General features: G+C 42.2%; 2 protein-coding genes and 1 pseudogene across 6 annotated transcripts; 1 reads left to right on the plus strand and 2 right to left on the minus strand.

The window, feature by feature from the left end:
- Positions 1-6,608: 6,608 nt before the first annotated feature.
- On the minus strand, positions 6,609-35,265 carry LOC139010099 (mediator of RNA polymerase II transcription subunit 15 pseudogene; annotated as a pseudogene).
- A 1,683-nt stretch (positions 35,266-36,948) lies between these two features.
- On the plus strand, positions 36,949-38,217 carry GPR151 (G protein-coupled receptor 151). Its single transcript, XM_070417127.1, has one exon. The coding sequence runs from the start codon at positions 36,949-36,951 to the stop codon at positions 38,215-38,217; it is 1,269 nt and encodes a 422-aa protein (XP_070273228.1).
- A 1,515-nt stretch (positions 38,218-39,732) lies between these two features.
- Positions 39,733-105,394, minus strand: TCERG1 (transcription elongation regulator 1). 5 transcript variants are annotated; one of them, XR_011471506.1, is made up of 24 exons: positions 105,312-105,394; positions 92,470-92,695; positions 89,618-89,770; positions 88,242-88,713; positions 83,803-84,045; positions 79,093-79,155; positions 77,734-77,934; positions 76,882-76,994; positions 76,031-76,119; positions 71,817-71,977; positions 69,038-69,094; positions 68,823-68,889; positions 67,711-67,761; positions 66,234-66,369; positions 65,333-65,422; positions 59,222-59,340; positions 53,217-53,367; positions 49,142-49,306; positions 48,706-48,888; positions 45,966-46,145; positions 45,328-45,411; positions 43,785-43,885; positions 42,912-43,005; positions 42,556-42,639 (listed from the first exon to the last, which is right to left on the minus strand). XR_011471506.1 is itself a non-coding variant. In XM_070414672.1 (23 exons), exons 1-23 carry the CDS (start codon positions 105,368-105,370, stop codon positions 42,438-42,440), a joined length of 3,366 nt encoding a protein of 1,121 aa, XP_070270773.1. In that variant the 5' UTR covers positions 105,371-105,394; the 3' UTR covers positions 39,733-42,437. The 5 variants fall into 5 exon arrangements, 4 of the variants coding, with proteins under 4 accessions (XP_070270773.1, XP_070270775.1, XP_070270774.1 ...); XM_070414672.1 differs by lacking the exon at positions 42,912-43,005 and having other exon boundaries at positions 39,733-42,639; XM_070414674.1 differs by lacking the exons at positions 42,912-43,005; positions 79,093-79,155 and having other exon boundaries at positions 39,733-42,639.
- Positions 105,395-144,179: the final 38,785 nt, after the last annotated feature.

Consider the following 144,179-nt stretch of genomic DNA (forward strand, 5'->3'; position numbering starts at 1 on the left):
TGCCAGTCCTGCTAAATATTTTAAGTGCCCTCAGAATAGCCCTAGGAGAGCTGCTGCCGCCCCGTTTTATAGATGGGGGATAAAAGTTCAGGGAGGTTCCCTAACTTGCCCGAGACAGAGTTGGGAAGACAGAAAGGAAGGCATGAATCTCAATATATATTACTCCCAGACCCACACCTTAACTGCCCATGGAAAACAGCAGAACACAAAGGTGGCCTCAATGAATGAGTATCTTCTATGTCACCCAGAACACTCAGGCCCGGCCATCCTGCTTCTTAGCACAAAGGGCCTGGAAATGCCTTCAAATACACATTTCCTTCTCTACATCCAAAGCCAAGGCCTCCTGCTCAGTGAGGCCGGCCTGTGTTGGTTAGTAGAAAGCAGCAGTCGCCACGTGCTTCGGGCCACATAAAAGCTATTTTTGCAGGAAGCATCTTACAAAATGAAACAAGAAAGAGGGCTGGAGAATATGATGTTATTTCCCCAAGCAGAGGCAGGGAACGGCTGTAAAATGTCTCATAAAATCCCGACAAGTGTACAAATGGCACGGACTTCGGTTGAACAGCGAAGGAGTGAGTTGTTGTACATCTGGGTGGGGTTCCCAACCGCCAGAAGAGCCTGGGGCTCCGATCTTTGTTTACAGGTGTTGACCAATCCATCACACCCCCGTGAAGCTGTGTCCTCCCTCCCTCTGCAGGGCATGCAGCCCTCTCCCTCCCTCCCGCTCTCTGGATAGGTTAGTGCACCTGTTTTCCAATAACACTTTCAGGTGACTGAAGTCATCCATCTTTCTGGGCCGCATGGGTAGGCAGATTCTGAATTTAGGCCTCCATACCCAGCTCCGGGCAGGTTGCCTGACATCCCAGCCGTGAACAAAGATAAACGCAAGAACACTAGGGGCCTTGAGGTGAGGAACAGACTTATAGAATGGTGACTCCCGTGGAATAAAAAATAAAATATCCATGCCAACCCCACTATTCTAGAGTTCACAGGGATCTAAGTTAATTTTCGTTGGCTTTACTTGTATGCTGCCTATGAAATAAAAGTACACTAGAGTAATTAATATTTTTAATTACTTTAGTAAAAGTAGCTCTCTTGTATGCATGCATATTAGCATAACCAATGGACACAGACACAGGGATGGTGGGGGCCTGCCCGGGTGGGAATGGCTGCGGGGGGGGGGGGACGGGGGGTCAATTGGGGAAAAAGGAGACATGTAAAACTTTAGACAATAAAAAAAAAAGTAGCTCTCTGCAATCCCACCATGTGCTATCCTAAGCGTTATAGTTGACCAGATATCAGTAATAACAATATTACCTGCTCAATAAGCATCAGTTATGTGTCAGATCCCATCAGAATAACTATCACCACCCTTTATGATATTGGTAGTATTATCCTCAGATGATGGGATATTGAAAGTTCATAACAGAATAGGCCTAAGGCCCACCCCCAGCCACCACCTAAGGGAGCAACTCGTGGCCACTCCCCTCAAAGGTCACTCCTGTCCTCAGACAACCTGCCTCGGGTGAGGTTCACCTTCAGCGCCACCTTTGCACCAGACTGGTGTCAGGCCTGGGGCTGGAGATATCACTGACACCTCATCCTCTGAGCCTTCCTGTTCTCTCTATACAAGTATGTCAAACTCACAGCCCATGGGCCGCATTTATTTGGCCCATGTTAGCCTTTGAGTTTGACATGCTTGCTCTACAAGCATCCCTTTCCCTGGCATGCATGGGCCTTTCGTAGCCCCACAGTTCAAAGAAAAATCTGAAAGTATCCCAACCCTTACAGGAAACAAATTCCAGGTGTTATCTCATAGGATATATAGGGTCTCTGGTCAAGGTAGGAGTTGATATCTCAGAAAAGGACTCTTGTTCGTTCTCATTACTTTCCCACCAGGAGAGGCCTTGCCACAGGGGAAAGTTTTTTCTTTTTTAGATTTCAAGTTTGAACTCTTAAGCATCCTGGTAATGAATGGACTTCTTGTGTCTTTATTTCTTAGTGTCCTTTCTCAGTCTTAACACGGTGGGGAAAGAATTCAGATGCAGAAACACACATGCAGAGATACATACATATAGACATACATAGATACATACACACATGGATGGATATATGTACACAAAGATGCATACATACACAGGTAAATATACATATGGATACATATACATGGACATACATCCATATCTACACATAATCTGCGATTAGGAAGCCTGCTTAGGTTAAAATATAGATAAGTTTTGTCTTTGGAATTAAAAAGATGGGGAGAATCTCCCAAATGTGGAAAATATGGTATTTTCCATAAGTCTTATGTGAATATGAATAAATTTCTCAAACTAGGTATTGAGGAATATTCCTGAGGCTCCTTTTAATTCTCAAGGACCATGAGACCCAGTCGAGGACAAGCACACGTTATAATTTTAGAAAATTTCTCAGCTTGCTTTTATAAACGGGATCCACTGAACCTGTTTGTTTAATAGTAATGTAATAAAAGCTTCCTTAGCTGTGAAAAGACAAACCTGTACAAATACAGGATATTGAGGTTACTGTTGCAATAATTATTCTGTTCCATAAACTTTATTGAGCATTTGTGGAATCCCTGTAATACCCATTTCCCCAAGCGGCCAAGAGCACTCCAACCACATGCTTCTAACTACAGTTTTGCCACTTGATAACCCATGATCTTGAACTTCTCAATTAGCTTTCAGGTGATTAGGTCGCTTACACAAGAATCAACCAAGGAGTGCATAAATGTCAGGTGGAACAACATGTTTCTCTCTTCCCCCCATCCCCACTCCATCCCTTTCTCTCTTAAATCAATAAATAACAATTTTTTATTTTTTTTAAATATTTTTATTGATTTCAGAGAGGAAGGGAGAGGGAGAGCGAGATAGAAACATCAATGATGAGAGAGAATCATTGATCAACTGCCTCCTGCATACCCCCTACTGGGGATCGAGCCCACAACCCAGGCATATGCCCCTGACCAGAATCGAACCCAGGACCCTTCAGTCCACAGGCTGACCCCTCTAACCACTGAGCAAAACCGGCTAGGGCAACAATTTTTTAAATAAGGAGAATATGCTAGAGATTCATCTGATACAATTCCAAAATATTAAGAACTGTAGTCATGAGGGCAGAATTGACAGATATTATCTGAATCCTTATTCATGGCAGACACTATGTGTATAGCTCTTCATTTTTTTAAAAAAATATATTTTATTGATTTTTTACAGAGAGGAAGGGAGAGGGATAGAGAATTAGAAATATCGATGAGAGAGAAACATTGATCAGCTGCCTCCTGCACACCCCCTTCTGGGGATGTGCCTGCAACCAAGGTACATGCCCTTGACCAGAATCGAACCTGGGACCCTTCAGTCCACAGGCCGACGCTCTATCCACTGAGCCAAACGGGTTAGGGCAGCTCTTCATTTTTTATCTCATGTGCTCCTCACACCGTGCCACAAATGCTCTGCTAACCCTGCTTTCCAGATTAAAAAAGCGAGGCCAACAAAGAGTGCAGGTAGGTGGCAGAGCAGAGTTGGACCTTGCTCTCACTGTCCCCTGGCAATGTGGCATGGAGCCCTTAACAACCGTGTTACTGGAGGGCATTTCTAAGTGACAAAACTCAAACACATTATTTGGAGTGTGGGGGTGCGGGGGAGGGAGGAGATGGTGGAAGGAAATCATTTGTAGGCTTATGAATTCTAACATGTGCCCCCTCCCAAGAGTTGCAATCAACTCTTGTATTTACAACAGTTGAAGTCATTAAAATGATAGGCTCGGTGCTCATCATCCCAAGGGATCCCCAAACAACAGAACACAAACTTCCTTTATTCCCCGGCCGGATCAGAGCTGACTCTGCTTTAGGAAATTGCTGCCAATGAGCTCCAGGTCCTCTGTGAACCACCTAAAGTCACATGGATTTTTCTGGGATGAAAGTCCACAGCGTGGACCGTTTCTCAAAAGGCTCCAGGACCAGCATGCCAGAGACAGCCTGGGAAGTGCCGGTCTCAGGTTCCCCTGCCCTGGACGTCTTTTCCTGGACGTCTCTCCATCAGTCCCTGCCCTTCACAGCCATAGTTCTGCAGAACTCATTCCCAAAGTCAATTCATCCCCGCGTCCAGCTGCTCCTGGGGGCCCCGCAGCCGGCATGAGACGCTACCGAGTGTGTCCTTCGCCGCTTCTGGTAATGAGCTGTGCTTTTAAGCAGCCTGATGCAGCCAGGCCTCTCGTTCCCAAACCGAACCCATTAGCATATACGACCCCATTTACTGATAAATGCGTGTGATTTGTTTCCAGCGCGTCACTGTCTTTTGGCTGCTGCTTGTCTTGGGGCGCGTGTGATGAAGTTTTATGCAGTTGTGTTTTTGTTCTCTTAATTGGAGCCTTAAATTCTAAGGAAGAAAATAATTAGTGTTTAATTTAAAATCACTCATGGGTTGCCCTGACTGGTGTGGCTCAGTGGGTTGAGCATTGCCCCATGCACCAAAAGGTCTCCAGTTTGATACCTGGTCAGGGCACACACCCAGGTTGTGGGTTTGATCCCCAGTGGGGTAGTTCCTCCTATAAAATATGGATAATATGGGTAACAACAGCACCCCAGAGGTTGGGCACCGCCTGGAGGAGACTGATTAATGTTTCTCTCTCTCTCTCTCCCTTCCTCTCTATCTAAAATCAATAAAAACAGCCTGACCACTCTAGCTCAGTAGTTGAGCATCGACCTATGAACCAGGAGGTCGTGGTTCAATTCCTGGGCAGGACAAATGCCCAGGTTTCAGGCTCTGTCCCCAGTGGGGTGCATGCAGGAGGCAGCCAATCCATGATTCTCTCTCATCGTTGATATTTCTCTCTCTCTCTCCCTATCCTTTCTTCTCTAAAATCAACAAAAATATATTTTAAAAAAATAAATAAAATAAAAATGTATTTTTAAAAATAATAAACTAAAATCACTCGTGGGTTTTCAATCCTTTGGTGCATCAAAAGGGGAAAAGAGGAGTAAAGAAAGAGGGGGGAATCTAATAGAGGAACCCGTAAAGACAACCAAGGCAGCTCTTATCTTGTCAGATGTAGGAAAGACCTAGTCAAGTTTTTTCTGAAGAGTAGGCCATTCCGTTGTCTTTCTCAGGTGCTGTGACCACGTCTAATGGACCAGAGGCCAGAGGCCCTTCGCTTGGCTGTGGACGGCCAATGGAAGGATCAGATTCCGGTATGTGAGTCCCAGCCCTGCAGTGTACTCGTACGTGACCTTGGTTATGTTACTTAGTTTATATAAGTTTGCATCATCTCTCCTGTAAAATAGGGATAACAACAGTACTCAGTGCATCGGTGTGACAGCGTGCTTGACTGCAAGCAGGAAGAATCTACAGAGCACAGATGTGCACAGCTGGAGGGTCAGCGGGAGCACCCCCTCCCCCCATGCTCTGACGAGGGGGCAGTCAGTCTGTCTACAGTGCTGCTGGCAGGAGCACACGGCCCACTGCCCCGTCTCTGCCCTCTTGTCTCCTGCTCACACTCAGATAATCTAACATGAGTGCCCCGCTGCTGACCTGCCTGCTGGAGGCAGGGAGAGGGAAGCTGGGAACCCCGGAGGTTGGGCACTGCCTGGAGCCCCCCACACAAGGGAGAGTCACATGATGCTATGCACAAGGGCAACTCTCTGGCAAACGAGAAATAGCTATGACAACAGGAGGGTTGTGAAGAATAAACGACAGGACGCACAGAAAGCCTTTAGCAACCTACTAGAACGCAGCAGATGGCCAAGACATGGCAGCTATTATTATTGCTATAATTGGCAGTATTTTTAATAGGAATAATAAATTTATTATAAGAACCACAGAAGGTAGAGTAGTGCACATTAAAAAGAGGGAACCTCTGGACCAGAGGGCTGGCTGATGCTTCACCAGGGAGCCCTCCCTCTCCAGAGTGGCTCTGAGGATACCAGGTCCAGAGGATGGCACCCTGACCCAAAAGTGAGCCCAGCTAGTACACATGGTGCCAGGGACAGGGTTCCCCCAGAATTCTCTACTCCCCGGGACCCCCAGTGCTGAGCAGGCCCCAGGGCTTGAAGGGAACATGCCGTGAGGTGTGAGGTCCAGCTGGTAGTGGCGACTTGAAACTATCCACAGGCCAGACTTCCTCCCAAGACACACGGGTGCCCCTGGATGCGGGAGCCTCCCTACCTCAGGCCCCGTATGAACCCAACACTGAGCAGTGAATTCTGTGTGTCTTCAGGGTTTCCTACAGAAACGGGGGGAGTGTTTTCTGGTGCACACACACACAAGGGCTGTAGCAGGGCCCTGACTTCCCCCTGGGGGACAGGGAGGACAGGGGCTCTGCAGGTGCCAAAGGGACAGCAGCTTGAGGAGCGCAGGCCCTACCACAGAGAACTCCAGAGCCCCTGTCCCTTCCGGTTCAAGTGTGGGGAACGCTTGGTAGGTCCCCAAGGCAGAAGGTAAGAGCAGGAAAGCTAACCTAAGCCCAGGCCTCTAGGGAACCCACACCTAGAAGGGTTCGACACAAGGTGTGTGCCCTCTGTGGCCCCAACAAGGCTGCCAGCCGGCCCATGGTCCATGGTGGGCTGGCAGCCCGAGATGCAGCCGCGGTGGTGGCTAGGCAGCTGAGAGGCAGGCCTGGTGGATGCTCTCCGCCCAGGTGTTGAGCAGGGCTGTAACTGAGTGCTTGTCCGGGAGCTTCAGCAGCCTCGAGGTCATGCATCGGTACACCGACTGCAGGAAGGGGCTGGCGTCGTACTGCCACTGCTGGTCGATCCACAGCGGGCTCTGGGCGGGGTAGTCAGCGGGCACACTGAGCTCCAGGGGTGGCACGCTCGGGAGATCCTTGTCATCCAGCTTGCATATCAGGTGGACGGTGCCGTTGTCATTGCTGTGGGAAGGGTCCAAGTTCACCAGGAACTTGGGGTCTAATCTGGCCACCTCCCTCTGGAGCACGTTGGGGATGCTCTGCCGCTCATCCTCTTCAAGCTTACGCTTCCGGGCGCACACCACCGGTGCCGTGATGGGTGGGCCATGGATGGCCGTCATGGCTGGCACGAATGTGTGGTGCAGGGAATGGTTGAAGACAGGCGAGCGGATGTTGGCCAGGACGGCATCCAGGAGCGGCTGGCACAAGGACTGCTCCTTGGTTGGTGGTCCCGGGGGTGGTGGGGGCGTGGGCACCGCCATGTCATTCTCGAGTTTCTCCAGGGCGATCTCACACTTCTGCAGAGTTTCCAGAGGGCACCTCTTGGAGAGGTCCGTCAGGGTCTCCAGAAGGCTCTTCATCATACTCAGGTCCTCTTTTCTGTCTTCATTCTCGTCGATCTTGTTGATCATGCGGCGTAGGGGCTCGATGTACTTGGACAGCTGCTTCAGCTTGTCCAGGTACTGCTGCTCCTCGGCCTGACTGGAGCCCGCTGGGCTCGTGACTGAGCTGGAGCTTACAGGGGTGTTTACAGGTCCCGGGGAGGGGACGCTGAAGTTCTGCGGAGTGCGCGCTGTCACTGGACTCTGGGAGGGCAGTGGTGAGGGGCTCGGCAGGAAGCTACTCGGGGATGGGGCAGGGCCCGGGCTGACGTTGGAGTTGGGCTGTGAGCTGGGCTGGCCGGGCTGCGGGGATGGCTGTGGGGGAGGGGGCATCAACTGCGGGGTCTGCCCCTGCTGGCCCTGCATGGTGAGGCTGTTCTGGCTGACCCTTGTCTTTTCTGATGCCCTGCTTCTCAAATACTAATGTTGGGGTCCAGCCCCAGCAGGTCCAGGGGTTCCCAAAGGTGTGGACGGAGTCGGCAAAGAAGGAATGACACAGAGGCAATGTTCAGTTGATTACCATAGCTAGGTTCTCCAGCCAGGTTCTGTGTCTTGGCAGTATTTTTAGCAGCTACCGCTCTGGCCACCAGGGATGATACAGGCAGATGATAAAAATAGACTCATTTTCGATGAGTTCGTGATGAGGGATCCTGGGGAGAGGGCGGAAGGAAGGATAGGCAGTGAGCAGAGAGGCCAATGCCTCTGAGGAGGGACAGCTAAGGATGCAAGGCCACTGGGGAACTACCCTTGACATCCCTGTCAGCCTGGACGCAGGACCATTGCCAGCAGAACTGCTGCTGTGGCGCCAGGGCCTCCCTTCCATTGTCCAGGTGTCCCTGCCCCACCAGCCGCCCCTACACAGGAGGTTCTTCCCTCTTGATGACCTGCCTCAAGTCTCAGGTAGAGGAAAGACAGACCTCAGTCCTCCTGAGGGTAATGTGCAGGCTCAAACCTCGTCATTTAAAAGGGAAACGGGTATGCCTGCACATCGTTTGATTCAAAACAACAGCTGAAGTCTAACTGTTCGCCCAGTGTAACCGCAGAAAACGAAGCCTGACGGGGCCATTAAGTCTTTGCATCTCTCTGCTGCGGACAGTGGGGATTTTTTTGTTAAAGGGCAGAATTCTCACCACAAGTTCAAGACACATTGGTCAGTGGCTGAGAGGTCAATCAAAAGTGAAGTGGGGAGGGTTGGAAGATGGCGGCGATATAGGCAGACGCGTCCCAGGTCTTGTCCCGGAGCAAACGGAGTAAGCAGCTGAAACTAATAACACCCACCCCGAATTGGCAAATTTACTCAGCTGGTGAGACGGCTTGCAGCCTGGAAGGGCAGACCTCCCCTGGAAAGGTTAAAAACCAGGGATCTGGGCAGGAAAGTCTGCCAGACCTGAGCCCAGAGGGTCGGAGGGAGACCGCATGGCAGACAGCCGCGTCTCTTGGGACAGACACAGACCCTGACCAGGGTAAGGAGTTCCGCGGGTTTGCTGGCGCCAGGAGATTTGAGATTTGGATTTTGTGACTGCGGAGAACTGAGACTAAAGGGGGCATCCTGAGGAACTGATCAGACCATGCAGTGCCCATAAGAGAGGAGCGTTTCCCAGACTGCAGATCCAAGCAACAGCAGCCCCCTGAGCACCGCAGCCTCCTGATCACCACAGCCTCCTGATCACCACACCCTCTGTCTGTGGAACAGCAACTGTACTTGAAGCCTCCCCCTACCAGCCAGAAGAGCCAACACAGCTGTGAACAACACCCACCAGAGGAGCTGCTGCCAACTGGAAAGCAGCTGCTACCGCAACCATCTGAGCAGCAACCACAACCCAAGGAGCCCCTGCCACCCAGGGAGCAGCCACTGAACATCTCAACATCTACATATGTCAGCGAGATCAAACATGGGTAGGCAAAGAAACCCCCAAAGGAAAGAAAAGGAGGACTCCCCAGAAAAGCAGCTAAGTGAGACAGAGATATGCAACATGACGGAAAAAGAATTCAGAATAAGGTTCCTAGAGTACATGCACCACATGTTCAAGAAGCAAGAAGAAACAGATGAAAAACTCAACTACTTATGCAAGAAGCTAGAAGAAACAGATGAAAAAATCAACAACTTAAGTAAGTCCCAAGAAGAAATGAAGAGTGACATAGCTTCAATAAAAAACTCCATTGAAAGTATCAACAGTAGACTGGGAGAAGCGGAGGACCGAATTAGTGAATTAGAAGACAAGGAAGCAAAACACACTCAAACTGTACGGCAAATGGAGAAAAAAATTAAAAGACAGGAGGAGAGCCTAAGGGAGCTTTGGGACAACATGAAACGAAACAACATACGAATAATAGGGGTGCCAGAACAACAGAAAGACGAACATGGATTAGAAAACCTATTCGAAGAAATAATATCAGAAAACTTCCCTGAGGTGGGGAAGAAAAAAGTCACACAAGCCCAGAGAGTTCCAAACAAGGTGAACCCGAAAAGACCCACACCAAGACACATCATAATTACCATGGCAAATGTTCAGGATAAAGAGAGAATCTTACAGGCTGCAAGAGAGAGACGGAAAGTAACATACAAGGGATCTCCCATTAGATTATCAAATGATTTCTCAACAGAAACACATCAGGCCAGAAAAGAATGGACGGAAATCTACAAAGTGATGCAAAGCAAAGGACTGAATCCAAGAATACTCTATCCAGCAAGGCTATCATTCAAAATTGAAGGGGAAATAAGAAGCTTCACAGACAAAAAAGGGCTAAGGGAGTTTATCACCACCAAGCCAGCCATGCAAGAAATGCTAAAGGGACTGGTGTAAAAAGAAGAAATATCAAGCTCAGAAAGAAAACAGCCACATACACACACACAAAAAAGAAATGGCTACAAACAAATACCTTTCAATAATAACTTTAAATGTAAATGGACTAAATGCTCCAACCAAAAGACATCGAGTGGCTGAATGGATAAAAAAACATGACCCATACATCTGCTGTCTACAAGAGACCCACCTCATTAGAAGGGACTCACACAGACTGAAAGTGAAGGGATGGAAAAATATCTTTCACGCAAATGGAAAGGAAAAGAAAGCTGGGGTAGCAATACTTATATCTGACAAAATACATCTCAAAGTGAAGGCCATAACCAGAGATAAGGAAGGCCACTTCATAATACTAAAGGGATCAATACAACAAGAAGATATAACCCTGGTAAACATATATGCACCCAATGCAGGAGCACCCACATACATAAGAAAACTTCTGGAAGATATCAGGGGAGAGATCGACAACAATACAATCATAGTAGGGGACTTTAATACACCACTGACATCACTGGATAAATCCACTAGACAAAAACTCAGCAAAGAAACAGCAATCCTAAATGACTCACTAGATCAGATGGACTTAATTGACATCTTCAGAACACTTCACCCCACAGCTGCGGAATATACATTCCTCTCAGGTGCTCATGGGACATATTCAAAAATAGACCACATATTGGGTCACAAGCAAAGTCTCCACAAATTCAAGAAGATTGAAATCATAAAAAGCTTCTTCTCAGACCACGATGGCATAATGTTAGAAATAAACTACAATAAAACCAACCCAAAATACTCAAACACTTGGAAGCTGAATAGCATGTTATTAAATATTGATTGGGTTACCGATGACATCAAAGAAGAAATTAAAAACATCCTGGACACTAATGACAATGAAAACACAACAATCCAAAACCTCTGGGACACAATGAAAGCAGTCCTGAGAGGAAAGTTTATAGCTCTACAGGCCTATCTCAAAAAACAAGAAAAAATGGTAGTCAATCATCTAACTCTACAACTCAAAGAATTAGAAAGAGAGCAACAAGAAAACCCCAGAGTGAGCAGAAGGAAGGAGATAATAAAGATTAGAGCAGAAATCAATGAAATAGAGACCAAAAAAACAATACAGAAAATCAATGAAACCAAGAGCTGGTTCTTTGAAAGGATAAACAAGATTGACAAACCCCTAGCCAGGCTCACCAAGAAGCAAAGAGAGAGGTCCCAAATAAACCAAATCAGAAATGATAGAGGCGAAATAACAACAGACCCCACAGAAATACAAATGATTGTTAAACAATACTACGAGCAACTCTACTCCAACAAACTGGACAACCTGGAGGAAATGGACAAATTCCTAGAAAAATACAACATTCCAAAACTCAATCAGGAAGAATCTAAAAACCTCAATAGGCCAATAACTATGGAAGAAATTGAAGCAGTCATCAGAAAGCTTCCAGCAAACAAAAGCCCAGGGCCAGACGGCTTCACAGGGGAGTTCTACCAAACATTCAAGGAAGAACTAAAACCTACCCTCCTCAGACTACTACAAAAAATTCAAGAGGAAGGAACGCTTCCAAGCTCATTCTATGAAGCCAGCATCACCCTAATACCAAAACCAGGTAAAGACATCACAATGAAAGAGAATTACAGGCCAATATCCCTCATGAACATAGATGCCAAAATCCTCAACAAAATCTTAGCAAATCGGATCCAGCAGTACATCAGAAGGATCATACACCATGACCAAGTAGGATTCATCCCAGAGATGCAAGGATGGTACAACATCCGTAAATCAATAAATGTGATACATCACATAAACAAATTGAAAGAAAAAAACCACATGGTCATATCAATTGATGCAGAAAAAGCATTCGACAAAATCCAACACCCATTTTTGATAAAAACTCTCAGAAAGGTGGGAATAGAAGGATCATACCTCAACATAATAAAAGCCATATATGACAGGCCCACAGCCAACATCATACTCAATGGACAAAAACTAACACCATTTCCCCTAAGAACAGGAACAAGACAGGGATGCCCACTCTCACCACTCCTGTTCAACATAGTACTGGAAGTATTAGCCATTGCAATTCGGCAAGAAGAAGGAATAAAAGGCATCCAAATTGGAAAAGAGGAAGTAAAACTGTCCTTATTTGCAGATGACATGATATTATACATACAAAACCCTAGAGACTCCATCAAAAAGCTACTAGACTTAATACATGAATTTGGCAATGTAGCAGGATACAAAATTAACCCCAAGAAATCTGAGGCATTTCTATACACCAATAGTGAACTTTCAGAAAGGGAGATCAGAAAAACAATCCCATTTACCATCGCACCAAAAAAATTAAGATACCTAGGAATAAACTTAACTAAAGAGGTTAAAAACCTCTACTCAGAAAACTACAGGACGTTGAAAAAAGAGATAGAGGAAGACATAAACAGATGGAAGAACATACCATGTTCTTGGATTGGTAGAATCAACATCATTAAAATGTCCATACTACCCAAAGCAATCTATACATTCAACGCACTTCCCATTAAAATACCAATGGCCTTCTTCACAGATCTAGAACGAACTCTCCAAAAATTCATCTGGAATAAAAAAAGACCCAGAATAGCTGCAACGATCCTGAGAAAGAACAAAGTAGGTGGGATCTCAATGCCAGATATCAAGCTGTATTACAAAGCCACTGTTCTCAAAACTGCCTGGTACTGGCACAAGAACAGGCATATAGATCAGTGGAATAGAATAGAGAGTCCAGAAATTAGCCCGAACCAATATGCTCAATTAATTTTTGACAAAGGAGGCATGAACATACAATGGAGCCAAGATAGTCTCTTCAATAAATGGTGTTGGGAAAATTGGACAGACATATGCAAGAAAATGAAACTAGACCACCAACTTACACCATACACAAGAATAAACTCAAAATGGATAAAGGACTTAAATGTACGACAGGAAACCATAAAAATTCTAGAAGAATACAAAGGCAGCAAAATCTCAGACATATGCCAAAACAATTTCTTCACTGATACAGCTCCTAGGGCAGTTGAAACTAAAGAGAAACTGAACAAATGGGACTACATCAAAATAAAAAGCTTCTGCACAGCAAAAGAAACCATCAACAAAACAACAAGAAAACCCACCTCGTGGGAAAACATATTTGCCAACGTCATATCTGATAAGGGCTTAATCTCCAAAATTTATAGGGAACTCATACAACTTAACAAAAAGAAGATAAACAATCCAATCAAAAAATGGGCAAAGGATCTAAATAGACACCTTTCAAAAGAGGACATTCAGAAAGCCAAGAGACATATGAAAACATGCTCAAAGTCACTAATCATCCGAGAGATGCAAATCAAAACAACAATGAGGTACCATCTCACACCTGTCAGAATGGCCATCATCAACAAATCAACAAACGACAAGTGCTGGAGAGGATGTGGAGAAAAAGGAACACTTGTGCACTGCTGGTGGGAATGCAGACTGGTGCAGCCACTATGGAAGGCAGTATGGAGGTTCCTCAAAAAATTGGAAATGGAACTCCCATTTGACCCTGTGATCCCACTCCTAGGAATATATCCCAAGAAACCAGAAACACCAATCAGAAAGGATATATGCACCCAGATGTTCATAGCAGCACAATTCACCATAGCTAAGATCTGGAAACAGCCTAAGTGCCCATCAGTAGATGAATGGATTAGAAAGCTGTGGTACATCTACACGATGGAATACTATGCTGCTGTTAAAAAGAAGGAACTCCTACCATTTGCAACATCATGGATGGAACTGGAGAGCATTATGCTAAGTGAAACAAGCCAGTCAATGAAGGAAAAATACCACATGATCTCACTCATTCATGGATAATAAAGACCATTACAAACTTTTGAACAATAATAGATACAGAGGCAGAGCTGCCTCAAACTGATTGTCAAACTGCAGTGGGAAGGCCAGAGAGAGTTGGGGGACAGGAGGGAGGGGAGTAAGAGATCAACCGAAGGACTTGTATGCATGCATATAAGCATAACTAATGGACATAAGACACTGGGGGGTAAGGGAGGGTAGGGGTTTGTCAAGGGGGGGGGGGGGAAAGGATACTTATGTAATACCCTTTGTAATACTTTAAGAGAAAAATTAAAAAAAAAAAAAAAAAAGTGAAGTGGGACCTTGGAAACTGTGGTCCCGAGACATTCAGATATTGCGGGAGACGAGAAGTGTCCTCTTAAAGGTGTGTGTGTGGTGTGTTACCTCTGGTGGTCCTAAGCTGACTTCGTTTTGTTTTGTTTTTTACTCAGCTGACTTTGTAATGCCTGATCCTTCCTCCCAATCGAGGTGCATGATGGTTTGCAAATGACGAGCCTGAGGCCTTGGAAGGCTCAGAAGGGCCACCCCAGTAAAAGAAATTAAAGAAACCAGAGGTGGTATTGGGTAAAATTTAGTGACATTAATAGAAAATTTAGTATTGGGTTTAAGGTTACTGTAATGTATAGTACACCATTATTTAGAAACTAGAGGCCAGTGCATGGGATTCATGCACTGAGGGGGGGATGGGGGTCCCTCAGCCCAGCCTGCGCCTTCTCACAGTCTAGGAGTCCTGGGGGGAGGGGGATGTCCGGCTGAAGGCCCACGGAGAGCTGCTGTGGAGGTTGGAGAGGCTCCTGCCACCGCCCCTGCACTCACCAGCCATGAGCCCTGTGGGAACACACTGACCACCAGGGAGCAGCTCCTGTGTTGAGTGTCTGTCCCCTGGTGGTCAGTGCGCATCATAGCGACCAGTCATTCTGCTGTTCAGTTGATTTGCATATTACCCTTTTATTATATAGGATGCCCAACTCCATTTCCCCCATACCAAATCTTTCACCTTGGATTAAAGTTGTAATCCAAGTTGTGATGGTGGTAATGCTAAGCGATGAGGATTAACTAATTAAAATGTAGTTAAAAGTTAATGTGCTGGGTAGTCATTCCTTTGTCCAAACAATATCCATTCAGTGCCAGCTATATGTCAGAAATCATGCAGAGTTCTGGGATGCAATGAAGAATGAAGGCAGTCATGGACCTCAGGGAGTAGAAGGAAAAGAGAGTGGTTATATAAAGAAATGCAAAGGGGTAAAAGTTATCAGTGCTATCAGAAGGGTAAGCTACTAGAGTAAGGATGTGTGACAAACAAGCTGAGACACAACGAATGTGAATAGGTACCTCGGAGGAGAGTGGATGGGGTAGGGGGAAGGAGGCTGTTTGTCTGGCAGTCATCCAGCTCGCCTTACATAACCCCACTCCTTCCTCGGAAAGGCAAAGGACTCTGAACGTCATCGTTAACAACAGGCTGGGAAACAGACCCCAACTCGGTCCACAGACCCACCCCCGGCATGCCCACAATCTAAAGCACACAGATTCTCAAGTCAAACACTCTTGTTTAAGCCTCTATGAACAAGACAATGAAGATTATACAAATAAGAATAATGGCTCATCCCTGCCCTCCATAGCACCCAGTCTACTTTTGAAGATAAGACAAATGCATAAATAGCTTTTAAAAACATCTAGGATGCTCAATGCAGCGAGAGAAGGCATATTCTTTCATCCATTCAGCATTATTTTAGCTATTATTGTGGGAAACAAAAATGACTAAGATTCATTATTTGGGTCAAGAAAAATGGGGCTCACTACAAATGGCCAAAACCCAAACCCCCAACACCACCAAATGCTAACGAGGATATGGAGCAACGGGAACTCGCATATATTGCTGGAGGGAATGCAAAAAGGCACAGCCACTTTGGAAGACAGTTTCTAAAGTTCCAAAGACAGTTTATTACAAAATTAGACACGTTTTTACCCTAGGATCCAGCAATCATGCACCTTGGTATTTACCCAAAGGAGTTGAAAACTTCTATCCACACAAAACCTGCACATGATGTTTCATCATAGTTGCCAACCAAAGGCATCCTGGAAGCAACTACGATGTGTTTCAGTGGGTGAATGAACAGACAAACTGCTATATCCAGACAATGGACTAGTATTTGGCACTGAAAGAAATGAGCTATAAAGCCCTGAGAAGACATGGAGAAATGTCAAATACATGTTACTAAGTGAGAGAAACCAATCCCGAAAGGCTACTTTTTTAGAAAGTCATACTGCATAATTCCAACAATATAACATTCTGGAAAAGGCAAAACTCTGAATATAATAAAAATATCAGTGGTTGTGGGGGAGGTGGGGTGTGTAAGTAGGCAGAGGATTTTTAAGGCAGTGAACACTCTGTGATATATTGATGGATACACGGCATATACTTTGTCCGAACCCACAAAATGTACAACAGAATTTAGTGATTGTGATGTGCCAATGTACATTCGTCCTTGGTGAGAAATGTACCTTTCTGATGAATAATATTAATAATGGGGAGGCCATGCCTATGTTAGGACAGAGGGTATGTGGGAAATCTCTGTACCTTCCTCTCAACCTTGTTGTACACCTAAAACTGCTTTTAAGAAATGTCTTTAAAAAAAAGAAAGATAGGGTTTTCATTGGGTCTTCAGGGGAAGTAGAAATTGAATTATTGGGAAAGGGAAGAAATATAGCTCAGGGAGATGTAACAGAGGAAATAAAGTCAGAGAAAAGGGACAGAATTTCCAGGTTGGTTGTGGCTGAAGAATTGACAAAGTTGACCAATTCCTGCTCACCCTGAACCCCAGGCAGACAATAATGACTGACCTCCATTCAATTCTTCTCAGAGTTCAGGAATCTTTCCTTCCAGGCAGCCACTCCCAATAAGTCGAAATACGAAACTCGCTCCTCAAGATGGTGGCTCCATTCACAGAAAGAAGGGAGACAGGAAAGAGAGCTGAGCTTTGAGGGAAGTGGGGGGGTCCATTTAATCGGTTGGTAAGGATGTGTCTAGGAGCAAACTAGTAAAATTCAGCAAGACCTATTAATCCAGAAATCAGCCTCAGAATGGTGCTGCTAGATCAGCCGTGGGCAAACTACGGCCCGCAGGCCGGATCCAGCCCGTTTGAAATGAATAAAACTAAAAAAAAAAAAAAAAGACCGTACCCTTTTATGTAATGATGTTTACTTTGAATTTATATTAGTTCACAAACACTCCATCCATGCTTTTGTTCCGGCCCTCCGGTCCAGTTTAAGAACCCATTGTAGCCCTCGAGTCAAAAAGTTTGCCCACCCCTGTTCTAGATCAACATTCACTCTTTTTAATATACATATGTTTATTGATTACAGAGAGGGAGGGTGAGGAAGAGAGAGATAGAAACACCAATAATGAGAGAGAAGCATTGATTGGCTGCCTCCTGCATGCCCCCTGCTGGGGACAGAGTTCACAACCTGGGCATGTGCCCTTGACCAGAATCAAACCTGGGACCTCTCGGTCCACAGGCCGATGCTCTATCCACTGAGCCAAACCGGTCAGGGCAACATTCACTCTCTTGAGCCTCTTTGCTACTTTGGATGGGTATGAATAGTTCTCCCTTGAAGATGCTACATAATTTTAGAGACCAGCCTGCAAACAGTGATTACAGAAGTCTGCTAATGGGCTGGATCAGAGGTTTTTTTATTTATTTTTAAATATATTATATGCACACACACACACAAACACACACTCTGAGTGGCCAGATTATTATGACCACCTGACATTTGTAGGCAAATTAGCCGTACACTGCATCGTATGGGATATGGAAGCCGAAGGCCTGTTCAAACACCTTTGCTGTCTGCAGTTACCAAGATAAAACGTCTCCAATTCGCACAGGAACACAAGGATTGGACAGTCGAGCATTGGAAAAAAGTCATGTGGTCCAATGACTCACGTTTCCAGTTGCATCATGCAGATGGCAGAGTGAGAATTTGGCGGAAACAGCATGAGAGCATGCACCCCACATGCATGAGTGCAACCCTTCAAGCTGGTATGGGCAGTGTTATGGTTTGGGGCATGTTTTCCTGGCATGATTTGAGCCCTTTAATTCATGTGGAACAACGTCTAAATAGTACAGCATACCTAAGTATCGTTGCTGATCAGGTTCATCTATCATGTTGATAGAGTATCCCAATGGAGATGGCTTCTTCCAACAAGACAATGCGCCATGCCACGGTGCTCATATTGTGCAGGAGTGGCTTCAAGAACATGAGGGAGACTTTACCTTGCTTAGGTGGCCCCTACAATCACCAGATCTCAATCTAATTGAGCATTTGTGGGATGTAGTTAAAAGAGCCATCAGGCAGCTGGTTCCACAACCATCAAATCTCACAGAACTGGACAGTGCTATTCATCAGGCATGGTGTCAAATTCCTCGCATCACCTTTCAGCATCTCGCGGAGTCAATGCCAAGAAGAATGGCTGCAGTATTGAAGGCAAAAGGTGGCCCAACGAAGTACTGATGGGGTGGTCATAATAATCTGGCCACTCAGTGTGTGTGTGTGTGTGTGTGTGTGTGTGTGTGTGTGTGTGTGTGTGTATTTTTTAATTTCAGAGAGGAAGGGAGAGGGAAACATCAATGATGAGAATCATTGATTAGCTGCCTCCTGCACGCCCCCTACTGTTGACTGAGCCCACAACCAGGGCATGTGCCCTGACCAGAAATTGAACTGTGACCTCTTGGTTCATAGGTCAATGCTCAACCATTGAGCCACACCGTCCAGGCTGGATCAGGGTTTTTTAAACTTCAGTTATTTGTGCAACTATTGTTAGTGATTCTAAAAGAGCTGGTAATAGACATACTAGCAACTAACCAGGATTTTGTCCTTGAAAGATAAAAAGAATTGAAAGAGGTCAAACCTGTATGAGTTCAATGCTACCTATGTTAGGTCTGTGTGACACAAAAAAACATTTATTGTACCATATATGTCTCACATTTTTTTAACCATTGGATGGTGTATAATTGGCTAAAGTTTACCGAGCATGCACCAGTCGCCATTCTCACAGCTTTATACTCAAAACATCTCGATGAGATAGAAAGTATTACCTCCAGTTATTGTCTGAGAAAAAATGAGACATGGAGAGGTTAAGAAGTTTGCCTGGGTCGTAATACCAGGAAATGGTAGAGCTGGGATTCAGACCCAGTCACCCCAGCTCCAGCCGCCATCCTCTAACTGTTATACTGTGCTGGCTGGCCAGAGAGAGTGAGACATCTCTGCAGAGCGATGTCATGGGAAGGTGTCATGGACTGAGTGGAAGGTGTCTGGAAATGCAGAGGTTTGATGGGTGGCATATACCCCATAGTTACATGAACATAGACAATAGCATTTAACTAATGGACAATGTTAAGGTGAGGTCTCCATGTATGAGAATACTATGGGGTTAAGCATTATCAAGATTATGTGTATGTGCATGTAGAGAGAGAGGGGAAGAAACTGAATAGGTCTAAGGCAGTGGTCGGCAAACTGCGGCTCGCAAGCCACATGCGGCTCTTTGGCCCCTTGAGTGTGGCTCTTCCACAAAATACCGACTTCTGTGCATGGGCCACGAAGTTTCAATCGCACTGTACATGTGCGCCCACACGTGATATTTTGTGGAAGAGCCACACTCAAGGAGCCAAAGAGCCGCATGTGGCTCACCAGCTGCAGTTTGCCGACCACTGGTCTAAGGTAATGTTTATTTACTTGTCAGAGTTTAGTGTATGAAACAAAACCCACTCTAGATATCTTGAGAAGAATGGGACTTAATTCAGGGATTAGATGCCTGCAAAATCGCTGGAAGAGTTAGCTGAATGGAATTTAAAAGGCTGCCTCCAGGCTTCTGTGGGTGTCATAAGTACTATTCACCAAGTATTCCCAGCTCTCCACCTTCTGGGAGCACTTTCTAACCCCTTTCTGGTTAGGTGGCACTTGTGACTAGTTCTGACCATTGCTTTTTTAGAGTAAATAACATATTGCTTCTGGGTCAGAGCACGTAAGTGCCAGCATGATGGTCCTCCACATCTCTTCCCTCTGCCATGGCACCCGGCAAAGATTGGGTTGATGGCTGTTCGAGCAGTCCAGACCCTAGAGCAAAGACACACAAAGCTCAGCCCCTCGGCAATCCACAGTGGGGACGTATCATACACAGGAAATGAAACTTTGTTGTTATAAACCACTTAAGATTTTGAGGTTGTTTGTTATCCCAGCAGAACCTCACCTATACTGACTGAAGCAGGTTCTGACTTCTAGATTATAAACTCCCACAGCCACAATTCGGAGGGCAGGAACTATTACTGCCAGTGAGATGTCAGTGAGATGCTGTTCCCATGGCTACCACACTGCCGAAGCCACCGCTTCCTCAGCCCATGACGCTAAGAATAAACAGTGAACATGAGTTCGGCTGTTGCCAACATTTCACATATATTGGCAGCACAAAAAGCTCTGGGGGGTGGGGAGGAATGGTCTTTGCATCCCTTCTACCTCAAAAATATCAAGATTATCTCCTTGCCAGAGCCTAAATTGCATCCAGAATCCTATTAACCAAAGGGCAGGAGAATGTGGTTTTTAGTCTTCAAGTCCCTGTGATGGAGGACACGGATGGGAACATAGAAGGTGATGGAAACAGGCACTAAGTACAAAACACAAGATCTAGCACAAATTCTCACAGTGTGCTCCACAGACCCTCAGCATCGGAACCACTGGTGTGCCTACCACCAGGGGCCAAACACACACGGTCAGAATCTCAGAATCTCTGCTTTTTGACAAGAGCCCCGGGTAATCCTCACGCACACTGAAACTGGAGATCTCTATATAAGAGAGAGAGAAAAGAGGTCCAAAGCAAAATGGCTCCTACGTGAGAATCACTTTAATATTTTAACACTCCCTATGGGATTTGTGTTTCTCGAATAGTTTGAATTCATATTAAAGTGTGGATCATAAAAGTTAGCTATAGACCTCACAGACACTGAAACCCACAGAGAACACAGATCTCGGGAAACCTTTAATCCAGAAGCCCCATGGGTAGCCCGCAGATGTCTTCTTTTATGATACACTATGTATTCTTTTAACATTTGAGCTAATGTTTAAGATTTGGGAGATTTCATATAAAAACCCATACATCTGGTTTCTCTTGAACAATTAGAAGAGCTGACCATTTGGGACCCACATTTCCAATTGCCACTGGCCCCTCTGAGAGGCAGCGTCCCTGCCCCCACCTCACCTCCAACACACACTCTCCAGTTTGGTGCAGTCCCACCACTCCTGACTGCCTCCTAGGATTCCAGGCTGAGGGTCAATGTCCATTTGGCACCATGCTTGAAGCAGACCTTTCTACTGTAAAGAAAGATTTCTCTTAACTATATGTCGATCAAAAGTACAGAAACAAACTCAGACCAATAAGGCTGTGTGAGTCCTTAGACCTTCCCACTTCATTCATTTTCACTGCCTGCCTAGCCCCTGGGGACACTCTGCCACTCTGGCCTTGGAGTGCTTGGTAGCATTTTTTGGTCCTGAGGCCCGTTTGCAGCATGTGATCTAAGCTCCAATTGAGGGGAGCCCCCACCTGGCCACCTGTAGAATAGCACCCTGGAGAGGGGCTATTTTTATATTCTGGCATGGGGGCGTGGGGCAGGGAAAGGATTCTCTATACCGGATACCACAGCACTATGTGCTGGAGGTAATTAGTTTGGCTCTAAAATTTGCAGTTAAATAAATGTTAATGAACAGCTGTTCCCAATAAACAGGATAAACTGAAATTAATAATTGCAGTATTCATTTAACAAATGAATTACCCACTTTCTAAATACACGGACATAACATGTGTGATCTCCTGCCAAGCCAGGCCAGCCTAAAAAAATTAATTTAGTGGCAAAAAAAGGGCAACCTGGGAGCTGTGCCACCCACTCTGAAGGAACCAAGAAAATGGATAATGGCTTTGCTTGCTTTTTCTTTAAAAAAATAAAAATAGCTGAGTGACTATGATCCAAACACCGGGGAAAAGGGAGTAATTTCATTTTGCCAAAAGTGGAATAATGTTGTGCAAGTGTTTCCCAGGTGTTTCCATGACGACACACTCAGCCTGCCCACCATCATGGCTTTTATTTAGGCTACTATTTGCACATGGATCTTTAAAGAACCCGGCTGCATAGAGCAGTGATGGCGAACCTTTTGAGCTCGGCATGTCAGCATTTTGAAAAACCCTAACTTAACTCTGGTGCTGTGTCACATATAGAAATTTTTTGACATTTGCAACCATAGTAAAACAAAGACTTATATTTTTAATATTTATTTTATATATTTAAATGCCATTTAACAAAGAAAAATCAACCAAAAAAATGAGTTCGCATGTCACCTCTGCCACGCGTGTCATAGGTTCGCCATCACTGGCATAGAGTCTCAGATAGGAAACTGCTAGAAACATTGAGTTCTCGGTCAGTGGTAGGGCATGAGCTTTGGAGGCATTCACCATTCACACAACCTCCTTTATGGTGCCAGACCCTGTTCCTGGCAGGGATGCCACCATGAACAAGGGCTCTGCCAGGTGGGCCCAACGCACCACAAACACATGCATGAAAGGAGAGGGAGAGAGAGAAACATCAATGATGAAAGGGAATCATTGATTGGCTGCCTCCTGCATGCTCCCTACTGGGGATCGAGCCCACAAACCCGAGCTTGTGCCCTTGACCAGAATCGAACCTGGGACCCTCCAGTCCACAGGCTGATGCTCTATCCACTGAGCCAAACCAGCTAGGGCTGATTTCATTTTTAAAAGATCACTCTGGGTGCTCAGAGGGACAAAGGCAGGAGGCGGTGAGTTAGGAGGCTCTTGAAGATGGTGGCTTCAACTAGGGTTCTCCAGGCCTTGCCCCAGGCCACCTCTGCCCATGCGAAGGGATCCTCCCACCACGGGCATCCCTGTAGCACACTGTTCATTACAAAATACAAGGTCATTACTGACAGGTGCTATAGCAAGTACTGGGAGCCAGGCCTTGAAGGCAATGACTAGGCTGCACATAAGAACTGTGTAGCCCCTCTCCATTCACTCTTTGATCTCTGCCCCTTCTCCCAATCCACACATCTCGTTATCAGAGTGCTTTGCATATGGAGGTACTCAACAATGGTTTGTGTTTAAAATGTTAAACTACCATAGGCACATGCAATATCTCAGGATGGATAACAGACTTAGCCTGGTCTGAATCCCAGCCCTACCATTTCCTACGTGTGCAGCCCTGGCTAATTTACTTCACCTCACTCGTGTGTCCGTTTCTCCATTTTTGAAGTGAGAGGATAGTGCCTAGCAATCGAGAAAGTCAACGACAACACAGGGAAAGATCTGTGGACATGAGCATATCAAGCATATAGTCAGTGCTCAATAAATGTTCACTCTTAGTATTGGCCCTCAGTACACAAAGGTCTTCTCTGTGATTAACACAAATCCTGTTCCCCTGGTGACCAAGATGTGGATGTAAAATAGACAGTTACATTCAAAACTAGAAGCAAGGTTCATGGTAAAATTACTTAATAGGAAGTTGGAAGAATTGGGCCAGGAGGTGACCTTGAAGGTGGAGAGGATTGCACACTGGTGCCTGGATCGCTGATGACACCATGGAGCCACCAGGCCAGCCCTGGACTGTTTGCATCCGGGACCGTTTCCTTACGTGAGAAAGAAGCTTCTGCTTTATTTCAGCTATTTTTATTTGAGGCTTCCCTAGCCTATGCAGCCAGACCTAATCCTAAGTCACACTGCAGGAAAATCCAGCAGTCTGCAAAGATACACACTGCACTCCTTTCTGCGATCATCTCTGGGGATGCAATTACAGAGAGAAGTCCAAGGAAAATAAGCTCTTTCGTATTTAATGTTTTAGAACTCATTCATGTATTTGTACAAATCTAAAAATTGATTTTAAAACAAAGGGGAACACCCATGTTAAATGAAAGAGGGAGAGGGTCCGGGGAAGCGGCTGGTGGGGCTCAGGGCCTCAGGGGCCACGGAGCTGCTTTCCCCAGGTCAGGGCTGGGCCGTGTCAGCGGTCACCTCCCCGGGGGGGCTCTTACTCAGACTGTCAGCTGGGCACCCCCTCCGGAGAAACTTCACCTGTGGGCTGGCCACCAGGCACCACCAGCAGGCCATAAGCCTGGCTCCGTCCCCAGGAAAGGACCCCGCTGAGACCGTTGCAGGGCTTTGCAGCCATGGGATCACCAGGCCCCAGAAGGGAGAGCAGGTTCAGGGACTGGCCCTGACAGGGAACTGATTTCTCTTTTGTGATCACTGTCCCGAGTCAGGAGGGAGAGGTCAGGGTGTGACCGATGACACTGTGTGGTGCGAGTGACGCCAGACCATTCATCCTGCGCTGGCCAAGGGCCCAGGATTAACGTGTTCTGCTGGTCATAGGTATCCCCTCAGACAGCAGGCATGGGAAGCGAATCAGCCAGGTGTCGGTGGATAGGGGCATGTCACTGAGATTTTAAGTCCATATTCAACTCATATGCACTGACTTCAGATTACTTTCAGGAAACCCCAGACGAGTCAATGATGAGGGAACATGGAGAGCAGCCTTTCCTGTTTTCAACACGTCTGTCCTCACCGGTTCCCTGTCCTCACCAGTTCCCTGTCCTCACCGGTTCCCGGATCTGGCAAACCCCCAGGCCTCAGCAGCCCCACATCCACGTCCTCTGTGCCCACACCAGCAGAGCCTGGACTGGGGGTGGGTATCATTGTCAGTCAGCACCCCTCATTTCAAACAGGCTTCCGACCAGACCAGCAATTCTGCTGTTCCAGGGGAACCGAGTTTATCCTAATTCTCGGCCTTCCACCCTCTGGCCCTGCTACTTACAGGAGCTGCCACCTTGAAATGGAAAACCGTCCCCGTGTCTGCACCCATCTGTCACCTCTGCCTCCTACCACTGCAGAGGGCTGCCCTCCTCTTATTTAAGGCCTATCTCCCCCACCCCCCAGCCCCCCAGGATCTGACATCCTACTCCGTCTCTTCCCAAAGCAACTGCCACTCTGGGGGCTGCTGCCACGTCTCTGGCGAGATCAACCTTCCCTTTGCCTCTGCGTCACTCAGGGGGAAACAAGGCAGAATGTGGAAAAGTCAAACAATCCCCCAAAACCTGGAGGGTGTGTCCCTCCCACAGCGGTGGGCTTGCCATGAACACCAATAACAGACACTTACTATCAGGACTCAGAATGAAAGCTGTAACTTGGAGGGGAATTCTTGTCCACCAGGCAGGTCAACTCCTACCTCAGGATTTCAAAACAAAAATGTATTATCACCTTGAAATGTTAATCGCCAGGGAGACCGCATGACTTTCCCTTGAAATATTAAAGCCACTCCACCTTTGTTTTAATATTCTATTCTCCTCCCTTTTATTTATTTTTTTAAATATTTTCATTGATTTCAGGGAGGAAGGAAGAGGGATAGAGAAATAGAAACATCAATAATGAGAAAGAATCCTTGATCGGCTGCCTCCTACATGCCCCTTTCTGGGGATCCAGCCCCCAATCCGGGCATGTGCCCTGACCAGGAATCGAACTGTGATCTCCTGGTTCATAGGTTGACGCTCAACCACTGAGCCACACCAGCTGGACAACTCTCCTCCCTTTTAAAGAACGACTACAGAAATTTCCTTTTATAAAAACAAGTAAGTCTTGGTCATTTATAATCCTGGGATTCAAATAATATGATGGGGGTGGGGTGGGGGCGCTGAATGATGCTTTAAAAGAAATCAAGCAATATTTCAAATCAGAGCATTTCACAGAGAATCCGGAATGCTTTCTTCTCTTGAAAAAAAATCAGAGCACTAGGCAACACCAGGGCTTTCTTCCACAAAAAGCCATCAGCTGGAACCGAGTGCAAGCGGATGCTTTCAGACCTGGAAACCCTCTCCAGTTCACGAAGGTCTCCACTACACACCATCTCCCTGTTTGAATTCACACAGGTTACACCACCATTTGTTACCATCTGCAAAGCACTCTTTTATCGCCCTCTGCTGGCAGTTCCATGCAACTGCACACAACTACCAAATTACGCCAGCCTGTTACCACCTGCAAATAGGTCAGCCACTCAAAACCAAAATTCTCTTTACCCAGATTCCTGACCCTCTCCTGCATCAGATGATACGTATGCAAGAAATGCAAGCTGGACTTGACTTTACCAGACCGTGACTTAAAAAGTGGACAGGAATGCCCAACATCAAATACAGATTTCTCTTATTATGCTTTCAATTTACTTGTGAAGAGAATTCAGAATTGCTTCCTTTACATAACAAAGCTTTATTTTTTCCCCAAAAAAATAGCTTATAAAATTATTTTTCACCATATTTCTGAATGTGATTCAAGCATATTTATTTGATCCTGAACCTTCCATGAGGTAAACTTCTTGTCACCCATGGCGCTCACACTAGCCATCATGGAGCCCAAAACAAGACAAGAGGCTCTTTGTCACTGGGCTCCTGCAAAGTGCCACCCTCCCAGCCGAGGGAAACCACCACCTCCCAGGACATCCCTATCTGCATGCAGAGGTATTAGAGCCATTCCAACTTCACACACTCCGACAGCTCTATTTTGAAAGACATACATTCAATTAGAGAGATTACTGCTTTATTTTTTACCACCATGGTCTTCTCTCTGGTAGGTAAAATAGGACTTGAAAGCCAAGCAATTCCTTGATTGCACCTGCAACTTAATCACCCCATTCCCAACCAGCAGCAGCAGCAGCCAAAGAATGCAAAATGCCCAATTTTTTGCAGCTGAACTGGAAATTGAAAGGTAATCGCCAAGTGCTCCTAATCAAACACTCCTATGGAAATGCAATAAAACCTACAGGTGGGTAAGACCGATCCAAATGAGCAAAAATGGAGAGTATAATTCTTATAGAAATTCTGCTTCGTGCATATCAAATACATCTTGGGATTCCCCCAAAGCTCTGTCCCTTTAAGCAACTACTTAATGTAGAAGAATAAATAATTGTCTTCAACTACACATATTTGCTTACAAAGAGTGTCCTTAAACCTTTAAGCCACCAGTGTCCTGGGAGTCCCTGAGGCCCTCTCAGGGGGCCCACAAGACCGAAACTATTTTCTAATGATACTAAAACGTGATTTCCTTTCTTGCCCTCTTTTTTTCTTTCTTTCTTTTTTTAAAAAATTTATTTATGTATTAAATTATTACATATGTGTCCTTATCCCCACATACCTCCCCATCCCCCCCACTCATGCCCTCACCCCCCTGGCCCTCTTTCTTTCATGAGTGTACACTGGGGTTTTCTAGAGGCTACCTGACGAGTGAGGCTTCAGACTGAATGAACAAGCAGATACTGAGCCAGGCACTAGAGAGATTTGCACAAACATAGAATCATAACACTCATCTCACTAATTATTTTTGTTTTAAAAAGTGTAGTTATCTCTTATGAAACTATTACTTAAGGTAACATGTAATGGGTTGATTATTGTTATCTATATATATAAAAGCCTAATATGCTAAGTGTCCAACGGTGGGATGGTTTGACTGGTGGCTATGACATGCACTGACCACCAGGGGGCAGTCGCTCCGACAGGTAGGTTAGCTTGCTGCTGGAGTCCAGCCAATCAGGACTGGATTAGACCGGGCCAGACATGCCCTGGAGCCCTCTCGCTGTCCCTCCCCGTCCTCTAAAATATTTCTTCTAATTAATTTCCTTTCAATGTCCACGAATCTGTGCACAGGGCCTCTAGTTTTAAAATAAACTAATACGTTACATTTTTCTCAGGTTTGATTTCAAAAAAGGTAAATGTTGACAGAACCAACATAAACAAAAGCTCTATGAGGTCCTCAATAATGTTTTAAACGTGTAAAGGGGTCCTCAGACCAAAACCTTTGAGAGCCACTGTTTTAAACAACCTTCCTGTCGTTGACAAGGTTAAGCAAACTCTCTGAAAACGGGTTTTATCTTAAATAACTGTTGTTGCATCGCTCATCAAAAGAGTGAGTCACGGGTTCCAAATTCAGCCCTCAAAGCTCCCAGCAGGCCTCACCATCCCCACCTCCACTTGCCAAGCCTACAGCCTTCACTAGTTCACTGGAGGCATCCCATTCCATTCAACTCGCTCAAAGCCCGTGTTTCATAGTGATTATCATCATCACAGCCCATCATTTTTTTAATTGGAAGAGCGTTTACCATGTGCCCGGCATGTAGCCTTCATTATCCCCTTAATGAATCAATAAAACTGCTGAGAGCAGTGTCTGGAATGTGGCAAGCCCTCATTAACGTCCGCGATGATGGTGGTGACTCGTGCCTTACACTAATCCCCTGAGGGATCCGCTGAGATTATTCCTCGATTACAGATGAGAAACTGAGGCACAGAAATGTTACTTGGTCAAGTTCACACAGCCAGTAAATGGCAGAGCTGGGCTCCTCACCCAATTCTAAGTCTTAAGTCCGTGAGGCAAACACTTCCGCTCTACTGTGCTGTACACCAGGTTTCTCGCTCTACCGCGCAGATGAGTCACTTGAGGTTCTCGTTAAACGCAGGTCCTGGTTCAGGAGATCTGGGGGGCCTGGGGCTCTGCATTTCTGACAAGCTCCCCAGCAGTGCCCAAGCTGCTGGTCCTTGATCCACATTCCTTAGATTCACCCCTCACAGATATTTTAAACCACTGTTTAATCTCTGTGTTCATTTTCCTCTATCTATACTCAAATATCCTTTTCCTAATTAAAAGTATTTTTATCCACGTCCTAGTCAACAAAAGTTCCTAATCTTTATTCAACCTGTATATTTGCTTGTGAGTCACCGACACCCACAAACTGCCTTTGGGACGCCACACTTCATTAGAACAACTGGTATTGGTATTCTGAGTCGTCGCCAGGGGGCGCTGCCTGCTAAGCAATTGTTCCCTCTCAGCCGGAGTCTTAGAGTTGTGCAATTGTGCGAGTGCATGAACATATTGTTAAAAATGGATGAGAGCCCTAGCCGGCTTAGCTCAGTGGCTAGAGCGTTGGCCAGTGGACTCAAGGGTCCCGGATTCGATTCCGGTCAAGGGCACATGCCCGGTTTGTGGGCTTGATTCCCAGTAGGGGGCGTATAAGAGGCAGCCGATCAATGATTCTCTCTCATCATTGATGTTTCTATCTCCCTCTCCCTTCCTGTCTGAAATCAATAAAAATATTTTTTTAAAAAAATTAAAACTAAAAATAGATGAGAACTGGAAAAATAAAATTGCAGGTGGTGGCCAGAAGTATAGGTCTCAAACATAACACAATGGAAATATCAACAGACATTATTAAGCATGTCAAAATGAAAAAAAAAAACGATTTGGCCTTAGTGGAGGCTTTATGGCAAACAAAAACTGTTTAAGAAAGACAAAAATAAAATTTAGGACGTGTCTGATTCCAGGAAATAGATCAAATGTTGATTCTAAGGGCAAGTTATTATTGGGGATTGTATAACATTTATTGACTTCACTTCGAGCAGCTCTGCCTCGTCTTCCCCATAGGCCACCACCACACAGCCCAGGCCTAGCAGCCTCTTAGGCCACTGCAATACACACACTGCACCACAAGAAAGTGAGTGCATTCATTTGTGATGGAATCTAGGAGGAGCCCATTCAAAATTACATAATGTACCTAATTTTTGTAACTATGCATAAAGAGATCAATGGAAGGGTGTCTACCAATATTAAATTATTTCTATAGTAAGCGGGGCTTATATGAGATCCCAGTGAGGAGATGCCTGGGTTCTGGTCCATAACATGAGAAATAACCAACCACATCAGACACACAGACAGTGCCCATTCTCACCGCGCACCAGGACTGGTCCCACACCTCCCAGTGAGAACTCATTGACCAGCATTACAGTTGTTGGAAAGAAAGCCTAGTTTGGAAGCAGGTCAACGCTTTGGAGCCAAGTGTCAAAGCCAGACAGCCAGGGTTCAAATTCCCGGCCTGTCACTCACTAGTCATGTTACTTGGCTCAGTTACTTCATGCAAGGAAATGCTGACTGGGGACAGACCTTGAAATAGTCACGTGAAGCACGCAAGGACTTAATCCAATCCAATGATCCATGGAATCCCTGTGCCCACATAACACAAATACAAAATACCGCAGCCAGATTTAACGCCAATTATCCCCAGTGTCATTTGGAGTGTATCGGCAAGGATGGCGTTTTCTAAATAGCAATTGTTAAGGCTCAAGAATATACCCAAGGTAATGGCAAGGCCTGGCTTAGACAGTGACATGGCGGCCTAAGGACAATCCTCCCCGTCCCTGCAAATACACAAGAGAACCCTCAACAGCTGCTTTAAAGATATAGATCTATTGATAACACAGAAGAGTTATGGTGTCATATGAAAAGAAAAAGCAAATTTACAATGGCATCTAGTGGGAGCTTTTCAGAATCACAGACATGTATAAAGAGTATTTGAAAATACACAGATAGAGATATCTGGGAGGTATCCCATCTCCCCTTTCCCATGCAGCCTTCCCTGAGGAACCCAGGAACCCTCCTGCCCCTGAACTTTGAAACTCTCTTCTTGATTCCATGTGTGATTTGTATATCCTAGAGTTTCAGGGAGGCACCTCGAGGGCCTCAGCAGTAAGTGACGGGCGGGGTCTCAGAAAATAGGACTATGATTCCACCCAACACTGCTTCAAACACACAGGCACCCCACTTCCCTGATGCTGGTATTGAGCTTTGGCCTCAGATTGAATACATGTGTAGACACCATTGGCCATAACAGTCATTAACCTGCTACTTGCTTTTATATTTCCGGGGGGAGTCTTATGTAGCATTATGGATGATCTTTTCACCAAAGCACATGTTATTTCCCCCAAATAGTGGCTTCAAAGACTTGACAGGTCCTTAGTTCCACTTCCTTGACTTTCCCACAATTTCTAGAACAGCGTCATAGATTCTTGCTAAATGATTGAAGGGTTCTTTAACTGGGACATCTATCCTCAGTGGAGTTTACCAGGCTCTAACCAACACCCCACACAGTTCCATCAAAGTCTAGAACTCAACGGTCTACAATCTCCCACTAGCGACTCCTGTGACAAAGGCACCTCCTTTTCAGAAGTATTTTCTAAAGCTTTCAATAACCATTCTTCAAGTGACATTTGATAGCAATTAATTATCAAATACAATGTTATGCTCAAAAGCAAAGTAGCCACATGGGCCTGGGCTAGACTTGAACATTAGATGTGGAAGAATAAAGAGTTGCGTTGTCCAATGGGAGTATTTCCATTTAAATAATTAAAAAATTAAATTTAAAATTCAGTCCTTCAGTTGTCCTAACCCCAGCTGAAGTGCCCAGTAACCACATGTGGCTCGTGGCTACCCTATTGGACAGTGCAGTGCAGCTACGAACATTCCCATCATCACAGCACGTTCTGCTGGAGAACATTGCTATACAGGCGACTGAGTTTGTCATTCATAAAGTTTTCTGAGAACACTAGCTGGGAAGGATGCTATGATCCTGGCTAAATTAACCTGGAAAATTCTGCATCCTAAACCCCTGCCTTACCTATCAGAATGTTAATATTACAAATTTCCAAGACTCAGACTCCAGCATCAGAGAAATCCGAGTTTGAACACCAGTTTTGCCACTTATTAGTGGTGGGACCTTGAGAAAGTTAATTTCAGGTGGTTTTTTTTTCATTTGATAAATGGAAACAGAACACCTGGGTATTGTCATGAGAACAAAATGAGATTAACAGGTGTAAAATTTAGCAAAATGCTTTGCAATACTAAAGTCTCAACAGATGTAAGCTATCGTAATCACTATTCTTTAAGTACAGAGAAGTCCTAGCCTACTTCGTTTAGTGCAGCATTTCCCAAATTTACTGCCACTAAACTTTTTTAGAACATGTGGGAGACAGCATAACAGCCCCCCTCCCCCACCCCCTGCAAGAGGTCTATGCCCTAATCCTGGAGCCTGTGAATATTTGCTTACGGGCAAAGGGGACCTTGCAGACATGATTGAGATAAGGATTTTGAGATGGGAAAGTTATCCTGTGGCCCAATGTGGTCACAAGGGTCCTTTATAAGAGAGACACTAGGGTCCGAGTGGGAGAAGGAGAAGTGAGGAGGGAAGCAGAGGAGGGGGAGGGGAAGGTGCTGTGCTGCTGGCTTTGCCGGTGGAGGAAGGGGCCATGAGTCAGGAGTGGGCACGGCCTCCAAACGCTGGGAAAGGCAGGGAAGTGGGTTCTCCCCGAGAGCCTCCAGGAGTGCAGCCGCCGACACCTTGATCTTAGGACTGTTCTTCCCCGGACTGTAAGATGATCTGAGCTGTTTTAAGCTGCTAACTCCGTGGTTCTTATTACAGCAGCAGTAGAGACTAACACAGGACAGCTGAACCCAACTCCCAATGGGAGCCGACCTGGGGAAGCGCAGAGACCCAGGGTCTAGATCAGCCCGGCTGCTGGCCAGCTTTGTAACTCCCAGCAAACCTACGCCTCTGGCTGCTTGGGTTTCTTCTACAAAATGGTGGCATTCTCACCCCCTCTGCCTAATTTTAACATGTTTAACGAGGGTAAAAATATAGACATGCTTTGTGAGAATAACTCAAACTTGCACATTTCAACTTCTCAACTGCTACTACTGAGCGAAGGGGTAAAACAATGCATAAGGGAGTTTTAGAAGAAACAATTTACAATTTACAACAAGGATTTGTAATGAGGGACTGAAAAGTGTTACATTTTTTTGTTTTAATGCACTTCGCAGAAAAGCCAATCAACAAACGTTTCGTGCACAGGTGGAAATATTTGTGGCCTTCCCTCCCTTACAACCAAACATCTTTTCTTTCCAAGGGTCAGAGTATGATATCTTGTCTGGGGGGAATGATTGAAAACCATTGTTTTTTACTTTAATCCTCCCAAGAATAAACATGAAAGGCAAACTTACAGACGGCAAGGGCTGCCTCGCCCGTTTTAAAAAGGAAGGCAAAGTCTGGGACTCAGGGAGGGCCATGTACTCTCCTTTCCTAACAGGCCACCAAGACATCAGGTTCGCGAGGGACTCTCATCACTGAGCCTGCTGCCTGCCTGCCCAGACTCTTCCAGGCCTGGGAGGTTGGAAACACGTGTGAAGGTGCCGCGCCACCTGCTGGACTTGGCAGGCATAGCACAGGAGCAGCTCCGAAGAGAGGATTACGTCATTAGCCGCTCAGAACGGGCAACAATGTGAAAAGATTAAATACCCAAACCACTGAATTGGACACTTTAAATGGGAAAATTGTATGATGGTATGTGAATTATATCTCAACAAAGGTATTTTTTAAAGGAATGGAAAACAGTATTCCACAAGGTGATGGTGGCAATGGAATTTTGATTAAAAAAAAACAACCTAGATTTTTCTCTAAATGATGGCACATGTCACTCAGTAAGGACCCACAGCAAACCGTAGCCCACAAAAACAAGACAGCGCAGCCAGGAATAGGCTTTTATGTCCAAAGCATGATTTTAACCATTCGGGGCCCATATAAAAAAAAGGGGGGGGGGGAGATGTAAGAAGGGAATGCAGCACAGTATCGACCACAGCTGTGTTTTGATAGAACCGTGATTTCTTTTTTTTTCAAGAAAGTTGCAAATTCTACATAAGCGGGCACCACGCAGCTACCTACTGGTGTCCTTACCATCCTCTGGCTTTCCAAGGAGCCTTCACACCTATGTCCAGATTGTATCCTCCACCAAGTCAAAACACACGTTACTACAAAGGCAAAACCCCGGCAGGAAAGAGGTGCAAAACCGCGTGAAGAACAAAAAAGCACCACGCTGGCGGCCGAGACTCGCGGAGCCCCGCTGGTGCCCTGCTGCCAAGGAACCAGGGACCCAGGACCCGCCACTCACCCCGTCAGCATCTGCCACGCCTGGAAAACGAGGTTCCAGCGGACAATCCGAACATCCCCTTCCAGAGCTCCCAGCCTCACCCTTTAGGGACGGGCTCAGATCTGAGCCCCGCCTGTGGCATCTGTAAAACACAGCATGGCCATGGGGTCTGGAAACACACTCAACCACATAGCAGACGGCCCCTGATGTCAAATACAGGACAAAATCGCCATCCGTGTTTCCTGACTTGCTGGGCCCTTTGTAACAAACAGCACAATCCATCCTCCTCCATCATCTTCCCTCCAAGTGGCCTTAAGAGCTACCGACCCAACAGCAGAAAAGGGGTGGGGACCCGAGGGGTGCTGTCCTGCAGGAGGGGCCTTGCAGACCCACCGCACACTTACCTTAGCGATGGACTGTCTCGCACCTGCAGCCCGAAACCACACCCCAAGGCACCGGACGCCGAATAGCAGGGAGACGCCACTCAGGAAGGCGCCGCAGCAAGATATTCCACCAACACAAGGTAGGGCCGCCCGATGAAGAGCACAGAGAGGCAGCCTCGGCGAAGCCAGGCCGTCAGAGAAGGAAACCGCAACAAACTGCAACCGTGTAGCGCGGCCTTTTGTCAGCTTGGGATGGGAGTGAGGGAGGCAACGCGACTGCACATTTGAGGGCGCACTGACTGCGCTGCCGCCAAGGACCGGAGCACGTGCCCAACACGCCGATGGCCCGCAGCTGGTCCACGAGGCCCCGCCGACCGCTCCGCCCCTCTCCCAGCTCCACCTGCAAGGTTCAGAGGTCAACTCCAGAGACCTGGGGTGAGCCATGCTGAGGTCTCTGATGAGCAGCAGCTGTTTTCTGGCGCGTTGAATACAGCAGTGGTTCTCAACCTTGGCTGCACATTAGAATCACCTGGGCATCTTTTTAAAATCCTGATTTCTGGGCCTCACCCTCCGGAAATTCTGTTTCTTTGTTACTAATGTTGTGGCCCCACCCCATAACAAAGAAACAGAATTTCCGGAGGATGAGGCCCAGAAATCAGGATTTTAAAAAGATGCCCAGGTGATTCTGATGTGCAGCCAAGGTTGAGAACCGCTGGAATACAGGGATCCTGAAAGGGCTGCGGTGGAGAGGAGCAGGTGGGCGCATGGCGAGGTCTCAGCTCCCACTTCATCCCCCAAGGAAGCCTTTGCCTGAGGCTTCCCCACCAGCTCTCGGTTTGCTCCAGGGGCCCCTCTGCCAGGCACCCGCAGCCAGGACTGGGGGAGCACTGTCCTTGAACCTTCTCGTTGGTCATCTCTCCAACGGGATTGTAGGTCCGCAAGGGAATGGACGCTGTGCCACGCTGGGTTCCCAGGGCCGGCGCCGTGCGTGGGGCTCGCAGAGGGAGGGGCTGCAGCTTTGTGTTCCGTGCAAAAGGTCTCGACATATGAGCACTGAACTGAAATACAGCCATTTCACCGGCAGTGCTTACAGTGAGTAGCCCACACCTTCCTCAGCGGGCAGGATGGCAGCCTGCTGACCGATGCCAACTCTGGGTCAGACCCACCGGGCCTCTCCCAACCCTGTCACCTACTGGCTGTGTGACCTTCAGAGCCGGGGCTAGTTGTTTCACCTCTCTGCCTCCACGTCCTCGTCTTTAGAAGGGGTGGTAACAGCACCCTCTCCAGTTGCCTGAAAATTCAATGCGTGGAACTCTTGGCAGGAGGTGGGCACTTAGAACTCAATGGGTATAGGAGTGTTATTACAGGCAGACCTCTTTTATTATGCTCCACAGATGTTACTTTTTAAAATGCTTTTATTGATGTAAGAGAAAGAAGGAAAGGCAGAGAAACATCGATCAGCTGCCTCCTGCACGCGGCCTGCTGGGGATTAAGCCCACAGCCCAGGCACAAGCCCTGACTGGGAATCGAACTGAGCCACACAGACCAGGGCAGATGTTGCATGTTTTACAAATTGAAATCATGACCATCCACCAGCAAAAAAGACGAAGGCTTGCTTTACTGCGATCCTTCATTGCAGTGGCCTGGACCCGAGCCCCATCTATCTCCGAGGTTTGCCTGTATCATTCACCTTTGCCTGGAACTGAGCTATAGGTTTTAAGTTTTGCCCAGGCCTGGTAAGAGGATCACATTCAGCGCTGCTTTTATCAGAAGCCACTTAAAAACTTGGCCTCCCATTTGCTTGGTCTGGGTTCTTTTGAAGATTAAGCTGGCGGAAGTCCCTTGCAACTTAAATTTATTTTTTAAATATCTGATCTGTGGTTCCGATTTCCCCTTTTTATTCATACTTTTGAGTTTGCAGGGGTACCCCTTGGCATCCCCACTATGGGTGGTGTCCCCGTCAGGAACAACAGCCTGGGACCCAGCAGAGGCGTGTGTGTGTGTGTGTGTGTGTGTGTGTGTAGGGGGGAGCTGGGGGGCGGGGCAGGGGGGCGGCCCTATTGCTAGGGCACTGAAACCAGGCACCAGAGGCAGCAAATTTTGAGTCTCAGCATTCTGACTCCTTCCTGCCTGCCTAGTACTGCCCTTTGGCTTGGTCCTTCTAAGCCACAATCTCTCCCTGGTTCCATTTATTTTTTCAATCACAGTCTCAGAACGCCCCTCTGCTGAAGGCTGCTCAGCATGCTAAGAGCAAAGATCTGCTCTAACCTGCACCAGATCCGCTGGGCCAAGCTCTCCGGGTGATTCTGGCGCGCGCTTTCGTGCTTTGGTTTCAAGGACCTGGTAGTTTGGATGTCGTGTTTACTGAATAACAGACCGCAGTCAGGATTTTAGAAACAGCTGGTTGAAAATAATTGCCTTGGCTGGCTCTAGTGACCCCCCAGGAACCCACCCCACTTGCATGTATGTTCTCCTCATTTATCATTTATGGGTATATGGGGTTTTCTCCACTGAGCGACACTTTGATATTAGACTTGCCAATGAGCAGCCACCATGCGCCCTGCTGCTTGCCATTCAGCCCAGCCAACGTACATTCCATGCAGCTTAGCCAACCTTCTCCCACCTTCTGCTCTCAGAAAACAAGCAAGGGGAGGGTCCAGAGGTGTCGTTGGACAGTGCCGACGGCATATTTATTTCCTACGCAGAAGAGCCAAGGCAAAAAGACAGAGAAGCTAACTTCTGCAAGGAGGCGCTGGATGGGAAAGGCAATGCCTGCGGCGGCCTTTGCAGACTCCAACTCCAGCACCATGAACGTGTCCTTTGCTCACCTCCACTTTGCCGGAGGGTACCTGCCCTCTGACTCCAAGGACTGGAGGACCATCGTCCCGGCTCTCCTGGTGGCCGTCTGCCTGGTGGGCCTCGTGGGGAACCTGTGTGTGCTTGGCATCCTCCTTCACAGAGCTTGCAAGGGAAAGCCATCCCTGATCCACTCCCTGATCCTGAACCTCAGCCTGGCGGATCTCTCTCTCCTGCTGTTTTCTGTGCCTGTCCGAGCTACCGCGTACGCCAGAGGTGTTTGGGACCTGGGCTGGTTTGTCTGCAAATCCTCTGACTGGTTCACCCACACGTGCATGGCAGCCAAGAGCCTGACAATCGTCGCCATGGCCAAAGTCTGCTTCCTGTATGCAAGGGACCCAGCCAAGCAAGTCAGTATCCACAGCTGCACCATCTGGTCAGTGCTGGCGGCCATCTGGGCGGTGGCTGGCCTGCTGCCCCTGCCAGAATGCTTCTTCAGCACCACCAGGCTGCACGCAGGCGTGGAGATGTGCCTCCTGGATGTGCCCACGGTGGCCGAAGTGTTCATGTCCATCTTTGGTAAGCTCTACCCTCTCCTGGTATTTTGCCTGCCGTTACTCTTTGCCGGCTTTTATTTCTGGAGAGCTTATGGGCAATGTCAGAGACGAGGAACTAAGACCCGGCATCTCAGGAACCAGATGCGCTCAAAGCGGCTGACGGTGATGTTGCTCAGCATGGCCATCACCTCGGCTGTCCTGTGGCTCCCGGAATGGGCAGCCTGGCTGTGGATGTGGCACCTGAAGGCTGGCGGCCCGGCCCCACCCCAGGGGTTTACAGCCCTGTCTCAAGTCCTGATGTTTTCCATCTCCTCGGCAAATCCTCTCATCTTTCTAGCGATGTCAGGGGAGTTCAAGGAAAGCGTGAAAGGCTTATGGAAATGGATGACCAAAAAGCAACCAGCTGCCGCAGAGTCTCAGGAACCACCAGCTGGGGACTCGGAGGCCCTTCCTGACAACATTCCCTCTCCAGGGTCCCCAGTATCCACACCAGAGAAAGAGGAGACCGGCTCTCCTGCCTCCAGGAGAGAGAGAAGCCAGAAGGCAGAGATGCCCATCCTCCCCGACGTGGAGCAGTTCTGGCACGAGAGGGACACAAACCCTTGTGAGCAAGACAATGACCCTATCCCCTGGGAGCATGAAGATCGAGAGACAGGAGACTGTGGAAAATGATTACGTCTCAAAGCAAAACTAATTTGCGATTCTTGTATGTACTTGTACTGCTGCTGATCCACATGGCTGACTTTACCATATAAAACATAAAATGATTACATTTAGGAATTACAAATATTGCTTCACAGTCTGCATTTTCAAAATGTGCCATTTGGTAAGTAGGACGCCACATTAGGAGCAGTAATTATGTCTCAGAATTAACACCTGGCTGCCCAAAGGATTGTATTGTGCGGTGTTTCTACCACAGGGACCAGAGAGCCCAGCTCTGTGGTCCTGGTTCACAGGGGCTGAGTCACTGGGTTCTCTTGGGGACCGGCCCTGTGCCGGCTGGAGTGCAGCTGGTCTAACGATGAAGCCTTTCCTTTAGTTTCCTCCTGAGCCTGCTGGCCCTCACTTCCCATCACATAACCAAAGCTCAAAATCCACATCGACGGAATGAGATTTGTTCTTTAACATGTTAATGAGTACATTTCGAGTTACCTTCATTTGCTTAAAATAAGTACATTTACTTGATAAAAACGACTGAAGTTGCAGAATAAGGAACATCACCTTATCAAATCATAGCCAAGTTTAAGTAAATTTGAACTTCACCTTACACTAAAACCTGCTTTTGTTGATCTTTGTAATGCCACCTGAGTCCTCAGTTTCTAAGTCTAAGGATTTTAGCAGCTTAGTTATGACATTCTGTATTCTGATATGGAGAACTTTAAAAAACTACCCCTTTCTCTTCCCAATTATCGATTCTTCCCAAATACAGGAGACAGTTACTCTTCTGCAAGTTGAAATCAATCTGTTCCTCCCAATATCTCTTTTCTCTCAAGATAAAACTGTAAGTTATGTCTAGTGATATAGTTAATTACTGAAGGCAGTAATCATATTATAAAAGGGGGATATAGATGAACTTTCTTGTTAAATGGCATTAAATGTACCCATAACAATTGAACTTGAACCCTGCTCAACATTTAAAATGCCTCAGAGTGCCGGGCCAGTGTTGCTCAGTGGTTGAGCATTGACCTATGAACCAGGAGGGCATATACCAGGGTTGCAGGCTTGATCCCCAGTGGAGGGCGTGCAGGAGGCAGATCAATGATTCTCTCTCATCACTGATATTTCTCTCTCTCTCTCTCCTTCTCCCTTCTTCTCTGAAATCAATAAAAAAAATATATTTTTAAATGCCTGTTTTTAAGTTATAAAGATGATCAAGAGTAACAAGAAAAAACACACACAAGGGCAATGTAGAAAAGCAGTAAAATTAAACTTTGTGTTCCCAAACATCCAGTATAACTTGACTGTTCATTTCACAGCAAGTTAAAGCACACCCCAAAAGGCATGATTATGATACATTTCTTCCCCTATGAAATATAATAAGGACATTTATCCATGATTGTTGATTACTCTGTAAAGGACTTGGGTATTTTCACTGAAGGATCCCCTGGGGGGGGGGGGGGGGCGGGGAGGGGGACTGTCTTTAGGGCAAGCAATGAAGAATTTGAAATACAAAAAATACACTGTGGATGGAATTTTTATTTTTTGAAAAATGTTCTGTCTGGATTTTTTTTGGTTTTTGTTTGTACAAATGGTCATGGTTTATTTTAACACAGAAGATAGGGCTTTTTTCTTTTTACTTGGTTCATTACAAATTTTATTCTAAGGCTCACATGATCAAATTACAACTTAACCTAAGTATCCAAAATATTGTTTTTGTGATCAGATAGTTATACACAGGGATTACCTTTAAGATTGTCTGTGATGAACTATTTGAAGATTTTTATGTACATTATATATAGTAAATGTAGGATGTAAGATTCCAGTGTTGAATATTTTAACATACAAAAATAAAAGGCATTGTTTCACTTCAGATAGTTTGGAGAATTACAGTCTTTGTCTTGAATGCTCCTTTCAAAAATCATCATTGGGTTTTAGGGGGAGGTCAGACCTTAACACGGGTCTCTGGGTAAATTGAATCATTAATTTTTAAGGAACTTGCTGATAAGCAGCAAATCCAGTTGGAGATATTGAAACTGTAATTACAACAACCCTTTCATTAAGTACCGAACACAGAGTCCTGACTTGATTCCTTAAAGAACCTGCATAGCTCTAACCGGGTTGGCTCAGTGGATAGAGCGTCAGCCTGCGGACTGGGGGGGGGCGGGGTCCCAGGTTCGATTCTGATCAAGGCCATGTACCTTGGTTGTGGGCACATCCCCAGTAGGGGGTGTGCAGGAGACAGCTGATCGATGTTTCTCTCCCATCGATGTTTCTAACTCTCTATCCCTCTCCCTTCCTCTCTGTAAAAAATCAATAAAATATATTAAAAAATAAAAAAATAAATGTTTATTAAAAAAAAAATCTGTATAGAAGAGTCTGATTTGTGACTTGGCTCAGCACTTAATCCCAAATACTTTACCACAAAAGTAGGAAGTGAGATATCACCAGACCATTTTCTTCACACTCCCTACTGTGAGAAACAGAAGAATGCTCTGTGCAAGTGGAAATGACAAAACACTGCGCAAGTTCCACCTTTGCAGGACAGTCACATTTCTATCCTAGTTGTGTTCCTTTTGTCAAACACTTCCCTTTCACTCCTCACAGAACTTAAAAATCACTAAATTTATAAAAATGAACTTCAAAAAAAGAGAAGGGGAAAAAGAAGAAAAAAGTCCTGTTAATTAGCAATTTTACAGGTTAAGACCTTAGTGAAATAATCCCAGGCCACTACATGCCGAATTCATGCAAGTTTTGTAGCTACGTACTAAGTAGCCCAGATGTGAATGTGTCTGTGTGTGCTGTGCAGTGCACGGAACATATAAATGCAGACCTGTTCGTATGCCCTCTTTCTAGGTTTTGCTACAATCACAGTATGTGTAAGATTAACAGGAAAATAATTATCCTATTGACGTATTTTTCTAGACATTTTATTTATGTGGTACACCGACACTAGGAACCTACGAAGGAATGGAACAGAGGATCTTTTTAAACTGGGCGGTCAAGTTACGCAGAGCAATTGGGAGGCATCCAAGGCAAAGCTCCATGCATGGTGTGCATGATACACTGAAAGGACGCCAAAAGCATTAACTACCAAATCCTTGCATATAAAAGGAAAAAACAAGAACACAAAAAGCAGCTTCTTGCTATAAAGCAGTAAGATATTGCTAAGAGACTGAGCACCAAAATGGTTCTTTACAAATCCCATCTCTTTTATACTGTAAATAATTTATTATATTCAAGCCTTTCAAAACTATGTGATATCCCAAGACTTAAAGTCAACCTTTTTTTGTACCAAATTACATTTGCTGCTGCTTTTAAGAGCAGGTTTTTAAAAAGTTTTTATAAATTATGTAACATAATCATATACAATCCACATATAGAAAAAGGGTTGGTTTATTGTAGTTCAAATACATAAACTGAACATTCAAACATCTTAAAATTAAACTTTAGAAACAAAAGTTTAACATTCAAACAGGAGTACAGTTTACAGGGAACACCCAAAAAAGAATCTGTTGTCTAATCCAGAATATTGATAAAGATCACTTAATGGTGAATGTGTTTAACCAGCAGTTCTATTCTGGCCAACATATTAGTTATGACCGTGGTTCCATACCTGAGAAGAACTTCCTAAATAAATCTTCTCTTAGGCTAAACAAGACTTGGCCTATAATTCAGAGGGGATAATCAAAGCTCATAAGTGAACAAATAAAACTAAAGTGTTCTTTAGAGACAAAGGTAAAAGTATGTCCATTATAATAATCTTAACCTCTGGAAGATAAGAATTCCATTTTCAGTGTTTTTTCTTTTACCCGCTTTGAAAAACAAAATCAAAACAAACCCCAACCTAGATTTTTTGGGAGTCTGTGGTATTTGTATCTTGCAAGTTCAAACCACAAATGCTCTTATGTCTTGCATGTATAACACTGCTAGAAAGTACGTCACCAAAAGTCACTGACTTCCACACCTCATAAAAGGATGATTTTTAGCTTCAAGATTTTAGATTTACTAGAGACAGCCTATATTTGAGTATGTATGTCAGTCATGCCACACAAAGAAAAGCATAAATATTTCCAAAGTGTTCTCTGTTCAGCAACTGTTCACGAATGCTTCTCCTTCTGTTCGTCAGATGGTTTTGCAATAGTTTGACTAATGCACATACATGTAAAAAACCTGAAAATTGGCTCATGCAAGCATTTTGAAGTAATAGATACCCCATGGAAGAGTATGCAGGGTTATTTTGTTGATCGTCGGGTGGGCTCCGACGCTGTGGGAGGGGGCGGAGGGCCCCGGCGGTCCAGGTCATCCACATACGCCACGATCAGTTTCCGCCTCTCCTCTGGCACACAGTCTAGTACTAGATACCGTTTGTCGTTCTGCAAAATTTTTTCTACATCTTTCAGGTGCTGATCAGATTCCTGGATTAGCTTTTTGGATCTGAAATAAGAAAAGAAGTCCAGAATTACTGACTGCTGTTCACAGGCCTTTCAGATATGAGCTGGAAATGTCCATCTAGTTCCTAATTGTGTTTCCACTTTTTAAATTTTTTTTAAGAAAAATTTCACTGCAGTGGTCACCTTTGTAAGTTGCCTCAGCAAAGACTCCAGGGAGTGAAAGGGCCTCAGAAGCTGAATTACCCTCCCACCCCTACTGGTGGTCCCTCCAGACCAGGGCTGAGGGTGGGTGGGTGAATCTTGCCCGTGCTGTACCTGTTCTGTGGATGAACAGAGGACTTCAGTCTGCGGGGCTGCCAATCCCAGCATCTTTCACAAGCTTTCACTTTCACATCTTTCACTAAATTAACTACAAAAATGTAGAAAGAAGTCTTACTTCACATCTAATTTAAAAGCCCAAACTGATGCAAAACATTAAGGATCCTGACCAAAAAATCCAATGACAAAGTACCTAAAAACCACACCCTCAGCACTACCTAGCCTCCCGTGCACACACCCTTCATTAAATGCTTCAAATTTTTCTCTTATAGGAAAAGCTGGAGCATGAACCAACAACGGTTTCCTGCACAGACTACTAACCAATGTCAACTTGTTCCCCTGCTGAGAAATCGCTGGGGTGGGGACGACTGGGCATGCTACAATGAAATCTTGTTTTAAAGCTCCAAGTTTATCATTTAAAATCTTTATTTAAAACTATCCAGCAAACTGCTTTCCTCTGAGGAAAAAAAATGTTTTTACTGAGCTTGGATGATTTCAAGTTTCCGAGTTGGTTCAGTGAAGCAACACTGAGTAGTCTTCAGAGGAGGTGAAGACAACTGACAGTGAAGGATTATTTAAAGTTGGGGCACTCCTAAGGAAGCAGTGAAGCAAAAACAGAAGTCTGTTTAAAAAACTGGATGGGTGGGTAACACAAAATAAGAATTGGCATCTGGGCCCTTTCTTTAAAAAAAAAAAAAAAAAGGTAGAGATGGGTTGGCTGTCTCTGGTCTTTGATAAAAGTTGGATTCTTCTTTATCCTTAGAAGCTAATAATGTCAACATGTGTGTGAATGCAAAGTATGCCTTGGCCATTCGAGTAAGAACTAGCAAAGACAGGAACTGCTGACATGAAACATTCCATGGCACACACCTGTATGTTATAAATTTGGTCTCTTTCAAAAGCGTCCTGAAGTCGGCTTTGGCAGTGATGTATTTGTCTCTGATGTATTCTTCGAACTCTCTTTGTTTTTTCTGAAAAAAGAAAGTAAGATTAGAAAGAAAATAAAAAGTCCACTAATTCCAAAATTAATGTCATTTATAAAACTAGAAATGTGTGTCACATCGTCAACTAGAAAATTCTAAAGAAAAAGGCAGTAAGGTACATTTATTTGTGTTCGTGTAACATTCATTAAAATAGAAAATCTGCAATGTACATTTTCAAGACAAAAAGAAAGCAAGATCGCAGAACCACATAAAATATTAGTGACAGGTAAGACTTGAGGGCTTGCTATCTGCTACATTATGCTGAGGGTTTATGAGGCTATTCCTTTTAATCTTCACAAGAACCTCAAGTGGTAGACAGACACTTTTAAGAAATAAAGAAATGTGTATTTCCTGTAGACTGTATTTATATCTTCCAGTACAAAAACACTAATGTGGTATAATTTATGGATTCACCAACCATAACACTCAGAACTTTAGTTATACTGAGCATTTAGCTTTTCTAGTAATTGTTATGATAGGTATAAACTCTTTGGGTTAAAAAAAAAAAAAAGACTTTATCATCAATTCTAAATAATCAGAAAAGTTAGAAACTGAAACTGGATCTCTCAGCTATCAGTCTACCACTCTAACCCAGCCCCGTATATTTTGTATTTTGTTATCCAAACATCCTGAACACAACTTAACAGGGTTTGAAAAGGAAGAATATTCGATCTGTGGGTTTCTGGACTCTATACTAAAGAAACCAACTAGGAAAGGAGAATGAATGGTGGGAAGAAAAAAACAATAGAAGTCCAAGGTATAAAATGGACTGCAGTAAGCCACACTTTTCTTTCTTTTTTTTTTATGTTTATTTAGTGGAACTCCGAGGTCGTTTTTATTGATTTTTTTATAAGAGAGAGGAAGGAAGAGGGAAAGAGAGATAGAAACATCAATCAGCTGCCTCCTGCATGCCTACAGGGGATTGAGCCCATGATCTGTGCATGTGCTCTGACCAGGAATCGAACCAGTGCCCTCTTGGTTCCTGGGTAGATGCTCAACCGCTGAGCTACATCAGGTGGGCTTATTGATTTTTTTAAAAAACACTTTTCTTGATATAGTTCACTATTTCAGTCCCCAACTGAGTTTGTTCCTAAACAGGAGTTAGAGCACCAGAGCAGGGTTCAGCTCACAAACTTCCCACATCCGCAATTCCTCCATCTGAGTTTCAAAAGCACGTAAGAACTAGAGATCATGCTGTAATGGACTGAAGGGTTCCCTCGGGGGGGAATAAAAAAAAACACCAAAAAGCCACCCAAAACCCTATGGATTTGTTAAATCTCTAAAATCCCCAAACACAGCTTTAACTCCAAGGATTCTTTTAAAAGTTTCCATTGTGCTGTCTTATTAATATATACATGCAAGAAAAAAATGTGAACTTAAAATTCAAATTTCTCATACACTTAAAAAGCTCAGACAAAATCCTCTCTTACCCTGTCACTGGAGGAGAACTTAATGCACCGAGGGTCTTCTTTGATGATTTTTTTTACTTCTTTCCATGTGGATGTTAAGGTAATCTTTGAAAAGACAAGGGAATAAAAACATAAATACGCTCACTTACTACTGAGGGATCAAACTGCAGCCTGTATGGCACATAGCACTCCTCACGGCCCTGCGAGCTCCCACGCATAACTGGATTAGTCAGGGACAGGGAAGCAGCTTTCATGCTACAAGAGTTATTTTCATGGACACATTTCCAAAGTGGCCTAAGACCTGCAACCCTATACCTCCAGGCGCAATACCCTAACTTCTGAGGAAACCATTATCTAGAGAGCAGGCCAACAGGAGCAAAACCTGGACAGGAGAGTGTACACACTGCCAAACAAGGGGGCTATGGCGTCAAATTGAAAATGGGGCAAAAGAAGGAATTTATTAAATCAATTATCAGGAGGGACCAATGATCACACACAGCTAAGGACATTCTGAACAGCCATAGGAGCAGATATGAACTTGAAAACTGCATGAATTCCAGTAATGGATCTAAAGACCATGACACTAAAAATCATGTCCATATTTTACTTTGGGATTAACAAAGATCCGTGCAGATTAGAATAGGAAAATTAACTCTTACTGCGGAAGTTTCATCCAGAAGTTGCCTAAAGTGCTCCCTCTTCTTTTTGGTAAGTGCTTCAATGTGTTCATTAAAAAGCTTCTCTTTCTCTTCTCTCTCCAACAAGGATCCAGATTCCCAGCGGTGATCTTTCCGGAGGGTCCTGCGAGTGTCTGACCAGGACACATCTGAAGAACGAACCTGAAACAGAGATCTGTATCTAACACCAGACCCACCTGTTCATACTTCAAGAAAGGCTCCTTTGTTTAGAAATCATATATTTAAAAAACAGAAGCTGATGGTGACATCACCTTAGTGAAGAAGTCACTGAAAATCTGCTTCTTTAGGCCAGAAAACTTACCTCTCAGACCTCACTTAAGCTGTCAAATGTTGGTTTAGAGGTGGAGAAGGAAGAAGACAAGACATCTCCCACCAACCATGGTCTGTAATCACTTTAATAGTATTTAGGTTTTCTATTTAACATCTTACCAACTTTGACACTTCCAAGAATAAGCAAGAATTAACTTGGTTAAGAAGTCTAGAAAACAGACCACCAGACAGGGCTAGCTGGTTCACCAACCAGCAGAAAGATAGGCTTCACTGCTGGGAATGGCATTAGCAGTTAAGTCACACTGCTGCCAATTGCTAAGAAATTTGGAGGCTGAAAAGACAGAAAGATAAGAAAAAAAAAAATACAAAAAACATTTATTTAACCAACATTTATCAAGCATCTAAATACGTGTCAGGTAAACACTATGCTTGGCACTGGGAATACATAATAAATAAACCCCTTCCTTTAATGGGCTCACTTTTTTTAGGGAAGACAGGCATGGAAGCCAACAACTGCAGTAACATGCAGGGAGTGCTGCAGAGGTCTACGCTGAGCACACTGTAATGAAAGCAGCAGTAAGGTCAGATGTGCCTAGAGGGGCTGGGATCAGCCTCAGAGGAGGTATTTTTGAGTGTGCTCTTGAAGAATGAGGAGGTTTACCACCATGGTGGGAAGTTTGAAAGCACTCTAGGTGGAAGGACTGGAATGAGCAATGGCAGGATTTGGTTAAGTTCAGCAAGGCTAGAGTCTAATTAGGGGGCAAGAAAGGAAACCAAAGCAGGTAAGGTTATATGGGTGGTGGGGGAGAGGCAGTCAAGGAATGAACAGTCTTTTATATTATGCTAAGGAGACTGAACTTGAAATGTAGGCAACTGCTAAAAGGAAGGAAGACGTTGATCTTCTGCAAGCACAGGGAAGAGTCACAAAACCAGATCTGCCTTTTACAAAGATTTCTGTTGTTGTAATAAAGATGAATTGGGGGAAACAGAAAAAGGGAGAGAAATGAGGAAATGACTGACTGTCCAGAGAAGAGAAGGAAATTAAAAACTGATCAGCAGAAGCAAGGGAAGAAATCTGAAGACTCGACAGGAGTGCTCTGAAGAGGCCGTACTGACAGAACAGCAGGAAAGATGGCAACAAAGAAGGGGAAAAAAACAATAGAACTGCAGAGCGGTCTGGGGTATTCTCTGTAGGGAACTCATACTCTACTTATCTTAACAACCCTGGGTAATGCAGAAGTATTTTCAAGAAAGTTCCAGGGTGCCGAAGCCGGTTTGGCTCAGTGGATAGAGCGTTGGCCTGCGGACTGAAGGGTCCCGGGTTCGATTCCGGTCAAGGGCATGTACCTGGCTTGCGGGCACATCCCCGGTGGGGGATGTGCAGGAGGCAGCTGATCGATGTCTCTCTCATCGATGTTTCTAACTCTCTATCTCTCTCCCTTCCTCTCTGTAAAAAATCAATAAAATATATAATTTTAAAAAAAAAATTTTTTTAAAGAAAATTAAAAAAAAAAAAAAAAAAAAAAAAAAGAAAGTTCCAGGGTATCTCCTGGAGTCAGCACCCCCCAAGTCCTACTTCTCATACCATCTATAGAGACAATAACTGGTCATCACAATGATAACTCTAAATCATCAACAAAAAGGGTAAATTAGCCTGGTGATGTGGGCTCAATGGTTGAGCGTCAACGTATGAATTGGGAGGTCATGGTTTGATTCCACATCAGGGCACATGCCTGGGTTTCGAGCTCGATCCCCAGAGGGGGGCGTGTAGGGGCAGCTGATCAATGATTCTCTCTCATCATTGATGTTTCTCTCTCTCCTCCTCCTCTCTCTTCCTCTCTGAAATAAATAAAAATATATTGAAAAAATAATAAAAATAAAGGGTAAAGTATGTCCTGGCCAGGGTGGCTCAATTGGTTGGAGCCTTGTCCCAAGCAGTGGAAGGTCCTGGGTTCGATTCTCAGTCAGGGCACATACTCAAGTTGTGGGTTCCATCCCTGGTCTGGGTATGTACACGAGGCAACCGATCGATGTCTATCTCTTTTTCTCTTTCTCCCTCCTCCTCTAAAACTTAAAAAAAAATTTTTTTTAAGGGGTAAATCATGTTCAGCACACTTGTTTCTTACTATGGCCTATTAAGTGACTTTAAGATGACTTATCAAGACCTATAAAAATAAAGCTTTGACACTAAAAGATTAGGAATTTTCATATAAATAAATGATCTCACTTCTGAAAATGTTAAATAACTAGGGTTTGCCTGTTCCAACAGGGCTAATACCAAGTACTCAATTTTAAAAGTTTATAAATAACTTACCAAATTGTATCCCTCACAGTCAACTTAAAGAATATTAAAACGCTCACTATGAGGTAATGTAATGGATTTCTAACATCCAGTACTTTACAGAGAAAATAGTGAAAGAGCAATAAATACCATGTCAGACAGAAGTGCCTTGAAGTTCTGGATAGCTTCTTCCCGTTTGTGCTGCTCTCTCTCTCGATCGATTTCTTTCGTTTGTTCGGACCGAGCCTTCTGAACCTCTCTCTCTCGTTCCCTAAGGCTAGCTTCAATGCGGGCTTGCCTTTCCAGCTCCTTTTCTTTTTCTGAGTCTAAATTCTGTAAAAGTGAAATTACATTATCCTTTTACCAACTGCATCAAAAGGTTTCCACAAAGTAAGTTTTTCAAATACAAAATTTTAAACCTACCAAGAATACCATCTACCTAAACACTGTACCCCATTTCCAAATCAACTACTAGAGATTCTTGTATTAAGAAAAATGCCACACCCCACACAGCAGCGAATACCATTATAATGCAATTACGGGTTTTATTATTCCACGGTTAAAGGACAAGTGGCCCCATGGTTACCTTGGCTATTTTTTCAATATACTGTTTGAAAAGGTCTTCTCTCATTGATGAACTATCCACTGCTTTGTAACGTGGATCACTTTCTACTTTGTCTTTTACTTTGCTCCATCGAGACTGACTGTCCAGGTGATGATTAGATAATAATTCAAAGAAATCCGATCTAATCTACATTTCAAAACAAGATGAAGGAAAAACAATGAGAAATTCCTCATATCTAAATGCTTACAACTAAAAAAAAGTTCATTTACCTTAAAAATAAGAATAACTTTTTAAATGCACTTACTCAGGATACAATAAGTTTTAGTAAAGGAGAATATCAGAATTACTCTTTCATGAGAAATATAAAAATCAACACACATATACACTGTCATTTCAAATATACCAAAATCAAGATAAATTATGTTCTCTAATAAAACTATTCAAATATAGAGAAAAACTTTTATGTTGTTTATAATATTTGATCTCAGAACTGCTATATTTCATAAGGAATGTGAATTTGAATTTACTTTTAGCAAAAAATCAGCTTATAAACTATAGTAAAATACTTCAACATAAAGCTGGTAGAAATGCTTTATTTTAAAAAGTAGATGAATAAAATTTTTGTTTGTTAAAACTAATAGGGGGATTTAGAAACCGTTGAGCACAAATAGCAAGTCTTATTTATTACAAACCTGAAACTATCAAATATCTAAAAACAAAAAAATAAGTCCAACTTTTATGTTTTTTAAAGAAGAGCAAGGTATTTTTAACCTTATATACAAGAAAATTATAGAATTTCTATGTTGGTCATAATTAATTAATCATTACTAAAAAAAAAAACCTGCATTCAGATTTCCTGTACTTCTTAGCCATTAAACATACATGCCTTCACCGTTACACAGCTCAGAGTATGTATCAACGAAATAACATACTTAACAACTGAAGTACCAAGTTAGTAACATTATATCAAAGGTATTATAGTATCAAAATATGCAATACTTATCTCAAACTGTATTTATATATATGTATATATATATATTTTTTTTAATAGGGAAAGAAAGAGATAAATGAGGCATTTATTTTATGATCCTTTGAGGATCTGTTTTAAAATTAGGCTCATCTAAATCATTTTGTGCTCCTCCCAGGAAAGATATCAAGTTAGCCAAAGTCCTTTCAGCAGAGGATTCTGACCATGTCAAGAACCTCTTCTCCCCATAGAGATTAAGCATTCCCTCCTGACCAAGGGAATGATAAATTAGGAATGGAATCAGAATTTCAAATGTGTGGGCACAAAATAAATGAATCATTCTTTCTGCCTATTCCAACCCTCTCATTTCCTCCTATAACCTCATTTCTCCTATTAAAGGATTAAAAGGGAGGTTTATGTCCTTCCTGGAAAACACTTGTAAGATTATAAGAAACCGTGTCTACATTAGAGAATTTTTAAAAAGACAAGAACTAATCAGCTGTGGATTTCAGCAGTGGCTTTGTTTGGATCATAAACCCAGCATTTACAGACAGTGATAAAGAAACCACTTGATGTAGTAATATGACATAAATTTACTGTTCATCTTGTCTACTTTGTATCTGAGATGATAAACACCAAATTCCTAGATTCATGTCATAACTAGAAGGCGAAATTTATAAAATTCATGCTAAATAAAGACATGCAAGCTGTAGCAAACACGAATCTTTCTAAGCCATAGGAATTTACATGAACTTAAAATCATTTTCAAACAAAGCCTATAAAGACAAAATCATCTAAGTTTTTTAAATGTGTGATATATAGCCAAAGTAAACTTTAAATAAAACTTTATTTCCAAATATGAAAGCGCCTTCCATCTAAGCTGTTAAATTAATAGGGAAAATTGTCTCTTTAGCCTTACGATGTACTGTAATAAAAATATTTAAATTGTTCAGCAGGAAATTTGAAACAGGGAAGAGAGAAAATGCCAATTTCCTAAAAAGAATAACTCCATTATGTATAACTTCAAATGTGTTGTTCCAAAAAGTAAATTATTTGAACCATAATTTTATAAAAATTTGCTACAGTAATAAATTATAATAAAAAATATGAGGGTAGCTACTGTGGTAAACAAAACAGTCTAATAAAAATGAAGAGTTTGGGGCCTTTTTTTAATAAAATGGAAAATTACCAGTGAAGGCTACATGAAAATAACTGTAACCTTTAGCTTAAAAACGCCTACTGAAGGAAAACACAGTATTTCACCAAAAGTCAATGTCCTTCACAGGCTTTTGGCTCAGCAAGTAGTTGCCTTTATATTTTTACCATGCAGCTACTGATTCGATTAGAGAATCCAAAGAACAAAGAACAACAACATATCAGCATGATACTGGTACTAATCTTACTCTTCAATTACACAGTTAAAATGTGATTTTAAAAAACAGTATAAACAATATACTTCATAAGAATCTACAGTGAAAGTCATGAAGAATGTGATAAAACTTCATTAGCCAACCACTTCTCAGAATGTGAATTTAATACTACTATATTTAAACCCTTACTTTAAAGATTTCTGCTTTCATGGCTTAGTGAGTAATTGTTTATGCATTCTTTAAACTGGCTGAGAAAGTTTTACTTTATTTTAAAATTTAGTAATGGTACAGAACCAAGCCCATAATTTAAAGAATTAAAATTTTACAACCAGAAGAAAATAAAGCTAACTATATTAGGGTTATTTAGATGTAATATCTATTTAATTTCTTATTTTAATTGACACATTCTGGGCACAACTGTTATCACTTTATAAGGAAAAAGACTAAAAAAATGTAAAGTACCGGAACTGCGGGAGGCTAAAGTCACCACACAGAGAGATACCAATTCTTTCCTCACTAGAGAATCCCATAATATTTTGCGTATCAGTGACTGACAGCTGTCAGACTGAATTGATTGACAGGTTGCACAGCACAAAACTGTAAAGTCTATCCACTTGTTATAAAACAGAATACATAAAATAGCTACATAAAAAAGTGTTTAGGGTAAAACAAAACAGTTACAAATGCAGAGAGAAAAACATTCAATTTGTATAAAAGCAATCATATAAATCATACAATATCAATCATCTATTTACTTGATTTCCCTTAATCAAATAAATTATAACAAAGTCAAAATTAGAAACAATTCATTAACGTTTCTAACACAACACATAAAATGTTTAAGTAGAATTCAACTTTGCACATTTTCACGGCAAAGCATAATCGCTTTACAAACAAACATTGTTAATACTGAAATAATTCTGGAAAAACATACTTTGGAAGCCAAATAAATCAGGAAATTTCAGATGATTTCTGACAAAAGATATTTCATTTAATACTATTGCTATTTTCAATGACAAAGACTTCTTCCCAACAAGAGTGGTATTACTTCCCTAACAACATTTAATAGAATTTGTAATATTTTAACTTCCTGGAACAAGAGGCAATTCTAAAGGTCAAGAATGATTAGGCTCCAGAGGTTTTTCCTCCATGCACAAAGCATACAGGGACACTAAGGGCAGTGGCTGCTTGTTTTGATGGCTCACACACCACTGGTGCCATCTCCCTACCCGTCGGCCTCCCCAGTGGTGAGCTCCTCTCCACTCCCGACACTGCTATCAAATGACATTTGAAATTCATTAATCTTTTATAGCTGACCTTTAATTCTGATAAGCAATAATTTATATGTAAGACATGTTTACTAAAAGATTAGAAAGTCACTAAAATGCTTTTAGAGAGCAAAAAAGATAAAGAAGGCTCTGAAACTTAAATGTTACCACCTATAAAGAATCTTGGAATCTTAGCAGGCACTTAGCTGGTCAGTGAACAGATAAGCCTAACAACCAGTTCTGGGTTTACCGGGCATCTCAATATTAATAAAATTTAAAGCAACCCTTTGTAGTTTAGTGAAGCTATAAAATTATGGAAAGTGATAGAATATACACATATCAACAATTATAAAAGTCAATTTAAAAGGCTAAACAGTAAATGTGGGTCCTATTACTTGTGCTCATGAATGAAACTAGAAACACACCACCAGCTTAGTTCCTCTCTATTAGCACTCCTATCAATCACACCACTGGAACGAAAACCATCTTACCTTCTCACCTCTGGTCTTCGAATCTTCTTTCTCTTTCTTTCTTGCAGCTGCCACAAATTCATTAAACAAGGCTTCTCGATCTTTCATCTTTTCAATTGCTTTGAATCTTGAATCTTTAGCATGCTTGGCTGCAAATTCACTAAAAGTTGCTCTGTAACAAAATGGCAAGTGTGCTAACTTTGACAGAGCTATTTCTGCTTGTAGAAAGGTATAGCAGAAGATACCATTTTTCCACCAAGAAAGTGTGCCAACGAGACACTGAGTCCCAATATCTGCTTAAACACTGAGCTACAGAATGGAGTAAAAGGGCTAAAGGGGTCCTCAAACTACGGCCCGCGGGCCACATGTAGCCCGCCAAAAACATTTATCCGGCCCGCCGGGTGTTTTTGCCGCCGCTGTGTGCATAGGAATTTGTTCATAGTTTTCTTTTAAACTATAGTCCGGCCCTCCAACAGTCTGAGGGACAGTGAACTGGCCCCCTGTTTAAAAAGTTTGAGGACCCCTGGGCTAAAGGGTGAAAATGTCGTTAGAGATTTGTTTACTATCAGAATGGTGGTAGAAAGATCCACACATCATAGAGCAAAGAATGTGTGGGCTTCAAGAGACTTAACCTCAGTGGTTAGAGTGTTGCCCCTCACACTGAAGGGTCAGGCTCAATTCCCAGTCAAGGGCATGTACGGCAGGCAACCATTCGATGTGTCTCTCTCATCTCTCTCTCTCTCTCTCTCTCTCTCTCTCTCTCTTCCTCTCCCCCTCTCTCTTCCCCTCTTTCTTTCCCTCTCCCCCCTCCTCCCTTCCCCCATTCCTTCCAGTCTTAAAAAAAAAAGATTCACAAGGGAGACAAAGTTGAAAGGTTAAAGAAAAATATTTTTCAGTTTCTGAGATCCACACTAACAAAGCATAAAATCAAACGTAAAATTTCTGTGATGAGCCAATAATCGAACTGCCTGCTAAAACAAGAATTCATACTCTTCAGAGAAAAATAACACACTCGAGCCTCTACCCATTATTCACAATTTCCAATATTCAACTAAAAATCACTAAATAGCCCTCCTGGTTTGGCTCAGTTGATTGGAGCATTGTCCTGTACACCAAAAGGTTACTGGTTTGATTCCCAGCTGGGGCGTATACGGTAGGCAACAGATTAATGTTTCTCTTCCCCCTTCTCTGTCCCCGCCCCCACTCGCCTCTCTCTAAACTCAATAAACATATCTTCAAGTGAGGATATTAAATAAATAAATAAAAATCACTAAACATACATGTTTCTTTGTATGTGATCCACAGGAAAAAAAAAAAACTTAAAAGCCAATAGAAGCCAAACCCAAGATAGAGAGACAAACTATACTGAAAGAATTAAAAGTAGGTTCAAAGAGTTGAAAACATGGTCAATGAACAAATAGGGAATTTGAGCAGAGAAATGGAAAATATAAAAAAGAAACTGACAGCAAAAGTTAATTTGATGGGCTTAACATGCAAGGAGAGATAATAGTCAATAACTAGAAGTTAAAGCAGTCACAATGATTTCATCAGAAGAGGAGTAGAGAAACAATACTGGAGGGAAGGGGAGAACAGTCTCAGAAACATGTGATAATGACAAACACTTTTATATGTGTAATTAGAATCCTAAAAGACAAAAAGTGACTCGGGGCAGAAAAAATACTGACCAAGACTTCCCAAATTTAATGAAAACCAAAAATGGATTGATCTGCCCTAACCGGTTTGGCTCAGTGGATAGAGCGTCGGCCTGCGGACTCAAGGGTCCCAGGTTCGATTCCGGTCAAGGGCATGTACCTTGGTTGCGGGCACATCCCCAGTAGGGGGTGTGCAGGAGGCAGCTGATCGATGTTTCTCTCTCTCATCGATGTTTCTAACTTTCTCTCTCCCTTCCGCTCTGTAAAAAAAATCAATAATATATATATTTTTTTGAAAAATGGATTGATCCAAAAAGCTAAGCAAACACCAAGCAGGTTAAATACAAAAATAAAGTGAATGAGCGCTAACGAAAGTCGGTATTAAAAAATAAGTTTCTCCATGATATAAAGTATTTTCAAAGCTTTCATGTATTTGGATATATTTTAGTATTTGAAGCTTTTACCTTATATATGAATTTGCATTTATAATAAACATTCCCATATTTAGCATGTTTTTAGAGGGGGAAAAATAAAGCAAATTAAACAAAGATTACAGGCTTTAATTATAAAGAAAAAACTGGCTGGTTAACTTCAGAATCTAAAACGTCAACTGAAGATTTACCACTCAGAGCTAACATTTGCTATTTTTTTTAAAATATATTTTTATTGATTTTTTACAGAGAGGAAGGGAGAGAGATATAGAGTTAGAAACATCGATGAGAGAGAAACATCGATCAGCTGCCTCCTGCACATCTCCTACTGAGGATGTGCCCACAACCCAGGTACATGCCCTTGACCGGAATCGAACCTGGGACCTTTCAGTCCGCAGGCCGATGCTCTATCCAATGAGCCAAACTGGTTTCAGCACATTTGCTATTTTTAAGCTTTGCTAACCAAAGTTATCGATTCTGATAATCTTTTATATGCAACTGATATTAAAATATATAATGTCATTAATTCAACATTTCTAACAAAAGGATATATCGTAAACCTGGTTTGAACAATGGATACATAACCATAATGAAATTCTAAGGTAAAATAAAAGTGTATCCCAGAAAAGGCATAGCATGTAGTCCATTAGATATATTTTTCTCTTCATGATAAATCAAGCACCTTACTTTATAATTTTAGAAAAAGCAATACTATGATTAAAGAAAAAACCTTTTAAAAAATGTAAAATTGCCGAAACCAGTTTGGCTCAGTGGATAGAGCGTCGGCCTGCAGACTGAAAGGTCCCAGGTTCGATTCCGGTCAAGGGCATGTACCTGGGTTGCGGGCACATCCCCAGTGGGAGATGTGCAGGAGGCAGCTGATGGATGTTTCTCTCTCATTGATGTTTCTAACTCTCTATTTCTCTATCTCTCTCTCTTCCTCTCTGTAAAAAAATCAAAATATATTAAAAATAAATAAATAAATAAATAATAAAAATAAATAAAAAATGTAAAATTAACATGTAAAAATGAAAACTCAATTATTTTACACTTATTTATATTGCTTATAATAAATAAAATAATTAACATGTTTTACCAGAACAGACTAAAATGAAGTTTTAGCATTAAGTTCCCATGGAAATGTTTTTATTTGACTCATCTCTTAACTCTAAAAAGCACTACTTTCTAACAGACAATTGAAGAGGTAGAAAAACTGCTGTTGATTTGGATAAAGGAAAAGCAGTTAGCCGGTGACAGCCATTTCGGAGGCAGTGATATATGAATAAGAGTTTTGGGTTTTTGTGGGTTTTTTGAGGAGGAGAGGGGTAGATAGTGGTTGGTGGTAAGGGACTGGGAACATTACAATGATCAGGAGTTGACCTGAAATCTCTATTTATAAAGAAAAAAGACATTGAAGAGATAGGCACTAAAGTTAAGTAATTCTCCCCATTTTTCCCTTGGAACAAATGCCAGTGCTTTTTATCTACAGACTCTACTAAAGTATTGGTGATAGAATTCGGTGATGCTCCATGTTCTTTTTTCCAAATCAAAGAGAAATTTAGGTCAGTGGACAGTATTCCTCATTTTCTGCTACTTAATCAAAAGGGGTCCTAATCTTTGTCCTAGCATTAAATGTAATGATATAGCAATACAGCGCAATGCCCCAACTGCTAAAACTTCTAGTTATGTGCTTGATGGTTTTATTTTCTGAAAGTAACTTGCATAGTTCCGATTACTAACAATTCTATCTGCTCCAAAAGAACATCAGGAGGGTACTGAGATAAAGCAAGACTTAATTTGTCAAACCTACAAAAGGAAAATACATTTGGAGTCTCAATTATTCCCAGATCCATAAAGGGTTTTAATAGTTATGTTTTGCTGAATCATTTGAAAATAAGCTATAGACACTATGGGACTCCATCTATAAATATTTCAGAATGCATCTCTTGAGTAAATCCTTTTGCTCCATAAACCACAATACTCAAGAAAATTACTAATTCTCTATCCTGTATTAACAGTCCATGTTCTAATTTCCTCAATTGCCTCCAAAAATGTTATTTACAACCCAGTCTCAACTACTGCGAGCCATGAACTCACCCTGTGGAGCCCCACTGGAGAGTCTGAAGCTCTACCACCCCTGAAGAGTACTGCATTCTTCACAACCACAAGTCCTCTACTGGCTTTATTTTCTGACATTTGTATTAATGCCACAGGAGTGTTATCTTCATATTTCAAATATAAAATTGTAATCCCAAGTGTACTTTCTCAAACAACATAACTCCACTGACAAAAATAACTTTAAACAAGATGAACTTTTATAAAAAGTGCCACTTAACTGAGAGACTCCCTAAATCTACCCTACAGTTTTAGAAATGCTCCATGTTCTGAGGTGTTCACACCACCTACTACCACAACTAAGGCATAAGTAAGAAAGTTAATTGTCCCTGCCTGGGCTCTTTGGTGTAACACTGGAATCTAGTTGAAATCCCACATTCACTTGGGCAAGTTACCCAACTTGCTTATGTCTTACTTTCCTTATCTGTAAAATAGATATGATATGGGTACCTAAATCATATTGGCTGTTTTAAATATTGAATGAGGTAATATGTGTGTTGTGTGTATACTTACATACACACACAAGCACTTTAGGTGTGTATGTATGTGTGTGTGTGTATGTATGTATGTATGTATGTGTATATATAAAAAATAGAGGAATATGCAAATTGTCCGGGATGCCGTCACATTAACAGTAACGACTGAACAGCAGGCTGCGTGGGACAACAAAGCTGGCAGGGGGGGTTCGTAAGGGACGACCAAATGACTGAACAGCAGGTTGCGTGGGGCAACCAGGCCGTCAGGGGGGGCAGTTAGGGATGACCAGGCTGGCAGAGGGGGGCAGTTGGGGGTGAGACCAGGAAAGCAGCTGGGGGTGGGGAGAAGTTTGGTGCAACCAGGCTGGTGGCAGTGGGGGGAGGGGGGACAGTTAGGGGCGACAAGGCTGGCGGTGGGGGCAGTTAGGGGTGACCAGGCTGGCGGATGGGGGTGGGGGGCAGTTGGGAGTGACCAGGCCGGCAGGGGGGCAGTTAGGGGCAACCAGGCCAGGGGGCGGGGGTGGGGAGGGGTAGTTGAGGGTGACCAGGCCAGCGGCGGGGGGCAGTTAAGGGCAACCAGGCCAGCAGGCAGAGGTGGTTAGGGGTGATCAGGCTGGCAGGGGGGTGGCAGGGGTGATCAGGCAGGCAGGCAGGTGAGTGATTAGAAGCTAGCGGTCCTGGATTTCGAGAGGGATATCTGACAGCCGGTTTAGGCCTGATCCCGGGACATCCCCCGAGGGGTCCCGGATTGGAGAGGGTACAGGCTGGGCTGAGGGAACCCACCCCCCTGCACAAATTTCATGCACCAGGCCTCTAGTATATACATGTATCTTTAAGCACATAAAAAATAACCAATATTTGATGCTATTATTATAATGCTAGGTACATAAGTTTAAAATGTCTCATTTTCTTCAGCCCATTACATATATTCAATACATATTAACAATTAGTTGAAGACATAGGACAAAACCATAATCTAGATACTTAGAAAACTGAAAAGTCCCTTCACCACTTCAATCAAAATAATGTCCCTGCTCTGCAATTTATTGTATGTAAAACTAAGAAGACAGGGACATCTTTTCTATGATTTACCAGTTTTTATAGAAGAAAACTTGTTCCCACAGGAAAACATGTAAAACAAAGGTGCCCTTCTGAAAACCAGTGCCTCTCAGAGCGCTCCAGGGAATCCTCAGGAAATATATTAGGAATGAAGATTAGAAAGACAGAAACCAATGATCAAATAAGCTTTTCATATCCAAATCTCCAAAAGACCATTTATATATTTAAATTTTTTTAGCCGATCTTAAGAGAAAACACACATATTTTGACAGTTGACAATAATGACCACATACCTTGGATTAAATTTTGCTTCTTCCATCATTTTTTTAAAATCTTCCTTGGCTTGCATTATTTTGTTTTTCTTTTCCCTGCGTTCTTCCTCTGCCCTAGTCTTTACATACTGATCAAATACCTATCACAAAAATAAACCAATTTGACAAGTTAGTCTTTCATATAGGTAATTTAACTACCAAACTATGGAATCTATTAAAAAAAACCAACACACTAAGTCCCTATCTAGTCCAATCTATAGTAAGAAAATATAGGTGACACAATTATATGCAGATTATCTCTAGCAAGTCTCATTTTAAAGCTTCAGCTGACAAGACAGTATTACAGTAGCATACAGCCCTCTGCTTAGGCTTCCAGAATAGAATAAAGCTAAAAGCCCCTTTAATTTTCATTTTCCCTGATTACAAATTGAATACATGTTTATTAAAAAATTTCAAGCAATTTAGAAATGTTTAAGAGAAATAACAATCCTCCCAAATCCCTTCTAGATAAAACATTAACAGTATGGAATCCATAGTTTAATTTTATTTCTGTGCTTCTCTTTAAGATATAATTTTCACCAAAATAACCATGCTTTACATCTACTGTATATTTTCCCCATTTAATAATGTATAGTCAAGTATAAACTGAATATACACATCAATTTCCGGCCTTTTACAAATACTAATAAAATGACAGTAGAGGAATTCCTTTTTTAAAGTCACAAGAACAGGAAAATGGCAAAAATGCTGGAAGTTGAAAAATGGACAAGTGGTACAGGATTTGGCAGACAGAAGAAAGCAGATCCTAAACCAGTAGTCAAGAAAACAAAGGAATTAACGAAAAACAATTTCTCTTAAAGACCAAGAATTTACCAACTTTGATTAAAGTCATTAGATACTCAAAAGAAAAACACGAAATAGTTTTTTAAGTTCTTAGTTTATTAATCCTCTCATGAAAAAAGTACACAATCACCACAGATAAAGCCACTGAATAATCTTTGCTCCTTCTTGTCCCTTCTCCAGCTCACTTTTTGCAGCACCAACATTGGCCTTTGCCGCCCCGGACTTCCTCCATTCTGTTCTTGCATTCCTTTCTGTTTTCTTGAGGTCTTCTTCTCATACAGTTCCATGTCTTACAAGTCTATGTTTGGGTTCATTTTTCTTTGCATAATTCAAGGAATCAAAAATCATGACAAAGCCAGTTATCTTCCTACCACCAAAATGGGTTCTAAATCCACACACATAGATGACATCTGGTGTGGCCTTACATATTTTGGCTAGTTTTTCCTGAATTTCTGTCTTGGGTACTGTTGTCATCCCCAGGTGAAGGATGTCAATGATGATTTGTTTCTGCTAAAGTAGTTTGTCATGAACTTCTTGGTTCGGATACTTACTGTGTCGTTGATGATGAGGCCAATCTTCAAGCAGCCAGGGAGGAAAAAGGAACTTTTTTTTTTTTAAGAGAATCCTCACAGCTCAGGAATTAGTGGTACCAGACACACATGGAAGTGAGAGTGGGGGTACCGCCACAATAAGGCTATTTAGGAGGTGGTACAATCACTAGGCCCCCCCCTCACCAAGTTTACGTTATCTGGGGGCACTGCCACTACTGAACTTCAGTAAAAGGCAAGTGCTTACTCCTAGGGCAATATAAGCAAAAGAAATCAATCTCACTCTCTCTCTCCCCTGCCCTTCTCCCTCCCTCCCACTCTACTTAAAATCAAGGGAAAATTATCTTCAGGATGAGGATTAACTTAAAAAAAAAAATCCAGTCAAAAGAAGGAAGCATTTCCCTGAGTTCTGTGAGTTGTTATGGCAAATTAACAAACCTGAAGAGAGGGTCATGGGAACCCCCGAAATGCAGCCAAGATAAAGAGGAATGTGGGTAAGCTGGGGACCTACTACTTGCGTCTGGTGTCTTCTGGGACTGAGACCTTAATCTGTAAGATCTGATGCTAACTCCTCGTAGACAGTGTCAGAATTCAACTTAACTGCAGGACACCAAGCTGGTGCTGGAGAACTGGTTGGTTCAGGGAAAAAATGTACACATTTGATGTCCAAGTATTAAGTGTATAGGTGAATCGTTTTTTTTTTGTTTTTTTTGTGTGTTTTTTTTAAATATATTTTATTGATTTTTTACAGAGAGGAAGGGAGAGGGACAGAGAGCTAGAAACATCGATGAGAGAGAAACATCGATCAGCTGCCTCCTGCACATCCCCCACCAGGGATGTGCCCGCAACCCAGGTACATGCCCTTGACCGGAATCGAACCTGGGACCCTTCAGTCCGCAGGCCGACGCTCTATCCACTGAGCCAAACCGGCCTTGGCTATAGGTGAATCGTTTTACCTTTTCAATAGATCTCCATTATTTGATTCTTACATCAATGTAACACAATTTATAATTTAATACTGATTCGGTAAAGAGTGGCCTAGATGGACAGTTGACAATCATGAGTAATTATACTGGTAATGTATTACCATATTGTAACACTGTCACTCTTATGCAACTCTGAACAATAATGCACTATGTGAAAATACTTTCATTTTAAATTTTGAAATGTTAGCATAACGTCTCCCTAAACCCGAGCTTAACATCCTGTACAGAAATGGTCTGGTTATTTTCGAAAAATGTCACACATTTTAATCTGTCAAAACAAAACTGTGCCTGATCCAAGGTGGGGGGAAATGGATGGAAAGAGACTTTGCTTGGGGTGGATGGGCGCACGATGCATCGTGCAGATGTTTTGTTGAGTTGTACACTTGAAACCTGTATGGTTTTGTGAACTAACGTCACCCCAATAAATTTAATAAAAAATAAGATTAAATTAAAAAAATCATGTTAAAATTGTGGTAATAATTACATAAAACACGTCTTTTACAATGATGTGTATATATGTCTATAGATAACTAAAAAGGACAAAACTGAAAGATGTAATTTACATTGAGGCATTTTTAATGAAATTGTTAGGTTTTTCAAATCAAAGCACAAATTTGAGATATGAAGTTATCACATGCAAGTATGTAATCTAGGACTTAATTGGCTACTCCTTGATTTTATACTCCCAAGAGAATTATTTCACACAAAAATATATATATTAAAAAATATATATATTGAATTCAAATGTTAACTTCTCCTTTCTCTCATTTCTTACATTCCAGTTGTAAGAAAAAAATTCTAAGAGGAGTTTTTATATAAAATAGAATAGTGCTTGCCCTGGCCGGGTGGCTTAGTTGGTTGAAGCATGATCCCGTGCACCGAACAATATGCACTATTGTGGGTTTGATTCACAGTCAGGGCCCATGCCTGGGTTGCAGATTCGATCTCCACCAAGGTGCGTGCAGGAGACAACTAATCAGTGTTTCTCTCACACATTGAAGTGTTTCTCTCTCCCTTCCTCTCTCTCTAGAATTGATAAGAATATATCCTTGGGTGCGGAGTAAACAAAGAAAGAAAGAAAGAAAGAAAGAAAGAAAGAAAGAAAGAAAGAAAGCAAGCAAGCAAGCTTAATACTTTTTCTCTTCTTAAGTGTAACTCCAGTAAAGAGGTAACACCATCAACTTACAAAATATTTCCAAACATGAGACTATGTACTTGTAATTTCACTTACTCAGAAACTAACACTCAGTGCTATAAATAATCTCAAGTCATAAAAATTTTGAAGTTTTCAAGGATATTTGCGTTAAGCATTATTCTAGGACAGTGGTTCTCAACCTGTGGGTCGCGACCCCTTTAGGGGTCGAACGACCCTTTCACAGGGGTCGCCTAAAACCATAGGAAAACACATATATAATTACATATTGTTTTTGTGATTAATCACTATGCTTTAATTATGTTCAATTTGTAACAATGAAATTGAGGGTCACCACAACATGAGGACCTGTATTAAAGGGTCGTGGCATTAGGAAGGTTGAGAACCACTGTTCTAGGAACTACATTTAGAGCAATGCACAAGACCACTTTCCACCTCTCACAAAATTTATATTCTGCAGAAGCAAGAGACAGATGATAATTTTAGAGAATAAGAGCTATACATACTATGACAATAGTAAAGAAGGCAAAGAGATGGGTTGATCAGAAGGCATTTGGACAAGTACCTACATGAAAAATCTGGGGTAAAAAATTTCCAGGCAGAGGGAATAGAAAGTACCAGAATGTACCTAACTGGCCTGTTCAAGGCATATCAAGGTCAACGTGGCTAGAATGAATAAATTTAAGAAAAGAGCTTCAAGAAGTGTGCAGGCATAAGTGTATGTAGAAGCTTATAGGCCATGATAAAGTTTCATTTTATGATAAACAAAGTGGAAGCATAGCACAGATTTTAAGCAAAACAATACTGCCTTAATTTGTTGCTTAAACTTCAAAAGTTGCCTGGCTGCTGTGTGGAAAATGAACTTGACTTCGGAGGAGCAAAAAGGGAAGGCAGCAAGGAGCTCAATGAGGGGCTACACAATGATGAAAGTTGACCATGGCGGTGGCTTGGATTAGGGTATTAGGCACTTGGAGTTAGATGAGTTTATGGAGGTAGATTTGCTGATAGACTTGAAATGTACACTGGGTCTCAAGTAAAGAATTAAGGTTGGCCCTGGCTGGTTTGGCTCAGCGGATAGAGCATCGGCCTGCGGACTGAAGGGTCCCGGGTTCGATTCCGGTCAAGGGCATGTACCTGGGTTGCGGGCACATCCCCAGTAGGGGGCGTGCAAGAGGCGGCTGAATCGATGTTTCTCTCTCATCGATGTTTCTAACTATCTATCCCTCTCCCTCTCCCTTCCTCTCTGTAAAAAATCAATAAAATATATTTAAAAAAAAAAAAAAAAGAATTAAGGTTGATTTACAAATTTAACAATTAGGGTTTTGATAGGGCCATAACTCAGGTGGGAATGAGACCATCACACACTAATCGATTGTGTTTTAATTTTTTTTAAAGACTACTGTGCTTGAAATGCAGATAATGCAAATATATTTAGAAAGCCATGTCTTTCTATTACAAGCACACTGTAATATGTCTGGCACACTGTAATTTTCTTCTTTTCATAAAAAGTCTACAACTAGACCTACATACAGAATGACACAAAATGTGTATAGAATTATTCCAACCATTAAGATATAAATATGGCCGAAACAGGTTTGGCTCAGTAGATAGAGCGTCGGCCTGCGGACTGAAAGGTCCCAGATTCGATTCCGGTCAAGGGCATGTCCCTGGGTTGCGGGCAACACCCCCAGTAGGAGATGTGCAGGAGGCAGCTGATCGATGTTTCTCTCTCATCGATGTTTCTAACTCTATATCTCTCTCCCTTCCTCTCTGTAAAAAATCAATAAAATATATATTTTTTTAAAAAAAGATATAAATATGGAAGATGACACTATTGTTACCAAATGAAATCTTGTAGCTCAACAGCACTTACAGCGAGTGGTTCAATATACTCACCACTTTAGAGAGATCAGTGTCGGGGTAATCCAGGTAATTCAGAAATTATAGAAATTGGAAGTGTGCAATACTTTAGACGAAGAAGAAATCACCCTGTGATGATGTGTTACTGAATCATCACGGGATTAAGTGGCAATGGAGCGTCCATCTTAAGAGATGCCACTCAGATGTGAACTTGGTGTGTATAGTGTGTGTAAGACATAAACATGCCTCAAGTATTTTCTGTTCAGAAGACACACACACACATGTATTAGTATGTACCAGCCAGGAAGGCTATAAACCAAAGTGTTCAAAGCTGATCCTGCCTGTTAGGTAGAACTTTAAGTGGTCATTTTTCCCTTTTCTTCATCTATAGTTTGCTATTTTTCTACTCCAAAATTGCATCATTTATCTAATAAATTAATAAATGCATTTGAAATGAATTTTGAAACCTTCTAAGATATAACCTCCGTTTGTATGAGGCATAAGGATAAAATGTTCATGAGGCAATAGCTACATCCATAAGGGCAAAAATATCCAAGTACTTCTAAGGTAGAAGTGTCCACACAGAGAAAGGATGACTGTGTTCTAAGATATGAGACTGTGTTTTTTTTAAAGCACTGCGTTAGGAAAAGGAAAGAAAAAAGATGATACATTATTCCTTACAATTTAAAATTTATACTTATAAGTGATATACACTTTTAAAATAATGTTATTTTCCTTTTACCTGTTTTCGTTCTTTAGGGTTGAGAAGTAAGTATCGAGGATCAAAAACTATCTTGTGCAACTCCTTCTCCCATGTTGAAAAAGCAGACACCTTTAACATAAAAAATGTATTGCCCTTCATAAGTAAGTTGGCTCTAAAAACATAAAGGTCATATAATTTTGCTTGAAATCTACAGGACATCTGCTTAAAAAGGAGACATAATAAAAAGCACCCTGAATTTTCCATCACTAATAAATGACAAGCAGTGGGAGGTGAGTAATAGAAAATTTCCACACTAATTGGCTCTGAACATTTCTATATTATATAAAAATAAGACACACCTAATTATTCATTAACATAGCCACTACTGTGTGACATTTTAAAATCAGTACATCAGAAAACGCCTTGAAGATCTGTATTTTGATTTCCCATGTTTGCTCCAATCTTGTGAACAACACTGTGATTTAAAACTGCACAATTTTAGTTATTCAATGAGTCTGAATATAACCAAAAGAAATTCCTTCTCAATTAAGGTTCATTAATAATAAGATCATAAAGTAACAGTTCTCCTTTAACCAAAAGCCATTATGAAGATATTAAAGGAAGAATTGTATATACTTTACCTATCCTGAGTAGTCCGCCATTCTGCAATGTTAATACTCGTCTTAAATTACTCACCAAAATTTAATGACTCAATAAATGTTAAATATCATTTGTACTTAAAAGGATAGTAAGTGGCATTAAGTTAAACATTATATAATTAGCCAAGAAAATGGCTGAGTGAAAAGATACAGTAATTTGATAGGCTTCCCTTCTCCCCCCCCACAACATGAGCACTAACCTTAGATTTGACCTTTTAGCAAGACATATTTATATTACTTATACAAAACAGAAATATCTCCCCCAAAGATTGTTTTCTGACCCCTCTTTCTAGCAGCATGTCCTTGAACTGCTTCATTCGGGCCTCCAGAGGGACAATGGCCCTTTCTCGGGCAGCTTTAATTTCAGCTTCCATTGCAGCTTCTTTGTCTGAATCAATGTCTTTATTATCATCTCTCCTATAAAAAATAAAAGATAAGGCATCAACTGACAAAATATTAATAAGAAATCTTACTAAAATCTTAAAATAGATGGAATGTTCAAGACTCACTACTGAAGAGCATATTTTTGGCAAAAACAAATTATATTGAGGGTATCTAATGAACTCTAAGGGATAAGCAACTTTCATTTTAATAATAAAGTTACAATAAGCTTCTAATGTTACAATAGCTACATTGTAAGAGAATATATATATACTTTTGCTCTCCCTGACACTAGTTGATATACAAAATTAACTACCTTACTTAAAAAAACAAAAAAACCACTTATCTCACATTGCAGTCAAACTCTATGTGTTAGAATTAAACAGCACAGAATATAACTTTTAGTTCTTGAAATGATATAGGAAAAATAGCATTTTCTAAAATGTTTTATGTTATAAATGCATAAAATATTTTTTAAATCTAATAAGAGTTGGTATAAGTCTTAGTAATCTCAAATTTATTATGAAAATATCTGCAAACTTGGCCAAGTGGATATGTGAGATGTATACCTTACCTACCTGACATTTTTTTTTACTCACTTTCTGGGTGATAAGTTGAGATTTAAGTTGAAGAACAGGTCCCAGAGAGCAACATAGGCCCAGGAGTAGTTAGGTGGAATTAGAACTGTTCATCAATGACTAAACTACTTGTTCCTCCAAAAATGCACCTCAGGGCTAAGGGCAACCCTGCTGCTGAATGGTACTCAAGGGAGATTGTGAATATGAAATCCAGTCACCTCTCAAACATCTGCACTATGAAGAAGGCCCGTTCATGTGAATAATAAAAAAAAAATTAAGTAATTCAATAGTAGTTGGGTGTGTTTGAGCAGATCTTCCTTCTTAAATATGATCTGCTAAATATAAAAATAATGGTTCAGATTCCCTACAGAAACTTAAGGGAATTAGGAAAACAGAACATCAGAAAATTCAAAAGTGAAGGTAGCCCAGGAAATTTAAATGAAACTAAGGCTAACCCTCAAATATGGTAAGGGAGAGGTAATTAACAACTTAGGGAATGAATCAAAAGATATAGAAGACATAATCCATGACCTGCAGGAACTTAGCGAGATAGTCTGTGACCTAAGATATGCACAAAACAAACAGGTAAAAGCAATTTGCCAAACAATATACCCTCTTATAATAATTTATTTATGAACTATTTAAATAGAGTTAAAAGACATCCAAGAAATATAACTAATGAAAACAACCTTTACAGAATTACTAAATGAAAATGTCACAATACAAACTATCACTATCTATCTCAATAAAAGAAATAAAGAGAAACTAAGCCAGGAAAAAGAGGCTTTTAGCTTTGTACCTAAATAGAGAAGCTCGGGCAATCCACATAAAGGACTTCTTTGACATTCTCCTGATAAAAGCAGTTAAAAACCTTACAGAGTTGTCTATAAGAACAAACAATTAAAAACAACCTAAAAGTTTAACATTGCAGGAATATCTGAAATTACGGTACATAAACAGAATGAATACAGTCATTTATAATAACTAAGAAAACAAATGTCTTACTCTAGATTAAAAAAAATACAAAATCAGTTCATTACAACTAATAAAAATACTTATACATTTGGTCAAGAACTAAAAAGTCAACTGAAAAATGTATGGTTGATTATGAGTGACTCTCTTTAATATTTTAATTTCTTTAATGTTGTTGCCAATAAAGACATTAAAAAACACACAACACACACACACCCTTGATAGGGCCTGCCTTACTGTTTTGTTTTGTTTTTTTCTGCCATAATTTGGCTGCATTCAATCTGTCCTTTTCAGGTAAGGACTACGATAAACTAGTCCCTAATGTCCTCAAATTTTCCTTTTTGCTGCTAATGGTCTCATCCCCCCACCCCACCCACACACAAACACCCTCTACCCCACCCTTCTTTCTACTCCTTATAATAGTAACATTCATATTTTATCCAACGCCAGAGCATTGGCCAAGCTAATACTTCTACTTAATAGTACTCTCTTACTTTCAGAACACTTTCTAAGCTCCTAGGTTCCCTCTTTACCAGGACTAGGACCAGGGAAGTGACAAGTATGTGAAAAGAGAGAGAAGTCTGTGTCTGCATTTATGAGACTCCTGGAATGGTGTCTGTTGGGGTCTATTTTAGGGAGGAAGTTTATTTTTTATAAAACACAGGCCTAATGAATATCTGAAAATAACTTATCAACTAATTCCTAAAATGTCATTTGGTTTCATAAATGTGTATTTGAATAACCAAATCTTTTGCAAATCTAATAACAGAAGGACACACACCATTTCTACATTCTATAGCAAAGCCTTTTGGCTTAAGACACAATCACTTCTGTCAACATATACACATTACCTGTCCCCAATCACGAACTGAATGTGGCCTAATCAACTTTTAAAAGCTACAATCTACCTGAATTACATAAACTGTAAGTATTACTTACTTCCGTTTTTTGGCTTTAACTGGTTCATCTTCATTAAGTTCTTCCATTAATTCTTGTTCTTCCTTAACTGTAGGGTAAAATTTAATTAACCTCTGTCAGAATACAAATAAGCAAGCAACAATTGAAATGTTTAAGTGTGACTCCTTCTGCTAGCCACTACCAAATACTTGCTGTAACAGTTATTACAAAGAAGCTGCAATTGATAGTTCACTTACTTGCACTCATAGAGAACTGCCACTTTTGGATGGACAGCATAGTCGGGGTTGGATGCCCTGGCAAAAGTATTTCAAATATTAAGAAAAATAGTTATATGCATATATTACACAACCTACTTTTATAAAATTACTGTTTATATAAAATATCCATCCCATGATATGCACTCCTTTGTAAAACACTAAACAAAGCATGGTAATTCTATACCTCCTCTATTAATCCCCCCTTTACATTAAATATTCACTTCATTTTGAAATGATTCTTTGATGCACATATCTACACTAATAAAAGAGAAACATGGTAATTAGCGTACGACCGCTACCCTTTCCATTGGCTAATCAGTGAGTATATGCAAATTAACTGACAACCAAGATGGCGGCTAATTTGCATATGTCGGCTCCAAGCCACAGACTGAGGCTTTAGGCCTGGGTAAGGGAGGAGCCAGCCAGCGATCATAGATGGCGGTGGCGGCGGGGAGCTGGGGGTCCCCTGGCCGAGGCCTAAAGCCTTGGCCAGAGGCTTTAGGCTTGGGCCGGGGAGGAGCCAGCCAACGATTGTTGATGGCGGCGGAGGCGGGCAACCAAGGCAGAGCCAGCCAGCGATCGTTGATGGCAGCAGCGGGGAGCTGGGGGTGCCCCGGCCCAGGCCTAAAACCTCGGCCTGAGGCTTTAGGCTTAGGCCGGGGAGGAGCCAGCCAGTGATCCTTGATGGTGGTGGCAGCCCGAACCGGGGCGCAGCCAGCCAGCGATCCTTGATGGCCACAGTGGCTTGGAGCTGAGGGTACCCTGGCCGAGGGCTGATGACTCGCCAGAGGCGTTAGGCCTGGGCAGGGGCCAAACCAGCAATTGGTGTGAACTACAGAGGAAACACCTTTTCTGATGGCTGATTGGTTAAGCTCCCTGTATGCCACTGGTAATATTCTTAGTAACTTGGGTAATAAGTGTCCAAAAAGTGATCTAGGGTTTTTTTTACCACACTCCTGGAGAAAAAAAGGAAGGTCTGCTGCTGGAGGGTTAAGAAATGTCAAATCCCGTCCTAGCCAGTTTGGCTCAGTGGATAATGCCTCGGCCTGCCCAACGCAGATTCTGGGTTCAATTCTGACCAAGGGCATGTACCTAGGTTGCAGGTTCCTCCCTGGCTCCGGCCCAGGTCAGGGCTCATGCAGGAGGCAACCAATCAAAGTGTTCCTCTCACTTTGATGTTTCTCTCTGTCTTTCCCTTTCTCTTCCACATTCTCTAAAAATCAATGGAAACATATCCCCAGGTGAGGATAAAGAAAGAAAGAAATGTCATATCCTATGAAAGACACTTCTTGAAAATGCCTAAAGAAAGTTGTCATTTTTTCATGGTACAGGGGACTGGAGTCCGTGTTGATGAAAACACCTTGGTGGCTGCGGTGACTGGCAGTGGCCGCAACAGTGCGGTGATGGGGCTGGTGCCTTCCCCTAATCAGCCCGGTCGACTCCCACAAAGGGAGGCCAGACTGTGGCTTAGGCCCGCTCCCCAAGGGGAGCAGGGAGCAGGTAGTAGGACATCCCCTAGGGCTCCCAGTATGTGATAGGGGGCAAGCTGGGCTGAGGGAACCCCCTCCCCAGTGCACAAATTTTTGTGCACCGGGCCCCTAGTCTATAATAATAAAAGCGTAATATGCTAATTAGACCAGACGTTCTTCTGGACGTCCTTCCTTCCGGACAAAGCCACAAGAGGTGGGGGCTGAGGCAGAGGCGGCAGAGGGCCCCGGCACTGGGGCCAAGTCCTTGCATGAATTCCATGCATTGGGCCTCTAGTTTATTAAATAAATGGATTGAGTACTTGAAAACAGATTCAAAAAACTTTCTTGGCATGATTCAATACTATGGTGATAAAGTATTATCAATATCATAGCTATGCAGCCGATATTGCTGAAGGAGAAAAGCTGGTGCCTAGTATTTTTAGCACCAGGTAGGCCAAGTTTGACTGATTTAGAAATCACTTATAAGCAGAAAATGTTAGTACCACATATACACAATCTATGAAGATTTCTACATCATCATAAATGACATATATTAGGGTTTGCTTCATCTGCAGTATGTATTAAATGATTCATTTATCATGCTTCTATATGACATGGGATTCTACACAAACACAATTACATCAATACAAGAGCAAACTACTGATGAAAAATATGCAACAAAATTATTTACAAATATTTGTCTTCATTATATATACTAAAATGCTACCTAAATATGAGGTAGATTAAAGATAATCTCTTAATAAGGTTTATGTGTCTCTATATTCTCAGGCATAAGCCTTACCCTTCCCTAAATTTCACCTACTGAAAAAGACAGATAACCTCTTGTATGTTCACAAAATCTTGTGTTTTGGCATTCTCCAAAAATTTAGTAAACATATTTTAAAAATAGAGTTTTGATTATTTCAGAAAATATATTGCTAGTCACAAAAGGTGCTTTTTAAAAGGTTCACTGAAAATTGTTTTAGTATTACTAGCAAATATGGAACAACATCAGTGGTACCAACCCATCCTGTACTAAATGAAATCTTGACAAGGACAAGAAGGAAAAAACTACATACAAATATTTTACAAAAAAATAATTTAACCCAAATTCTCTATTTTTTTATATCTCTATCACTGAACTCAAACTAGCATAGCAATCTAATTTCCACTTCTCAAGTTTCTTATGTTCCTTGAAAACAGAACAATTTTCTAAACATCCTCAACATTTTCTGTTGAAATATTAAACAACGCTAACATTCTGTGATAAATTCCTAAATTAAACTTACTTAGCTTCCTCAATTCTTCCATTCCTCTTTTATGAGGGGGCTCCTGAATAATTTTGTCAACATCCGCTCTTCCAATGAGATCATCAGGTCGGTCCCACATAGAAAGACGGGTGGTAGGATTATAAAAGAAGACCCGCTCGTCACCAGTCCAAACAACACACCTAATAAGTGATTCAAACATAATGACCTTAGGTTATGGAACACATGTTATAGGTAGGTCTTTCACTGTCATCCTGGCAAAAGGGATGGTGGTGGTGGAGGGGAAGGACATGTTTATATTACTAATAGTTATTTATAGGGAACCAAATATGGCTTTTAGAAGAGAGTTGACTAAGGTTAAAACAGCAGTTTCATATATTGAGAAAACCAGGAAAAGCAAAGCAATTTGTGATCAGCTTAAAATGCTCAGACACTTGGTCTGGCACACTCAAATTGAGAATGCTACATTTTAAACTATCACAAAGGATGTGTTTCATGGCAACAATAATGCAATTAAGCATTCTAAAGCTAACCAACATACCATAGGACCATAGCTTTATATAATACTTAATATTTCTTACCAAACCAGAATTACTCAAATGTAACCTACTATGAAGCCTTTATATCTGATTTCATCTAGTATAAAAAATAAAGTACTGACTGAGCTATGGCACTGTAGCCCACTGCAGCTCACTGTTCCTGTTAATTACAACCAGACACTCAGACAAAATAGGAAAAAAACAACAATTACATGAGGACCCTGTAAAGTTAAAAAAAAGTATAGAGGAGTCAAAATTTAGAGAAACAACTGCAAGGATATAAACCTCCCATTTCTCCTCCCTCAAACCTCTGCCCTGAGGGTGGCTCCTAGTCACACAGTGGCATGATGACAGTAGCACTGAAGGCAGCTGAAACTCCAATAGAAACCAGGTCTTTTTGGCCAGACAATGAAGTTAATCAACAGCTGCCAAACCCAAGGTGACCTAGATGTTGAAATTATCAGACAACGCCTCTATTGTTGAAATAATCAGACAAAGGCTTTAAAGCAGCAATTATAATAATTAGGTTTTATGACATAAAGAAAAACTTGAATAAAAAGATAGGTGTTCTCAGCACAGAAATAGAAAATATTAAAAAAAAGAAAGAAAAATGAAAAATACAACTGAAATTAAATTTCTCTGGATGGTGATAATAGAGGAAATGCTCGGTCAACCAGAAGACAGACAAATAATTATCCCATCTGAAGACCGGGGTGATTATGTCAAAATGCCTAATATACAGCACAACCAGAAACTCAAGATCCCAAAAGGAGAGACGGATACTGGGTAGAAAAAATTTGAAGGCATAATGGCAAAAAAAAAACCACACACACAAAAAAACCCAACTCTCCAAATTTGGTAAAAGACATTAATATTAAAGGTCAGTGAATTTATGGAAAAATTTTTGAGCATTCCCAGACCAAAAATTCAAGATACACACAATGTCTTTACTTTGTTCGCCAGGAGCAAAACCCTTAATTACATCCAGTTTTATGCTGTGGCACACCCTTATGAGCTCTCTTGGGTGTCTTTTCTGACACCTTAGGACACATCTTGCTAACAGACGCATAAAACAAATCCTACAGATGCTCACAGACGCACAGTTGAAAGCTATGGCAGCTTGATGCTGAGATGGTGACTGTATTTCCCAGGGAAAGAACTTGGTGAGGTCATTCTAGCTGCTGGAAAACAAATGCTGAACACAATTTTTGCTTTTCGCCTTTTTTCTTTAAAAAACGAAAATCCTCTTTGGATTTCTTTTAGTTAGTGAAAAAGGTACTAATGTAGGTCTTTTCTAAAAGCGAAATGCATAAGATTAACTTTAAAAAAGTAAAGAATACCTATATTCAGATAGATTGTAAAAGCAGTAAAAACATATAGTTGCTTTTTGGTGGGTGGGAAAGGGAATGGAATGCTTCAAAGCGTTCCAGGTTCAATTCCCAGTCAAGGCATCAGGGAGGGTATAAGTTCAAACCAGGGTGCGGATTCGATCCCAGGTCAGGGCACATACAGGAGGCAACCAGTCAATGTTTCCCTCTCACATCGATGTTTCTCCCTCTCTCCCGTTTTTTCCCTCTCGCCCTCCTTCCTTCCCCCCTCCCTCTCTAAAAAATAAATAAATAAATAAATCTATAAATAAATAAATATATGTATCTTCCATCTGTGTCTACCAAAGAGATCACAAAATAATGACTAATTCAGTAAAATAACATCTCTAAATCCCACAATGAGGCCTATTAATGCCACTTCCCACAAAAAGAAACCAGTGCTCCTTGGAGAAATGGCTAAATCTAGATCTGAGACAGGAAATATATGAGATAAGCCGGGAACATCTTGTAAGAGCAGAAAGCAAGGAAGGTATCAAAGACAGGGTTATAACAAAACTAAACAAAAAAACCTCAAGAGTCCATCTTAAGAGGCTTCATCTAACCAAAGATGAAAGTGTACATCAACAAGGATAATAATTGCAGTAGATAGAAACATAAAATATATTTAAATCTATGAATTTGTAATACTCAAACCAACTCATTATTCTGAAACTGGTATATCCTTTCTTTCCTATGCAATTTGTTAAGGGGAAGCATCTCTTAAGTATTCCAGTTAATACCTGGAAAAAGAATGATAGAAACACATTACCACCACTTACTGATTTAGTGGATCTAGGCCAGGTTTTGCAATTCAGCACCACTGGCATTTTGGGCCAAATAATTCCTTCTTGTAGGGCGCTGTCCTGTGCATGGCAGAATGTTTAAGAAGTATCCCTGGCCTCTACCCACTAGATGTTACTAGTAACTGCTATTAATGCCTTCCAAGTTATGACAAGCAAATATGACTCTAGACATTACCAAACATCCACTGATGGGGGGATGGGGAGGAGGGAGTGGCAAAGTTGCTCCTCATTGAAAACCACTGATCTAGGCAACAAATAATCAGTAATGACTGGTAACATCACACAAAGAAACACCTAGATGCACCCTGAGGAAAAGGCACATCATCACTTACGAACTAGTCTTGCCAAAAGGATCAAATCTGAATCTGATCACACCTCTGCATCTGCTTGCTAGTTTGTAGAAAATTCAGAAACGTAGAACTCTAACAGCATATAGATGGAAATACAAAATCCAAACTGTAGGACTTTATAGAACAAACATGTTTATTTTTTTTACAACAAAAACAAGGAGAAAAAAGCAAAATAAACAAGTTGAAGGGGAAGCTACAGATTATAAGTCAACTTGCTGCAATGTGGGGACTATACTGTATATGGATTAAGTTGCAGCAGGAACAGGAGAGAAAGCACTGATGTGGGGAGATAAAGAAAAGGGAGAACCAGCTCTAGCAGGTTTGGGTCAGTGGATAGAGCATCGGCCTGCAGACTGAAGGGTCCTGGGTTCAACTCCTGTCAAGGGCATGTACCTCAGTTGCAGGCTCCCAGCCCTAATTGGGGGCATGTGGGAGGCAATCAATCAATGTGTCTCTCTTACATTTTACAGTGGATCTTTCTCTGTCTCTCCCTCTCCCTTCCACTCTCTTTCTAAAAAAAATCAATGGAAAAAATATCCTCTGGTGAGGATTAAAAAAGTATAAAAAGAAAAGGGAAAACCAAACAAAACAAAAGAAAAAGTAGATTATTCAACAATTAAATACAACGACACAATTTTACATAGTTGTAGAAACATAATCAAATGTAGGTATATATACAAAAGCAAATTTAAAAAATTTTAAACACTAAACAGTAGATTCAGAATCTCACAGTGTGGTTCAAGTCTATAATTAAGAAAAATAAACATTAACAGAAAGCACCATGAAGGGAGGAAGACACCACAGCAACTGAGTTTTACAACAAACAAAACCCAAAACATTCAGTAGATAAAAATACATATTTGACATATACTTTTTCTTTCTATAGGATAAACCATGTAACAAAAAAGTATGGCAAATAAATAAATAGCCCTGCTGGCGTGGCTCAGTGGTTGAATGCTAACCTATGAACCAGGAAGTCACAGTTGATTCCTGGTCAGGGCAAAAGCCCGGGTTGCAGGCTTGATTCCCAGTGTGAAGCGTGCAGGAGGCAGCTGATCAATGATTCTCTCTCATCACTGATATTTCTATCTCTCTCTCCTCCTCTTCCTTCCTCTCTGAAATCAATAAAAATCTATTTTAATAAATAAATACTTTCTAATTAAACCAAGTACATACCATGGAGTACCAGGAATAGGGGTAGTAGCTACTGGCTTTGCCTTCTGGGCAGCCTTTTCTTCTTCGGTCATCTCTTCTTCTTTGGGCTCCTATGGGAAATGATATTACTCCCACTTTATTAGTACCATAAAAGTTTACTAGAATGTTCCAAAAATACAAGTATCTGCAAATACCTCAAAGTGCAACCAACAGGAGGTTTGCTACTAGCACAGGAAGGGGAGACTAAGTAGAAATGTTTAATAATGTCCTAAATCCTGGCCCTCTAGACACAGGCAAATTCCAGTAGAGCAGACCCTGGCAAGAGCAGATGGTCCTATCTCACAGATTAACTAACCATCTGCTAGAAGCAGTAATGGGGAATACAGTATACAAAGTGAAAGGAGACCTCTTCATTTAAGGTCATTTCCTTTTTTGGCTAACTTCCTTACTAATAAAACATGACTACCATTGTTCCCTCACCAAATAAAGAAAGTTTCTAAAAACCAGAGCTCTTTTAATGCTGTATGGAGACCATCCCATGCCAGGACAGATGAAATATAATGAACATTCCTCAAATATGAATTTGTACTTATAACTTTAACACATGCCAGTCTGTAAGTCAGAAGGTTGGATATCAGGTCCAAGCTCTGGTCTAAGGTCCTTTCTTTCTACAGGCCTTGATTTACTATAAGAAGTAGTTTAATGAAACTTTCAAAGGAAAAACTGAATGAGAAACTTCAAAGAACACTAAAATTTCTTAAATCAAATGTATAACAATTACCTAGAACTATTTCAAATGATTCTTCAGTTACAAGTAACTTGTACCCAACAATCAATGTCAGCTGCCATGCTAACAGGTTGTGGCCCTTTACCTCTTTTATCTCTTTTATTGGCTCTTCTTTAGGATCCTCCTCCTCCGTTTCCATTGGCAAAGGTTCTTCAGAAGGTTCTTTAATTGGCTCTTTAATCTTCTCTTCTAATTTTTCTATTTAAAAAGTTAAGATAATGTCACACCATGGTTTTGATGTAATTTTCCAAAAGCTTTCAGAGACTAAGCAGTTAAGATATTCCATAACTAGAAGTTACTAACCATAAAGATAAAATGTTCTTCCTTATAATATCATTAATTTGAATCTATTATAATGCTCAACTTCAAATACCTTGCTATGCCAATCAGGAAACTGTCACTAAAAAGAAGTACTGATTTCAGAGGGATATAAAGTATTTCAGTTCATTCATACATCATTTGTAGCATTCATTTTGCTAAAAGGGACAAAATATTAAGATACTCAGGAACAGAAACAAACTTGCGGTATAGAAAATTATGAGTTTTCTTCATCCAAGACTTCAAGGGCCTAAATTTTTTACCGCATTTCAGAATATATATAATACAAACATTCCTTCCTGATCAGTACTATCAATCTTAATAATGATATCAATAATTATACAACAAAATTATGCAATTCCTGATAATAGTAAAAATATGTATTTGTATGTAGGTATAATTTAATTTCTCCAGATGGAAAAATGATGGGACAAATATATATTAGATGAACTGTTTTTTTAAGTAAAATAGATGTTTATTCAGTAAGAATAAATAATCCAACTATGCAATTAGAAAATCCCTCAAATGTGTTAGAAAGGAATTAACTCAGAATTTCAAATAGCCTTCTATTTATAATATCATAGTTTATATTATGTCTCACCAAGTCATTAAACTATACCTTTTTCTTTCAGTTCTTGGGGTTTTTCCCAGGTTGATTCTAATGTTCTATTATTATAATAATATGTCTTCCCATCTGCTGTTTTATATTCAGTCCACTCAGAAACAGCTGTTGCTCCAGCTAAGGTAGCAGGTGAAGCTGCAATAGCAACCTGGGGATGTATCATGGGTACAATAGGAGGGGCCATTCCTGGCAACACACCTAAAAGAAGAATAGTAAAAAGTTAGACCCAAGTATCAAACTGCAATTCAAAATAAAACTTTAAAATATGAGCTAAATCTTTCTATTAAATATTAATAAAAGAATGAGCCAGTTGGAATAAAAAAAATTCCCATAAAATGTGACTTAATTACTCAAATCGACTTCCCTGGTTTATTTCTAATGGCTAAATTCAATTAGATGCATATATTCAACCCAAGAAGTACCTTAAGAATAGTGTCAGAAATTTGAGTCACACCTATGATGAACTCTCAACATAATAAATTATAAAAATCATGGTACATTCTCTACTTATTAACAGAAATATATTTTATAAGGACTTCTCAAATTGTAATAAAATAAAGGCAATGAACATATTTACTGAGTATATGTCCTGAGACAAAATTATTTTCTAATTCTAAGGTATCTAAAAGGGTATGAATAAAATTCTCAGCTTAAAGTAAATTACTGAGTTTTATCAAATCTACTTTAAATATTAAGTGGTTAAGTCAAATATCCCTATAAACTGTCAGTCAGTTTAGACTTTTCCTTAAAAAAATAAAAAGTTTCTATTTTTTTAAAAGGTAAGCCAGAATTTGTATTTTTACAAGATAGCTAAAAAAGTTGACATTACATAAATAATATAATTAAGATTATGTGAATTAAAATAGAAAAATCCTCAAGTCCTATACTAGAATTTAGGTTTTGGGTAGTTATCTTCAATAACTTTAAAATGTAAATTTATACAATACACACAAATATTCACACACACACACGTACACACAAATACTCACTAGCATGCAAGCATAATCACATCACTTTACACATGGAAATGATTTTTTTATATTTAACTTAAAAACACACATCAAAAAACAAAATTAAATGTTATGAATATGAGAATGAAGTTGTTTACACTTATTATACAAATTAAGTGATCTGACCTTATTTGCTTTTGTGAACCAAAGAAGCTAATACTACAGGCAATTGGGAAAATCAAGTGTTGGCCAAATATGACAACTGCATTTATACTGCTCATTAAAAAGAAAAATATAAAAAAATCCACTCACTTGGGCAAAAATAAATAAATAAAAGGATAAACAACAACATTCACTACCATGCCAACTTACAGACAAAACAAACTAAGATGGTTTTAAAAATTACCGGTCTTGGTGGTAGCGACTGTCTTTACATACGGGCAGCTGACTATTTGCATCATTGCTACACCTGTAAAATGGATAAGCAAGCATATGTTGGAAAGCTGCCATTGTATGTCGGCTACCACTGGGATTCAGGAAAATAATTTACCACTACAATTTAGAATGCTATTTCCAAGAATGGAATAAAATTTCTTTTTGTTTGACATTTTGTGGGAAGTGGCGCCAAATCCAATGATAATTCTAAATTATAGCATCAATTACCTTTTTATCAACCAGCTGTGATAATATGTGAAGGAGTCTAGAGAGTTTAAATTCAACAAAGGAAAGCCCCTTCGTTACATATACATAACAGGTTCTCACTGGGACCTTTTCTCACAGGACATCAAACCCATGCTGCTGTTGCTTAGATACCAGTGAAAGGCAGATGCAGCATGACATTGACAAGACACTTTCTCTGCTGCTTCTATGTGGGAACTACATGCAGAAGCTGAGGCCTGGAGCATAACCATGCAGAATAGAAAAAGATAAGATAGGACAAAAAGGGTGGGAGGGAAAGAAAGAAAAAAGGATATGAGATGAATTCAAATATTCCACTATAAATAAAAGGGCAAAGATGAAGAGTAGGATAGCGTTCAACTAACAACAGAATACCCATGTTCCATGCCTGCCCTATTCAATGCAATGGGCTTGGAACACTGTGAAGGCAGGCTAACAGGTCAAGGAAAAAACAGCCCTTTAATCTCATTAATAACTCCATGGGCTGTTTTGCTTCAGAAACCTCTATCATTTAAGCCAGCTAAAGACGTAGCACTTGTATTAAAGAATGGAAATTATGTACAGTTCTCAGAAGAATAAAAATTCATGATGCATTACGATGATGATATAAAAAGGGAATAAAAAGAAAAGCTGAAAAACTAAGGCTAATTGAGGACATTCAAAATTAAGAGTGAATTAAAAATACTTTTAAAGGAAAAAGCTAAAGGATAAAGTAAAAGGGAATTTAATTTTATTTTCTATTTGTTTTGCCTAAAAAAACTAAACCTAGTTTGGTACCAATAACATTTAAAATAACGAACTATTTTCTTTCCCCACTAAAGTACTGGAAAAGAAATTTCTCCTCATTCAGAGACAAAATTAAACCCCTGGATTTGTATATAATGTACCTATGTTCACGCACACACACACAAAAATACTGCTAGTTTTTTAAAAAGTGCCTTTTTTTCTTTTTAACTATTTTAAATAAAGGACATTAAAGCTAAACTTTCTATTAACTCTGAGACTACAAAAAAAGCACTGATCATAAAAGCATGCTGAGTAAAGTTATATGTATAGTTTTATTTTCTGCTTAAAGAAAGCAATGGAAAAATTCATTTGGTAAAAAAAGTTACATGTTAAGTTTAAATTAGTATAAATGCTGCCATCTGCAGGACCACTGAACCTATTAAGTCAGCACTAGAAATTCAAATCCCAAAATACAGGGTGGGGGGCAAAAGTAGATTTACAGTTGTAATACAAATAAGTAATACAATAATTAATAAATAATAATACAAGAATAAACTTTTGCATTCTCATAACTATAAACCTACTTTTGCCCTACTGTGTATATAAACTTATCCTCAAAGACTGTTCTCCAAAACCAACCCCCTCCCCCCGAAAGTAATTTTAACTATATGACTTAAACAGAAGAAAATAAAATCTCTTTGTATTTGTATTTAGGCATAAATGTCATTGTTAAATATCAAGCGGGGCAACATATCACTCTTGTATTTGACTATCAATGTATAAACTACACTGAAAGGTCACGTGTTTCTTCTCATGCTAAAAGAGAAGGTTTTCTCTTTGGGTGATTATTATATGCATATCATGAAGACACAAAATAACCCCACATCTAAATTTTTAACCTTCTTTTAAAAGGAAGCATTGGCTGGGTAGCTCAGTAGAGCATCATCCCAACACAGCAAGGTTGTGAGTTCAATCCCCAGTAAGGGTACATACAAGAAACAACCAATGAACATATATGTGGATGGGTGGAACGACAAATTGATGTTTCCATCTATCTGTCACTGGCTCTCCCTCCCTTCCTCTCTCTCTCTCTAAAAAAAAAAAAAATCAATTTTTTTAATCCATAAAAAGTAAAATAAAACAAAATAAAGGGAGCATCTCTTCAACTCAGATACACCTCTACCCTCAAGTTATGTTGTATTAGGAAATTAAAAATTCCACTTAGCATTTTCGATAATTCTCATGTCACTGACAATAAGTTTCTTAAAATTCCAAATAAGATTTTAGTCTTAGAGATAAAAATCCTAATCCAATTTACTATGCCCATTTCCATCTCTTATGCCAATATTTTCCCTAATTCTTCCCCTCTTTTTCTTCATCTTGTTTGACTATCCCTTCCTTATAATCATCCCCATTAGAACTACACATTGCTATTTCAGCAGCATTTAAAGCTCCAAGATAAATTACATCCAAATCCCTCCTTTTCACCTTAATGCCAAATTAATATAATTCCTATTATATACAATGAGATAGATGTCACTGTACATAAAACCAAAGATTTGGAAAAGAGAAAAGCAAGTCTTTTCTTTTAAAAATATTTTTATTGATTTCAGAGAGGAAGGGAGAGGAAAAGAGACAGAAATGTGGCAGCATCCTGCATACCCCCTATTAGGGATTAAGCCTGCTACCCAGGCATGTGCCCTGACTAGAAATCAAATTGTGACCCGATTCACAGATCGACACTCAACCACTGGGAAACACCAGCCAGGTAAGTCTTTTTCTTTTCTAGTAAAGTACCTTGGAGGAACAAATTAAAGGAAAAATGAGAAAATGAATGAACATTAATATAAAAGATGCCTTGTTATATAAACAAATATGAATAATACTTTCTATAGAACACTAGCTCCCTCTCCAAAGAATCTTGTTATCTTGAGCAAAATTTTACAGAGTAACTCAAATTCTCTTCCAATTGACCTACAAAATGTCATTAGTGTCTGCCATTTATTAAATGCCTTTTACTTACAAACTTCACAGGTACCACATTTGGTCAAATGGTCACCACCATCTGTTCTAACATTTGATGGGTAGGGTCAGAGAAAGACCATGACATCAAAATGGAACTGTAACTGGAAGAATTTTATTGTGACAAAAATTCCACTTTCTATAGAAATGAATTTTGCTATTCTGTACCTTTTACCTGGTGGTCCTATTAAAAACCTCTAAAACAAAATGAAAAGTCCTCTCATAGATGATAGCCTTTCAAATAATGTTATTATGCAAACTCTCAATCTTATATCTACAGGATCAATAACCCCAGCTCTTAGACATCACTCAGAATCCAGGATCTGGTCTTAATACTGTCCTTGACCCTAAAGAAGACCAAGATTGCACGATGTTATCAAGAATATCAAGCTATTCTCTATCAGTTAGTTTTCTACAAAAACTATGTCCAAAGAGGAAAGTAATCCAACTACTTTTAAATTTAATTTAGAAAGTGAGTAATCCCTATTATTAGAGAAAACATTTTTGGTTTTATAAACATTGTACTGGGCATTTAATTATCTAACACTGTCAACATGTAAAAAGTACCCCCCAAAAAAACAACACACACCACCAATTCTTGAAAGTTTTTGGTTTCTTTCTTGCAAGATGCAATATCTGAAAGTGCTCTTTTCAAAATAGTCACAGGAAAAAGACCAGAGAGTGATAATTAAAATGTGTGTAAGTCTAAGAAACAGCTGCATCACAATCCTATTCTTACACAGAAGCTAGTACAACAAAGTGGTAATAGATAGTGGGAAAAATGAAAAATTGGGATACAAGAACCCTAGGTTCTATTCATCTTTGCTACAAATTAGCCCTGTGAACTTGACCTATGGCATAGTTTTCAACTATAATATTAAAATAGATCTCGGATTAAGGATTAAATGCATTCAAATTAGGATGCCGAACATTATCACTGCTTAATTCATACAAGAAGAATTATACTCCACAATCTTTTCATTCCTTTTCTAGATGTAACGATTTCCCCTAAGACAAAAAAACACAACACAGAACCATGAATTCACCATAATTATCTAGATGTTTAAATGGTGCATTTTACACTTTACTTCACAATTGTTACAAGGGAAACTTCTGATTTCTATTTTAGATAAATTTTTTACAATTAAGTGACTCACATTTTCATTCCAATATAGCATAGTTATTAAGAGCATGGTACTTTGATCTGAAATGCCCAGGCTCAAATCCAACACCATCACTTATGAGTTCTGTGTACCTACCTCAAAGATGGTTGTGAAAATTAAATTAATTACATGTAAAGTGCTCAGAATCATGCACAATATATAATAAATCACTCAACTTGTGTTACCTATCAATGACTTATGATCTCTCAACTTCATAGATTCAATCCCTTAAAAATACTGCACTTAGAACATATTTACACAAGATAATTGTTTTTAATTCATTGAGGCCATTATCCAAAATGGAGTGTAGCTTTAAATGTGGCTCTGATTTTAAGACATGTAAACAACAACAAAAAGGACATTTATCAAAACTGAAGAAAAAATATTGCAGTTAGCCATGAATCATTCAAAAACGTTTCAAACAGGTGAGATTCAAGGCAAATTTCAAATGCAACAGACACATGAGAACAAACTAACTGACAGTATGAAAACATAGCTGGAAATATTATTATAATCTATTGGTTTACCTGGAAGTGGAATTGGCATGCCAGGAAGGGGAACACGAAACGGAGGTACCATTACTGGTGGAAAAGCAGGTATTGCTGCTGCTGGTTGAGGTACTGAATGAGGGACAGCAGGAGGTAACGTCTGGGGGTGCGTCTGGGGAATGTTTTGCACAGGTGTGGCTGTAGGAGCAGGAGTTGAAACACTAACTGTAGGCGTAGCAACTGAAACAGCAGAACTTGGGGTCTGATCTTGTGTTGTGGGTGCTGATAAAAGATAAAACAAAAATATGTATCACTCCTTCATAAACCATTTTACTCTATTCATTCATCACTCACTCATTCAGTCAGTATTTAAGGGCCCATTCCATGCACTGCAAGAAATTTGTAACAAGGTCTCTGTCTTCAAGAAGCTTGAAAATAGTTAAAAGAAATATAAAAAGTAACTAAAATACAAAGAGAAATGGGATAAATTTATAGGCATGTAAATCAAGACCCAAAGACCATTTTTAACAGAGAGGTACAGAAAATGTTATGCTGTGATGGAAGACATTGGTAGATTAGGATTTCAACAAGGAAAATGACAAAGTGGAAAGAGAAAATAAGTAGTGGGAATAAATAAAAGCAAAGAATAGGAAACAACCAGGAACTATTTATAAAACAGAAGGCAAGCAGTCAACCAGTAAAACACTAGGCATATCATCACAACTAGTGAGTTATGGCTGGAAAAGTAGGCCAGAGGCACAAAGTAGAAGGCCTTGAACAAAAGTATGTACTTTACTAGGTAGGGGAAGGAAAGAACTTATATAAATGTAGAAAAATGATCTATAAGAATGCACACCAAAATATATTAACTCATTATATCTGTGTATGTATGCCTTTCACTTTTTACATATGCTTCTTTTAGACTTTGAATTTTTAACAAGAATGTATTCACGTGTAATTAGTATGATTTCGTGAATATTAAAAAGGGTGTGGGGAGGCTGAATTAAGGTTTCTGTTTTGAAGAATAATCAATGTTCATTTGATGAATTAACTGGCAGATGCATAAGAAAAAGAAAAGAAATAACAAAGGTGGGAAAATCAATTTCAACATATCTGGAATTTTGTCCAAACAAAACAGAACAGATAGAAAAATAAATGCAATAACTAATGACTGACTGGATAGAAACAAATAGAATAAAAAACAACTTTGGTTTCTCTATAATTATTTCAAAAGAAAAAAGAAAATAAAAAACAAAAAACTCAGGTTTCCAGTATAAGAGACCAGGAGAATGAGAAATTCAGGATAATTTGGTTTGGCTAATATGTTATTTTTAAATATCAAAATTAAAACGTTTTATCCTAGTAATTACATTCAAAATCAAACTGTGACCTAAAAATAAAATTCATATTTCTTAAAGTTTCAGTTCTCAAATATTACAAAACATTTTTGTTATTTATTCATAACCCATATAATTTCAAAACAAAAATTCATTGTGGTGATTCACTGGTAAAAAATACTTCATCTTTCTCTTGTTATAAAGAAAAATGTCAAACTCTACCTATACTGAACTAAGAATAAATTTATCAAATTAAATAAAATAAAGCAGTGCTTTCCTAATACTTTATTCTAAGGGAAAGCACACTGTTTAACACAAACCACCCGGTACTCCAACTGACAACAAAATTGGTCAGCAACTTTTTTTCAGCGCCTAATAATGAAAAAACTCACTTAGGCTGGGAAGATGTGAGCAATTTCATACTTGTTAATAAGGGACTCACCTTGGCTAAATAGACAGCAGGGCCAAACAAGTATCTTCAGGGGCCCAGGAATGAATTGTTGGTCTAGCATAGACCTAGCCTTAGGGTACAGTATCATATTAATATAATTTTATAACATTGTGAAAAATACAAATTACATGCAACATTTGCCCAGTCCCATACACATACCATTTAGCATTTGTAATCTATTGTAAAGGCTGAAAATATATTTAGTTATTCTTCCCAACTTCCCTGAGAAGTAGGATTTATCAGCATTTTTCACAATCTTGCAGAGGATAAAATGAGTTTATACTCAACTGGAGTTTAAATTATAAATATCTTAATTTTTATTTCCATTTGCCCAGGTCTATACTGCAGTTCACAGAATTACATTTTTAAAAAATATTATGGTAATAGTATGTAGATATAATTACCAAAGTTTTGTACAAATTACTGTAGTCAGGAAATAAAATGTTATAAAGGCATCAAATTCCAAGTGGAAAGGAACACCAATGGAGAAAGCAAAAAGTATTCAATTCAACCCATTTCTCTTGCTGATACAGGATTTTCTGATTTGATTAGTGGAAATAAGTCATGAGAGAAAAAGGATAAAGGCAATAAAAGAATTAAATGGAAACTGGGAAAATGGCAGCTAGGACTTTATAGTAGATAAATTCCTACTAATTCTATCTGCTAAAATAACTGAAACACTAGGTCTCAAAATATATTATTAATCCAGCCTCAGATCTCAACTAGAAAAGGTAAGTGACTGCAACAACAGATGGAGAAATTTTAATACTGTAGCATGACAATACTTCATCACAACGAATCAAGTAAAATAAAAAGACATCAGGAATACTCAGAAAGACATCAAAATTGATGTTTAAAGGCAGTAAAAAGAACGTGATTTTGCTATTCTGTCCTTAGAATAAAGGCCTCCCAATAACTGAAGGGGAGTGCAAAAAATGACAAATTGGAGTGTTCTGACAAGAATAGTTGATAATCACAAGATAGCTATGGGCCTGAAGACCACCCTGATATAGAAATGGAATGTACGTAGGATAAAGTATTTGGCTACCCACTTTCCTTAGAACAAAGTAGTTCTCCTTCCTAAGGCAGAAAACAAAACAGCAGAGCCTCCACATAGAACCACACTGCTTTTATTAATCCCCCTCGCCCATTACCACCACAGTTACCCCATAAAAGCTGGCAGTTTTCTGCCCTGCCACATAGGTTTTAGAAGCACTAGCCTATAGAACGGCAAAGACCCTCAAACAGCTAGCTGTTAACTTCCATATAAGAATTCACTGTTAAACTTCCATATCAGAATTTATCTTCCTGTTAAGTATATTTTTGTCTAAAAATTATCAAGTAGGGCCTTTAAAAAACTGCCTCCACATTACACGTACCTTATTCTTATAGGTTATTTCTTGTATCAATAAAATAAAGTCAAATTTAAATCTATTATTAAATTTCTCTCATATACATATTCCTTACAATGTACTATATACTAATAATTCCCAAGTCCCTAAAATATTGGGGAAAGGGACATTTTTTATTTTCTTATTTTCATCTCTATTATCCATGTAGCAAAATAATCCAAATTGTAATAACCTTGTGGAGACATGTATTTTCATAACAGTACCATAAATAATCAAAACAATAAAATCATTATTTAAATATTCTGAGGTTCAATCTCAGCTTGCAGAATAAGTAGCAACAAATAAAAAGTAGTGGTATAAATATTAATGGCAATCTTTTAAGCATACTAATATATTATTCTTTCTTCATCCCTAAAAACTGCTATTAAGCACTTCTCATATTTTAGAAAATATCTAACCTTTGGGCCTCTGTAACTTTATACCTGAAAATTCTCTTACCCTTTTGACCACTTCTTTTTCAACTCCTCATTTCATCTGCCTATGTCCCGTTATAGGGTCTATTCACCTCTAAATGAGTACTGAAAAGTTCCTAGTAAGTTTCCAATTTCAACACTACCCAAAAAATGAGCATCAGAAAAATCTCCTAGAACACTTCATTTCTACAGGCTCCCTATTACCTGCCTGACTCACCCATTTGCCTGGTTCTTAAAACTCATAATCTGATGTCACTCTTATTTAATTTACTAACCAATATAAACCATCCCACCTCAAAAGAGTACCTTAACAATCCCCCAAACTACACTTACACTCATTTCCTGAACTTTATGCTGTTCCTCTCTACTTAAGAGACTTCTCCTTACTTTTGAACTTACTCAAATTCTACCACAAATCCTTCATGATCACCTTAATACCCATGCAATCCACCAACCTGTCTCTCCGTTTTCTCAAACTGTTACACCTTCTATTTTCGCTGTAAATTTTGCACACTATTTTACATGCATTATGCTGGCCTCCTCAATTAGAAAAACTGAAGTTCTGTAAGATAGGGAACAAGACTTCCACTTATTTTGCAAAGCTCACAGCACCCAGCATTACTGTTAGCCAAGTTGAATAGCTAACTGTACCTCCCTGGTTTAGCTTCATGAATTGCAACTGGGCAAGAAATTTCTTCTACTAATGTAAATTTCTGTTCTTCTTTAACCAAAAGTCTTATGTCAAAAATATTTTTTAAATAACATCAAGGATAATACCTGAAACACTAGTATCATTTTGGAATGCAGTCCCTACTTGTCCATTTCCCTAGCTGCTAAATAAAAACACATGCTGACTGGTACTCACTTGATACTGTCTGCGAAACCGAAGAGGCAGTTGTCGTGGTAGAAGTGGTAGAGGATGGGGTGGATGATGATGTTGAAGTGGATACTGCAGGTGCTGGGCTACTGGTTGTAGGGGTGGAAGCTCCTACTGCTTGTGCTTGCACTTGTGCCTGGGCCTGGGCCTGGGCCTGTGCCTGTGCTTGCGCCTGGGCCTGGGCCTGGGCCTGGGCCTGTGCTTGAGCCTGAGCCTGGGCCTGGGCCTGAGCCTGGGCTTGTGCCTGTGCCTGTGCCTGAGCCTGCGCCTGGGCCTGAGCCTGCGCCTGGGCCTGGGCCTGGGCCTGGGCTTGGGCTTGGGCTTGGGCTTGGGCCTGGGCCTGGGCCTGAACCTGTGCCTGGGCTGCAAGCATAGGTGTCAGTTCTGACTGCTGAATAACCTTAACTCCATCTGGCTTGCTCCAGGCAGATTCACGTGTCCGAGCATTATAATAATAAACCTGCAGAGGAAGCAAAATCACTGGTATCACAGAATCTGTCAACTGTCATTAAAAACCGATAATGCAACTATATTTTGCCTTAAAATTAAGTTATTGGGGGAAATTTTCTATAATGAGGATACTATATTTTTAACACATACATTATTTTTGTGCAGTTAACACTGCTATCCTTACAAAGCCCTGCAAAGTTGACCCTTGGCTGGCATCTGGGAACTTGGATTTGGGGAGGGTTACCACCATTCCCTAACTAGTAAGAACAGCAGCTCACTGTGCCTAAATTGTTTACACAAAAATGCAGTTCATGCTAAATGTCTGCTTTCCCTTTGAAAGTCTGGAATTTTGTTATGTGCTAGGCAAAGGATGCCAGTCCCCAATGAAATCCCTTGACTCCCAGCTCAAATGAGCTTCTCTGGTAGACAACCCTTCACGTATGTTGTCACAATTCCATGCTGGAGAAATTATGCATACTCTATGTGCTTCCAAAGAGTGGACTCTTGGAAGCTTGTGGTTCATTTCCTATAGACTCCGTCCCATTACCTTTTTCTCTTTGCTGGTTTTGCTTTGTATCCTTCACTGCAATTAGTCTTAGCTGTGGGTACAACTACATGCTGAGTCCTGTGAGTCCTCCTAGTGAATACTAAACCTTAAAGTTGTTTTGAGGACCCATAATACATATTTAAAATACAAGCTTCCAGAATCACAGGTAAACAGATGTAAGCATTCTAGTCTGTGTGGAAGTCCAATCCACTAAGCCTTTCATCAAGTCCCACCCCACGCCCTGCTTACCCCAGGCTCATTCTTAATTGGCAAGAATATTGTCATTGATCTCAATCTGCCAGAACTCTTTAAGTTTTACTCTTCTGTCACTAAGGAGTTAACAACCTAAATATTTTTTCTAATTTACCTTTCCATCTGGCGTTTTATTTTCAACCCATATCTCCTCAGTAGGAGGCAGTGCTGGAGTACCAGGGGCAGACACAGGAGGCATTCCTGGTGGAAACATCATACCCGGAGGAGGAGGCATGGTTCCCATGGGTGGAGGCATGAAAGGCGGTCTCTGTTAATTTGCAAGAACAGTAATGGTCACTTGTATTTATCTTTTTTCCTTTCAAATTATTACTAAATTCTACCCCAAAGGAAAGTATTATAAGAGCAACCAAAGTAGCTTTAGAGTCCATTCAAAAACACTCATCTAGGATGCATAAGCAAAGTTTCTCTGGAACAAAACAGATTGGAAAGAAATACATCAACATATAGTAGTTATCTCTGGGTAATAGCATTATGGGCGAATTTCATTTTATTATTTATACTTCAACTGCATATTTCACACACTAGGTACTAGATTACCTTCAGAAAAAAATAAGCGACTTTTGTATCTTTTTTAATACCAGGCACACCAATGCTTCCACCTCTCACTTACAATAAGAACCAAGCAAAGGAGAAACGTTAATTTACAAATAACATAGCAACAACTAAAAGAGAAAAATTGAATATAACTAATCCTTTTTCCTACAAGAAAAAAATATTAGCTAGAAAAATATTCATAATTTTCTATTTTTCAAATAATAGTAACAATAAGTAGCTCACCAATGGCATGAACATCAGTTAAGTTTAAAAGATATAGTAAAATTATCCATTTTACTTTTAGTGGAAAATAAGAATTTAAATGGTATATGTTACAATTTTTTTTTTTATTTCCTGGAACTATTACTAATTCAATCCTATCTCTGATAATTCCTTCACTATCATTCTTCAATGATTATTGACACAACATTAAGATTCTGAGCCACACAATTCAACTGTAACTACTAACCTTACTAAAGCAGACAAGTGGTGTAACATTTTAACAACAGATTTTGAATGGGGATTTAAAGATATCCTCTTTAATATACAAGTAACAATAAATTTCAGTTATCCAAAGCATCTTAATCTAGATAATGGAACTAACACCATGCTAATAATGTGAAACTGTACTTCATTTTCTTTCCCATACTTCAGATTTTTTTTTAAAAAATTCAGTTTAGTGTCTTTCAAGCATCAGCACACAGACCCACATTCTATAAAATATCCACCCCAAAGCACATTAACTGCATATCACTTGGATTTAATGTAAAACCACACAATTATCTATCAAGACCAAGAAAACATCACAACATTGGAAAGTATCCCATTACAACATCTGATATATTTCCATTAGAGGGTTACATCAGTCCATTACATTTTATAATATTCTGCAAGTAGGTTTAACTCTTAAAGGCCCAAATTAGAATAAATTCATATGTAACAAGTTATACCAGAGACAGTCAAAAATCTATTTCTTATTCTAATCTCAGAGAAAATATAAAACTTTTTAACAATTTGTTTAAGGGGGTAGGGGCTATTCATTACTAGGAAGGCAATAAAATTATTAAATATTAAAACCTGTGTCTCTTCCATAAATATGACCCTATCTAAATAGAGTTAACATCACTCCCGTAGTACTTTGTTATCTTTTGTTATTTTTAGTGAGTTCATTCTTGATCATCTAAACTAATGGAAAATAGATGATACCACTATATTTATTTGGTTTCGGAACAGTATAGGCTGGATAAACAAAGAAAAACAGAGATACAGAGATACATACCCAAACAAAAACAGCACAACCTCAAAAGTAGACGTTTGAGAGAGGCCACCTTCGTGACCTCATTTCAGACAGTAAGTGAGTCTATATATACTAGAGAGGGATCTGTGCCTCATGTTAAAATACCAGAAAAATTTTTATTTAAAGAAATCCCACAATTCTATTTCTAAAATTATAAAATAACCCCCTTGGCCCCCAGGGAAGAAAAATATTCAAACAATGTGCTTACAAAATGCTTTGTTCTAGATTCTATCCTAGGCTTCATTTGTGGCAAGAATTGCTCAGAATATATATACATTATGTATGTATACAGTGGAGCCTTGACTTACAAGTTTAATTCGTTCCGTGATGGAGCTCGTAACTCAAATTACTTGTATGTCAAATCTTAAAGTGAACGAGTGAGACACTTGATGCTGGGCTGATGTTGTGGCGTTCACTGTGATGTTCGCTGCACCAACTAGCGGTGGGGTATCTGAAGCTGGCTTGTAACCCGAATTTTAGCTCGCAACTCAAAGCAAAAAATCGGCCGAGAGACGGCTCATATCTCGAAAAACTCGTTAGTCGGGACACTCGTAAGTCAAGGCCCCACTGTATATACTTAATGATAAAATGTATCATTCGTTGAGCATTGACCTATGCACCAGGCAGTCATGGTTCTGGTCAGGGCACATGCCCAGGATTGTAGGCTCGATCGCCAGTAGGGGGTATGCACGAGGCAGCCAATCAATAATTCTCTCTCATCATTGATGTTGTTCTCTCTCTCCCTTTCTCTAAAATCAATAAAAATATATTTTAAGAATAAAATATTAAAAAATAAATAGCAATAACTAAAACAATTATACCTTTAAAATTCAAACTTCATTTCCCATAAAGAAGATGGGTTACTAAAGACAATTCTCAGAAATAAAGGCAGGTAAGAAATACTCTATTTAATCCTGTTTCCTATGAAGTATATTTTTCTATCTAAATTCCCATTCTGAATTTCTACTCAAAACCGCTGCTTTTGGAACAACAAATTAATATATGGATTATATTTTCCTATAAAGTGAAACTAAGAACACAGTTTTTAAGGCAAAACTGACATACAATATTAATATTAACAACAATGAAGGAATGACAACTTCGATATTCTTTACCTGAAGGTGTGGAGGGCCCATAGGTGGAGGAATCCCTCCTGGAGGAGGCATTGGTGGCATATTAGGATCAAAAGGAGGACGTCCAAAAGGGGGCCGAGGTGGTGGAGGAGGGCCTCGCATCATACCAAAAGGTGGAGGAGGTCGCATGAGAGGTGGTGGGCCTCGCATCACTGCATTTGGTGGGGGAGCTGGGCCTCGAAACCTTAAGGCCTGCTGTTGAGCCATCCTGTGGGAGAAACAATGAATTAGTTTTTCTTTCTCAAAATTACAAAAATGTAGTTACTGATCTCTAATTACATCGAATTCAATAGGCCCTTAAGAGCAAGTGGAGTTGGAAAGGCATAATTTTGCAACCATCACAGTAAAAGTGCATCAGTAAGAATGATCCATGGACACCAAATCTAGGAGGAAAGCTGGATGAAGAGGATATCCAGATGATCTTAAAATGTCTCCTCACATGCTACTTATGATTGCAAGGGGAGATGAAAAAAACACTATGTAATAGGGAAATCGTGCAACATCTTGACCAGTGGATCTAATTAACACTTGGATTGCGGGAAACGAGTTAAGTCGGCTCGCGTGAATTGCGCGTACTCCACGGGAGCCGTCTTAACTCGGTTCATATAGATTTGCGGTGGAGTGCGGGAAACGTGTAAACTCGGGCCGATTGTAACTGCGTATTACCAAATATTTGTTTGTTTGCCGTTCACAAAGATACCTACCTGCGTATGCGAACCGTTTCATACCCATTGGGGTAATAGGTATCATAAAAATCCCTTGTAAGTAGAGAACACTTTATGGCGCTGGTCGAGTACAATACCGTTAGGGTACCAATGTATTGTTTTCTCATTTTATAACCGATATCCCTGGATATCTCACCATGCAAAGAGAATAGTTATTGAGAAATACTTCTTGTGTCCGGACGTCTTTAGTTTTGAGTTTTGTGAATATTATTACGTGTTTAAATATTTAAATATATTGTGATAAAGACATTCATATAGAATTTTTTAACCAAATAAAATAAAATCGTTCCGCAAAGTGTTCGCATAATAATTATTTTTTTATATCAGATATCTATCGGAGTACCGCTATTTTCAGTTAGTATTATTTTTATTTGCTTTAACCTAGAATGTCGCAGCATTCAGACTATAGTGACGATGAGTTTTGTGCAGACAAGTTGTCCAATTATTCTTGTGATAGCGATCTTGAAAATGCGAGTACAAGTGATGAAGATTCTAGTGATGATGAAGTAATGGTGCGTCCCAGGACATTGAGGCGACGAAGAATTTCGAGCTCCAGCTCTGACTCAGAGTCAGATATAGAAGGCGGGAGAGAAGAATGGTCGCATGTTGATAATCCACCGGTCTTAGAAGATTTTTTAGGGCATCAAGGATTAAACACAGATGCTGTTATAAATAATATAGAAGATGCCGTGAAATTATTTATCAGAGATGATTTTTTTGAATTTCTTGTAGAGGAGTCAAACAGGTATTATAATCAAAATAGGAATAATTTCAAACTTTCAAAAAAAAGCCTAAAGTGGAAAGATATAACCCCTCAAGAGATGAAGAAGTTTTTAGGGTTAATTGTTCTCATGGGACAGGTGCGCAAAGATAGAAGAGATGACTATTGGACCACGGAGCCATGGACGGAGACGCCATATTTTGGTAAAACGATGACGAGAGACAGGTTCCGACAGATATGGAAAGCTTGGCACTTCAATAATAATGCGGATATCGTAAATGAATCAGATAGACTTTGCAAAGTGAGACCAGTACTAGATTATTTTGTGCCTAAATTTATAAATATTTACAAACCTCATCAGCAATTATCACTAGATGAAGGGATCGTACCTTGGAGGGGAAGATTATTCTTTAGGGTATATAATGCTGGCAAGATCGTTAAATATGGAATATTGGTTCGTTTGTTGTGCGAAAGTGATACAGGATATATCTGTAACATGGAAATTTATTGCGGCGAAGGAAAGCGATTATTGGAAACGATACAAACAGTAGTGTCTCCATACACTGATTCGTGGTACCATATATATGGACAATTATTATAATAGCGTCGCAAATTGTGAAGCACTTATGAAAAACAAATTCAGAATATGTGGAACAATCCGGAAAAATCGAGGTATACCTAAAGATTTTCAAACAATTTCTTTGAAAAAAGGTGAAACAAAATTTATAAGGAAAAATGATATATTGTTACAAGTGTGGCAATCAAAAAAGCCTGTATACCTGATTTCTTCGATTCATTCTGCGGAGATGGAAGAAAGTCAGAATATTGACAGAACATCAAAAAAGAAAATTGTCAAACCGAATGCACTCATTGACTACAATAAACATATGAAAGGTGTTGACCGGGCCGACCAATACCTTTCATATTATTCGATATTGCGGAGGACGGTCAAATGGACAAAAAGGTTGGCAATGTATATGATAAATTGCGCATTATTTAATTCTTATGCAGTTTACAAATCAGTGAGGCAAAGAAAAATGGGTTTTAAAATGTTTTTGAAACAAACAGCTATCCACTGGTTGACTGATGATATTCCAGAGGACATGGACATTGTTCCAGACCTTCAACCAGTACCGTCTACTTCTGGAATGCGGGCTAAACCACCTACATCTGATCCACCATGCAGGCTATCGATGGACATGAGAAAGCATACGTTACAGGCAATTGTCGGAAGTGGAAAAAAGAAAAACATTTTGAGAAGGTGTCGCGTATGTTCTGTTCATAAATTGCGCAGTGAGACACGCTACATGTGCAAATTTTGCAATATACCTCTACATAAAGGGGCGTGTTTTGAAAAATATCATACGCTAAAAAACTATTAATTTCTATTTGTTTTGATTTATTATGAAAATTTTATTTTAAACTTTAAAAATATGTGTATATTTTTAGGTAATAAGTATTTTTTGGGTTTTTCGTATTTAGTTTATATATATCGAATTATTTATGTACTGAATAGATAAAAAAATGTCTGTGATTGAATAAATTTTCATTTTTTACACAAGAAACCGAAAATTTCATTTCAATCGAACCCATACTTCAAAAGATATAGGCATTTTAAACTAACTCTGATTTTGCGCGGGAAATCTAAATAATTGCCCGCGCCATCTTATATTTTGGCGGGAAATTCACCCGACACCGTAGTGTTAATATCATCAAAAAAGGACAGATGGACATCATGTGACTGAGAGGAACACATCACCTATTTCAGGCAAGAATGTATATTCTCAAATTAATAATGATGAAATAGTAGACAAACACAAAAAATGGAATGTTCTATTTAAAAGGGGGAAGCAGAGGATATATTCTTCAGAAATGTGGATATTATACATAAAAGACAAAGGCAGGCTGTGGAAATGTATTACATTAAAGGAGCTAGAGAGACATGACAACACAACACTAATTCTAAACCAAATCCTATCCTAAAGGGAAGAAATGCTATAAAAAACACTGGATTAATGAACAACACTAGAATACGAACAACAGATTAAAATATTGTATCACTGTAAATTTATGAAGTTGGTAACTGTATTTAGGCAAAGTATCTCTATTCTTAGAAAATGCATACTTAAGTACTTAAAAGCAAAGGGCTATGGTACATGTATCTTACCCTCAAAAAGTTCAGAGTAACAGAGCATGCATGTGGGCAAATAATAAAGCAGAAGAAGTAAAATACTAATACCAAGTGTACTATCTTTATTTTTTGCAACTTTGGTAAGTTTGAAATTACTTCCAAATACAAAGTTTTTTTGTACCTCCATACAGGGGCGGAGGGTAGCAGGCTTACGAGATTACTAGCATTCTCTACCTAAACGGAAAGCCTTTCTCGACACTGCACCCTACCCCACCCTTCAATCTCTAGCTAAAACACCCTGGTTTATTTTCTCTATGGTATTTCAGCAGATACATAGTATTACATGTTATTATCTATCTCCCTCTCACAAGTGCTTTTTAAAAAAATAAAAATTATTCACTCTTAAAAGTAATTACTATGTGTCAGGCAGTGCTCTAAGCTCTTTTTAAGTCCTTTAATCATCGTTAACAACCCTATGAGATATACTAAAGGCCTGGTGCACAAGATTCGTGCACTTGGGGGGGGGGGGTCCCCTCAGCCCGGCCTGTGCCCTCTCACAGTCCAGGACCCCTCGGGGGATGTCCGCCTGCTGGCTTAGGCCCAATGCCCCTGGAGATGGGACCTAAACCAGCAGCCAGACATCCCTCTTGCAGTCCAGGGCTCTCACAGTCCGGGACCCCTCACTCCTTACCACTGCAGGCAGGAGAGGCTCCCGCCACCACTGCTGTGCTTGCCAGCTGTGAGCCCAGGGCAGCTCTGGCTCAGCGGCGCTCCCCCTGTGGGAGTGCACTGACTACCAGGGGCAGCTCCTGCATTGAGCATCTGCCCCCTGGTGGTCAATGCGTGTCATAGTGATCAGTCGACTGATGGTTTGGTCAACTGGTCGTAAATGTCGCTTAGGCTTTTATATATATAGATACTATCAACCTCATTTTATACATGAGGACACTAAAGCAAGTTGAAGTCAAATAATTTGTCTAAGGCCACACAGCTGGTTGAGTAGAAAAGCCAGGATTCAAACACAGGCAAATATCTCTTAAACACTACCCGACACTGTATATATACTAAGCTCCTTTAGAGTAGAAATTCTGTCCTGTTCATCCTTACATCCCCTATACATAGTTAGGTCTGCACATAATAGGCCTAAAGAAATATTTGTTGAATGAACCAATGAATACCTACCTAGGTGATATTGTACCTACACTACTTCACAATAGGGTAGGTAGAATCTTATAAACATTACTAGAGGCCCGGTGCACGAATTCGAGCACCAGTGGGGTCCCTCGGCCTGGCCTGCGGGATTGAGCTGAAACAGGCTCTCCGACATCCCTGAGGGGTCCCAGATTGCAAGAGGGTGCAGGCCAGGCCGAGGAACCCCACTGGTGCACAACTGGGGCTGGGGAGGGACTGCAGGAGGGCTACAGGGTGTGTCCCGCCCATCTCGCTCAGTCCCGATCAGCCAGACCCCAGCAGCAAGGTAACCTACTGGTCAGAGCAGCTGCCCCCTGGTGGTCAGTGCACATCATAGCGAGCAGTTAACTGGCCTTAGCATATCATTAGCATATTACACTTTGATTGGTTGAATAGCTGACCGGTGGACAGGACACTTAGCATATTAGGCTTTTATCATGTAAAATTAGCATGTTTGCTATAATTTGCCATAGTCAATTGAGTACCTACCTATCAGTCTTCCCAGTAGTTACTATAAATCTCTCCATGATTAATGAAATGTACATTTCTGTGCTCAAGAAAAAATTAACAATTACACTGGGTTGTTTTTGTGTGTTTTTCTTTTCTTTTTTTTTTAATTCTCACCAGAAGATATTTTTCCATTGATTTTTAGGGAGAGTAGAGAGGAGAGAGGGAAAGACAGAAACACTGATGTGAAAGAAGCACATTGATTGGTTGCTTCCTGCACGAGTCCTGTCCAGGGCCCAGGCCCGGGAGGAGCCTGCAACCAAATATGTGCCCTTGACCAGAATCGACCCTTTGGTCCGTCCCCAGGCTGATGCTGTATCCACTGAGCCAAACCAGCTAGGGCAACAATTATATTCTTTTTTTAAAAAATATATTTTATTGATTTTACAGAGAGGAAGGGAGAGAGAGAGAGAGATAGAAATATCGATGAGAGAGAAACATTTATCAGCTGCCTCCTGCACACCTCCTATTGGGGATGTGTCCGCAACCAAGGTACATGCCCTTGACCGGAATCGAACCTGGGACCTTTCAGTCCGCAGGCCGACGCTCTATCCACTGAGCCAAACCGGTTACGGCAACAATTATATTCTTTATGTATATATAAAGATAATCATTCTTATATTTTCTTCTCACCAGGCTCTCCCAACTTTCCTATATTTCAACTCTCTGCTTAAAATTACACTTTGAAGTTTTTCTACATTTTCCATATCACAGTTAATTCTGACATAAAAAATCCTAATAAAGAACCAATTTTCCTTCTAGAATACTAGGATTGTAAACATCCAGAATGCATATACCAACTGTATTTAACCAAATTTGCAAATGATCCTATCTCAAAGTATAAGTTAAAAACAATGACTGAAAAGAGGAGTATGGATTATATTAAAATAATTAGTCTTTCTCAAATTATATGTATTCCTAAAAGACACATAGCTACCATTATTGAAGAAACATCTTAACCTTTTGTGCAGAAACAAAGTTAACTATCAAGGAAGGATATTCTATTTCAGCCTTGAGTTAATAATGTACCTTAATCTTAGATTTCCTTTGAATCTGCCTCTCCCTTTAAAAAAAAAAAAAATTGACAGTACTTGTTTCTTTGGAATTTCACACTTCCTAGTTATAGCTTGAAGTTAAGCATTTTGGCTCTAGAATGATGAAAAAGTCAAACCAGGGCTCTGCCTTTTGCTGTCAAACTAGTTACATAATTTCTGAGTCTGAGTATACTCAGATGTAAATGAGCTGGAGAATAAAAATAAAACCTGTCTCATATCCCTGTTCAATGAGATAATCCCTGTGAAACATTTATAGTACCTGATACACACTAAACCACTTTAACTATCACTACTTTCATTCCCCAAAAAACCCTGCACTATGCTCTACCTATAAAAGACACTGGCCGGTGTGGCTCGGTTGGATCAACGAAATCCATCCGTGCACCAAAAGGTTGTCAGTTGGATTCCCAGCCAGGGTTGCAGGCTCAATTGCCAGTAGGGGGCATGCAAGAAGCAGCCGATGGATGTTTTTCTCTCTCTCTTTCTTTTCCTCTCTAAAAATCAATAAAAACATTTTTTAAAGGCACTTCATTGTCAATTTGACTAAATGTCTTTCAAAAGTCTGCCATTAAAATAGTGACAGAATTCACATAATTTCCTCCATCAGCATCTTAAAGTTGCCATTTTCTGATGCCAGATATGTATAGTACCTGTGCTGAGCTCTTCACACACACACTGCTTCATTGCAGGCAACTTACAAGAACCTGCAGTGAGGATTAAATGAGCTAAGAAAGTATGTGGAATAGCACCTAACACATTAGTGCTCTCCAAATATAGCTTTTATTACTGTTGCTATAACATCAGTCTAGTAATAGTACCAGTAAGTTTTCATGATATTAATATTAGTAACTAGAGGCCCGGTGCACAAAAATTTGTGCACTCGGGGGAGGGGGCGTCCCTCAGCCAGGCCTGTGCCCTCTCGCAGTCTGGGACCCCTTGGGGGATGACCACCCGCTGGTTTAGGCCTGCTCCCTGGGGAATTGGGCCTAAGCTGGCAGTCAGACATCACTCTGGCAGCCCGGCAGCCCTCGGGGGATGTCCACTTGCCAGCGGGAAGCAGGCCTAAGCTGCAGTCGGACATCCTTAGCGCTGCTGAGGAGGCGGGAGAGGCTCCCACCACCACCGCTGTACTGGCAGCCATCAGCCTAGCTTGTGGCTGAGCAGAGCTCCCCCTGTGGGAGTGCACTGACCACCAGGGGGCAGCTCCTGCATTGAGCGTCTGCCCCCTGGTGGTCAGTGTGTGTCATAGTGACCAGTCATTCCCAGTCTTTCTGCTGTTAGGGTCAGTTTGCATATTACCCTTTTATTATATAGGACAGAGGCCTGGTGCATGGGTGGGGCCTGGCTGGTTTGTCCTGAAGGGTGTCCCGGATCAGGGTGGGGGTCCCGCTGGGGTGCCTGGCCAGGCTGGGTGAGGGGCTGATGGGTGTTTGCAGGCTGGTCACACCCCCTTCAGGGTGGGGGTCCCCACTGGGGTGCCTGGCCAGCCTGGGTGAGGGGCTGATGGCTGTTTGCAGCTGGTCACACCCCCTTCAGGGTGGGGGTCCCCACTGGGGTGCCTGGCCAGCTTGGGTGACGAGCTGATGGGTGTTTGCATGCTGGTCAAGCCCCCCGCAGTGGGGACCCTCACCCCATGGAGGTTTGGCCAGCCTGGGTGAGGGGCTGATGGCTGTTTTCAGGCTGGCCACACCCCCTTTAGGGTGGGGGTCCTCACTGGGGTGCCTGGCCAGTCTGGTTGAGGGGCTGAGGGCCATTTTCAGGCTGGCCAAGCCCCCAGGCGACGGAAGCTCCCAGCCTCTCCTTATTTTTTTTTTATTCTGGGATTTATTTACCTTCTATAATTGAGGAGCTCAGAGCCGGCCAGGGCGGGCGGGAGGGAAGCCTCCTGCTCACTCCAGCTCCATGGCCATGTGAAGCCTCTGCACTTATTGCTCCCTCTGCCTGGAATGCTTTTCCCCAGATCATTATATAACTGGCTCCTTTGTATCAGTCTTAGTTCCTCAAACTCCTTCCCAACCCTCGGCCTCTCCCAGACCCTCTCTGTCTCATTACACAATTTGAGTTTTCTTAAAATATTTTTTATTGATTTCAGAGAGGAACGAAGAGGGAGAGAGAGATAGAAACATCAATGATAAGAATCATCGATTGGCAGCCTTCTACACTCCCCTTACCGGGGATCAAGCCCGTAGCCCGTGTTGCATGTGACCAGACCAGGAATGGAACCGTGACCTCCTGGTTCATTTGGTTCATAGGTCGACACTCAACCACAAAGCCACACTGGCTGGGCCCAATTTGAGTTTTTTTTTTAAAAATATATTTTATTGATTTTTTACAGAGAGGAAGGGAGAGGGAAAGAGAGTTGGAAACATCGATGAGAGAGAAACATCAATCAGCTGCCTCCTGCACACCTCTTACTGGGGATGTGCCTGCAACCAAGGTACATGCCCTTGACCGGAATCAAACCTGGGACCCTTGAGTCCACAGGCTGACACTCTATCCACTGAGCCAAACCGGTTAGGGCCCAATTTGAGTTTTAAATCATGATAAATGCTAAGAAACCTCTCACTTGCTTACTTTTGTATTATACCCACTAATATGTAGTTTTCCCTTAGTATACTGCAGCTTTCCAGTGTAGAGGATGGTGGGTGCTCAAATGTTATTGTTTTGATGGCCAGAGAGAAGGGGGGAGGGGGGTGGGGAATGGGTAGAGATGGGCAAGGAGGGAAGGGAATGGGGACATCTTCAATAGTGTTAATAAAAATACAGTTTTAAAAAAAGAAGCCCTGGCTGGTCTGGCTCAGTGGATAGAGCGTCAGCATGTGGACCGAAAGGTCCTGGGTTCAATTCTGGTCAAGGGCACAAGCCCGGGTTGTGGGCTTGATCCCCAGTGGGGGGCATGCAGAGGCAGCCAATCAATGATTCTCTTTCATCATTGATATTTCTATCTCTCTCTCCCTCTCCCTTCCTCTCTGAGATCAATAAAAATATATTTTAAAAAAAAAGAAAAATTGTTTTAATAATGACAGTGAATACTGGGTATTTCCTATATGCCAAGAACGATTACATGGACACTACTTGCACCAACTCTTTTTATCCTCACAGCAATACACTGAGGTAAGTTTGGCACCATTTTTACAGAGGAAACTATGTCACAGAAAAAAATAACGTGTTTAAGGTACTAGTTCAGGGGTGGGCAAACTTTTTGACTTGAGGGCCACAATGGGTTCTTAAACTGGACCGGAGGGCCGGAACAAAAGCATGGATGGAGTGTTTGTGTGAACTAATATAAATTCAAAGTAAACATCATTACATAAAAGGGTACGGTCTTTTTTTTTTTTTTTTTTTTTTTAGTTTTATTCATTTCAAACGGGCCGTAGTTTGCCCACGGCTGTACTAGTTAGTGGTAACACCAGTGTAGTCTTATTCTGGTTTTACAACTAAGGAAATTTAGACTGAAAGTACCTTGTCATAAGGTATTAATAGGTAATCTAAGGCCCTGGGTAAAGGATCTATACCAGCGGTTCTCAACCTGTGGGTCGCAACCCCTTTGGGGGTAGAACGACCCTTTTACAGGGGTCGCCTAAGGCCATCAGAAAACACATATATAATTACATATTGTTTTGTGATTAATCACTATGCTTTAATTATGTTCAATTTGTAACAATGAAAATACATCCTGCATATCAGATATTTACATTACAATTCATAACAGTAGCAACATTACATTTATGAAATAGCAACAAAAATAATTTTATGGTTGGGTCACAACATGAGGAACTGTATTTAAAGGGCCAGAAGGTTGAGAACCACTGATCTATACAAACATGACTCTAAAAGTTATCTTAACAGTCCTCAACATAAAGGGATGAATAGCATTTGGATCCCCAAATAAATTTTCTCTGTTGCAGGTTATTTGCATTCCTACCACTTTCAACCTTTTTGGAAAACAGAAGACTACTTGCAAAAATAGAAACAATTTTTTTTTTTTTACAAGAACAAATGTATTTCTCTAGCAGTGGTTCTCAACCTTCCTAATGCCGCGACCCTTTAATACAGTTCCTCATGTTGTGATGACCCCCAACCATAAAATTATTTTCGTTGCTACTTCATAACTGTAATTTTGCTACTGTTATGAATCGTAATGTAAATATCTGATATGCAGGATGTATTTTCAGGGGTCGCGACCCACAGGTTTAGAACCGCTGCTAGAGGTACTCTATCTAGATATGCAATCCCCCACTGGTGAAGACTAGACTGCAAACACTTTAACGGGAGAGGCAAAATGGAAAGATGCTTCTGACATATGGGAGGCAAATCCAGACTCTGCCAATTACTCAGCGACCTTGTATAAGTCACTTCCCACTCATTTGATGTGGCTAGTTTAATTCAAAATTCAGATCTTAATTAGTACGGATGCTCTAAAGCAGCGGTTCTCATCCTGTGGGTCGCGACCCCTCTGGGGATCGAACGACCCTTTCACAGGGGTCGCCTAAGACCATCGGAAAACACATATATAATTACATATTGTTTTTGTGATTAATCACTATGCTTTAATTATGTTCAACTTGTAACAATGAAATTGGGGGTCACCACAACATGAGGAACTGTATGAAAGGGTCGCGGCATTAGGAAGGTTGAGAACCACTGCTCTAGAGGATTTTGGTCTGGTTCAAGGCTCTACTGCCAGCACCTAGGTCTGTGACTGTCACACAGCACAATAACTTTGGTTCTAAGAAGCGAACCGTCTCTAAATCACCTATATTCATTTACGACCATAGAGCCACTGAACACTTTATTTGCCAGACACTGATAGACAGACACACCACAAAATGCCTGCAGGATACACATGACCCATATACGAAAACTAAGCCCCGATTTCTGCCATCAAAAAGACCACATGAACAGCCAGTTCATCTGAAACCATGAAAAGTGCTAAAATAATGGTCTGCACAACATGCTTTGGAAGCAACTTCCAACCCAAGAGGCCAGGCATAACATATTTGCAACAGAACACCGAATTTAAAGCCCTTCTCAAATCAGCTTTGCATCAACGTCCAGACTACGGTTAACAAAAACCTCAAATGGTCAAGCTGAAGATGCTGGGCTGTCTGAAACGCAAATCAATTCGGGTGACCTTGAGATCAGGATCCGGAATAAACCTTCCATCGCCGGCGCTGAGCGACCCCGGCCATGCACCTTCATCACGCATGACCCACGCGAACATACACATGGGGCTTAAGGGATCTGAGATTCATCTCTGAAATATGACAAGATTTTGCTCCTGCCCGAGCAGGGATTTCTGTGTGTGACAACCCAGAATCTAAAACCCTGAAAAACAACAGCCCCCATCTCCCGACACAACTTCGTCCTGAGCGCCAGACAACCCCAGGCTGCTCTCGGCCCCGGCTCTTTCTCCCTCGCGGATGCTGACAGTGGCACAATTCGGAATGGGGGCTGGACATCTGAAATGACATCTTCCCCACCCAGAAAAGGAAGGGAAAAAAAAAAAGGTCTCAAATAGCCAGAAAGCTTAGCACCTCTTTGTATTCTCCCTGACTAAAGGTGTTTTTTTTTTCCCAAGACACTTTCACTAGACAAAACCTTCGTGACGAACCCCACGGGCACTCAGACACCCGAAGGCGAAAGGTCACCGACCTCCATCAGGGCGAAGGCGGGACGCGGAGCCCGACCGCCCGGGCTCGGCAGCCACTTCCTGGCGCTCCCCCTGCGCCTCGGCGACCTCGCCCCACCGCCTCGGCGTCCGCCTGCCTCCGTTTCCCCGCCGGCGCCCCGGGCGGGAGGCTTCCCCCAAGACGGTTCCGGTCGGCTGGCTGCACAATGAGAAAGGCAACCACTCGGAGGCGGGGGGCGAGGACGGAGCAGACCCCCCTCAGGACGCGCTTCCCGACACCCACCAGGACGTGGCAACGGCCGCGGCCACGGCTCCTGGTCACAAATACGCTAAGGGAGGAACAAACGGGAGACGGGGAGAAAGGCCACGATTAGTGAAGAAAAGCAAGCGAGACGGGGGAGCAGGAACGGGCAAACCTGGAGACCCCAAAAGCGGAGCCGGGAGGGGTGAGGGGCTCCGGGGAGTGCCCTGCGGAGCGGAGGGGCGCCCGGGGGACAACGGGGCCCGCGGCGACGCGCAGCCGGGCGCAGGGCTGAGGGCGGCCGGGGCGGAGGCTGCAGGCGGCCGCGGCGTCGCCCCGAGGCGGGAACGTCCGGCCGGGCCCGGGGTCCGCAGCCGCCAGGGGCGCTGGGCCCCGCGAAAACCGCTGGGAGCGCCCCGAAAACGGACGCGAGGCCGCGGCCCAGCCCCGGGCCGGCTCACTCATTCAAGCCGCCTTCCCCTTCCCCCTTCCCCAGCCCCATGCGGTCCTGGACCCGGGCCGCCGCGGGGCCCCGGCCCGCCCTCCACCCCGCATCCCCGCTGCGGGCCCACCCGCGGGGCTCCCGCATGCCGAGAAGAAAGACAGAGCAGCGCCCCTTACCTGAGCTCCCCCGGGTTGAAGCGCTCGCCGTCCCCCCCGTCCCCGCCACGCTCCGCCATTACAGAAGACCGCGTTCATCCACCCGCCGACCGGGCGTCCTCTATTGGTCAGACAGGTCATCCATCTCGAGCGAGAGAGGCGGAGACAGCAGAGATCTGTGAGATGAATGGTGAAGCGTTCCATCAATCCTCGAGCTGAGGGCGGCACCTGCCTTACTATTGGTGGAAGGGCCCGCCGACTTTGAAAGCGGTATGGAGACAGCCACTTGATTGGTCGCTCGGAGGCTTTATGGGAAATGAGACTTAAGCGGCGAGGAGCCGCCAGCGCCCTCTCGCGGTAACCAGAGCTAGGTCCTCCCACGTCCTGCCCGGCCTGCGGGAGCCACGTGTCCGCCGGCTTCCAGGAAGGCAACGGTGGAGAATATTGGCCACACGCTGGCGATATTGTCTCGGCCAGAGACCATTTCCATTGCGTGAGCCAATCAAAAATCGATCTGCGTAGAGCTACGAGCAACCACAGGGTTTGTGTGGAAATGAGCTATTTCCCAGCTTTTCAGAAGCAGAAGTTTTAAAGCATTACCGGTTTATAGCCATGTTATTAAATAATATATTACCGGCTACATGAATATCTTCTAAATTGTATTAAATAATTAGTTGCAGGCTGATGGGTGTTATAAATTGCTGCGTGAAGTAAGTTGGGGAAGGCAAGCCCCTTCGCAATTTACAGTTTCAAGCATCTGTTCTTCAATTTCAAAATACATTTGTCTGAAACTAGCACATCCTGATACCCAGAAGGAATTCTGAATATTTATTTCTCTTTTTTATTAAAGGAAAAGAAACACCTTTAGGTTCTGGGTTTTCAAAGGTACAGTGACGATGAACCCTATCAATAAGTTGCCCAAAATATTAAAATAATAGATAAATTTTACTCAGACCTAACTCTATATACCAGGCATTACCCCAAGTACTTTCCATGTCTTTTAGGCCTCATATACAGTAAGAATAGCCAGTTTATAGATGAGACTGAGGCACAGAGAAATTAAGTAGCTTGTCCAAGTTCACACAGCTTGTGAATGGCAGAGCCTGGCCTTCGACCCAAGGCAGTGTGGCAGCATAGCCCATTTCTAAACACCAGGATGCGAGAAAATTGGAAACACCCATCCACGCAAAAACTCATACACAGATGTTTATTGCAGCAGTACTCATAATAGCCAAAAAGTGGAATCAACCCAAGCTGTCCAAACAACTGATGACTCTATTTAAAATGTGGCATATCTATGCAAAGAAATATTATCTGGCCTTAAAAAAGAATGACGTACTGATACATGCTATAATACTGAACCTTGAAAACATGCAAGTGAAAGAAGCCAGACACAAAAGGCTATATATTATATTATCCCATTTCTTTTTTGGGGGGGAGGGGGATATGATTCCATTTCTATGAAATGTTCAGAATAAGGTAAATCCTTAGAGACAGAGTAGATCAGTGTTCTCCAGGAGATGGGGAGAGTGATTGCTAATGCCGATGGGACTTCTTTTTGGATGATGAGAATGTTCTAAAATTAGACAGTGGTGATGATTGCAAAAGTTGGTGGATGTACTAAAACCCATTGAATTATACAATTTAAAGGATGAATTGTATTATAGGTGCATTATATGTTTTTAAAAATATGTTTTTATTGATTTCAGAGAAGAAGGGAGAAGGAGAAAGAGAGAGAAACATCGGTGATGAGAGAGAATCATTAATTGGCTGCCTCCTGCATGCCCCACCCTGAAGATGGAGCCCAAAAACCCAGGCATGTGGCCTGACTGGGAATCGAATTGTGACCTCCTGGTTCATAGGTCAACACTCAACGACTGAGCCACGCCAGCTGGGCATATGTGCATTATATTTCAATAAACACTGTGCTATATTGAACCCCAGTTCAATATTCAAAATTAATTATGATAATATGTGCTAAGGACTGAACAAAATCCTGAGCATGATCAATTGGTAAAGGAAAGGATGGTTGAAATTTCACTAAATATGTGACATTCAAACAAACTGGAGTCTAAGAGTGGGAGGTTACATCCCTTTATCAACATTGGTGTGCATCCCCCAGTCCTGGCAAACTGTTACAAAAATAATACTGGTATAGATGCCTCATGACAAACTAATCCCCACTGCTGGAAAAAAATTCAAAATGAATACTTTATAGAAATCAAGTCAATGGTGTTTATATAAAAGATGAAAACAAACTGTCAGTTTGAATGAATGGAAGAAACTCCTTGTAGATTTAATACAGGGTTTTTTATTTGATAGTTTCCAGTCAGGCCTCCTTCCGGGCCAAGGTGCCGGCCCCTCCTCCAGGCCCCACCAGCCCCTCAGGTTTCATTGTATTATTTATATCGATATATATTTTAAGATATTTATATCTTATTGTTTTATTTTTAAATATATAGAGCATGTATATCTACATATACTAGAGGCCTGGTGCATGAAATTAGTGCACGGGGCGGGGGGGGGGGGGGGGGGTTGTCCCTCAGTCTGGCCTGTGTCCTCTTGCAATCCGGGACCCCTGGGAGGATGTTGGGTCTAAACTGGCAGTTGGACATCCCTCTCGCAATCCGGGACACTGCATTCACCAGTGACCATACTTTTCATGCAGGTGTAAAGCATCTTGCTGTTGTATGGGCAGGTACATTTTTTTGCCCCGATTATAAAAAGTAGTGCATAATATGATCCTTCTGAGGCAGTAGTACCACTTTCCCCATCTTATGGGTGGAAAACTGAAGCAGAGAGAAGTTAAGTAATTGACTTTGTCACACAGTTATAAGTGTCAGAATCAGGAATGACCACAAAATGCGCAAGCCAGAGTCCATGCTTGTCATCGCTGCATCATCCGGTTTTTTCAGTGTTAGAGTAGCCTTGCCAGGTTTTAATTTTTAAATCTAAGAGACTGTTCCCAATATATAGGGTAGGGTCCCAAGGCCTGGCCGGTGATCAGGGCCATCTGTGGGGCGACCAGTGGGTGGGATGATGGGGGGGGGGGGTGGCTGGCACCCACCTTGGTTGGCAGCCTGGCACCGCCCATTGGCCGGCCCTGCCTTTTGATCGCTGCCATTGGTTGCCTCCCTCTCGGGGTGGGGGTGCAGATGGTCAGGGGAAGCTCCTGCATTGAGCATCTGCCCCCTGATGGTCATTGCACATCATAGCAACCAGTCATTTCACCAGTTGTTCTACCATTCAGTTGATTCGCATTATTAGAGTTTTATTATATAGGATATGTATAATTTGCGTATGATTAATATACAATCATTTTGTTATTTCATTGCTATAATTTACTCACATAAACATGCCCTTGAAAGTCAGATATTTTGTACTCAATAGCTATATAAAAAATTCTGCAAATATATGATCTGAGCTGTGCCTATAGTGAACCATTTTATTGAATCAATGTAAAAACTGAATTAAAGAGACTCAGTGTATCTTTTAAGAAACCAAATGGATTTTCCTATAAGCAAAACCTGAAAACTCTTAGGGATGCTAAAAACATGCATAGCTATACAGAACAGAAAAATAAATATCATCCTTGCCCAATTGGTGGTAATTGAATTATAGACCCTAAAACTTGGTATATCAAAGCGAGGTGAAGAAACAGTGTTGGCTTAAGGCTACGAATTACTATCATCTTGGCCATGAAGTCACTCTTTAGAAGAGACTCCTGAGAAGTGGTTCAAATGTAGAATCAGGCTTTTCATTTTAACAACTACTATTTTAAAAATATTTCTTTTTAAATTGATTTCAGAAAGGGAGAGAAGGACAGAAACATCAATGATGATAGAGAATCATTAATCCTACATGCCTCCCACTGGGGATTGAGCCCGCAATCCAGGCATGTGCCCTGACCAGAAGTTGAATTGTGTGACCTCCTGGTTCATGGGTCAACACGCAACCACTGAGCCACACCGGCCAGGCTTAACATCTACTATTTTTGAACGCCTATCTTAAACCCATGGCACATGTGATTTTTTTTTAAATGCCAAAACTTACAGAAAATCTGATGACTACAAAAGGAAGGGAAAAGGATACTCTCAAGAGAAGGCCTTGTCCAGGTTGACCAAGTTGAGGAGCCAGGCCACGAAACACACTGGGGTACAAATAGATATCCACTAAAAATATCATTTCAAATAAATGTAGAAGGAATGAGGAAAACAAAATCACCATGAGAACACCGCAATAATCCCTGCTGCGGCAAAGCCTACCGATGCATGCTAAATTCAGTGGGTGAAACCTCAAGGAAGAACAGGGTATTGCATAGGCGCAAAATATCCCCATCTAAAATCTATAAAGTACTGTGGTGGTTTCAACAAATGCCCACGAATTCCTTGATGCTCCTTCCTCCAAAAGGTAGAGCTTAATTTCCCTCTCTTTCAGTTTAAATTGGAGTCCAGAGATCTAATTCCCCACGTGTGTGTGTGGGGGGGGGGGGGGGCGGTAGAGTGGGGCGAGGGTCGCCACACCAACAGGCAATTCTCAGGCACTAGCAGGGTGTCTAGGAATTCACTCAATTCTGACACTGTCTACCCTGGGGTCACATGCTAAACCTGACAGGCTCAGGAGAAGCCTGCATGGTGGGTCTTACAATCTCAGAGACCTGAAGTAACCACATAGGTAGGTCTCAAATGAAAACCTCTTAACTGAAAGCAAGTCGCTGAAGGTATGGTGTCCTGAGCAGGTAGGTATTTTCCTTGACAAAGACCAATCTTTACCTAACGTGAGCCTATCTATTGTCTTTTTGCACCTACAATAACGTATCTTTAGAAAGTTAGAGTAATCCCCTTTTTTCCAGACCCCTCAGGGCACAGCCTTCCACCAGAGCACAGACTGTGGAATCTGTTATCCCCACATACCATCTCTGTGTGCTGTAAATGTTCATTGTTCACTATCCTGTGGCCACCAATGTAAAAGAAGTATGTGCCTCTCCATTTTCCTTTTAATCCAATCCCAGAGAAGTGCCCCTGCTTTGCTGCCCCCCCCCCTAATCTACCACCAATGGATTTCATGTAACCTTCTTAGGTCTCCTCCTTTGAGTATAATGTATGGAATAAACTGCAAAACTGCCATTCTCTGGAGCATTTTTCTCAATCCATTCCCGGTAATTGTCAGTTTGGCTCCAATAAACTCATAAAAATTTTCTACAGGTTTGGATGTTCCCTATGTCGACTCCGGATAATAGCATGAAATTCCACAGGTTAAGGAATCAGTCCTACAAGAGAGCCCTGCGCCCCACCCCAACACACACACAGACTTCAGACACCAGCTACAAGTCCCAGGCTCTGGGTGCTGCTGAACAACTGACTACAGATTGGAGGTTCCAACAACTCCCTGCAACTCAGAATGCTACTTGCAAATCCAGTCTGTTACCTGAACTTCTGACCAACTGGCTATAAATCAGAGCTTCCCACAAGCCCCTGCTTGGGTCTGATTCATTTGCTAAAATGGCTCACAGAACTCAAAGAAACATGTTACTTGCTAGATCACTGGTTTATTGTAAAAGGATGTAACTCAGGAGCAGCCAGGCGAACCAGATGCATAAGACATGGTAGTGGGAAGGGGCGCAGAGATTCCAGGCCCTCTCCACGGTGCCACTTTCCCAGTATTTCCACGAGTTCACCAACCCAGAAGCTCTCTGAACCCTATACTCTGGGATTTTTATGGGGGCTTTGACACACAGTCATAATTGATTAAATTATTGGCTGTTGGCTCAACCTCCAGCTGCTCTCCCCTCTCTCAAGGTTTTGGGGTTGGACTGAAAGTTCCAACCCTCTAATTACATGGTCAGTCCCATTAGCAACCAGTTTCCATCCCTGTGTATTTTCCAAAATACACCTCAACAGCATAATAAAAGATATCTTTGTTTCACTCTCAACACTTAGGAAATTCCAAGAGTTCCAGGGTGAGCCAGTTATAAATGAGAATTATATTTTGGTCATCTCATCAAGCAAACTCAGAGTCTATCTAGAGCAGCGGTTCTCAACCTGTGGGTCGCGACCCCTTTGGGGGTCGAGCAACCCTTTCACAGGGGTCGCCTAAGACCATCGGAAAACACATATATAATTACATATTGTTTTTGTGATTAATCACCATGCTTTAATTATGTTCAATTTGTAACAATGAAAATACATCCTGCATATCAGATATTTACAATACGATTCATAACAGTAGCAAAATTACAGGTATGAAGTAGCAACGAAAATAATTTTATGGTTGGGGGTCACCACAACATGAGGAACTGTATTAAAGGGTCGCGGCATTAGGAAGGTTGAGAACCACTGATCTAGAGGCTTTGCTAAAATAAAAAAAAAAATTAATAGAGATTTGTTCAAGGGTCTTGGAGTTTGCAGACTAGGAACACAGCTGGACAAAAACCCAGAAGTGCTCCAAAGAAGAAAGTAAGATTAAAAATTCTTGTAGTAAAAAGTTTTTGAGAATTTACTTATAGTAAAAAATACATCCTGATTCTTAGCTGTAAAATTGGTCCAGAACAGTTATCAATCGGATGGCTGCCAGGTGGTCCAGAAAATGTCCTGGAGGTCTGGGCGATGAATGTCAGGTGGGTGTATATGCGAGGTTCAGGGAGCCTCTGAAGGACTCACATATGTCCAGATGTACATCCAGTTGTGTAGGCAGTTAGACAGACAGAAGCAAAGGTCACCAGGGCAGAAAGCCGGGAAAACAAGGACCTCACCCCCAGGGGAACTTTTCCTCCCCTAGCATATCATTGGTCGCACAATTCAGACCTCCCCCCACCCCACCCCACCCCCACCACCTTTCCTCCTCTGGCATGTTGCTAGTCATGCAAATTCGACCCCCTTTAGAGGGGGGACAACCAAGGAGGTCAGCGGATAGCCCTTAAGCATTAACGGCCCCAGGACAATGAGGTTGCAACCTGCATCAAATACATGTAGGCCTAGTTGTATTTCAACTCCAGGCCCAGAAAAGCTGCAAAACCTAACAAGGGATGCCATGACTGACATCAGTGTAGACCACAACCCTGAAAGGACCCACCTAAAAAGCTGATGAATATTTGATTGCAATTCTCCCCTGGGGCTCCCCTTAAAAGCCCTACAAGAGGACCCAGCTAACTCTTCCTCCCAGGAGCACACCTATGCCTTGCCCCTTCCCGCTTCTTTCCTCTAGCAGTGGTTCTCAACCTGTGGGTCGCGACCCCTTTGGCGGTCAAATGACCCTTTCACAGGGGTCGCCTAAAGACCATCCTGCATATCAGATATTTACATTACAATTCATAACAGTAGCAACATTACAGTTATGAAGTAGCAACAAAAATAATTTTATGGTTGGGTCACAACATGAGGAACTGTATTTAAAGGGCCAGAAGGTTGAGAACCACTGCTAGGGTGTTACCTTTACCTTTATCTCTCCTAAACGCCAAGGGCCCTTCTTTTGCCTCTCTAATGCCAGAAGCCGGTCCATCCTTGCTGCTTGACACAGTCACTGCAGGGAAGAAACATCTGCACAGCATATGTTTCAAGGGACCTGGCGTATATGGCATACTGTTCTTAGTATGTTTGCTCCCTTTCTTGGCGCTATGTGTTTTAACCAAGGTCACCTCTCTGAGAAAGGTTGTTTCCCCAGGTAGCGATTTTTCCCTGAAGTTAGGGAGGGAATAAAATCCCTTAACTAAATGTCAGGCAGGTAGTTAATCACTTTAACTACAAACAATCACCCTTAAGCTACATAATCTTTACTCCCTGGAATAGAGATAAGAAATGCCCTAACCTTTGGAATAGAGATTGACAGGATTAAAATCAACTGGTATAAATACAGATGTAACAAGACAATAAAAGATAGAACTTGGCTGGAGATCCTGGCTAGAGATCCTGGCTAGGCTGCTGATCAACTGAATGCTGTCTCGGTGTCATTCCTTTTTCACCAACTCCATCCACACCTTTGGGGACCCCTGGACCTGCTGGGGTTGGACCCCAATGCTCTAACTTGTTACCTGGGCCCATTTATTCTACCTCTCAGCTCACTTATTCCACCTTTGTGGCTTTCTAACTAAACTTTCCCTTATGGTTTGAGTCTTGGCTCTGAATTCTTTCCTAGCCAGAACTCAAGTACTGAGGTTGCTGAACCAAGGTCCAGCCTGACCCCACTGGTGTAATACCTGGTGCCATTCTTGCTGCCAATTCAGGCATTGACACAGGACTGGAAAGTTCAAAAAAGTTTAGTTCCCAGGCTAGGTAGAATAAGAATGGAGTCTTTCTTCAGGGCTCAACCTTCATAATGTTCATAATTTTAGTAGCTTGGTTAAAATGACTCCATTTTATATATTCCCTATATTTACTCTTTCCTCAGTCTGAATGACCAAGTATATATTTCTATAAATCACAATATCACAGGTTGAACTTAGTGACCCTACCTAGCAGAGTTTACACGTACAGTGGAGAAACCTGGGGGACACCTTCTTAACCGAGTGATTGGGGTTGACATCTTCAGCGACGACATGAACCCCTGATAGGATGTGTTGAGAAGGGCTCTTCACCTCTGTGGCATTCTTTCCAAAAACCCATAACCTCCGTCTAAACCTGAGGAAACATTAAACAGACACAAATTGAGGAACATTTTACAACATTCCTGATCCATACTCTTCAGCATCTGAGTCATGAAAGACAGGTAGGTAAAGACAGCTGAACTGTCACAGGTTTAAGGCAACCAACGACATATGACAACGTAATGCAATGTAGTATTGTGGATTCTATTCTGGAACAGAAAAAAGACGCTAGTGGATGAAGCCTGAGAAAATGTGAATAAATTGCCTCTTAGTTTTGATGAATGTACCATGGTTGTGTAACTATATTCACGTTAAGAGAAGCTGGATGCAGAGCATCTCTGTACTAACTTTGCAACTCTTTAGTAAAGCCACAATTGTTTAAAGGTAAAGGGATTTTAAATATGTTTTAAGTTCCCAGATAGCTAGTTCTCAATGATGCTAAGTGCAAGGGTGGAAACCACTGCCCTATTGTGATGTATGCCTTATTGTCCATCTACAAAATGAGAGGATTGGACAAGATACTCATCCATTGATAAGGACAAACAGTGCACAGGGGTGTCCTTAGAAGAGGCTCAGCTGTATGAGCACCTAGAGAACTCTCAAGGGAAACCCTCAACCTTGGGAAATACATGGGGTTAAGAATTGCACTCCAAGCTCTACAGTCTCCTAAATATATTTTGTTAATAAATAAGACTGGACCCAAATTCAAGGACACTCACTTTAAACTGAGCACCTAAAGACCCAGCTCTATAAACCAGAATGCTAGTTTATTAATTTACAAAAAAAAAAAAAATTCCAGCTGTCAGGTGGACCATATATTCCTTCCTTTCCTCTCTGTAGGCAAACGTGCAAAGCAAACAAAATCATGAGAAAGCAGCTCAATGTGATTGAAAGCAGAACAAGGCAGTAAGTTATTTTATTTAAATTTTTAATGTCATTGGGTCATGCGAGCCTGATAATTTACTATTGCAAATAGAGAAATGCCTTCTACTTAGACCATCTGTGCCTACCCTTCCTTGCATTGGGAACTCTCTGCTTTACCCAAGAACCTCTCCCTTGCATACACAGCTAAGCCTACTCCTCTAGTCAGAAGGAAATAAAGAAGTATGTTCGTTTCTATTCTGCTCCATAGGAAACAAACAGGAAGGAAGGAATTTTTATTATTGACACCATTGGCCGATTCAGTCAACAATGAATGGTTAATGAGCTCATGAATTTGCAGATCCTTAAGATAATTCCATGGGCCACCTTGAATCTGTGAGCCAGAAAGTAGAGTACACTGCTCTAGGATGACCTTCTATGTTTTGTTTCCACAATTTTATCCTAATAGAATACCATATGATTATATCTAATAGGATATTTTATTCCCTAAGATTACCCCATTTTGATTTGTCCTGTTCTGGAACGATCAATCACACATTTGCAATCTCTTGGTTTATTAACATAGATGACTGTATCTATGTTCATTGTGTGTACATTTTACTAGTTTAACTGTAAGAAACTTTGGATTTGTCTCAAAATATCTAATAAGACATTTACAATCTCTTGGTTTATTAACATAAACAGTTAACCAAATCCATTGTATAAAGTCAACACTATTCTTTTACTGAATGGGGGTGGGGCTCTCTCTCTTTCCTTATTTTATCAACAAGTATGTCTCTTATAATTCACTAGAGGCCCAGTGCACAGATTCGTGCACTGATGGGATCCCTTGGCCTGGCCTGCAGGGTTCGGGCTGAAATCAGCTCTCTGACATCTCCCGAGGAGTCCCAGATTGCAAGAGGGCACAGGCCAGGCCGAGGGACCCCACTGGTGCACAATTGGGGCCGGGGAGGGACGGTGAGAGGGCTCCAGGGTGTGTCTGGCCTGTCTCGCCCAGCCCCAATTAGCCAGACCCCAGCAGCAAGCTAACCTACCAATGGGAGCATCTGCCCCCTGGTGGTCAGTGTGCATCATAGTGACTGGTTGGACACTTAACATATTAGGATTCTATTATATAGGATTCCAGATCTAATATTATACTATTAAACTTTTTCTGTTTCTCAAATTTAAAACAACAATATCTCAGGGACTCTTGTGTAAAGGTAATATTTAGTATTTAATTATAATGCAATTGTTTCTTATACTATCTTTCATACACAATCTCCCCAAATTACCACTTTTAGAAGTTACAGAAGAAATCAATTGCAGAGCTGAAAGGAACCTTCAAGATCATCTGGTCCAACATTCTTTGTCCACAGATGAGGAAATAGAAACACTGAGAGTGTGATTATTAACTTTCTCACAGTCACATTATCTAGTTAGTGGCAGAGTCAGGACTGGAACCTCAGTTAAATTTGTCTGAAAGCTCTGTCTCTTAAAATTTACAAAACTCCACACCTGCAGTATGTCATTAAGCACCACACCAGTCTCAGAACGTGGGGTGAGATAAAAATGTTGTATTGCTATAGCAATAACTCACCATTTTAGAAGTTACTTGAACTCTGCTCCTTTATACAAACATATCAGGCCAAGTGTTCTGATTTGGGGTTCAGAGATCATTCATTTGTCTATTTGGTAAATCCACTGACTTGTCCATCTGGCAAACATTTAATGCACACCAGTTTTGTACCAGGAACTGCCATAGTTGCTGAAGACACAAAAGTCACTGTTATGGAGTACACAGTCTAGGACAGGGGTAGGCAAACTTTTTGACTCGAGGGCCACAATGGGTTCTTAAACTGGACCGGAGGGCCGGAACAAAAGCATGGATGGGGTGTTTGTGTGAACTAATATAAATTCAAAGTAAACATCTACACTAATAAAAGAGAAACATGGTAATTAGCGTACGACTGCTACCCTTTTCATTGGCTAATCAGTGAATATATACAAATTAACTGTCAGCCAAGATGGCGGCCGGCAGCCAGGCAGCTGGAAGCTAACAGGAGGCTTGCTTGCTGTGGACTCCAACGTTCCCCGCCGGCCTCTGAGCTTCAGTTGGAAACATAGTAACATTTATAGAAGATAAACAAACCCCCAGAAAACTCCTGCCAGTCAGCCGGGATCTCAGAGCTGGAGTCACAACATTGTTTCAAATACAGAAAACAAAGGCCAGAAACCTGCTTTCAGCCGAGTCTCAGAGAGAAAGCCGGCTCTCGGCTCCAGTGACAGCCATAGAAGGTAAATAAATGCCAGAATAAAAAAAAAAGAAAAAAAGGAGAGGTTTGGAGCTCCAGTCGCCCGCCAGCCTGAAAAGGGCCCTCAGCCCCTCACCCAGACTGGCCAGGCACCCCAGTGGGGACCCCCACCCTGAAGCAACAAGATGGTGGCTAATTTGCATACTGAAGGCAGGCGGCAGCAGGCAAGGCTGTCTGCGGTCTGGGACCCGGATCTGTGACCCTGCCGGGCGGGATCAGTGGAGCCACGAGACCTCCCGGCACCGGGATCAGTGTGACAAGGGGCAGCGCCCAAACCCCCTGATCGCTCTGCAGCTCTGTGTGTGACAGGGGGCAGCACCCCAACCCCCCCCCCCCCCACGGGCCCTGCTCTATGTGAGACGGGGTAGAGCCATACCTCCCCATCGGCCCTGCCCTGAGTGTGACAGTGGCGGCGCCCCAACCTCCTGATCGGCCATGCTCTGTGTGTGACAGGGTGTGGCGCCCCAACTCCCCCCCCCCCCCCCACGGACCCCTGCTCTGTGTGTGACAGGGGGTGGTGCCCCAACTCCCCTATTGGCCCTGCTCTGTGCGTGACAGGGGGGAGCTCCTCAACCCCCTGATCGGCCCTGCTCTGTGCGTGACAGGGGGGAGCTTCCCAAACCCCTGATTGACCCTGCTCTGTGTGTGACAGGGGGCAGCGCCCCAACCCCCTGATCGGCCCTGCTCTTTGCGTGGCAGGATGTGGCGCCACAACCTCCCCATTGACCCTGCCTTGAGTGTGACGGGGCGGTGCCCCAACCCCCCAATCGGCCCTACCCTGAACGTGACTAGGGGTGGCATCGCAACCTCCCCATCCGCCCTGCTCTGTGCATGACAGGGGGCGGCGCCCCAACTCCCCAATCGCCCCTGCTCTGAGCCCGACCAGGCGCTGCACCTAGGGATTGGGCCTGCCCTCTGCCACCCGGGAGCAGGCCTAAGCCAGCAGGTCATTATCTCCCGAGGGGTCCCAGACTGCGAGAGGGCACAGGCCGGGCTGAGGGACCCCCGCCCCCCCCCCCCCCCCAGTGCACAAATTTTTGTGCACCGGGCCTCTAGTCATTACATAAAAGGGTACGGTCTTTTTTTTTTTTTTAGTTTTATTCATTTCAAACGGGCCGTAGTTTGCCCACGGCTGGTCTAGGAGATAAACCAGATCTTAGCCAAGACCAAGGACTAGTATTTACTAGGTAATTAGCATATACATAAACATTTTACATGGAACTTCTCATTTAATTCCTCATGACAATTATATACGGAGCTACTAATTATCCCCACTTTACAGATGAAGTAACTGGGAATTAGAAAGTGTAAGCAAGTTGCCGAAACTCATACCACCTAAATGGTCATCAGGCAAGTCCACACGACTGCATTTACTCTGAATCTTTATGCCATACTGCTTGAAAGTCAAGCAGAAACACAGGAGTGATTGTGTTTGGAAAGAGATCCATTTTGGAGGTAGAAACTGTGGAAGCAAATGGTGATAAGAAGTTATTTAAGGATTTCAAGTGGGGGAGTGACAGGATCAGCTTTGCTTTTTAAAATGATCTCTCTGACTGTGGTAAGAATGATGCTTTCAATTAGGGAGACAGTAGGAAGCTATTGAGATTGACCATGATGAGACCTTGAACTAAGACAACAACAGTGAGATTGGAGTAGAGGGGACAGTTCAGGAGCTAAAAGGTAGAATCTCAAAACTAGGTGACTGATTGGATTGAGTGTGGAGTGGGTGGGGAGATTTAGGCAACATTAAAATTTGACTTGGGCAGCTTGGGTTAGTACATAGGGATTCCTTATTAATATTATAGAACAAGTTTAGAGTTATAACCACAGACATATATTCTAGAGAGACTTGTTCTGCTTTTGGACTTTAGTTTACCCCGTATCATATACAAACTCCCTTGTTAATAAGCTCTGTATCACCAGATACTATAAGATTTTTAGAACAAAATAGAAATGGAGGAATGTGGAAACTGAGTGATTTACCCACATCCCAGTCACTTGCATTAGAACATCAACACCTCATGAGCTTTTAATTAGAAAGTCTCGAGAACTGCCAGGTAAGGCAGTAAGTCCCTTTATGCAGAAGAACTTGTTAGGTCAAAGCAAATAATAAAGCAAATCACTACTAATAGAATTCATTATTAGTGACATGACACAGTCATTCACTCAAGAATTTTCATAGCCCTTTCTAATTTGTATTGGTCCTATACTAAGAAATGGAAACAATATAATGTTACCCAACTTCTGCCCTGTAGGAAGGCAGAAGGTCTAATGAGGAAGACTAAGAAGCAAAAATGGAAGCACAAGTGGTAAGATTGAAGCAGGCGTTATCTCAGATGCTTGGAAGCCCAGCAGAGGGTCAGGAGACCCAGCGTGGTGGGCTGGCTCCCTAGAGGAAGCGCATGATGTGTCAGGCACAGTGGAGGTGGCCGGGCATTTCGGGTGGCAGAAAATCATGAGGTGGAAGGGCATTTGACTCACCTCATTACTGTGTTCCAGAGGATGTTCCGGCACTGCATTGTCCAGAACCGAGCAGTCAATATACACAGACAGCCGCAGCTTCTCCGTCGCGACTGCCTGGGTTTGAATCCCGGATCTGCCTCTTATCAGCTATGTGATTTGAGACAATTTCTTTCCAGTCTTTCTGCCATACTTTCTCCATCTTAAAATGAAAATAATAATCATATCTCTGCAAAGAATTGTTATGAGGGTTCAATTAATATAAGCCCATTTAAAGTGTTTAGAACAGGTCCTTGCCAGTTTGGCTCAGTGGATAGAGCGTCAGCCTGCAGACTGAAGGGTCTGGGATTCGATTCCAGTCAAGGGCACATGCCTGAGGGCTCGATCCCCAATAGGGAGTCTGCAGGAAGCAGCCAATCAATGTTCTCTCTCATCATTGATGTTTCTATCTCCCTCTCCCTTCCTTTCTGAAGTCAATAAGAATATATTTTTTTAAAAATAAAGTGTTTAGAACAGGACTCAAAGTAAAGTGCTCAAGAAACATTAGTTGTTACCATTACGATAAATAGAAATTTCTTATTATTTTTTTATCTCCTTTTGCTGTCTTGATCTCTCCACATATGAATCTTTGTCTGTGCTTTACACAGCCCTCTCTTTTGCATAAAATGCTCTCCAGTTTCTCATTGGTTAGCTGAGAAATAAACACAAACTATTAGTCTGCTGTCCAACTCACAATGGATTTTTTGGGGGAGAAATCATCAACACAGATTAAAACTGAAAATGGCTATGATTGCATGTGGTAAAATGAGGTATTGACTAAAAATGGACTGAAGATCAACTTTTCAAATGCAGATCTGCAAAATTTGACCCAGGAAAGTTAGATGTGGTTGAAATAACAGTCATTAAGGAAACCTCACACAGTCTAATGAACAAAATAAACTGATGAACAAAATAGATCCAGAGACATAGAAGCATGGCACAGAATGGCAAATCTCAGAGGGAAAGTGGGTGGGTAGGAAGAGATCAACCAAAGAACTTGTATGCATGATCCATGGACACAGATGATAGCGTGGTGAAGCCTGAGGGAGGGGCAGGGGCAGGGGCAAGCTAGAAGGGGTCAGTGGGGAAAAAAGGGGAACATATGTAATTCTTTCAACAATAAGATTTTTTAAAAAAGGAAACTTCACACAAACAATGTATAAATCAGTAAAACTTAATGCAGGTAGACCTGCTGGATGATTCAAATCTCCACCCTGAAATTTTTTTTCCCTTTTTTTTCACCCTGAAATTTAAGTGAAGAATGAATTCTGTCAGAAATAATTTTAGTAAATAAAAAAATTAAAAGCAAACATTTAAAAAGATTATAATATAGAAAACTGACACTTGAACCCTATAGAATGTTATTAACCAATGTCATCCCAATAAATTCAATAAAATAAATAATAAACAATAAAATTGACCGAGAAATGTATGGGAGTTTCTTGGAAGTTGTTGGGGTTATTGGCATTTGCCCCTGAAAATGCTTTCTCAATGAACATGTAACAATGTTGGTATCGTTTTGTTTCAATGTCAAGGTGCCATTAAGGTCCAGAGGATAAGGGTCAGGATGGGGGTCATGGATCAAGGGGTGTGTGTGTGTGTGTGTGTGTGAGAGAGAGAGAGATAGAGATAGAGAGAGAGAGAGAGAGAGAGAGAGAGAGGGAACTTAGAAAAACAAAAGGCAGCATGGCCTCAGAAAGGGGGATCAGCATGCAGAATATCCCTGCTATTAGGAGTCTCATGTTATCTTAACTGAGGCCAGAGACAGACACACGCAGACAGCATCGAGATCAGGCCGCCTTGCTCTGAAAGCTGTGTCACCCTCCAAAAGTCACCGCCTCCTTGGGCCTCAGTTTCCTCACCTGAAAATGAGAATGGCAATAGTACTCACCTCTGGAGGCTATCATGAGGCCACCTGAGACCGTGGTCTTGGCCAGTGCCCGGCATGAAGCCACCATTCCCTGTCATTGTCCTGCTTTTCTAGTGTGTATGTGCTCCCAGAAGTGACTCGTTCCGCTGACATCAGCTGGAGGAGTCCCTTTTTCTGAGTAGGGTCTTCATATCCCATTTCTCTGTCCCCAGCCCAGTTTCCAGGACCCCAGCACAATGCCATGTGTATCATAGGATCCCAGGGATTTTTAGCTGTGTGTCGAATGTGTATTAAACAGAGAGAGAAATAAAAGGGGAGAAAGAAAGGGTAGTTGGGGTCAAGGCTGGTAGACATATGGGGTGCATCCAAGGATTGCCAGACAGATGGTGAGCAGGGGAGCACACCTGGGTGCTACGTACTAATTAGCTGACAGGTGGGGTCAAGGCTTGCAAAAAGTGGCGAACAGTATGTTGTTTATTCCCTAAACCCAGGGCTGCCTGAGGCCAGGTACCCTAAGAATATGTCTCCCTAGAGCCCTGGGCCAGGTCAAGGGAAGCTGTACTGACAAGTTTGATAACTGAGCCTTTCGAGACAGGCTCTGAGCCACTCTGGCCTCAGCTAGCACTCAACTTCCTCTGGTCACGTCTTCCCCGGAGCTAAAATACAGCTTGGAAAGACAGTCCGGTGCCCTCGCAGTCGCTGTGGCTTCCTCAAGCCATGACACGCTCTCTCTTTTATGAGCCTGCGGGGCTGTAATTCTCATCCCCTGACATTTATGGGAGGCTTCGTATTAGCACCAGGCTTTACAGCCATTTTTATGAGGGAAGCCTCCCTGAGACCTGCCAGAGGCAATCGCCAGGCTGCGCAGAAGGGAAGTGAGCAAAGCCCGCAGGCGCGTGGCCCTCACCCGCTGGCCTGCCCGGAGCCAGGCACGGAGCCTGCAGGTGCCACTTCTCTTCAACCACATGTCAGAGCTGATTTTCTTGCCCTTGGAGCCTTGGGAGCTGTCTCTTTTTCCCCGTCTTCCACATCCAACCCATCAGTGGGTCCTGAAGGTGCTCGCTCACTAACCTCGAGCCCATCCATTTCTGTGCATTTGCTCAGCATCGCCTGGCTCAGCCCCACTCCCACACAGCCCTGCCTGCCTCCTGGTCTTGTCCTGGGACCTACCTTCCATTATCCACGCAGGAGATGAAGTCATCCTCTGCGTGTTTACTTCTTTATTTCATGTATGCACCTTGTAATTTATTTCAGTTGATTTTGAGAGAAACATCGATGTGAGAGAGAAACATTGATCGGTTGCCTCCCACATGCACTCCAACTGGGGATCGAACCTGCCACCCTTTGGTGCACAGACGACACTCCAACCAACCACGCCACACTGACCCCGGCTCCCCCGCTGGCTTCAGGGACCCACCAAGCTCTTTTCTGCCTCCACAGTTGACACCCACTTCTCCATTGGCCTGAAAAGCCCTTGGCCCTTGCTTTCAGGACAGCTGGCTTCGTCTCACCTTTCCAGTCTCCGCTCATACGTCACCTTCCAGCCCTCCCTGCCTTACACTGCCCCCTCTCCCACAGTACCCTGCTAAGCGTTTCCAAGAGCACTTCGAACAACTTTAAAATTTTTCTTATTTGTTGACTTACACATAGTCTGTCTCTTTGCTAGAATGTCCGTCCCGTAAGAACAGGGACCTTGTCTGTATTTTTCACCACGGCACTGAATGCAGAGCAGCATCTGCACAGAGGAGGAGCTCAGTGAATGTGTGATGCGAAAACTACATGAAGGAATGACGCAATCTCCTTGATAAGTCTCTCTCCTTCTCTCAAATCAGTGTCTCAACACATTTTAGTTATAATCAGTAGAGGGCAGCAAAGATCCTGAGTTATCTAATTCCTGGGCTTTGTGCCAGGAAACTCATTCCCCTTTGCCAAGTAGCAGGGGCAGGTCTGTCAGGAATTTCAGGGAAATCGCCAGCTTTACAAACTCTCTCTCTCCTTGTTCCTGAAGCCTTCTCTGCTCTGAACCACTTACAGATATTTAAATTTTTTTAATTAAAAAAAAATTTCAGGCTCACAATGCTCCTTAGAAAATAAAAGCAGATGTTGTATTGACTAAGCCGAAAAGAACCTCGATGGCCTGGAGCCTGTACCCTCCTGCCTGACAAGCTCGCGTGGAAAAAGGACACTCCTATCATAGCCAGCAGCTGCTTGGGACTTAAGAGTTTACAGCTCTCCCTTATGGTGTGTGTTGTGGGGGGGGTGGGGGGGGCGGTGGGCACCAGCTAGGCAGCTGTTGGTGTTTTCAGCACTTGCAAGAACAAGTTGTGTGTGTGTGTGTATGTGTGTGTGTGTGTGTGTGTGTGTGTGGTTCTGTTTTTTGCTTGGATCTGTTGCGGCTTATTCCATCCTCTCTTTTTGTGTCACAGTTCCCCCACCCAGAGCAGAACTTCAACACCACCTGCCCTAGTGGACTCCCTGCCTGAGAATACACACTGAGCCCGGGCGACCAGCATCCACACACCCACACACTCACTCTCTGCCCAACAAATAGATTTACGGAGTCCCATGACTTACCGAGCCTGGGTCTGTGTTCTGTAGGTTAAGATGATCCATGTGATTGGAAGAACAGTTACTAGAAGCAAAAGGCAGACAGGATTTCTCAGCCTCCGTGCTGCTGACATTTTATACTAAAACATTGTTTGCCGTGGGGACATTCTAGGATGCTTAGCGACATCCCTGGTTTCTACCCACTAGATGCAGGTAGCACCCCTTCCCTAAGTTGTGGTAACCAAAAATGTGTTTAGACACTAAATGTCTAAAATGGGAATTTGACCTTTCCCATCCCAATCTTGTTTAAATTATTGATTTTAGAGAGAGGGGAAGGTGGGAGGGGGTAGAGAGAGAGAAATATAGATTTGTTGTTCCACTTACCTATGCATTCATTGGTTGATTCTTGTAATGTGCTCTGAGATCAAACCTGCAACCTTGGTGTATGGGGACAACGCTCTAACCAGCTGAGCTACCCGGCCAGGGACCCCAGCCCCAACTTGAAAACCACTATTTTAACAATCTAATGGATACCTTTTGAGGCAACTTTCCAGCCTTGAGTCAATGACCCCTTTCTCTTAGCCATGCTTGTCTGTTGTGACCTGAAGCCTATGGGGTTGGTAGATTGGACATCTGACCCAACCTGAGCCTCTCAGCTTCTTTCTTCTGGCAATTTTTTTTTCTTGCTGCTGTTCTTTTATTTTATTATTTTATTTTAATTCTTCTGGGAATTTGAAACGAGGACTGGGAGACTGACTATGTGTTCATTGTGGGGCCAAAACATGAACACAAATTTAGAAGGTGTGGGCAGATGTATGGTAACTTGGGACCAGGAGGCAGTGACATCTTACTGAAGCGGTAAGAATGAACTAGACTATAGACTAGAGAAACATGGAGGACGAGGCAGAGACATGTCACCTAGTTCTCACACTTTCCGGTTCTAGAACTTCCCAAGGACAGGCTAACCTTCCTGCCTTGGGTAGTGTAAGGCATTCCTGTCCCCTTGTAACTAATTCCTTTTTTGTGCTTGGGAAACTTCTGTTTCCTGCTACTGGCAAGTGCATTCTAAGTGGTACATTCTCTGCAGCCTGACACTGAAATCACAAGCAGAAAGTATCAGGGACCAAGGGAGTTGAAGGAGCAGTTCCGAGCCCTCAAGAAAGCTCACCCACCTCGGCACATGCGTGCCATTCTCCTTTCTCTACCAAAGGGCTCCCTCACCCTTTCCATAGAGTTTTTCTTCTCTTAACCTCGGCTTGTACCTGGCTGGCGTGCCATGGCCTCAACTCAACTTCTTGTTGCTCATTTCCCATCGGCTTGACCGCTAACAGCAAACCCAGGCCAGGTTTCTGGGCTCAGATTTCTGAGCAAGTGAGTCTCATTGGCTCCTGTGGCAAACACTGTTGGCTACCTCAACCTACAACCATCCCTCCCACTCGGTTTTGTTCATTTTGTTCGGGGTGATACTCAAAGCCGTGGCAGCCATCTTGCAGCCAAGAAGTAAAGCCAAGAGAATGACAGAGAAACAGACAGAGCAGGGCTACAACTCCTGGAGATGACGAATGAACCAACCCCGGAGCCATTTCCCTTTAGACTTCTGGTTACATGAGATAATTAGGTGTCCTTACGGTTTGGGCTACACTGACTCAGGTATCCTGCTACTTGAAGCCAAAGGATCCTGACCGATATAGTGCAGCTCATCTTTCCAGGCCGGGTCACTCGGGTCCTGGGTCACTAGCTTGGCTACTGCAGACGGACTGCCTTGAAGTCACCACTTCCCTGAAGCCCACGTCCTTTATTATGAAATATTTTAAACCTACAGGAAAGTTGGGGGAAGGATACAAAGAACACTCAAATGTCCTTCAGGTAGATTCACCAATTGTTAACATTTAGCTACATGTTCGTTGTACATGTTTCCATATATATGGGGCTATTTTTGACTGAATTATTTGCAAATTAACTAGCTGCCTCCTGTACACCTGCCTGGGCATGTGTCCTGACCGGGAATCAAACCAGCGACCTCTCAGTGCATGGGGCTACACTCAACCAATTGAGACACATTGGCCAGGGCAGTAATCTGTTTACTTTTAATTGTTGAGTTGTATTCCATTTAATACAGTGGTTCTCAACCTTGGCTGCACATTAGAATCACCTGGGAATTTTGTTAAAATTCTGATTTCTGGGCCTCATCATCAGTAACAAAGAAACAGAATTTCCAGAGGATGAGGCCCAGAAATCAGGATTTTAACAAGATTCCCAGGTGATTCTAATGTGCAGCCAAGGTTGAGAATCACTGATTTAATACAATGAAAAGGTCAATTAAGTAAAGAACCTCTGGGCTCAGGTGCCCATTGCTAACACAGAGCAGCCATAACCCTAGACATCTACCCTGGTCACTAACACCCCTCAGAAATGCTTCTCCTCACCTCCTCCTCCATCCTGCAAACAAAAGGTGACTTTATCCAAATGTGATAAAGAATTCTGGTTGTCTTGCTGCCAACCTCATGGAAGGATACCGCTTAGGAGTGTGAGGAGACTTTGAGCTGTGGAAGCATTTAAGTAAGAGAAAAGACAATTTAATTAACTTGTCAAATCCTTCCTCTCAAATGTCATGAATGCTATAGATTCTTGCATAATAAAGTATCATTTCCCAGGAGTGTTGAGCATCTATTTTCTTGCCTTCTTTGAGTTCCAGTTTGTGGGCCTATAAGTATTCACAGAGTACTGTAGTATTTGCAGTAGTTACACATGGCAGTCAAAGGACATTTTCCAATATTAAATAATACTATTTTAAAATCGTTTTTTGTACATAGTCTAGACATAGCATGCTTTTTAAAAATATATATTCTTATTGATTTCAGAAAGAGGAAGAGAGAGGGAGGGAGAGGTAGAAACATCAATAATGAGAGAGAATTATTGATCAGTTGCCTCCTTCACACCCCATACTGGGGATTGAGAGACTGCAACCCTGGCATGTGCCCTGACTGGGAACCGAACCGTGACCTCCTAGTTCATAGATCGACATTCAACTACTGAGCCACACCAGCCGGGCAAATTTTTCACTACTTTTAACATTTACTTTAATTACATTTTTAGTGAAGTCTATGCAAACTTGGAACCTTTGGAATATGGTTACATTTTATCTTTTAATTCTAAAGGCTATTGGGAATGAGAGCAAGTTGAGATTGGAACAGAACCACAAAATATTAAAATGGAGGTAAGGGCTGAAAAAAAAGTAGAACATATGCAAGGGGTGATCTGCTTCAATTTTTTAAATTGTAGACAATGAAAGTAAGCACACTTCTGCTCAATGTGACTGATACACAATTCACTAATAGGCATTAAAATTCTTTGTTTTAACGAAGCTGTAGTTACTGAGTAAAACAATGAAAATAACGAACAAAAGTAGTCTTAGCAAATCCACAACTTAAATAGGTCAGATGAAACACCTGTAACTTTTTGTTCTTTACTAATGAAGTTCTTTTCTGGACCAAAACCATTCTGATCATTTTTTTTCAAATTGTGCTGTTTCTTTAACATCATGAATGTACTTCTCTCCTCTCTCTTTTCTCTCTCTCTCTCTCTCTCATATACAGCATGTCCACAAAATGTATACACAATTAAATAATTATTCATTCCAATGGTTAAATCTGAAAAGAAAGAAATATCAATTGAGCTCTCAGAAAAAAAATGTGTATACATTTTGGGGGGACACCTTGTATTTTCCCTCCATATCTTCAAATCAAAATGATGCTTCAAAAGAGATTCCATGTTCCCCTTAAGAGTTCAAGAACTTAGAGTTCAAAGGCTGGTCCTCTGGTACTAAAGGGAGAGCCTTAACCTGCCATCAGTGGCCACTTTGGTGGGGTTATTGACCCTCAGGGGAGATCAAGGCCCTGACTGTTTGGAAGGGAGGTGAACTCCCTGTCGTTAGAAGTGTGTAAGCAGACTGAACAACGGCTTGCTTGGAGTGCTAGGAGGGGTCGGGCATCAAGCAATGGATGGAAGAGACTCTCTAATTTGATGGCCTAAGTCCTCCGCAGCAGTCATTTCAAGAGAAACTCACTCTATTCAATAAATAGTTATTCAGCACTGTTCTACGTGCCAGCTACAATCCTGGGCAGTGGTGGGCAGGGTGGGCTTCCTGAAGCTCAGGTTGGTGGGGAGAGATGCAAACAAGCCAAGCTGGTGACTGTAATACAGCCTCAGGGCTCCCGCAGAAGTTACAGCTCAGAGGAGGGGCACCAGCCTGGGACAGTGGAGGTGGATCCTGGTAGGCTTCCAGGAAGAGCTGACATCTAAAATAATGTTTGAGCAATGTGTTTGCTCAGGCCTTTCCAAGAGCCCCTGTGGTTGGGTTTAATGTCAGCTAATTTCGGGTCCCTTCTCTGCCCTGCTCCATTTTGTCCATAGCAACTGACTTTTTAATTATCAATTGTAACCTTGGAGAGATAGAGAGAATACGTGTTCCACCCCATTTTACAAAACTATGTCCAGGGGTGCCAGACTCCAGGTGTTTGGCATCGAAGTTACTGGGCAGGACCTAAACTGAGGATTCACAGCTGTTTAACCAAGGGGAAGGGAGGGGGTGAGTCATGCTGCATTTGCCTCCTGGGCTGTGAGCACAAAGGAAAGAAAACATTGTTAAGGGAAGAAGCAGGCTCCTCCTCGCAGTAGTATGTTTTCCCGACGTCCCGCAACAGACAGCAGAGCCAATAATCCAGCCTGCAAAACTGCCAGCTCATAAAACCAAACCCTTTGAAGTGACTAATGAATACGCGCTTTTTAACTTACTCCCATCTCGTGGCTGAGAGCTGTGCAGTTGCTCCTGGGCAGAAGTTCCACTAATGCAGGGATGTTGACTGGCCACTGCATCAAATATTTATTAAGTCACAGATGGGAATCTACAAAGAGTTTGCAGAGAGGTTTAGTGTCTTTCTTTGGTTCCAGGGGATGCACTTCCGCAATGCAAGACGCAGGGCCACAAATATACACATCTATGAGCTTCTGCGCATGGTTGCCGACCCATTTTAACAGGTTAAATGGAGCCTGATTTAGAGAAATCACTTTTTTTTTCCCCTTCAAGTAGAAGTAGTACATTTTCACTGTGGACATTTGTAGAAAGTGCCTTTGCACTAAAAGAAGAAAGAGACTCACCTATGACATCCCTATCCATATGTAGTCCACCAGCCTTTTTAACCAAAATCCATTAATACTGTGCCCAGTGTTCTGTACGTTTCACTCTTTTGCTTTGCTCATTTCACAGTAGATCTGTAACATCTTTACACAGCATTGAGTGATTCTTTACAGCATTTTAAACGTATTTACATAGTATTCTAGAGTGTGAATGTGCCATGATTTCCCCAATCTCTTGGATATTTAAGTTGTATCTGGCTTTGCACTACTGTAAGTGATGTTCTTGATGGGAATCCTTATAATTAATTATTTGTGCCCAGTGATGACATTTTCTTGGGCAAAGGAGTGGGAAAGGAACTGTTAGGTCAAAGAGTTCGCCTGCTCATACCAGGTTACATTTCCATGGTCAGAATCTGGAGAGGGTGGGGCTGTCATTTTTAATGGGCTGTCAGCTCACCCAGCTCAAATGAGATGGTCTATGAAGCACTGAGAGCTACATATTGGCCCAGGAGTTTGGGGGGTTGTATATTTCTTTGTTTTTGTAACAACCTCCTTGAAACTTGAACTTTTTTCCTCTTTAATTTAACAGCTATCTTATTTCACTAATCTCCCGTCTTTATTTAGTTACACTGGAGAGAAAGAAGGATCTCATCAATGATAAACAGCAGTGCTGGGTTCAAGAAGGATTTATGGCTTGCTGCTTTGCACTGCTGGTAACCACAGTTATAATGCCGGGTTTATCAATACCCTTTTCCTCTAACGATAGAAGGCGAGCTATTTCCTGCCATTGAAGTCTCCTAGAACAGAGGTTCCGTGATATTTAGAAAAAAAAAGAGAGGAGGGGGTTGTTAAATTTGCCAGCTATTTGTTTTGCCAAGTAAAGATACTGGAATAACCGTATAAACAATGGCCATCTACTTTCATTAAGTAATCACTAAAAAATGAGCCTTTACTTATTTATTTTCATTTACAGTTTACTTTCAGTATTATTTTGTATTGGTTTCGGGTGCACAGCAGAGTGGTTGGACAGTCATATACAAAGTGTTCCCCGCAATATTTCCTGTACCCAATCCCGGTGCCCTCTCCCAATCCAGGACCCCACGGGGGATGTCGGACAGCCGGTTTCTGCCCGATCCCGGCAGCCTGATCCCTGCAGGCCTGATCCAGACAGGAGGGAGCCCGATTCCATGCGTTGAGCATCTGTCCCCTGGTAGTCACTGCAACCTGTCAACTGGTCATTTGGTTGTTCGGTCGCTTAGGCCAGTGGTCAGCAAACTGCAGCTCGTGAGCCGCATGTGGCTCTTTGGCCCCTTGACTGTGGCTCTTCCACAAAATACCGACTTCTGCACATGGGCCACGAAGTTTCAATCGCACTGTACGTGCGCGCCCGCACGTGGTATTCAAAGTAATGTCCATCGCTAGCTACACATTTCCCCATCTTTCAGGTAATTTGTGGATACCGTCCCAATAGAACTTTTCTTGTTTTGAGGCAAACCATTCAGAGACCCAATTTTCCACTTCTTACATTTTGAAGTGCTGCTCAGAAAGTGTGTGTGCCATCAATCGGAACAAGTGGTAATCTGAAGGAGCAAGGTCTGGTGAATATGGCAGGTGATTTAATACTTCCCAGGCAAGATCTTTTAACGTGTCTTTAACTGGTTTTGAAGTGTGTGATGGTGCATTATCATGAAGCAAAATTACTTTGCCGTGTCTTCTGGCCCATTCTGGTCATTTTAGAATCAAAGCATGGTTCAAATTGACCTGGACATTCTTTGTCTTTCACATCGAAATCATCACTTTCAAAGCGTTTAAACCAGTGTTCACAAGTATCTTGAGATGGAGCATGTTCACCATAAGCTTCCCAAAGTATACGATAACTTTCAGCAGCACTTTTCTTCAAAATAAAGTAATGAATTAAAACTTCCCGCAAATGCTCTTCTTCGGGCACGAAATTCGACATTTTTAAGCGTAAAATTATCTCTGATGTTAATACCTTCAGAAAATTTGACATATGAAGTTTTGAAGCTCGTTGTCAATACAACAAAGTAGCATACATATCAAATCACATATATCTCAACATATGTGTAACTCCATCTATTGAAAAAAGTCCGCATTCTTAACCGGTACACCTAGTAAATCTTCAAATCACTTCCCCCCTTTTAAAACCTCAGCTTCCCCAGTTGTAAAGTGAGATGATAATACTCTCTAATTGGGGCGTAGTGCAAGGAATAAATGAGAATGATTAAAGCATTTTGTAATCTCCAAAATCTCATACACGTCCTGAAGGCTTATCCTCGCTTGTGGGAGTATTTTTATTTATGAGTATCTGATCTTTCCTCCAGGAGCCCAGAATATACTTCCAGGCCAAACATCTCCCTAGAATGTAAAATAAGTGGATTAACACCTTTATAAATGAATTACTGGATCCCATATCATATGGGATAGGTCCTGGAAGGACTGAACTGAGCATTCTTAAGAATTCTAATAATCTGATCAATGGCTGTGATTATCAAGACAGAAACCATGCCTGGTTGTTCACTTCTGTGTCCCTTGCAGTTAGTTCAGTGTGTGGCACATCAGAGATGCTCAACAAATACTGTGTACATAAATGAATGAGCGAATAAATGAATGGCTAAATAAATGACATCCCTAGATTAGACGTTGGTCTTTGCAGTCGATATCTGTGGCTTTTTGCCATGCAGTACTGTATTAATCATGTTTTTAATTTTCTATTTTTTATGATGCTTTGACATCTTGGGGCCTTGTGGACCTGGGGAAAGTCTTGCCTAGCAGTAGCTAACTCCTAGAAATAGCAAACAACTTGCCTATGTGTACACCTTTAATATGCAAACCAATCAATCCTGAGTCCATATTCCCCATCTAAACCCTTTTATCAGGCTCCTGAAGTCCTGGACACTATCCCCTACCTTAATCACCCCAGGGCCATGTACCAGATAACTAGAGACCAACCTGTAACCCAGAGCCCGCCCACTGAAATTATTCAAATTATCCAATCCTAAACCTGCTCAGCTCTGTAGCCTTCCTCACCCATTCCTTCCTGTGAAAACAATAAAGGCTTTTGCCCAAGCTTTCTCCTCCTGTCTCCTGGTGTTTCCCCATGTGGCCCTGCACGGTGAGGCATGTCCCCTTCTCTAGGGAACTGTGGGTCACAAATCATCTTTTCTTTTCTTTTTAAAAGAATATTTTTTTACTGATTTCAGAGAGGAATAAAGAGGGAGAGATAGAAACATCAATGATGAGAGAGAATCACTGATCGGCTGCCTCCCACATGCCTCCTATTGGACACGGAGCCCGCAACCTGGGTATGTGCCCTGACTGGAAATTGAACTGGTGTCCTGGTTCATAGGTCGATGCTCAACCACTGAGCAACACCTGCCGGGCACAAATTATCTTTTCAATGACTATTATCTCCTGATGTGTTGGCCTGGCCATACCTGAACAAAAAATTCCAGCTACATTTTAAAATAAGTGTCAACCCTTAGAACTCACACCAACTCCCATCTCAGTTCATGATTGAAGGGGAGGTATACTCACCTCCAGTTCAGGGAAGGATATACAGCTCAGGTCTAAGCCAATCAACTTATCACATCATGACCACATTAAAGTTGCAATGAGCCAAAACCGGTTTGGCTCAGTGGGTAGAGCGTCGTCCTGCGGACTGAAAGGTCCCAGGTTCGATTCTGGTCAAGGGCATGTACCTTGCTTGCGGGCACATCCCCAGTGGGAGATGTGCAGGAGGCAGCTGATCGATGTTTCTCTCTCATCAATGTTTCTAACTCTCTCTCTCTCTCTCCCTTCCGCTCTGTAAAAAATCAATAAAATATATTTTTTTAAAAAGAAAGAAAATATTGTGTATCAGAATATATAAAAAAAAATAAAAATAAAGTTGCAATGAGACTTCTGTTGGGACAAATACTGTTGATTCTTTTCCTGCAGGATTAGTATCTGGGAAAGTTTTAGGTCTGGAGCTGCACAGCCATTTTGCTAGCTAGAGGCAAAAAGCCTGTGTGGAGTGGAGTCAACCAGAGAAAGCAGCTCCAAGAGGAAGAGGGAGAGAAATCAGGTCCTGGTGGCATCAGTTGAGCCAGCCCTACTCCTGGACTTTCCGGTTACCTGTGTTTAAGCCAGTTTAGATTGGGGCTTTCTGTAGTTACCAATAAAAGAATCCTAACATAAAGGGTCTTCTTTTCCCTTTTATTGATGCCCCAAACCACACTTGGCATATTTAAAGTTGCAAGTTGAATTAATTCAGTTCCACACTTAGTATGTGCCAAGCACTATGCTGGGCCCTAGTGATATTAAGACCCTTGAAGAGTTCAGTGTGTACGGGAAGACAGACAACCAGAGGAGAGTAGAATAAGAGCTTTCATAGAGGTTCAAGCAAAGGCTGTGGGGCTGGGAAGGAGCAGTCAAATCTGCTCCCTCTTCAATTCTATGTTAGTCACAGGCTTGGCTCAGCCTAGACCTGCAGGGCTTCTCTCCCATTTCAAAGAGCATCAGCGATATCCAGTGCTAACATTCCGTGAGGGCTTCCTGTATCACTGTGCCCAGGCTCATCGCATTCTCTCAGCTCCTTTATAGGGCAGATATTCTTTTCCCTGTTATAGAGATGAAGACTCCTCTATTCAGAGGCTCAGTGAGGATAAACAATGCTACTCAACTCCGCAGTAGAACCTGAACTCCAGTGTAGCATGTCTGACTCCAAAGGCCATGCACTTCATTGCTAAGCCACTCCCTAGTATTTGCCGAGTGCTCCTTGTCTGCTAGACCCCACCCCATAATTGTAGAAGAGAAAGGAGCTTTCCAAAAGCATTTTACAGCAGAATTTGCTATCGATTCTCTTACCGTAGAGTACCTGGAAAACAGTATTCAACTTTTAACACACAAGCTATTTCTTTAAAATATGTTTTTGTTTTGATTTTAGAGAGAGAAAGAGGAAGGGAGAGGGAGAGAGAGAGAAACATCGATGCGAGAGAACCATTGATCAGCTGCCTCCCGCATGCCCTGTACTGGCAATCGAGCCCGCAACCCAGACATGAGCTCTGACTGGGAATCAACCAACAACTTCTAGGTGCATGGGAGATTGCTCAAGCAATTGAACCACACCAGTCAGGGCCACATGAGCTATTTTGAGGACCACAGCTCGTGAGTAAAATGAAGTACACCTGTGAATGTGTGCATCCTTGCTCAAGATCCCAAACTCTCATTTGAGGTGTCTTCACCTGGCGGTCCTCGGAGAGATGGAGCAGCCAGATGCAGCATGAAGTAGAAAAGAAGCTCCCAAGATCAGAATTGTCTGTGGCGAGAAGGCGTTAGGCAAGATCTCTGACTGACACCGGTCAGCGAATTGTGCCTTTGCTTCCAGCAGAGCGCGTGGGGCTTCTGAGAATTTCATCCTGCCTGATGGAGGCACCGGAGGTAGCCGGAGCCCCAGGCATATCGGCCTCCTTGGCAGATTTCCTTTTTAAGCGTCATGTTGGCTTGTCAACCTCATCATCCCAAACCAGTTAAACAAACAATTTGTTAGACTGGCAGCCCCTCTGGATGCTGCAACTTTTATGTAAAGAACTGTTGGCTTTTCCATTTTCAACTCTGCTTTAATGATTTTTCTTTCCAGAGGGAAGAGGGTGCATCTTTCAGCCTGGGCATGAAGTGTGTTATATGGATGTGGACAAGGAGTTCGTATACTGGCTATGAATATTCATAGGCTCTCTTAGACATATCACATCAAATCTGTGCGCGGGGATAAGTATTTCATTTTAAAGTCAAAGCTGAATAGGATGCTTTTAAATCATCATTAGGTTTTTCTTATAAGCGAATACATTTATATTAAATTTGGATTTGAATGAGATATAATTCACACAATGCCTAATTAGAAGACTTGCTTTCTTCCCTTTATAGTATTTCTCAAAGATCTTTTTATGATCACTTAATTTGGAGTCTTTTGAAATAGATACATTGGATTTTGTAATACATTACTGCCTCCTTTATTTCAAAATTGCTATTTTAGGTTTCTTGACAACTAAGAATGGCCTTTTTTTCTGACACTTTTTAAAATAATTGGTCAGGAAAACTGAGATTTTGCTTCCCTGTTGTGGTTTTTCTTTTATTCACAGATCTCCTTGGATTTTGGGTTTTATTGCTATAAAATCCTGATTTTATTGTTCATTTGCAAGAAATATACAAATATACAAGAAATATACAAATCTCACTAATGACAGTACCTGCCATAGGTCAGGACTTACTCTGTGCCAATCACTGAGCTTACGTCATCGCTTGTGCAAACCTCAGAACAAACCTAGGAGGCAGGTACTATTTTTTTCTCACTTTATAGTTGAGGATTCTAAAGCTCAGAAGGTTCAAGATACCTTGCCCAAGAAAGAAAAGGAGCTGGCTTAGCCACTGAATCTGAGGTCAGCACACTTATCTGCCCATTGATTCTTTCATCCCGGGAACCTCTACTGAGGGCGCCCCTTGTAGGTCCCAGCCACTGCTCCGAACACTGGAGAGACAGTGAGGGACAAGGCCTACAAAGTCCTCCCGCTCTCAAGCAGTTTGCAGTCTCCCCAGCTTCCCAATCGAGCCCGAATCACAAGTCTGGACTCCCACCCACACATGGGACGCAAGGCCCTGTCCTTGGCATGACTGGATTCCCCGGCTGGTTTGAATCCACAGCTGAGCATTTCTCAGTTTGGGGCTGGGATTTATTCCAGTGTCTGCATCATTGTAAGTTCTTAATGAATACTTGTCATTGTTTGACGTTTAGACCTCAAAAGACAGAGGGGGAGAGTTGTTTCAGATAGAAAACACTCTGAAAGTGTTCCTGCTTTGACTTTGTCCTTGACTTAAATTTGTTCCCCTCGTTCTCTACCTGCAGGTGCCTGACAGGGCTCTCAGGAGGATGCAGGGGGGCCTGCCACCTCCTGCCCCACGCAAGGATTCCTATCCTGTCTGAGGACCACGGCTAGACTCCCTCTGGCCAGGTCCCGCCACTTCTGGAGGCTGCCGCCTTCCTGACAGTTGGAGTCTGGCTGGCTTCCCACTCCTTTGCATCCCCTAAAAGCGACAGTGAGGATGAGATGAGGGTTGCTTCCATCTCAGCCCCTTGCTGGCAGATTTACAGCACCTGCCTCTTGATCAGCAAAAAACGGGGTGGGAGGGGGATGAAAAAGACCCGTCGGCCCCGCCCGCTCTCTCCTGTCTTTGTCAGAACTGCTTCTCCAGCCTCCAGCATTTGGAGCTTTCTCGCGGCAGGAAACTAAAATGCCTTTTTCCCAGACATGAGCGCTTAGGTCCTCCCCGCGCAGTGGGACCTGTCTGTCTTCCATTGGAATCTTTCATCTTCGTTTACGTTCCCTCCTTCCAGAGCTGCTTCAATAATTGATGGGCTTCTGAGTGGCACATCGGTGGCACCTGCGTGCTGAATCCGGGTGGGAAGGATGGGCGAGAGGAAGGCGGCACTGCTGGGGTCCCCGCCTCAGTGGCAGCTTCTGTTCTCTTCTCCGTTTCCCCTCCTCCATCTCCTATGCCCCAACACGGTGTCTGTGCACAAAGCTTATCTTAGGTCAGTTCTCCAGACACAGAGGCTGAGATGGGATTTATTGTGAAACTGACTTATTCCGGGATTGCCCTCAGAAGAAACCTGTAATTGGGCGGGGGCCACAAAAGAGGGAGAGAAGGAAGACAGGGCAGGAGAAGGAGCTGGGCAAAGACCGGGTTTAGGAAGAGCCTGGCCTAGACCTGACGCCACTGGTAGCTCTGCAGGATAAATTGCATCTCAGAGGTGGCCTGCTCCCCTCACTGGTCAGCCAATTCCCACCACTGGGATGGGGTGGAACCTCCTAGGCATCCAGGATGCTCTCTGCAGCCAAGGATAGGCCTTCCAATAGTATAAGTATGTGAACCAGTAGCCGCCAACATCTCCAGCAGCTGGAAAGAGAGGTTCTCATGTTCTAAGAACTGTTGCAAGGTCAGCGATGAGCTGGGGGGATGTGACATGGCCCAGACGGTGCTGAGCCTTGTCGGCCATGGGAATTTACCCGCAACTGGAAACCTGACTCAATGCGTTCAGATGTGTGAAGGAAATATAGTCTCTACTTCGCCACATGGATCCAGTCTCCAACTGTCCAGCAAAAACGTGACTTTCAATGTTTGTGTTTCAGTTGCAGAACATGTCAGAAGGAATTGGTCCTTCCCCCACCCCTCCCCCCGGCCCCCGCATGATGGGCGGTGGGGAAAGGGAAGCTGGCCTTGTGGTGGCCAGCGGAGGTCCTTAGCCCCACAGTGTGTCCCTGTGAGGGAGTCAGAGTCCTTTCCGGCCCCCACAACAGGAACGGGCCCTTGCTGTTTTCTCATTGCTTCCCCACGACAGGAAACTGTAACCGATGAGCGTGCCGGTTTTCTCCCTAGTGGTGTCCACAGTCTCCAACACCCCAGCCCCACTGACTGGCCCCACTGATCTTTGCTGGTGCCACAGACCTGCAGCCTGACCTTGACTCCCATTCAACCCTGGGCTTGGGGGCCAGCCTTGCAGGCCTCAGCTTTTCCATGGTCAGAAAGCTTTCCAAAGAGCTCTGCTGCATCCCTCCTCAGAGCTCAGGGGAAATTCCGGATACTGTCCAGAGCAGAGTTTTTGTGTGATTTAACTCTACTCATGTCACGCCATCAGTTTCACCCTGATGAGGCTGTTCTACACTTGCACAGATGGCATGCTGTAAGGCGGTCTCCTCCCAGAGTCTGAATCAATCAGAAAGCCAGGTAACACGGCCACATGCTTGACCGCGTTTGACTCCTAACCCTCCCCAGCGCCCGGGAGTGGAAGGGGTCGGCTCCCCTCTTCCTCTGGTGCGGGCACCTTGCATCGCTTTTTCCTTCCTCCAGGGATAGCATCACCACGCACTCTTACCAGAGGCTGCAGTGATAGATTAGCTGTTTGAGTCCCAATTGTTTAATATTTTCAAATTATCCCTGTTATAAATGGAATAAAAAGATCACCACAGCTGCAGTGTGGGGATGGAAGGGGCCAAGGACGGAAGCAGAGACAGTCGGATGCTGGTTTACAGTGTTGTGGAAGCTGTGAGCCACATGAACTGGAGCTGCAGTGCAGTGGAGAGAAGCAGACAGGTTTGATACACATTTTGGATGTAGATTTGGCCAACGGGCTATTTAATAAGCATTCAGCACATGCTCTGAGCAAGGCCCTGGAAAGACACAAAGATGAGGAGGACATGGTTTCTGAACTCAAAATGCTTACAAAATAACAGGTAAGACATGTCAACAACTAATCTCACACTAGTTTAGCACTGGAATTATGTATAAGGGAGACGGGAAGTAGAAATCACTAAAGGTAGACTTCCTGGGTCCAGTAAAGGTTAATGGATTTCGATACCATCATCCCCACGATAGTTGTGTGAGCTTGGGTAAGTTACTTAGGCCTCAATTTCCTCAAGCCAAAAATTAACACCAAAATGATGCAATAATAGGGTCTACCTCATGGGGTTGTGTGAGGACTCAATGGGAGTCTATATAACCCACTTAAGACACGCACTGTCTCATAACATATATTTTTAACCATCCAACAACTTAATTTGAGCACCTGTATTAGCCACATGCCCTCACTTCACTCCCCTGAAATGCGCTCCCCCGTGACTATACACTTCTTTACATCAATAGGAAAGTTTCCAGACCATGCAGTCTTCCGTAGCAAAGACAATGCCAAACAGGCGCTAGTATCCATCCAGCACTGTCTGCCTAACATTTACTTGTACAGAGGATGGGAGCTGACCACCACCAGTATGGAATCTCTAATCTGATTGGAGGCTTAAAAGTGTGACTAAGGAACAACACAAGGCAGCATTTGACTTAATGATTCATTCAACAAATAATTATTGAAGGTTTAGAGAGTGATACTAGGCTTATTCAAGCCTCAACACTGCCCTCCAGAAGCATTATCAATCCATTTCACAGATGAATAAACTGAGACACCGAGAGGTAAATAATTTACCCAAGATCACACAGCTAGTAAATGGTAGATGCTGGGTTGACACTTGTATATGTGTTATCAGCCAATTAATACCTACCTACTGAGTGTCAGCTACCAAGACACTGTTCTGAGCTTAGGGTATTCAATTTGGGTTGGTTTCAGATTGTGATATAGACGTGCAGAGGATAGACATTTAAATGTGTGTCACTGTGACTGGGAGGAAGTTTGGGCATTGAAGCAACACCGAACAGCATGATTCTGAAGGTGGGGAAAATCCTGGCCTCGAAGCAAGGTTTTTGGAGTCAGACCAACCTGGGGAAAATTCTAGCTCCACCACTTAAGGAGCTGTGTGCCTACAGGCAAGTCAATTTTACATCTCCAGGCTTGTTTCCTCATCTGAAAAGGAAGGGGAAATCTACGTCTTAGGATAACCGAGAGCATTAAATGAGATGATGCATACGAAGTGCTTTGACAATACCTTCCCCTTAGACCTGAAGTTGGAAAAATGGGATATAATTGGCTTCTGTATGTATTTCTAATTTTCCACCCCCATCCATAACTCCTGCAGGGCTGGGCAGGCTGAGGAAGCAGAGGTAACAGGAGCAGTGAAGTTCTCACTCGACATGCTAATGTTAGACTTGGCAGAAGTAGAAGGCTGACTCTTTCTCTTCTTGGGTTCTTTGGAGACCCCCATAAATATAGCCGGTCTCCGGTTTCCTTGCCATGAATGAATTAATTCCTGTTCTAATTGCTCATGTCTCCACCCGTAGTCTCTGAATATCTTAGATTTTACTTCCAGTTCTTTTCAGCCTCGGTCCCCTTGCCTCCCCTGCTGGTTCTCTCGGGCAGAATCTAAGGTGGCCCCACACTGACATTCTCTTACACATGGTCATATCTGATCATGGGAAAGAAACACTCGGATTCTAGGAGAGCAATTGTTTCCCAAGTTTCAGCCTCTCATTCAGCACCAGAGGTCACTCCAGCCAATCTCATGCTCCTTAGAGTTCTCGGACGTAGCTTACACCTGTCCACTGTACACCAGGAACAGCAAAGGACTCCTTTTAAGCTCTCTGCGTGGTCTCCTTGAAGTGTTTTCCCTTAAGCTTAGGGTAAAGTACAGCCCCCACCTCTCCCCTTGGGGTAAAGAAATCCTCTTCAAAAATCCTCTCAGCTCCAGCTAATGGCCCTTTTATACCCTTGAGGTGAGTGAGGGGTTTCTCAGCCACCTACTTTGAAAATGTTTGTGTCTTGTTCCAGCACCTCACTTTAGAACGTGCCTGGGCCAAAATTTCCCTTTTAATGTCCTATTACACTTCCAACTCCGTGAATGAGCTAATGACTCATTCTCCCTTGGGGTGGGTGGGAAGGCGCCCTTAAACAGCCATTACAAGCCCTCGCTTCTCCTCCTAACCTCAGCCCAGCTTCTCCAGGTGACCTTGGAGCAGCCCCTTCATTGCTCTGGGTCTCAGCTTCTCCTCTCAGTGAAATAGAAATCAAATCTCTGTTCTCACCCTCTCTCCAGGGAGGTATTGTGAGGAATAATAAGGCAATGCCTATAAAGTGCTTTAAGTACTTCGGGGAAAGACGTTGGCCAAATACCAAATGATAATAATAACACGGCCATCATCATACCCATTATTATTCATGGGCTGAGAGGAGAAAGGGTTGCTGATGGTGTCTTTGCTCTGTGGGAAGGAGGACTTCAGGCCCCAGGATGTTCTATCAGTAAGTCAAAGCCAATAAATACAGAGCAATGGAAGTGGAAGTCATCTGGCCATAAAGGCTAAATGTACATGCCCATTTGTATGTGAAATGACAACAACCAACTCCATTTCTCATTTTTTCTTTTTTCTAGTTAGTGTTCAAAAGAGCTAGAATTGAGGGGAAATTGCATTCCTTTTCTGGGAGATGGGGGAACAAATGGATTAATTTTATTTGTAACATCTTGGATTTTACTATCCAGCCCTCTCTTCTTAGCATACCTTTTTTCCTACATTTCCCTCCATTCCACTCATTTCTGGGTCAACGTTCTAATCAGCAGAGGGTGTCAGTCTGGTAGGAGATGAGGAGCAGAGAGGGACATGGGTGAGCCACATGGAGAATCAGACTTGTAGCCTGGGCTAAGGAAGGAAGGTTGTCCCTCCCCTAAAGCTCTGATTCAAATTCATTCATTTTTTTGTTTATAAAATAAAAAAGTGTTACACTGTGTCAAGCACATGCTAGGGGACAGACCTAAACTTAGAACAAGAGACAACCCTTGCCAAAATTCCAGGCCCTGAAAATCCTGCCAAATCTTCACGGAAGGCCAGTAGGAGGGCACAATTCAATGAACGTCAGATCTTTATCCAGCAGTGCAATGAACAGGGTTGCTAGTCTATCACCTTCAGAAGCCAAGTTTTGTCCAAGTTTATACTCTGGTTCTAGAGCAGTGGTTCCCAATGTGAGGCACATGCCCCACGGGGGGGTGGGGGGACAATTTTATTTTTAAGGGGGGCAATTTGAGAATGAGTTATTAACAGTGAATTTCTTGCATTTCTTATGATTCTAGGGGCCTCATATACAGTATAGAAATATATATTGTGACACATTTATGCATTTCAGTTCTCTAGTATATGTTTTGAAACTTTATTTGCTATTTTTTCATATCACTTCATATTATTATTTTTTTAAAACCATTTCTTAGTGATTTCTTCCTCAGGACTTCAACTGTCCTTTCGTTTTTTTATTTTTCACTTTCATGGATGCCATGTTTTGGAAGCTTGTTTGGACCAAGTTAATGGCCTTTTAGGCTTCCTTCACATAAATCGGAGTTCACTTTTTGAATAATAAGAATTATATGTCACGGGGGTGGGGGAGGCATCAGAATTTTAGAGATGCTGAGGTGGGGCATGGCCAAAAAAATGTTGGGAACCACTATTCTAGAGGCAAGGTTTTTCATCACCTCCCAAATGAGCAGTGAAGGTCAGGAATTCACAAAATTGGTCCCATGTGCCCACACATCTTAAAGTATGTGGTGGTAAATACAATGGACTTCAAGTCTGAAAACAAGGTTTCAGTCTGAGTCTACTGCTTGGACCTCCTAAATATCTCTGAGCCTCTGTTTCTTTATATGTAAATTGAGGGGGCGGGGGGATGTATTCTTCCCAGAGGTGAGGGAGGGTCTAATGAGACCATGGAAGCTATGAATACTGAACTCTTGCTCACATTTTGCCAATCGCTGTGCTGGGTGAACTAGTGTAACCACGTAGAAGCTTCATTTCTTTAATATGACCTCTTCTCCTTTCTTTCCTTTTGATTTAAACTGGCCTCACCCAGCACCCTGGCCCACCTGCCTCCTTCTCCCTTGCTTAATCATTAAGCCCTCAGGACAATGAGGTTCTGATCGCCATCAAATAATATCAGGAACAAAGCCTCAGGTCTGTGGACCCCAGAAACAGAGTTCTGGTCAAACTAGAGATGACACCTGGGCCTCAGCCATGTTTCAGCTCCAGGCCCAGAAAAGGCTCGAAACCAGATGAAGCAACACCATTGCTGGCATCAGGACCAGATGCAATGACCAATGACCCTCTGCCCTAGTGCCGACCAATCAGACCATGACCCTGACACAACCCTAACTCCTTAGCATGATTAATGACTTTTCCCTTTATAACCCTTCCCTGGAAGCCATTGGGGAGCCAGGCCTTTATTTAGCATTAGCTCATTTGACTCCGGGTGTGGGCCACTTCCTCAAAATAAACCCTTACTTTCTTTGCTGCCAGCTCCTGTTCGTGTTACTGGGCTCTGCTGCGCGCAGGCAGACGGACCCTTTAGTCAGGTAGCACTAGCCCCCTGAGCTCTGTAGTTGGGGATCTGAGGGCTAAGTCCAAATACATCCTGGACAGCTTTCCACCTGCCTTTGTTTAAAAGGCTCTCTGAACAGACTGGAACTCTCTTCTTGAGACACAGCCTCCCCTGAGCTCTCTCAGCAACCCTCGGGTCCTTTTAATGGGGTACAGTCCCTTTCAGTGGCCACAGAGAACACCGAGCTTCCCAGCTCAGAGCAAGGCAGTCTGGGGACATTTACAAGCCCTGCTTGCTAGGTTCCAAGACATTGACATCTTGTCATTTCCCCCCACTTTTTCAAATTCCAAGTTGAAGTTTGATGTTGAATTAAAAATGTTGCCAGAGGCTGCCTGCAGGGCCCTCAGGCTAAAACAGTGGCGGCATCTGCCAGGGGAGACCCACAGGTCCTTCCTCGGACCATGGCAGCGTACAGCTGGCATCTGAGCCCAGCAGAGGAGGAGAGAGACGTGCGTGTGAAGGGAAATTCAAGGATCACTACTTTCACAAAAGCCAGCGTTGGCAAGTGCTTATTCATTTTATTTGCAGTTTATGACCAAGTACCAGGGGGACATTATATGTTTAGATTTTTCCATTGGGGTCGAGGGAGGTTATCAAAAGGCTATGAAGGAGCTCACACAAGCACACAAAGCTAAAGAACCAGAAAGAACAGAAACCAATGGGGCATCTACGTGGCAGGAACTAATAAGAACTATCTCTTGAGGGTAGCGTTCTTGGGGTACAATGTGCCAATTTGGGGTCACAAACTTACCTTTGGCCAGTAGAGAGAAGACACCTTGATTGGCAGTCCTCTCAAGAGAAGGAGTGGATGACCCCCAAGGAAAACGGAGGTGCCAGAACAGGGAATAGGGATTGGGCATTTACCATAGCCCCTAAGAGATTCAAATCCCGGAGCAAGACCTCATATGGTTGAGCCTTGAATACCAGTCATTCAGACCAAGATTCTGCAGTGTGACTTTCCTCTCCAGCAACTCTCCTTTTTTGGCTACGATTTCTACCTGCCTCTTCATTCTCCATCCCCTTGCTAGGCTTACACATACAGACAAATCTTCACGCACTACAGCAGAACATGCTGTTGCCTCCTTTCTAGTCAATCTTTCTCCTTCCTCCAAATTAGAGTTTGAAATCCCCAAATTCAGCCTAGGACATTGATGGATGGAGCATCTGAGCTCCACACCTCCCTTACCTGGCTCATTTGATTAGTGGAGACGGCGGAAATAGAAAATTCAGACCCCAATGT

Source organism: Myotis yumanensis, unplaced genomic scaffold (assembly GCF_028538775.1).
Source record: "Myotis yumanensis isolate MYYU_CA2020_CCGP unplaced genomic scaffold, mMyoYum1.0.hap1 SCAF_5, whole genome shotgun sequence".
NCBI lineage: Eukaryota > Metazoa > Chordata > Mammalia > Chiroptera > Vespertilionidae > Myotis > Myotis yumanensis.

What these genes read in the sequence shown, in the direction of transcription:
- TCERG1 (XM_070414672.1), bottom strand. Translation starts at nt 105,370, where the DNA reads ATGGCGGAGCGTGGCGGGGACGGGGGGGACGGCGAGCGCTTCAACCCG. An exon ending in TTCAACCCGGGGGAGCTCAG is followed by an intron (nt 92,696 to 105,311) that starts GTAAGGGGCGCT and finishes TTTCTCCCACAG; the next exon opens with GATGGCTCAACAGCAGGCCT. An exon ending in ACCCTAAAGAACGAAAACAG is followed by an intron (nt 59,341 to 65,332) that starts GTAAAAGGAAAA and finishes TTTTTGTGATAG; the next exon opens with GTATTTGATCAGTATGTAAA.
- GPR151 (XM_070417127.1), top strand. Translation starts at nt 36,949, where the DNA reads ATGGGAAAGGCAATGCCTGCGGCGGCCTTTGCAGACTCCAACTCCAGC.